Source organism: Dromiciops gliroides, chromosome 4 (genome assembly GCF_019393635.1).
Source record: "Dromiciops gliroides isolate mDroGli1 chromosome 4, mDroGli1.pri, whole genome shotgun sequence".
NCBI classification, from domain to species: domain Eukaryota; kingdom Metazoa; phylum Chordata; class Mammalia; order Microbiotheria; family Microbiotheriidae; genus Dromiciops; species Dromiciops gliroides.
Window position 1 is genome coordinate 42,854,123 of NC_057864.1, and position 144,179 is coordinate 42,998,301.

The 144,179-nt window shown below is 40.5% G+C and overlaps 1 protein-coding gene across 2 annotated transcripts; it reads left to right on the plus strand.

Annotated features, from left to right (window-relative positions):
* Nucleotides 1-38,023: 38,023 nt before the first annotated feature.
* ZNHIT6 (zinc finger HIT-type containing 6) lies at nucleotides 38,024-109,056 on the plus strand. 2 transcript variants are annotated; one of them, XM_044004997.1, is made up of 11 exons: nucleotides 38,024-39,086; nucleotides 39,244-39,344; nucleotides 43,197-43,262; nucleotides 43,351-43,457; nucleotides 43,550-43,635; nucleotides 45,958-46,061; nucleotides 67,023-67,091; nucleotides 68,314-68,394; nucleotides 69,287-69,364; nucleotides 84,563-84,687; nucleotides 108,390-109,056. In XM_044004997.1, the coding sequence occupies exons 1-11, from the start codon at nucleotides 38,307-38,309 to the stop codon at nucleotides 108,515-108,517; spliced, it is 1,725 nt and encodes a 574-aa protein (XP_043860932.1). In that variant the 5' UTR covers nucleotides 38,024-38,306; the 3' UTR covers nucleotides 108,518-109,056. The 2 variants fall into 2 exon arrangements, with proteins under 2 accessions (XP_043860932.1, XP_043860933.1); XM_044004998.1 differs by lacking the exon at nucleotides 108,390-109,056 and adding an exon at nucleotides 91,867-92,851 and having other exon boundaries at nucleotides 38,026-39,086.
* The last annotated feature ends 35,123 nt before the right edge of the window (nucleotides 109,057-144,179 follow it).

Consider the following 144,179-nt stretch of genomic DNA (forward strand, 5'->3'; position numbering starts at 1 on the left):
TTCTTCTAACTCCTCTTAATCTTCACTTTCTCCAACCTGTAAACTGCACTGACCTGCTTCTGTGCTCTCCGCTGCCTCCTGGTCAGTATGTCTTCTGTTCCGTCCTTGTCCGCGCTCCCCTCTAGTCCCTCTATCTAGTCTGTCCTCGAGTCTCCTTCCAGTCTGTCTCCCCTACTCAGCCCTTCTCCTCCTAGTCTGACTCCCAGGTCTACATATACCTTTTCTTCTCTCCACTCAAATCTCGGGGCTTCCTTCGCCCCCACAGACCAAGCTAATCCACCAGCTAGAGCTGCAGCTGGTGGGGCAGGGGGTGGGGGGGGGGATGGGGGGGGTGCTCTCGAGCCTCACGCCTCAGCACAGGCTATCCTTCAGACAGCTCCGCTCAGGTCAGAGTGAGCTGGGGGCTTTTTTTCCCCCAGCTGTCTGACCTGGCGTCTTGTATAGCCCACGGGGCTTTTTCTCCTCAGCTTCAGCTGAGGAGGAGGGGGAGAGACCCTGAGGGTCTAAAGCTTTGTAATCTCAGCCTAAAGGTAGGGTCCCCAAATCAAAATAAATTTCCACAGCAAAGAGAAGGGTCTCTTCATCAGAGATTATGGGGAAAGTCCAGTTGAAACGGGATAATATAAATTTGTAGTGCATCCAGTCAGTCTGTGTATGTTCCTTCCACCAGCTCCTTTCAGCAGCGCAGGAATAGAAATAGAGGAGGCAGATGGTGTGAGTAACATAGGGCTAGGATTTGGCAAAGGATTCACAGCTATGGGAAATGGGAGTTGAATTGGTTGACTTATAGAATGAATATTGGAAAAGGAGGAAAGTGAAGTCACAGCAAGAGTATTGGCCTTGAGAGTTAAAGGGATTAGAGGTCTCAATGAAGGAAGACAGTGACCCATATAGTCCAACTCATAACTGAAAAAAAAGATTGTCTTTATAACATACCTGACAAGTCTTCATCTAACCCTTATTTTAAGACATGTATAGCATGTTTATCAAATAAGGGGGAGCCTGGTACCTATGAAGAAAGCCCATTACACATTTGGATAACTAATTACTAGACGTTTACTTTTGGTTTTGTTTTTTTTTTTTACATCAAGGCCAAAATGATCCTCTTTCAATATTTCCAATATTCAGCTTAAGTTTGTCTTCTTTTTTAACCCCTTTATTTTCTGTCGGTCCTTTCATAATACAAATGCTTTATAAGGTTACATAGTACATAGAATGCCTAGCCTGGAGATGGGAAGCCTAGAAATCAAATCTAGCCCCGTACCTTTTCTAGCTGTGCAATACTGTCACTTAACCTCTGTTTGCCTCAGTTTCCTCATCTGGAAAATGGAATAATGATAGCACCTATTTCTCGGGTTTGTTGTGAGGATCAAATAAGATCATTGTAAAATGCCTGGTACATATTAAGTGCTATATAAATGGTAGCTATTATTATTATTATTATATTAGGAGCCTCTTAATAGCGTCCACCTATATATAGTTCTATGCTCCATTGTAACCACCATATTTGAAGAATGACAAGGTATAGTATGTATAGAAAAGAGTAGAGAATGGGCAATGACTTGTAAGTCATCTCATAGGAGGTATATATACCAGATTCTTTAGCCTGGAAAAGAGAAGATGTATGCAGGACAAGATAGCTGAAAGGCTAATATAAGGGAGATATGAATGGGACCAACTGGTGAATTATCAGTCAACTTAACATAAGGAAGAACAGAGCAGGAGAGTGATAGAAGGGGCATCCTTGTGAGCAAATGAGTAATGGAGATATCGTTGGAAGACTTAAAGTAAAAACTAAAAAGCCATACTGTAGAGTTGGTCAGTCAACCAGCATTTAACCACCTGCTATGTGCCAAGCACTCATGCAGTGTATGAAAGGCTAGAATAGGTCACCCTTTTGTTTCCTTCCCACTAAGAGATTCTATATTGCTTATAAATAATGAGAAATTCATGGGGGAAAATTTGCAGACAAAATTGAGAAGGGAGGCCTAGGATAAGATAACAGTCTGATTAAATAATGAGAAAGAAGGCACTAAAGTATGATTTTCTAAGTTATTATATAACATCTTTCTGCTAAATACTGGATTTGTTTCCATTCAGAAAGTTTTATACCAAATACCTAAGAGCAACCAGGAGCTTGGTCTTTGCTTTCAACAATTCAGTTAACTGCTTAAAAATGTTCATGGAAACAATAAAATAATTAGTTTATTCTCTTTTTTTATATAAAAGAACTGATTTTTGTTCATTTATTACTTCTTTCCTTTCATCTCATTAGAGCTGATATTGATTTACAAAGGTAAAACTGTAATTCCTGGAGAACATTAAGTTAATTCATGAAAATTTCCAATTAACTTTTATGTTGTTGGGTTAAAAAAAAAAAACCAGTAGCATTTCTTAAAGTGTCATTAGGGATTTCTCAATGCATTCTGTGAAGGGTTTTATGTTGAAAGTGATCGTTTAAATAATTAATTGACTAAAGACTCCTAAAGATTTACTGGATTTAAGAAATCTAATATACCCAAGGGATGTGTCTCAGATAGTGATACTACAAATGGACCTTTTTAAACAGAATTTTATTTGCAATGAGTTTGTGAATCAAAGCAAATTGAGATATAGTGCCTCTTTGCAGAAATATTGGAGATAGAATGTTCAGTCAAGTTTTCTGGAAAGTTGTTTTAGGAATTTCTATCGCCTCAGCATTAAAACCCAAGTTACAAGATTATAGTTTTATGTAGCAACAGGAAAAATACAAAGAAAGTTATAATTCATTGGCTACTAGATAAATGTGAATTTTCTTGGAAAGAACATTAAACTTTCACACCTTCTGTAATTTGACATTTGTGGTAACCAAATCTTGATTGAAAACAGGTCTTTTCCGCCACTAATTTGGGGCTCCCTCTCTCCTTTGCTGCCTTGTAGGGGTGGAGAACACATTTTTGTACTTTCCTATTCTAAACTGCTGCCAAAATTATTTTCTTTAAGAGCAGTTCTGCCCCTGTCTTACCCCTATCCTTCTGCCTACCTGGGAACTATATTTAAAATCAGCCTTTCAAAACTCTTCAGCTCGTCCTTACTCAGTCTGCTCACTACTCAGATAAATCTTCCCTATAGCTATCAGGCAGTAATCCCCTTCTTTCTAAAGTATTACAAGTGCGTCAGTCAGATGTTTAACTAGGACAGGGACATCAGAGTTTGTTCCCAGGGTAGAAACTTTAGAGGGGGTCCTCCTAGTGGACTTGTCCCGATAGGTGCTTCTTTCACTGTATGCTTCTTCTGTGGCAGTAGTCTCATCCTGGAGGGCTTCTTTCTCCTTCAGCAGTTGAGAAAACTCATGGTATCGTGGGCTCACTTCCTTCACCCCAGCCACATTAAGGGTGTCCCTACCCCCACAACTCCTGCCACTTAGTCCTGGTGCAAAAAAGAAAAAGAATTACCATTTGCAGATTTATTGTCAGCAGATTGAATTTTGAAAGGTTACCAAATTTCCTGACTCTAGCAAAAAACATACTTTTTTGAAACAAGATGAAGCATTTTGCAATGATCAGTGAAACAAAATCAAGAAAAAACATTCATACTTTTTTGTAACAAGAGGAAGCACTCAGCAATGATCAGTGAAGCAAAATCAAGAAAAATTAAAAGTCGATCTCATCAGAAAACTATCCCAGTGTCAAAGTGTTATTTATTTCATTTTCCTAGGATTCTGCAAATGCTTTATAAAGGTACATTTAAAACAAAAGAATAGAAGCAGGAAAAATAAAATTTGTCAGGAACAATTCCAGCAAGAGATAAATGGTAAGATCTCCATACAGCAATAAAATCACAGATCTAGCCCCTCACTAGACACAAACACACACACATGATCATGCATATTTATATATGCATGTATGCATTTATGCAAATGTGTATTTGTAATCCTGTGTCAGAGGGAGCTGGGGGCTTTTTCCCCCTACTGTCTGACCTGGAGTTTTGTATAGCCCACGGGGCTTTTGGGCTCAGCTGAAGCAGAAGGGGAGGGGAAGAGACCCTGAGGGCCTAAGGCTTTCTAATCTCAGCCTAAAGGTAGGGTCCCCAAATCAAAATAAATTTCCACACTCAGACACTTGACACTTACTAGCTTTGTGACCCTAGGCAAGTCACTTAACCCTCATTGCCCCACCCAAAAAAAAAAAAGAATTCAAGAAATGCTCCCTCTTTCCAAACACTTCCAAGGGCCTGCACTGCTGGTTTAACTCAATAGTATTGCCCCAAATGGGGCCCCATTGGGAAACAAGGTCCAGATTTGCTTTTCTATAGCAGAGCCCTGACCCTAGCTTACTCCTTAACCAACCCCTCTCCTCCTCTAGTCATTCCTCCATCACCACACTGTTCTGGTCATGCTGGTCTATTCCTATAGAGTCTCATTCTTAGTCTTGCTGTTCAGGCTTCTGGTCATGATGGTCAATCTTCCCCATTGATGTTCCATCACTCTTGGTTTGTTCAGTTACTGTCTGTTTCCTGGTGTCCAATTTCTTTCCCATAAGATGGTGCCAGCCCTTCAACAATTGGACTACAGAGCAACTATTACTTTAGTTCTAACTCTGTAGAATTAAATGGTCAGGGTAGGGGCAGCTAGGTGGCGCAGTGGATGGAGCATTGGCCCGAGATTCAGGAGGACCTGAGTTCAAATCCGGCCTCAGACACTTGACACTTACTAGCTGTGTCACCCTGGGCAAGTCACTTAACCCCAATTGCCTCACCAAAAAAAAAGAATTAAATGGTCAGGACCAAAGTATCTCTTGTCTATTTGAGATTGTCCTGTTCCAGGCCCAAGCTCACAAGGGCCATTTCAGATTTTGGTTCCCCCTAGTTACTAGTGTGTCCCCCTCTCAAGGTCAACTTACATAGACCTGTATGTCTCGTATACATCTATTTCTGGCCCTATTGACCTTCTTTCTCATTAGGGTGCCTCCTCTGTATCAGTATCTGACACAGGGTGCATTGATTCCATATGTCCCCTTTCCTCCCAGAATCTGGGCAATATGCCTATCCTTCGATCAGCATTCCCCAGTAAGTCTTTGAGGGGATTAGAGGGCACTCATACTCTCTTTCTCTTTCTCCTTTTTACCTTCCTTGGTGACAAGGAGGCAAAACCAGGGAAATGACTCAGGGTTTTTTTCCTGAATCTCCAGAAAATTTGAAAATAAAGAAGCAGAGCTTCATCCCTCTCACAACACCAAAAATTACAGGATAACTATAGATTTGATGCAAGATGCCACGATTTAGAGCAACTGGTATCACATGTACTTGGTCAACAGGAGGAAACTACTGAGTGTTATGCCTAGTTAGCAGGAATAATTAAAATAGGAAGCTAACAGATGTTGCATTGCCTGACTCTTGTCTCCACCCCTACTTCTCAGGTAATTTTCTCCCTTGTCTAGTTCTGTGCTGTTGCTTCCCTTGCAGAGGCTTCCTGAGGCATGGCTGAGATCCAGGGATCTCAGTCTATCTCCCCAGGACTGTGTTCCAAGGTCCAAGATCGCCCCCCCAGTATCTCTTCCCCTCCCCCAAAAGAATTGGTCTTTAAAAGTTCATTTAAAGATGCCTTTGAGGGCAGCTAGGTGGCGCAGTGGATAGAGCACCAGCCCTGGAGTCAGGAGTACCTGAGTTCAAATCCAGCCTCAGACACTTTAACACTTACTAGCTGTGTGACCCTAGGCAAGTCATTTAACCCCAATCACCTCACCAAAAAAAATAAATAAATAAATAAATAAATAATAAAGATGCCTTTGGTGCTCTTGCCTTGAATTCATTCTGTTGCTCTTGCCCTAAGTACCATGTTTGTTAGTGATAGCTCTTGACATGGTAAAGATATATGTCCCACTCTGCATGGGCATGTGGGTGCGTGTGTGTTTAATTTATTCACTAAAGAGAAGAAATGCCCTCCTCCCAGAAGTCAGCTGTCCAGATTAAAGGATTTTGCAGTAGAATATACCTTATAGGGGGCAGCTAGGTGGTGCAGTGGATAAAGCACTGGCCCTGGAGTCAGGAGGACCTGAGTTCAAATTTGACATCAGACACTTGACACTAGCTGTGTGAACCTGGGCAAGTCATTTAACCCCAATTGCCTCACGCAAAAAAAAAAAAAAAAAAAAAAAAAGAATATACCTTATGGGAAAGGACAAAAAAGAGCCCCTTATTCATTTCAAAGCATTGGTTTGATTTTGCAGTTTTCTTTTGGCTGCCTACAAAGAAAAAATAACAATAGAGACAGAACCTCCTTCTATTATTCCTCCCTAAGCAAAAAGAATTGTATTCATATTCCCCTTTGTGTCTTTCTTTCAGGGTCCCCAAGGACCAATAGGTCATCCTGGGCCACCTGTAAGTTGACCTGCAATTAGTCTTATACCTGAAACTTACACATATGCTTAGTTTGAGAAATCTTTATTAAAAAAATTTTTTTTTAATCTCTTCTGTTTTTCAGGGGCCACCAGGGCCACCGGGACCACGAGTAAGTTCAATATTTTTTAAAAGTACATAAAATAATATCTTTTTTTTAAAAAAAGTTTTGTTCAGAGCCCTGTTTCTGTGCCTTGGCTTTGTGTATACTGCCCATATTGTTGCCTTCCCAATATTGTACTGACCTCAAAAACTATTATTTTTAAAGAGGTTAGCACAATGCTCAGCACATAGTAGGCACTTTATAAGTGCTTCTTCCCTTTCTTTTCCAAGAGAAAACAAGTTGTAGGAGATCATATATCTTCTCAAAAATGTATCATGGAAAGTTACACTTTTAAATGTCAGCATTTGGGGGCATTAAGTGGCTTTCCCACTTGGGAAATTTTGCATGTGTTTTCCTATTCTGTGAGTTGAAGTGAAGAAAACTTTTTGCTTTGGGCTTTGAAATGGATAGGCACAGTTCCTTGTACTGTCTTTCATGTAGTAGCAAAAGACCATCTTAAGAGAGCAGTAATATGCCTGGCGGAATGGGCATAAGAATTAAGAAGTCAGGAACTCTAGATCTCTAGATGCATCTAGATGCATCAGTGGTTCCCAGTGGAAGCTGGGCCATCCTTCTTGTTCTTCAGTCTATAGAGTAAGAACCTGGTCCAATGAGTTCTATTAAAAAAAATTTCTATAAAACATCATTTTGGGGGACAGCTAGGTGGCACAGTGGATAAAGCACCAGCCCTGGATTCAGGAGGACCTGAGTTCAAATCCAGCCTCAGACACTTGACACAAGCTGTGTGACCCTGGGCAAGTTACTTAACCCTCACTGCTCCCCCCCCCCCAAAAAAAAAGCCACATCATTTTCACAAATATGCTTCCTTCATGAAAACCCTAACAGCAAATTGGAAGACAGAAATGTTGCTACTTGTAAACCATTTTTCTATGATCTCTTCCATCCTTTTGTGTTGGCTGCCTTCTAGGTATGCCCTCGTCTCCCCAGGAGACTGACTTATTCGTCAGGAGGTTTAAATCAGTCTGGAGAGGTAAAGAGACCAACCAACCAGAACTCCACCTTAGAACACCATGTTGGGGCCCCGGAAGTGCATTTTAAAAATATCATTCAATCATTTTACAGAGATGCCTGAGTAATCAAAGTATAGTTTAAGTAGTCAAAGTTACTAATAAATTGAGAAAATTGCTGAAAACAATTTCCATGCTGTGAGTTTCCAAGAAGACAAAGCAGTATGACTGTCTTGAAACCAAGTAAAAGGATTGGCTGACTTGGGCGTGTGCTAACTCAGGATGTTCTACCAATTCACAGTTCCTTCCTTAGCATCTTGGTTTCTCAGCCCATTATTAAAAAAAAAAAAAGAATTGCTGAAAGATTTGAGTTGTACTAATGGTTCTGTTGAGTCTTTCTCTAAAAATATCTTTTATTAAATACAGTGGTAGATTGAATTCTTTCTGTATTATTTCTTTTGGGAGTAATGGCACATTTTCCTACTTACCAAAATTGTTTTTAAGACCACAAAAGTATCAGATTAAACAAGTGTGGTAACTACCTCAGGACAGTAGTATTTTATTCTGCTTTCCTTCCAAGAATGCAACTGTTAAAAGTTACTAAAGTTATTTATTCTTCACTTTACAATTCATTAAAATAAGGGTCGTATTTCATTCATCTTCCACTTGGGTAGCTCTCTCCCCCATTTTCATATAGTGTGGACAAATAGTTTTTTCATTGAGGACCTGTGATTTTATTTCTACCTTAATTAAGAGACCTTTGAGATTTGAGTGAGGGCAGTATGTTGTCCTTTCAGAGAGCCAGGCAATGTCTGCAAGAACTGTCGGACCATAAGCTATAAACCACCACCCCTCACACCGCCATCAGATAATATGTCTGGTATCCTGGAACAGCACTGCCTTTAGAATTTACAGCCTCCACTTAAAGTAGTCCGTGTTGATCTTGTTGCTGATCTGAAACGGTTTTGTTTTATGCAGAAACAAATGGATATCAATGCTGCTATTCAAGCCTTGATTGAATCAAATACTGCACTACAGATGGAGGTAATATATTTTGCTTTATTTACATTGGCATGCAGAGTATACAAATTATAGAGAGTTATTTTTTAGGAGGCCAAAATGTGGCTTCATCACAAAGATTGTATTTAAAACATATTGAAAAATATGAGACTGCTTTTTCATGGAAAAAGTTAGCTGTTTCGAACATGATTAAACACAAATGTATACAGAGGATGCTTTTTAAGGGAACATTTTTTAGACCACAATCTTTACATTATTAAATGATTTACTATTGAGGAATTTCAAATAAAGTGGTAGAAAGAGTTAGCTATTTTCCTAAAAAGAGGGTTGGCCATCATTGCTTCTTGGCTTTCTTAATGAAATACTTACCAGACAATTAATGATCAAAAGAACATACCACAGTAGGTATCATACTTTCCCCTTTTTTCCATTATTGTCTTAGATTTCTTGCAAATATAAAAAATAAAACCTTGGAGGAGGGGGAGGAGGAGGGAGAATATCAGCTTAACTTTTTAATGTTGGTAGATGTTAATAAAACATATCCATGTATTTAAAAATTTTTTTCTTCTGTTTTACATTTGCCGGCCTCCCATATGATTCTTTCCATTCTTTGGACATGTTTCCTGCCTGTCTGTGGTCTGTGTTGATCATTGGATTTAATCTTCTGTGATGACTGCTCTATGCTAATGTGATCATCATGGCAACTTGGCAGAGCTACCAGAATACCGAAGTGACTTTACTGGACCACAGCACAGAAATATTCAAAACCCTGCACTATCTTAGTAATTTACTACACACCATCAAAAACCCTCTTGGCACACGCGATAACCCAGCTCGCATCTGTAGAGATTTGCTTAACTGTGAACGCAAAGTGTCAAATGGTAGGTATTCTCAGTTTCATTGGTGGATTTGAAATTTGAAAGAGCCTTTTCCCAAATATGTCTTTCTACCCTCATTTTAACATGATGAAAGGGTATTATCTTTCCCCCTCCCCCATCCCCCAGATGCTCTTCCTGGACAATTAGAGGTGTGACAGTGAGGAGCTTCACAATTCCACCTTCAAAGAAGAGCCTACTCTCATTAATAGGCACCACACCCCAAATCTCACTAGCTCAGGCCAATACCCAGACTCCTTGCCACCCACAAATACAGAGAGCATCTTCCTTATGCCTTTGTTTGCGGAGAGAAAGAGAATGAGAGAGACCAACTCCCACAATGACCTAATTAACAGCAGAAGGATCAAGTGATACAATTTTAAAATAATTTTATATGATTTTACTATAATTAAGTATATTTTCTCATATCTGTGCAATGTACTTTAAACAACAAATAATAACAAGTATATATTATCATTTTACTTTGAAATAAAATTTTTCATCCTACTAGCTCTAGGACATGCAAATGTACTGTAAAATTGACATGGCTTGGTCCTTTGAGGTATTCTTCCATTCCAGTTCTCCTTTAAGAAAGAAATCTCAAACGTTTCTGTGCTAACTTCCATCCTCAATGTGAGGGATAAGAAAAAACCAATCAAATCACTGCCACCAAAAGATAACATTGGTAAATGTAGTTAGTTCCAGCCATCTGGTGAGCAGCCACTGATGAGAACATCATCTTAACTATGCCATATGCAAATCTGCTCTCCATCTGAAACTGGAACACCTGGTAATTAATCATTTTGGCCAGAAACTTCAATGGGCCCCAATCTACCAGTTTGAAACAAATATTTTGACAAAAATGTTCTATAGTGTGGATTCATTTTCACATTTCTATCCATCAAAATAATCCTCCCCACTATGTGTTCCTTACCTTTGTAGAAGTACCACCAAAGGGAGTAAGATGAGGGAGGACACTGAAGATAAATTTCACCTATTTCCTAAATTTGACTGTCAATAGAGATTATCTTATAGGCCATTTCAGAGCCTTCTAGCAGAAAATGCTATTCCCTAAGAAATAATGAAAATAACTCTTTGCAAAAAAAAAAAATCTTCCAGATTTCTTTTATGTAAAATCTTCTAGATCATTAACTGTATGATGTCATCTCAGAAGAAGGTTTTCATTGGAGCAACCTGGAGATCTTTGCTTGGCCTGCTGCTACTTTTTTTAATCAGTAACTTGAATAAAGACACAAATGGCATGATTATCAAATTTTCTGATGACACAAAACTAGGAAGAATGGGTTTTCTTGCCAGAAACACTGGCGTGACTTCCCATTTCCTACTCCAGTGAATTAAAGTAAACAGAGGTTAAGTGACTTGCCCAGGGCCACACAACTCATAAGTGTCAGAAGCTTGATTTATACTCAGGTCTTGTGACTCCAGGCCTGGTGCTCTATACACTGAACTACCTAGCTGTCTATTTTACCACTAGTTGATGTTGTTCGGTCATGTCTGATTTGTCATAACCCTATTTGGGGTTTTCTTGGCAAAGATACTGGAGTTGTTTACCATTTCCTTTTCCAGTTTTTATGCAGGCAGGGGTTAAGTGACTTGCCCAGGGTCACACAGCTAGTAAACATCTGAGGTCAGATTTGAACTCTGGTCTTTCTGATTCCAGGCCCAGTGTTCTATCCACTGCACCATCCCACCTCCTTTCTTTTTTTAATTAAAAAAATTTTTTTTAACCAACAGCAGACCCTCTTATTTCTATAATCCCATGAAGGTTCTTTCATGGACCAGCAATGTAGTGTGGTCAAAGAGTCTCAAAATGGTATCAAGGACCCTCAGATTGAATCTAAGTTCAGACTCTTAATAGCTGTGCAAATTAACTCAATAAATTCCCCTTCCTCTTTATTTCTTCATCTTGAAAATAGAGAGAATGATACTTCTATTGCCTGCTCCAGGGTGTTGTGAAGAATGTGTTTTCTAAACCTTGAGATGGTTATAGAAATATGAGCTGTTTAGGAGTACCTGTTATTGACATGTTATTAGCCGTACTTAGTGTAGAAATATTTACATATTTGTCTTAATGACTGACAAAAATAACTTCGTATTTTTAACCAAAATGTTCTTTCCTTAACTGTACAAGGTATCCCAGAAGTCTTAGTGCTGTTTTAAGCTATTTAAGCTTAAATTATTATTATTATTTTTTTTATTTTTTAGTGAGGCAATTGGGGTTAAGTGACTTGCCCAGGGTCACACAGCTAGTGTTAAGTGTCTGAGGCCGGATTTGAACTCAGGTCCTCCTGACTCCAGGGCCGGTGCTCTATCCACTGCGCCACCTAGCTGCCCCTAAACTTAAATTATTAAAGCTTGAAAGATTAAAGCTTCAGTAGCTTAAACCTGCTCTAGGACTTTGGAGGCATCCAGTGTCATGATCTAGTCTAATGATATATCAGTACATGAAGTCACAGCTGATTCTACTGGGAGGCAGCATGGGATAATGGGAAGGACTTAGACTGGGAATCCAAAGACCTAGGTCCTAGTGCTTGCTCTACTACTATTTTTTGGGGGGGAGGGCCTTCAGTAAGTCACTTAACCTCTCTGTGCCTCAGTTTCCTCATATTAAAATGAGAACATTAGACTAAACGTTCTAAGCTTCCTTTTAACTCTGTGAGATCTCTGATGAGATGAGATTTAAAAGAACACTGTTGTATGATTGCTTAAGATGATTTTTCTACACTCATTTTATCATTAGTATATTCTCTCTTAACTGGATGCAAACGTCTTTGTGAACATTGGAGTTTTGGGAATATGACAGTTTCCCAGAAAAAATAAGATTGCAAAATAGTACATTAAAAACATCTTCCAAACAATCTTTAAGAATGTTTCAGATACATTTTGCTTTAACACTTAAATCACTCAGGGTTTTTTTTCTATAAATTGACAGGAAAATACTGGATTGATCCAAATCTTGGGTGTCCTTCAGATGCCATTGAGGTTTTCTGCAATTTCAGTGCTGGGGGTCAAACGTGCTTACCTCCTGTATCTGTGACAAAGGTAGGTCTCTCACCCTAGAACAAAGGGCCAGACTTGTTCTCAGACCCAACCATCCAACTATTATAGATAGAATGATCCTTAATTATAAATGAAGACAAAGTTCTATTATCCCAAGTACAGAAGAAATAAATTTATCTAGTGTTTTTTTTAATGCCTGTATCAGGTAAGCCAAAGAATCCTTAGTATATACTTATGTTTTTGGTAAGCTCTATTGATGGTTTTTAATAAACAAATATGTGTGTATATACATTTACATGTATATATACATGCATGCACACCTATGTGCATTTACACACAAACATATCTGTATTCATAAATATATATACATTGTTGTTGTTGGGGAAACTTCCCATATGGAAGTTCCTTTATCTTAGAGAGTTTCCTAAAGGACTAAGAGGTTAAATAACTTAATTATGATTACACATCCAACATTTCCAAGGCAAGACCAGAACCCATCTCTTCCTTATTCCAAAAGCAGCTTTCTATCTGCTACACCATGCTTCCTCCCATATCACATATGTAATGTGTTTCACATACACATAGTCCTCTATCATCTATAACAGTTATAGGGCCCATCATCTGCGACTAATGACACTAATTTTCATGATCCTGATGTTATTACAAGAAGAATCTTAACACAAAACCTGCTAACATTGAACATCATCTCTCAAGTAAAAGGCAAAAACTAACCTTCCTTGAATGTCACTAAATTCTATTTCCTTAGTATTTATCTCCTTCAAGCTATAAATTATCTTATAGGCATTGGGGATTCTCTAATCTACCTTTGGTCATATATTTAAAATATTTTCAAAGCAAAAAAAAACTCCATTCCAAACTTAATATGTTTGCATTAAATTGAAGAAACATCCTATGTTTATCTCTCTTATAAATGGATTTTCTAGAACTTCCTACAGCTAGGTATTTGAGTTTCATGCTGACAGAGAAGTCTTTCTTTGAGAAATATATCATCTCTGTATTCTTTTGGCCTGGTCCCTGATATAACATACCACGTTCATCTTTAGGGGCCTCTTTCAATAACAGTCTCTTTGGCTTGTTTTCTCAAGATTTCCCCTTGGAACATTGGAATTTGGTGTGTTTCTCCCCCCAAAGACCCTAAGTTCCCCCGCAAGCACACTCAGACTAGCAAAACAAAATTGCCAGTTTTTATTTAGCCTGAAAGAAGCTGAATGGCTTCTGATCTGAGAACCTTGACAGGCAGGAAAATTCTTCTCCCTTTTTTTGGAAAGCATCAGACAACCCTTCATTCTTATGGAGGTAGATAGGCACACCCTCCCTTTGGACCAGTATAGTCCTTAAGTAAAGGAATAAGTCTGGATTGCTCCATAACACACATGCTTCAACTTGTAGGTGCATATGGTTTCCTGTAAAGACTATGTGAATCCAGGCCTGGAGGCATCCCAGATTTCCTTTTTGGATCTACTTGCATTTCCTCTTGTAACCCAGGTTTCTCTTATTATTCTTCTATTTTGTGGGAACTCTTTTCCCCTGCTCTCTTTCCCTAAGGATCAATTTCTATCTCCATTCTGAGTCCTCTACCTCAAGAGTTGCTCTCTAGAGTTCTGACCTCTTCGACCTTAAAAGAACGTCTCCTCTTGGACACTCTTTCCTGTGGAAAGGCTAAGAGTTCAAGTGCATGAATTCCGTCCTTCCTAAGGTGTCAGATCCTGAAGGAAAGTAACAGGGAGCTAGGCCAGAGCAAATGCAGACATAGACACATGCATGAAGACCTTGAGAGAGTAACCTGCTTGTCCATGTGGTCTTTATAGGGACCTATACACACCAAGAATCTTTATTGTTGGCTACAGTGACAATGCTAGAGATTTGATCAGTGCCAAAGACCTTGCCTCAGACAGTGTGGGGGTTGAGTAGGGATGGGATGGGACAGTGGAGTATCAAGAGAATCCATACCTTGCCCAGTTAATCCTTACATTATAAAGGGAAACCACACCTCATCTATCTAGGAGATGGTAAATGGAGAGAGGTTCTTGGCACAAGCCCAGCCGTACATTTTTGCCCCGTGTGAATTAGGATTATTCATCAAAAAATAAAAATAAAAAAGATCACTAACATGAAAATGTGTGGCCAGTAAGAATTAAAGCTTGTCCTTCCAAACTGAAATATGCAAGCCATGTATCTCTCTAGCAATTACTAGAGTGTAGAACTAACAATGACCTTGCAATACTTTGGGATAATTCTTCGCTGAGAAATCTTGACAAAGTATATCTCCATGATTCACCCCCAAAAACTAGAGTAGAAGGATTCAGGGAATTTATTGCCTTTGGGGATGTTGCTAAGTCAATATAACAAAGGTTTTCTTATTCCTCACCTCTTAAGAGGCCAACTACATCTAACCCTCAAGGTTCTAGGGGTACCCCTGATAGGTTGGGGAAGTTCCCCCAATTTAACCACCGGTGATTAGTGCACCGATTCCATTTAACCATTTAACACCAATTAGCTTTTACAAAGGGGTATTTACTAAAAAGATATAAGAAGAACAGAAGTACAAATATTTTTGCCAATACCTGGGGATATACTTTTACTTTTACCACCTCGGTCTTTGAGGATAGCAAGCTCTACCTTAACACAGTTTCTATATAGCATCTGCTCCCAAGAAAAGATGAAGACTGATCTATCCATCAGTCATACAGCTTTTGCAAGTGAAAAGCTATATGACTGATGAATAGCTCCATCTTCATCTCTACTACTGCGGGGCTAGGTCAAGCAAGTGGCTCGGGACCTAATTCTCCCAAATCTGGCTTCCAGCAAATCCGATCAAGGACTCCAATCCTCAGACTGACTTACTCTTGACATTTTGGAGCACACAAAGTTGTCGATCTCTCTGATTTCCTTTACCTCAAAGGAAAGAATAGACAAAGGCAGAAGCAACAACAGGGCCATGAGCTCTTGGCTTCATGACCCCAGTGGAGAGATAAAAGCCTGAGGCCTCTCTCCTCTGAAGGCCCAATACTAACAAGTCTGAGAAGAGGCAAAGACCAGTGACTGGCCGGGGCTAACGAATACCTTTGGAATGCATTCCAGGTCCAGCTAAACGACCAATTAACTGTTCTTTTCCTCGTCCCATGGTTAGTTAGAACAGAACCATCTACTGAACGTGCTCCAGATCTGATCCGGACTTTTCTATTACACGTCATCATACCTTTCTGGAAGCAGACTTGCAGCCTCTTCCATCTGGGGGATTGCATCATCCTCCCCACCTCCCTCCCTTACAACAAAATCGTGAAATTTGAGAATTGACATTTCAGCAGCCATCTAACCCAACCCATAAACCAAAAGTCAATAAGCATTTGTTAAGTACTTAATTTGTGCCCGACAACACGCTAAGCAATGGGCACAAAAAGAAAGGAAAAAGACAGTCCCTGCCCTCAGGAAGCTCAGTTTCCAATGGGGAAAACAACATGCATATGACTACATGCTTACATGATAGATATGGAATACTTTGGATGGTAATCTCGTAAGGAAGGCATGACGTTTAAAGAGGGCTGGAAAAGGCTTCTTGCCTAGGTTAGATGTTAGCTGCAACTTGAAGGAAACCAGAGAAGTCAGGAAGTAGTAACAAGGAGAAGAGAACTACAGGCATAGAGAACAGCCAGAGAAGCTGAACTGAATATTTTTTTATTTTTATTTTTTTGGTGAGGCAATTGGGGTTAAGTGACTTGCCCAGGGTCACACAGCTAGTAAGTGTCAAGGGTCTGAGGCTGGATTTGAACTCGGATCCTCCTGAATCCAGGGCTGCTGCTCTATCCACTGAGCCACCTAGCTGCCCCTTGAATATTATTATTTTTTCTTAATTTAAGAGCATATTTAAGAAACAGAAAGGAGGTCAGAGTCACTGGATCATAAAGTATGTGGAGGGGAGTGAAGTGGAAAGATACTGGAAATATAGACCAAGTTATGAAGGGCTTTAAAAGCCAAACAAGATTTTATACAAAAGGAATCCCTGCATTACCACATACTTAAAAAATGTTTGTCCAACCTCCACTTAAAGACCTATGAGGAAGGGAGACCACCACTTCCTGAGGCAAGTTATTCCACTACTTAGTAGTTTTAATTGTGAAGAAGTCCTTCCTGCCATCAGCCTAACTTTGCCTCTTTGTAAGTCTCACAGGGCAATGGATGGAGTTTACAGGTGATTTCCCCCATTGGACTGTGATCTCCTTGAGGGCAGGAACTGCCTTTTACCTTTCTTTATATCCTGGTGCTTGGCACACACTGACTGACTCAGTTATCCAGAATAGATGAGATGTTCAGCCTTGTTTCTTGACATTCATTTGGGTGTTTATACATCTACCCTAAGCACTTGGTTAAAACTTTTTTTTTTTGGACAACCTCACTCAAATTCAGTTGTCTCAAAAATGCCACAGCCACACCTGTCTCCCCTTCAGTCTTCCTTGTAGCCAGGCTCAGCCCTGCCCATTTCACCAATTTGCCCCACACACCACTCTATCAATTAATGTGACCATTCTAATTATTACACTTAACATTCCTTACCTTGCCTAGTCTTTCCAACCACTTTATCCTTAAATTGACTCTAAGTCTTTAGGTTCTATTCCCAAATCCTTAGGATTCTCCTTATTTTCCTTAACCCTTTCGTGTTCTTCTTAATTAAGTCTTTGAACCTACTTCTCTAGAACCAGGATGTAAATTCTAGAGCAATATCTGTGCCTGAAGATTGTTCTTCAAAATTTCATCAATTTCTCTCTCCCAAAATCCAAACTCTGACTGAATTCACTAGTCCAAACCCCTCCAACTCACCTAGACAAGTTTTCTTCTCTTCATTATTCCACCCAAGTTCTTCTTCCTTCCCTTACTCTTTCTCCCACAACCTTCTGTGATGCAAGCCAGAAGCAGATTACTGATAACAATGGAAAAATCAGTTTTCCAAGCCAGAATGCAAGTGGTGTCAAAGTCTAATAGAAATGGAGACCCTTTATTTGTATAATAAGGATCCCTACAGTGGCATATTGACTTAGTTTTAAAATGTAATATTATCTATGTTTTCTTGAACTTTTATTTATTTTGTTAACTATTTCTCAATTACATTTTAATCTGTTTCTGGAGGGTAATTGGGAGTATTGTTGGCCCCATGGCTCTGCCTATTTCATAGCTCTGGTCTTGGTTGTTTTCCATATTAGCATGTATTTGTTCTTCACCTCCCCCCCTTAGAATCTCCAATTTCCTTCAAAGTTCAGCTCCAACTTTCTACATACAGTGTTTGTGGACCACTCTTCTCCCCCAGCTATTATTGCCTTCCCCACAAAATTGCCTTATATTTATTTTGTATAAATTTTATATATACTTAAATATAGAGTATCCCAAAAGTCTTAGTGAAGTTTTGAGATATTGAAGCTTAAAACTGCAGTAAGACTTTTGGGATACCTTGTATATAAATTCAGTAATTAGAATGTGAGTTCCTTTTATCTTTGGATTTCAGATCCCAATATAGTACCCAGCACTTAGTAGGTGCTTAGGTACCACTCCTTGATTGATTGAAGTGGGATTTAGATTTGAGGGAGATGAAAAGACCTTAAGAGATCAGTAGCAAGTCAGCACTGCATTTTGAATATAAAAATATAATTTACTTGAATATAAAATTAAAACCATATGCTTCATAAAATTTCTGGAAGAGATAGCTCATATCTGCCATTTTTAAGGATTTATCCCCAACTTGCTACAAGAAACAAATCGTTCAATTGCCACATATAACATCAGTGTTATTTTCTTGAAATTAGTTGGAGTTTGGAATTGGGAAAGTCCAGATGAACTTCCTTCATTTGCTAAGCTCAGAAGCCACCCATATCATCACCATTCATTGTCTGAACACACCAGTATGGACAAGTGCCCCCGGATTGCCTGTTAGTTTCAAGGGATGGAACGGCCAGGTCTTTGAAGAAAACACCCTACTTGAACCAAAGGTGCTTACAGATGAATGCAAGGTAAGGAAAGAAGAGGATGACATTTTAGATTTGTTCAAATTACGCTAAATAGGGTCAGTAATCACTTTTCAAAATTAGGATGAACATGAGGCATGTGGACATTTATTTCTTTTTTAGTTTGGTTTAGGGTAATTTTTTTTCTAAATTGGTAGAACTAGTCTAGACTTAATGTTAGACTTCAAGTAGGCAAAACAGTTGAATTCAATTCAATTCCACAAACATTAAGTTCTTGCTTTATTTAGGGAACTGTGTTGTGGTTCAGGGAGACAATGAAGAAAAACAGAATAATACTTACCTTCAATGAGTTTCTACTCCAGTAAAGACATATTTCAAGCATGTGTTTTTCCCTCGATTTAATTCAGTTGTCTTATAATCATAAACTTTTCAATTTCAATATACGTAAAAACATCCTAATAACTAGAACTTACAAAAATGGAATGCGTCACCTTGGAAATAGTAAATTCCCCATTACTTTAGGTCCCAAACAGAGATTCATCACCACCTGTCAAATAGGGATTCGACAGGGTCCTTCAGACACTATGATCTTGTGGTTTATTGAAATATATATTATAAAATTTGAACTATAAAACCATTGCCTCATGCATTGTGCACTTTGTTATGATAGAAAGTTCACTGGGCTGAGATGAGGGGTCATGAGTTCTATCCTGATTCTGCCATGAACGGTCATTGAAAACTTGGGGATGTTTTATCATTTCCCTGAGCTTTGGTTTTTTCATTCGTCAAATGAGAGTTTTGTATTAAATGATCTCTAATTTCCCTTTCAGCTCTAAAATCCCAAGTGTATCTTGTTCTTTCCTGCCTCAATGACTTTGTTCATATCATTTCACCCCTTCACCTTACATTTCTATTTACTGAACTTCTTCCTATCCTTCAAGGTCCATTTCAAATCTACTTCATACTTAAAGCTTACATTGGTCACTCCAACTAGAAATGATCTTTCTCCCACTTCTGACCTCTTTTAGGACTGTCTATCTATCTCATAGAGGATTTACCCTTTACTGCCTTGTAGTGTAGTTAATTAAGGACACATCTTATCTTCCCAATTATAAGTAATTTCCTAAATGTCTGGGACCATATCTTATACTTATTGGTAACTGTCATTGTGCCTTACACAGTTCATCACATGCAGTTTTGTTTAATAAATGAAGTTAACCTTTGGAAATCAAGGTTTATCCTTTTCATTCTCTTCTGAGTTTAATTTCACTGAATTAAAATCAAATGCCATTTTATTATGCATTTGAGGTTTAGAAGAGTGTTTAATGTAAAAATCAAGAGGAGAGAATGAACAAATGGCAGAACTATGGAAATGAGTTCTTTTTAATATGAAATATGATATGATTAAAAAAGTTTATGATTGTGGTGGCTTTGGGGCTTCCAAGGCATAGGAAAGCTATTGAAGTTACATTCACGTGCATTGAGGGGAGTTTTTCATTTTGAATAAAGAAATATCCCAGGGAAGTAGAGGCTTGTGAACAGGTCATGTTGAGGAATGGATCAGCCTCTTCCTCTCCAGCCAGCTCCATGGTGACTAGAAAGTGAGGGTAGGAGCCTGATCTGAGTGTGTGAAGGTGAGAGGCAAAGAAAACAATGAAGGTTGGAGGAAAAGCAGCAGGAGATCACAGAGTTTCCATTTCATGACTATAGAGAAGTCTCTATCTGCTGAGGTCAAGTATTAATGAAAGAGTTGCCTATGAAACCATGTCTCTGTGTGTATTTACAGATTCAAGATGGCAGCTGGCATAAAACAAAATTCCTTTTTCACACTCAGGACCCTCATCAACTCCCAGTGATTGAAGTACGTAAACTTCCTCATCTCAAAACGGGACAGAAACACTACATTGAAAGCAGTTCTGTGTGCTTTCTCTAAGGACTCTGTATCAGTTCAGAATTCAACCTGATGGGATGGCCAGGGAATTGTTGGAAAAGGAAAACACAAAAAAAAAAGATACAAACAAAGATCATCATTCAAAAATTGTGGGAAATGACGTGTGAAATAAAGCATTGGTTATAGCTTAAGAATCTCAGGAAGAAAAAGACTTCCTCCTAGGAAGGAGAAAAGGCATTTTTTTTAAAAAAAAAGGACTATGATATTGATAAATGATATTTAATTTTTTAAGAAATATATACTGATCGATGCTTTCTTGTAGAATTCCCTGGGACTGAAATTTATGTCTGATAATGGAATTCTTCAGGGTCTCTTGTGTTCTTAACCTATTTGACAGCACTGTAAAAAGATCCCCTACAGACAGCTGGAGACATACAGTACTAAGGAGCAATACTGGCTAATGCTCCCTAATGTGCAATAGCTTCTGTCTGAGAAGAAATTAAGCCACAGTTCATTAAGTCTTATTTTCCCCACCACTAAGCTGTATTCTGGTCCCTAGAGGGCATGTACATCTTAGCCAAGGGTACACTACCTCTTCTGTGTTGCCTATTTGTGTTGCATGGTGCTCATCCTAACCTAAGGTGCTTCTGGCTTTAGTATAGAGTATTTGGTCTCCATCATCATTGTTGTCATTCTTTAAGGCTGTATGTACTGGTTACATCAAGATATGTTTTGGTCGTTTGTACTTATTTTAATTTGTTTGGTCATATACTTTAAGAAAAATCGTTATTTATGTGAAATCCTTGTTCTTTAATTTTTTTGTTGTTATGGATGTGGACTAGAGATCAGTACATTGTATCTTGTGGAGGACAGTTTGGGGGAATTTCTTCATTTTGTTTTTATTTTTAAAACCATTGTAAAAATATTTCAGAACAGCTACATACAGTAGTAGGTTTGAGTTTATAGTTTCTGAATTAGAGTTAACTATTTTAAGCACCCATGATCATCTGAGATGATGCTTTGTATATATGTTTTTGTAACTTTTGAAAATTGTTAATACAGCATATATTTTGAGTTGCTGCTGTTTTAAATTATAACCACCATAAATATTTTTGCATTCTGGAAATTCCATGTTTTGGTTGCATTTTTTTGAGTCTGTTTCACTTTTTTTTTTCTTAATCCATTTGGGTCTAAAAGAATTCAACCTTTCCAGGCTTTAAGGAAATGTCTCCGAAAAGATGGGCTTTTACTATTCTAAACAGGTTTACAAAACTCACAGCCTTTCCTCATTGCCAGAAAAATGTTCATTTGGAGCACAAGAAAAAGATCATCCTTTTCTGTATTTGGGAAAATGTGTTCTGATGTTATTAACATATGCTTAGACACAGCAAGTCACATTTACCCAAATATAACAAAAAAATGTTCTTCAAATGGTTTTTGTTGAAGGGGTATTTTCTTCCTTTGTTAGCATGTCCTTTCAAGAGTATGTGTCCCAGGCCCATTGACCATCTCTGATACCTCCTTGTCTTAGTTCGGAGATGATCTTCATTTCCCAAAAATGATGGCATTGAAACCCAAGTTCTGGCAAATCCTACTAAGGCTGAAAAGCCTTCAAGTAAAAGCTTTGCAATAGGCCTGTCATCAAAGAACAGAGCTTCCCAAGCTTAGAAGTCTCATCATGAAAAGCCCAGTCATCAGGTGACCCACTATTGTGGCTACAAACAACTCATGACATCATCTGCTAAGCAGTGGAAGGGCTGCCATCTTGGTCAGCAGCAGGAATACCCATATTAAGGAAGCCTTATTTATATAGTACCTGGAAAAGACAATTCAACTACAAAAGTCTGTTATGTCTTGGGGTATGATGGGCAGAAATAAAAAGCCTGCTCAGTCTGTGCACAAACAAGGGTATGACCAAAGAGGTCATTAAGGGAGAAATGCTGTAACATTGGGGGGAATTTTCTTAAACAGCTGGATCCACTGACAGGTGGTCAAATAACTTCAGAAACTGAATGATGTAAAGGAAATGGTAAGTTTGTTCTAAACTAGCATTGGGAGCCACACTCTGGAAAGTGGCTCTCTGAGCAAAGGGTTAATTTTCTTTTAAGTTGAACTTGTGCCCCAATGTCTAGCCCTCTTGGCAAAGGTTGTAGTTGTTGTCTGACTTTTTGTGACCCTGAGGACCAATAAATATACTGGATCGGTTTGCTATTTCCTTCTCTAGTAGATTAAGGCAAAAAGAAGGTAAGTGACTTGCCCATGGTCACATACCTAGTAAGTGTCTAAGGCTAGATTTGAATTCAAGTCTTCCTGACTCCAGGCCTCTCATTTTATCCACTAAGCCATCCACCTGCCTCCTTACAAAGGTTACACAGACAATAAGATATGCTTTAAAAAATAATTGTTATTGCTATATACAACAATTTTGGCAGTGAACATATTATTATTTATTAATATTATATACCAGTAAAGGATTGACCATGAGTCTTCCTAATTTCTCATGGTCTCAAGCCACATGGTAGAGAAAGCAGAGAGAGATCTTCAGCAGGAGAAAAGCCCCAAAAGAATGTGGTCTGAAGGACACCCAAGGGAGTTCACAAGATCTACACTGTCCTAAGAAGGAGAGCCAAGAGCAGCATCAGCAGGCAGAGAGAGAGGAAGAGGGAAGAGACAGACAGACAGACAGACAGACAGACAGACAGACAGACAGACAGACAGAGACAGGCAGACAGAAACAGCACTAGGTCTCCTGGCCTCTTCCAAGAGTTTTTTGATAGAGGCAGGTCATTATACATTGATCAAAGTTAATTGGTTAGCATCATTCAATTCCATTGGTTGACATGACTTGAGGGTGGTCCACATTAACATGAACTCTACAGATAGATCAGGAAGAAGAATATAAAAGACCCTGCTGAAGGGCAAAAGCAAAGTCCATTATCTAGGTGTGGTTTGATCCCATCAGTCCTGCACTAAGCTAGACAAAAGCGTCTATCTCCATTTCTTTTGTTCCCTTGGATTTGTCCCTGATCAAGGAGAACAGGACTTTCTGGAGTGGGAGAAGAAAAAACTGAGAAGCTGATCTCTGGGTCCTCCTAAGAAATCCATTATTAATAATTATTTTGGGGGTAGCTAGGTGGCACAGTAGAAAAGCACTGGCCCTGGATTCAGGAGGAACTGAGTTCAAATCCTGCCTCAGACACTTGACACTTACTAGCTGTGTGACTCTGGGCAAGTCACTTAACCCCAATTGCCTCAAAAAAAAAGTTTTTTCTCACAAAGCCAACAAATCAATATGAATTTATGAGGCCCTTCCTATGTTCCAGACACCATGCTAAGTGCCAAAAATACAAAAACAGGAAAAAAAACAAAAGATGGTGCCTGCTCTCAAGGAGCTTACATTCTAATGGGGAAACACAGAATAAGCAGCATTTTGTGGCAACTTCAGTCCAATAGATAATACCTTTCAAAGGAGTGATCAGAGTAGAAGAAGGGGGAACCAAATGGAGAAAGGGGAATGTTCCTGGCCATTTAGCTGGCAGGAAATTTTATCAAGTGGAAAGACGATCTGTGGGAATACAGGAAAGGGGAGGTAACTGATGTGGGATGGAATTTAGGGTCAAATTGAACGTGAGTCAGCCCAAAAGAATTACAAGACTCAGTGACTCAGTTTCCCAAGTTTTATTGCAATACTGTGGGTGACCACAGTGAGAGAACCAGAATAGTGGAAAGGTCTCTCTAGAATAGTGAAAGAAAAGACAGTTATATTTATAGTATGGATAAATTGATTATCAGTCTCATTATAATAATCTCCACCTTAAGGATGTACAGGGGAGGGCCTGTCCTCATTATAATAATCTTCACCTTTGGGAGGTACAGGGGAGGGCCTATCCTAATTTGGAGTTCCTGGGGTCCTAAGCCAACGCCTAAGGTGGGTACCTTTTTCTGTGGAGGTGTGTTTTTGCGGTTTACAAGTCATAAGGTGAATCTGGGTACAAATTTAGCCTTTTCTGCACATGTCTCTTTCTGATTCCCATGCTTAGTTTCAAACATCTTCATTTTTCATTAGAATTTCTATAGTCTGTCATTTTATTTAAGGTCTTCATGGCCTAGCTCCCTCTGTTCCCGTTGTGGGTACTGATTTATGTGGGTATGAGAACCTAGCATCCTGACTTGTAAGTTATCCATTAACTGGGATCTGAATCCCTCTTAGAGCTCATATCTGAATCAGAGCTTGGGTCTTGGGTTTTTCTGTTAACCCCTTTTTTGCCTCCTACATCAGTAACCATACAGGCAGTTTCATAATTATTATCAGAGCAGTTTATTCCAAGACAGCAGAGGGGAGGTTCACTTACAGAAAGTGTAATTATTGTTGCTGGCACCTCAATTGAAGGCCACCAAAAAGGGAGGGGGGATTTGCAATGGGTTTTCCAACAGTGATTAAGGCCACCTGTTCCTTCACTTCACAAGTAGCACAAAAGCGAGTCCTAAATATGAGAAGAAATGTTGATATATATACTGTATATGTATATATATGTGTATATGTATTATGGATAGATACATACTTACTATATGTCAGATACTGTACTAAGTTCTTCAAGCAGAGATGAAGAAGGTAGGTAAGCATTTCAGCTATGTTGAACAAGGAGTGCAGTCATGGAGATGGGAGACCAGTGTCCTAGAGAAGGAACAACCAGCATATATTGTAGATGGTACCCTAGGGCAATTAGCAGGGACAATTAAATAATCATCCTTGTTTGGAAGTGAATTTTGATGGTAACTGAATACTTTCTGATGCCAATTTCACTACAGATGATTTTGTGAGGGATGGCAAGAATCCAATCCCTAGGGAAAATTTTTAAGTTATTTTGACATGGCTTGGATTGGCAGTCTTGCAAGGGGCAGAAGATGGAGACCAATTTTAAGCTTCGTAGCAGCTCCAGCTTTTCCTTTTCCTTTTCCTTTCCCTGGCTTACCGCTTGGCTTATTAAAAGAATCCAGTAGGGAATGATTCATTTGCATCTACTTGGAGGAATTGCTGAAACATTGATACATTTACTGAGGAAGATAAGTCTTCCTAACTCCAGATCCGGCACTCTATCCACTGTGCCACTTAGCTGCCCCATTATTATGTGATGTCTCCTCAAAGACATTCAAAAAGCCTCCCAGTTTCTCAAAATCAACTCCTTCACTCCACTTCAGACACACTATGGATCTCATTATCATACACACATATTCCACTTCCATATTCAAGAATTCTCAAATTCCTCTCTCTGACCAGAGCCTCCCATCATAGTGTGTCTCCATATATCTCATTCCTCCAACACTTTTACTTTGTGCTTACCTTGATCCTCAGTCCCTCTACCCCTCAAAACTCTTTCAGGACACCATAGTTCATTTTCCTGATTCCCCTTAATGCCTTACCTCTGAGATTATCCCCAACTTTTCCTATGCACATCTTGTTTGGTTTTAGCTAATTGGCATATGGTTTCCCCTATTAGACTGTGAGCTCCTTGAACTGTTTTGCTTTTATTTGTATCTCATGCACTTGTAACAGTTCTTGGCATATAGTAGGCATTTAATGAATGCTTGCTGACTACATGGAAATGTCAGGTTGAACTCTTTTAGTACATAGCAATTATCATACCTTAGATGTTGGGAGTAGACAGCCAATAGATGCCCCAGTGGGAAGCAGCTCAGTGACTAGAAATGTCTGAAAGAGGCAACATGGTACCCAGCACAATAACATTACCATAAGACATTAGTAGCTTTGTGTCATAGGAAGAATTAATTACCCTAGTTACCTTTGCCATACACCTATGTATGTGACTTCACTCTGACCAGAAAAGTTCCTAGTATAGCTCCCATTCTGAAGTTTCCTAGCCACGTGTAAGTGCTACATGTCTGTTCTCCATGTATATTCCCTTGTTACATGAATTCTTTGAATGTCTCCCTTCCCTCACAAGCAGTTTGGCAACCTGTGGGAGAATGAGGAGGGGGATCAAGAGGGTGAGAGGTAGAGGAATCTTATCTTGCTACTTTATTTGTTTTGCTGTTTGATTAAACAGCTTTTATTTTGAACTAATTTGTCCACTGCCTGGCTAGTAAAAGTAAACTCATCAGTAGACTTATGAGCTATGGCTTTGAGTGGTTGCTCACAACGTGCCTTGAAGCTGAGATAGTATTTATGCAATTCCATGTGTGAGAGGGGCTCCCTAGAGGCTATACACATTTCTTTGTTTCCATCTTCTTTTTCTCTTTAACTTTTTCTCTTCATTGCTCCTCTTTATGTTGTCAGAATTTCATTCTTGAGACCTTCCTATTCCCCCTGGGACTATGTTGCCTTTAAAAATTTCAGACAAAGAAGACTACTTATTCTTTTTTCTGGATTATTGGAAATCTGCTTTCCTAAAATCCAAGTACATCTCAGACTATGCCCAACTTCCCTTTTCTTCTTGGTTGTAAAGGCTAAAATTCTAGCTAGTCTGTCTAAAATATCTAATGAGTGGTCGCCAATAAATTATAAGCTGTAGCAAGAGTTAGACTTTTAAGCATTTATTAAGGAGAATAAGAATTTGGTAAAGAGAGAGAGAAAGGCCTAGATTCCTATCTATTAAAGGGAGAGAGCATTCCTAGCTCTATTCCCCGCCAGAGTCCACAGGAAAGAGTGAAAGTCAGAGCACCAGGCTTCCCCTTCTTCCTCCCACAAGCAAACATCATTTCCTGGCGCCAAAAAAAAGACGCATGGTCTTGCCCTCAGAGACCTTCTCCTCATGGTGGAGCTTTCCTACAGTAAGTCTTCAGCAGGTGGCATCATTCCAATCATTACATGGTCAAACATTTTACGTGCTCATTTCCTATACTTGTACCCAAAGATCCCATTATTTCTATCCCTGCAACTAGTTCCCCTTACTGGTGATAATCTAATCCAGAATGACATTTCCCCTTGTTCATTCCTCCACTTTGCTTCCCTCTATCTGAGGCCTGGGTTTCTTCACCTGAGTATCTTAAGATTCTCTATCCTTACCCACCCTTTTATACCTACCATGTTGCCTTTGAATAAGGTATAGCCTTCAAAAGTCGTATTCTAGTGATGTCTTTTCTTTTTTTTCTTTTTCTTTTTCTTTTTTGCTTTTGCGGGGCAATGGGGGTTAAGTGACTTGCCCAGGGTCACACAGCTAGCAAGTGTCAAGTGTCTGAGGCCAGATTTGAACTCAGGTACTCCTGAAACCAGGGCCGGTGCTTTATCCACTGCGCCATCTAGCTGTCCCCATGTCTTTTCTTACTAAGTCTCATTTTTATCCATGAGATTAAAATTTCCCCTTTTCAGTAGAATTTTTAATTCACTTTGTGTGTTTGTGTATAGACATCAAGGCTCAAGAGTTTTATTACTAGCCTTTTCTTCAATTTTGTCTGTAATGAGTATGCTCTCTGGACTTACTCCCCTAGGGAGAAGCTAGCTACATCTTCCCCTTATGGTTCTAGGGGTACCTTTGAGGGGATGGGATCTCTCTAATGCCAGTGTGTCAAGTCCCAATTCCAGTGTGGTAACCCATATGCACTAACTACCAGTATCTAATGTGAAAGTTCTATTTAACTAATTAACAACAATTAGTTTTTACAGAGTAATGTTTACTTCAAAAATATAGCAAGAACAGAAGTATAAACAATTGCCCCCTTGCCTCCTAAAGATAGTCTCTGGGAATAATGGGTTCAGATTAAATGCAGTTTCTACATAACATCAATTCCCCCCCCCCCCAACCCCAAGTTCATCTCTAAATGTAGTGTCACTGCTTGATGAGTCCAAATCTCAGCTACCATTATGTTGAATCCCAAAGGTTACTCCTTGTCCCTTGGAGCAACCTTGATGAATTGGTATAAACCTAGTATGGAATTGACTCCCAGAACTTGAGTAGCTTGCTCATTCTAACCTTTCAAAACTCACCAGGTCATAGAAGCTAAATTAATCCCCTTCATCACAAACACTAAGTCAAAGCACAAAAGCCTGTATTGTTGGGTTACATGTCACCTCAGAAAGAAAAGGCCTGATGCCTCTTCCCTTAGAACATTATCTCTCACTGCACCAAGAAAAAAGGACTAAGTCAATAAAGGGCCCCCAAAGTTCTGTCTCTACTGCTTCTGTGGATCAAAGAAGTTGCTGTTTACTCTGTGGTTAGCAGATTAGAACCATTTACAGAATGTGTCTGTGCACAGTCTAAGTCACTGTAAGGCACATACATTATGTTATCATGCCTCTCCTGGAAGAAGGTTCCTCGGCCTCCCCCACAAGGGGAATCCTATCAGTGGCATTCTGTGCTGGCTCATTAAGGCCGGATGCTATTATATGTCTTCTATGAATGCTTGCCTTCTATTTTCTTCTTATATTGTAGCTGCTCCAAATTATATTCATCTTAATGGATAGGTATGGAAAGTTTTCTCCTTTTCAATTTAAAGTTCTTTTGAGGGGGCAGCTAGGTGGCGCAGTGGATAAAGCACCGGCCCTGGATTCAGGAAGACCTGAGTTCAAATCCGGCCTCAGACACTTGACACTTACTAGCTGTGTGACCTTGGGCAAGTCACTTAACCCCCGTTGCCCTGCCCCCCCACCCCAAAAAAAGCTCTTTTGATTATATGTATAAGACTCTGGCTTTAATTTATATCCTTACCAGCCTTACCAGTTCACTCCCTACCCTCATAGATGGTTACCCTTCTTATGCTGCTCCAAAATATGACACCCCATCTTCTTAACCATCTATTCATTACCAAAATTTGGTTCCTATCTTATCTCTTGCAGATGCCTAGCTGTCTCTCCTGCTAAAGGAGCTGAAATTTTTATGAAATTGAATGTGTTTATGAGTAAAGGCAGTAAAGCAGAAGAATAATATTATGTTTTTGTTGAAAGAGAACTGCTTTAGAGCCAAAAGATCTGGATTCGAATTCAGGCTTTGCCACTTCGTACTGGTATGACTTTGGTTAATTTACTTCCCAAATTTTTGATTCAGCTTTCTCATCTGTAAAATGGGGGTGGGAGGAAAAAGGGAGATAAGACAGTGATCTTTAAAGTCCTTTCCATCTCTAAACATATGATACTAAAATAAATACTAATGGGGTTTAACAATTGGGAACAAAGGATTCCTTTATTAGTTAGAGTGAATCACAAAAATGGAGTTTCTCTTGTAGGAAGCAAAATATTTTCTCAATGAGTGTGAGCAGCCAGAGAAGGCAAGAAACCAAAAACCAGGGCAATCGCTGAGGCCATTGAAAAGATACAATAAAGTGGCAGAGCTTGGTGACCATTCCCTAAGCCGGCAGGAAAGTCCAAGTTTAACTCCCCCACCCCAGAACAACCACATTTAGAATTTGCAAATAGGAAGAAAAGCGCATGTTCGATGTGCAGAGTAACACCTTTCTGTAAAAGGACCAAGCATAAATTTTTCCCCTGACCTTATAGGTATTTGGCTGTAAATAGGTGTGATGAAGTCGTTGTCACCTAGAGCTGGGTACACGGTTATGCAATCTGTGGGCTTTGGATTCAAAGCCCTTGTATGACTCAGGACCACTGCAGGAAAATGGTGCCATTATTATTACCTCAAGGGGGCAGAAATTTATGGGGAAGCTGAGCTGGCACCCTGGCAGGGTCCTCGGGTCTACTAAAAATATAAACAATAATTCCTGTAACAATTCATCCAAAGTCATTTTGTTAGGTGTGCATATCTGGACTGGTTCGTGCCCAGCATGTAAGAAAGGTGTCTTTTTTTTTTTTTTTAAATAAGCATCAAGACATGTCTCATGGAGATGATTTTCTTTATCAATGGACATAGCATATATGCATTTCCATCAATACAAGGAAAATTAAAGGTTTCTTGGGCCTCTATCCATTTCACAATCAATGAGAGTATTAACATTTCCCAACAATTCTTGTTAACATGGATTAACTACAGTAAACAGATTAAAATCAGAGCATGAGACTTGTCAAATAACAGCGATAAATCAAATAATCTAAGGCTGCACATCTACCATATGTGTGATGAGAGTATATTTTCATCCCATGGTGAAAGGGATTGTAACTAGCTACAGTTTCATTTTTAGATCGGTATTGATTAACTTTTTTTTTTTTCAAAGTGTAGTCAAAACAAGGGGAAGAAATAAATGCAAACACTGTATAGGAAATTCAGCTTTTATGTCAGCCTGGATGTTTCTCACAGTTTCTGATTTGGCTTTGAAAATAAGCCATGGTGTGCTTGAGTTCTTGGGGAGTGGGGTGGGGAGGGAGGGAGAAAGAGAATTTGGAACGCAAAGTTTTAAAAAATTGATGTTAAAAATTATATTTTGCCTGTAATTTGGGAAAATAAAATTCTAAATATTAAATATTAGAATAAGCCCTGGTAGAGAATATAACAATGGTGGGGCAAGGTTCAAATATAGCCTTCTTCAGATTGAAAGAGAATGTCATATTGCATTGTCCTATGGTTCAATGCTAGAAACAGATATGGTTGTATGGGTTGAAATGATGTTAAAGATGTGTTTGCACATCAGCCTTACCTCCCAATTACACTCTAGCCAAATTGGATTACTTGCTAACTGGATCACCAGTGCCCTTCACAAATGTCACTAGAATACCTGTCTTTACCATCTGCTCTTCAATTTCATACTTTAGATTATTAGGTCTTATCATCTGCCCTCCTGCTGGGTCTTTCCATTCATCCTGTATCTGAATTCTTCTGTATATAGTCTACCTTTCTTACACCTTCCTTGAGAAAGAGGACTGTCTTGCTTATCTATTTTTATCCCTAGGACATATCACAGTACTTTGCCCAAAGCAAGCCATTAACAAATGTCTTTTCTTTCATTCATTTGTGGGATCATAGAATTTAGAACTGGAATGGACCTTAAAAATAATTTTGTAGGTGAGGGAACTGAGGTCCATTGAAATCACCCATTTAGGAATGAACAGAACTGGGATTCTCCCACTTAGTGTGACTCCAAAGCCCATGTCTTTCCACCATACACCACACTCCTTTCCTTTAGTCAAACAGCCAAAATGGTGAAGTCATTGTAGTTACTGTTCAATGCCACTCCATCTCCATTGAGAGGAAAACAAGAGAAGCATGATGAGAGAGCCATTCATTTGAGAAAGGTCTGAGTGTCTGCTAGCTCCCTACGAGCCAAAGGCACATGATAACAGCCAAAAAAGCTAATTCAAAGGAGACTTTTGGCAAGGTGGCTAAATAAGATGTCGTGGCTAAGTCCAGATCCCTTCATCACTTCAAAGCAGGGAGAAACAAGCTATATAAAGTAAAAGAACAACAACAGAAAAAAAGACAGAAAAAATAAATAATTCATGACAAGGAAAACCTCATGGAAAAACCACCAAAGACACTGAAAGAATTGAGTAAACAAGTAGGAAGCTGCAAAACAAAGACTAAATTATACTGTTTTTTTTTAAAGCCAGGAAAGATCCCCAGATGAGAGGGTTACAATAACAAAAGCAACATTTGGGGAGCCCCTTCCCCAAATGATCATTGAACAGTCAGAAGGAGCTCCTCCACAATTATTTAGAAGCCAAAGAAAAGAATTTAAGGAAAAAGGAAGGAAGTCCCAAAGTGACTGGATAGGAGGAAGAAGTACAGAGAGGGTCCCCCACTGCAACAAAACTTCTCCAAATGAATAATAGCTAACATTTATGTAGCACTCATTTATTTGCCAAGTGCTGGGCTAGATGTTTTACAAATATTGTCTCCTCTGATCCTCATAACAACCCTGGGAAGTAGGTACTCTTCTCATCCCCATTCTACAGATGAGAAAACTGAGGCAAACCAAGGCTAAGTGACTTGCCAAAGGTCACCCATCTAAGAAGTACCCGAGACAGAATTTGAACACAGGTCTTCCTGACTCCAGCCCCTGCTCTTTATCCATTGATCCTCATTTTTGCCAAATCTAGAAAATGCGCTAAACTAAATCCTGAGGGGAAAATGCAGTAAAAGTCACAGTGAGTCATTTTTCCAGCCCACATAGCTGCAGGGAGGCAGACAGAGAGGTCTGTGGACAATAAGGATGGGGTTTGTACCAAGAGACTGAAAGAGAACCAGGACTTGGCATGAGAGCAAGATGAGATGCCAAACCCATGCTGGGGCACTGTGACCTCATGTAGGATGTGGGAAGAAGTACCAGCTGGCAGCTTTTTCAGTCACTATTCAGTTCTGGGTCATAGATCCAGGGCTTACTGCAGAGGGGACCTGTGCCTAGGGGTGTCTTCCATGGGTAAGGAGTAGTTGCAAGTCCTAGTTCATGTATTGAGTCTGGAAAAAGTTCAGATGAAAATAGCATCCGTGTGGGTATGATTCCAGGAGTAGAGTGAGGTCTCAGTCCTATCTTGTAGCCCCGTATAAAGCCTGCCGAGGAATGACCAGGGCAGGATTCCCAAAAAAGAGAGAAGCCCAATGCTTCACACATGCAGAGCTTCCCAACTGGCTGATGGTGGTCAAGACCAGCAGAGGTCCACTGAAACTTCAAAGGAGGCAAGTCCACAGGCCAAACATAGGTCAGGATTAAGGAGAATTAAAGGGGATCCCAAAGGCTTGGGAATATAACCTGAAGAGACAGAGTCAAGAAGGACTACGAAGTGGTTGGAAAGACCAGTCAAGGTAAGAAAAGCTAAGGGGAATAATTAGAATGTTCATGGTAACTGTTAGAAAGGTGGGTAGAGCAATTTGGTGAAAAGTGCAGGGCAAGGCAGGGGATGAAAGGCTAAAGGGGGGGCCTGATGTGCCTGTGGCATTCTTGAGACAACCGAATGATACTTGAGTGAGGTTTTGGACATGTTGAATTTAAGGTGACTGCTGGCCATCCAGCCGTTGGAGATGTGAGACTGGAGGTCAGTGGAGAGTTTGGGGCAGGATAAATCAATTTGAGAATCATCCATGGGAGATGAGATCACCAAGTGAAGTTCTACAGAGAGAGAAAAGGAAAGAACTGGACCCTTGTGAGACACCTACAGTTAATCCATGACCTGGATAAGGATCCAGCAAAGGAGACTGAGTGGGCTGATGGGTAGGAGGGAAACCAGCAGAGCAGGGTCCTAAAGTCCCAGAAAAGAGAGTATCCAGAAGAGCGTCATTAACAGTGTCAGAGACTGCAGAGGAGAGGTAGAGGGGAGTGAGGCCTTGCAGCTGGAGAGACATCTCAGAGGTCAACCATCAGGACATATGGCCTGCAAAGACAATAGAAGTGGAAAATGAACTGGGCCTTGATCTGATCAGTAGCTATCTCCATTCCATTTTCCCTTGGGCCTTACTACTTCTAAACCTATTCTGCATCTCCTGCCACTATACTCCTCTGTACTTTCCCAGGCCTTCATCTCTGCCATGACTATATTCTCCACCCCTCTTAACTTCAACTTCTTGGTAAACCACTTCAACTCTACATTAGACTTTATTCTCAAATCTCCTGGCCTTTTGTCCTACTGCCAATCACACCTTGTCAATCCCTTTCCTTAGATTGTTACCATCATCCACTTCCTTCCTATTCCTGCTTCTGAACAGAGTTGAAGAAAGTCATGAAATTATAGTGATTGATATTATTGAATTTCAACTATACCCTCACTGCTGGAAAGCAATCTTTCCTATTGGCTTTTTTCCCTGCTGTGGGGAAATGAGGGTTGGGTGACTTTCCCAGGGTCACACAGCTAGTAAGTGTCAAGTATCTGAGGGCAGATTTGAACTCAAGTCCAGAGCCAGTGCTTTATCCACTATGCCACCTAGCTGCCCTCTTCTCATGGACTTTCTATCTTATTCACCACAGTGGCTGTTCCAAAGGTTCTCCCTTCTCCTCTACTTCCCATATTACCCTGCCCCCACCCTCTGAACTTGAGGACCTCACCTGAGGCTTCTCTGAGGAGACTGAGGCCATCATCCCCACTTGCTTTAATCTTCAATCTGTCTCTGTGCATTAGATCCTTCCCTGCTGCCTACAAATGCTTCCATGTCTTCCCCATCCTCAAAAATTCTTCATTTGACTTTACTATTTTCACACTAGCAATTATTTCTATATTTTCCTTTTCTCTCTATGCTTGGCTAGACCTGTCTTGGTCTAGTTCCTTCATAGTTTATATTTAATATTGGAATGAAATGAGATACTTGTGGGTCATTCAGTTCTTAACAAAAGGAAATTTACTTAGCCATAGCAAGAGAAGGATATTGATCAAGCATATTGATGCAGTGAGAACAACCAAGCGAATTCATCTCCTTTCTAGATAGACCCATAATGCTCCACCAGCCAAGCATTAGAGCATGCCTGAAACTCTTCATGGCTCTTTTCAGAAGAACAGCAGTCATGTATTACTCATTCCTCATGCCAAATGGCTTGGGATACAAAGAAATTCCCAAATAATAGTTTTTTGTGTGTGTTTTTATTTTTAACAGAGGACATAAATCCTAGAACCCAAAGTTGTGACTAATGTAAGAACTCCAGTCACTTGGGCCCCACTCAACAATGGCAAAATGATCAAAAGCACATAATGATTCAATTCAATTTAATTTAATTCAATTCAATAGATATTTATCAAGAGTTTACTATATCTAAGGCATAGTGCTAGGAGCTATTGACATAAAGGAAAGTTCCTACCTTCAAAGAACTTTTAGTCTTCTAGTGATTTGAGGAGAGAAAGAGCAATTATCAAGGTAATGGGAGGAGGGAAATAAGGAAGTGGTACCTAAGATCTTAAGAGGTGAGCATTGACTCAAGCTAAGATTGCTAAGAAGCTGAGGTGAGGAAAGAATGCATTTGAAGCCTAAAGGACAACCACTGTGAAAACACAGAATTGAAATGTAGAGCTTGGGTAACACTTTGGTTGAAATATGGGCATTTGGGTGTGTAGTGGGTAGAATGCTGGGCCTGGAGTCAGGAAGACTCCTCTTCTTGAGTTCAAATCTGGCCTCAGACACTTAGTAGCTGTGTGACCCTGAGCAAGTCACTTCACCCTATTTGCTTCAGTTTCCTCATCTGTAAAATAGGCTGGGGAAGGAAATGGAAAAACCACTTTAGTATCTTTGCCAAGAAAATGCTAAATGGGTTCAGGAAGAGTCAACAGAACTGAAAGGGACTGAACAACAATTGGCTGGAATACAAAGTATACACAGAGGAGAACCAAGAAACATCTGGAAAAGTAGGAGGAACTAGATGGGGAAGGGCTTCCTGGAGGGTGTCCTGATGAAGACTTTGCATTACTATCCTCTAGACAACAGGAAGCCACTGAAAACTGTGGAGTGACCTGTGGCCTGGGAAGGATATTTTGGTAACTGTGTGGCTGATAGATTGGGGTGGGGAGAGATAGGAAACAGGGAGGTAATGAAGGCCTCAACTAGAGTGATGGCTATGTGAGTGATGAGAAGGGGCTGAGTGTGACATATGTTGGGGGTGGGGGGGTGAGGTAGGAGGGTGGAATGGATAAGACTTGGCAACTGATTGGCTATATAGGGAGAGAGAGTAGGAAGGGAGAAATTCTGAGGCTCTGGTGACTAGAAAGATTGGGATGTCTTGAACAGAAATTCTAAACAAGGAAGTTTAGAGGAAAGGATGGGCTTAAAGTGGGGGCAGGGGAAGGAGATAATGAGTTCTTTTGGGGATGTTTTAAGTTTGAGATGACAGTGTAATTTCCAGGTGGAAATGTTTAACAGGCACTTTGCAATTTAGTATTGAAGTGCCACACTATACACAACACACACACACACACACACACACACACATATTTGAGATCCATCTGTGTAAAGATAAACATTGAACCAATGGGACCTGATGAGATCAAAGGAAAAGATCTCAGAGAGAAGAGGAAAGTATCAAAGAATGAGGCCCAGGGAACACTTAGGAGATGGATGCTGAGCCAGCAAAGGGGACTAAAGAGTAGCTGACAAATAGGTGTTATGGTGGGAAAATGGGGTATGGGGTTGGGGTTCTTAGGAATTCCTCTTTAAAGAATTACACCCTCTTGCACACAAAACTTAGTTAGAATAAGGTGATAGTTTATTTAGGAGCAAGGAAAGGGAAGGGTGGGGGGGAGGGAAACCATGAAAGAAATCCTTGGACTTTTCATGGGGAGATTTGGCAAAAAGCACATGGCTCAGAGGTACCAAATCTCCTGGAACAGGAGACTGGAAGGTACTTTTATAGAGGACTGATGGGGGTGGACCATCTGCCCGTGAAAAGTTCCTCTAGTGAGAGAGGACCATCCCCCACTGGTGGTAGCTGGGGGAATTGGGTGAGGAGTGGAGGACCATCCCCCACTGGTAGTGACTAGAGGAATTGGGTGAAGCTACAGCCACACCCAAATTTATCTCCCCAGGGTAAGGGAGACAGTATGAAGGGTAGGAATCCGAAGCTAGCTCAGTCCAATTTGGTTCAGTTTATCTCTCTAGGCATTATCTGTCCTCTGGTTTAGTTTCTCAAGGAGAAGGTTCCTTGATGTGCCCCAGAGAACTTCTGTGGTGCCCTGCACCCCATGACATAAGGAATGGGAGAAGCAGAGAAAAGAATCTCAGAAACCAAAGAAAGAGAGAGTACTATGGAGGAAGGTGGCCAAAGAGAGAATTCCAATAGAACCAGTTAAAACTGGAAACTATTCCGTGGGGAATTTTCTCCTCCTGAACCATCCCCCTCCCTCCCAACAGATACTTCCATAATCTGAGGGTTCTCAATATTTCAATAATTATGTATTGGTCTATGTATGATATAGGTGGTGGTGGAGAAACAGGGAGCAGACCCATAAGGAAGCTCCCTTTCCCTGTCGCAGGTTTGCACCTTCTTTTCGGAAGAGAAACTGGAGAATATGAATGAATGAATGAAGAAAGCATTTACTAGGTGCCAAGGACAGTGCTAAGTTGTGAGAAACCAATACAAAATCGAAGCTCGACCTTGTCTACAGGGATCTTAAATCCTGATGGGGGAGGCAGTATACAGAGTGGCATGGTGGCCAAGGAGCGGCACTTTGGTTCGGAAGTTACTGGGTGTTGAGTGGGGCCTTAGGGGAGTAGAATGACACGTGGGGGAGGGAGGCAGTGAAATTGACTTGCTCATGGTTGCAGCACTGGAGGGGAAGGAAAGCACATGGGCACAAGACATTGTCGAGGGTTCTAGGTTGCCCCAGAAACCCTATAAAAAAGGGGGGAGGGTCTTGAATAGCTCAATAACTATTTATTGATCTATATCTGATGGGGGAGGGGAAGGGTAGATGGGGCCCGGACCCACGATTCTGCTGACATAGGGAACCCACAGATGAGGAATCTCCCGGTCCCAGTGCAGGTGAGCCCCTTGTCCTCCAGGTGGGCTGCATTGATTTGATTTGATGACGGGTTTCGGTGCTGGTTTGAAGGGGGAGTGTGGGCAGGAGGTGATCAAGTGGCTCTGGGCCCAGCGTCCTGGGGGGGGCTGACTTGGGGTTGGGGGGAGGGAGAGGCGTTAAGAAGCATGGGGAGATTGGGAGGAGTATTTGAGTATTTGAGGAGAGCATGGGACAGCTTCCAATTTTAATTAGTTAGTCCAGCTAAGCACTAAACTGAGAGCCCCAGTTTACATTCTGAATAGGCCACAGGCTGCCTACATAGCCTAGAGCAAGCCCGGAAAACCCAGAGGGACGGGGCGGGGCCAGTGGCCCGCAGAGCCAATGAGGAAGAAGCCACGCCCCCCACAGGCTCCCGCCGACCTGTTTGCTTCCCGTTTCCTAGGAAATCGCGTGCGCAGCTCCGTCCTCGTGTTGAGAAAAGGTCGTAAAGCGATGCCGGCGCGGCTCAGGCGTTGAGTGCGGTTTACGGCGGGCGGCAGGAGCGCGTGGAGGCTCGTGGCCGGCGGCGTCACGTGGCCGACAGCGCGCGCCGGGGAGGCTGTCGGTCGCTGGCTCGCTTGCTTGCTCCCTCGCTCCTTCGTTTTCCCGCGGCACGGCTGCGAGAGCGCTGGGGCCAGGGACGCCTGGCTGCTCTCTGCGGGAGGGCAGCTGCCGCCGAGGCCGAGGGGGAAAAGCAGCCTGAGGCCTAGCGGGGAAGGGGCGGGGCCCGAGCCGAGAGGCGGTGACAGAGACCGGGGCGGGGCCGGCCAAACATGGCCGAAGCGCGGGGCGGGGACAGCGAGCCTGGGGACAGGCCGGGGACCAAGGGGATGGGGCTGAAATTGAAACTGGAGCCCGAGGGGGGCGGGTTGGAGGTGAAGTTGGAGCTGGCGGGGGGAGTGGAGGCCAAGGTGGAGTGGGACGGGCTGCAGATCAAGGTGGAGGTGATGGAGGAGCCCGAGGAGCTGGTGGAGGTGAACCCAGCGGGACTAGAGGTGAAGCAGGAATTGATGGAGGAGCCCGAGGTGAAAGAGGAATTGATGGAGGCAGTGGAGGTGAAGCAGGAGCTGGTGGAGGGAGTGGAGGTGGAGGAAGTAATGGAGGGGCCGGAGGTGAAGCAGGAATTGGTAGATGACCCAGAGGTGAAGCAGGAATTGGCAGAGGGAGTAGACATGAAGGAAGAATTGATGGACGGAGTAGACGTGAAGGAGGAGTTTTTAGATGGACTGGAGGCGATGAAGGAGGTGGTGGATCGGCTACAGGTGAAGGAGGAGATGCTGGACTTGTTGGAGGAGGGAATCCCAGGGATGAGCAGAGTGGAGGTGATGGTGGGAGAAATGGGGACGGAGGAGGCGGTGGCGGCGGAGGAGACAGGTGCAGATGGAACGGAAGTGAAGGAGGAGGAGGAGATGATAGATGGGAGGAACATCAAGGAGGAGAGGATGGAGGTGAAGCTGGAGGTGAAGGAGGAAGAGGAGGGCGAGTTGGAGGTGAAAGAGGAAGATGGAGTGGAAGTGAAGACAGAAGTGGATGGAGTGGAGGTGAAGAATGAGGTAGGTGGAATGGAGCAGAGGGGAGGCAGAAAGGTGGGTGGGATGGAGATTAAAGGAGAGAGGGATTGGGAGGGAGAGTGGAGAAGGCCACAAAGTTGGGGAGGCGATTGTGTTTGGGGTGATGAGGCAGGGTCAAACAGAAATGATGTGTGGACAGGGGCTGAAGGAAGAAGTGATGGATAGAGCAGAGGCCACAGAAGAACAGGAGCCACCAAGAGAGCCACGAGTGGGCAGCAAGCGGAAGCTGGCCTTGTCAAGGTAGGCCAAGGGTGAAAGGTGTCTGTGGGGGAAGTGCGATGGATTAGGAATTCTGTGGGGTGGGCAGGTATGGTGGGGCATGCAGAATTGGAATCCAGAACACCCCGGGGTTCTTGGAAGCTCCAACTGGGTCATCAGGCTCAGTAGCAACATCTGACAATGATGGGAAGAACAAGAGTAGGAGAGGGACAAGGATAGGAAGTAAGTCAGTCTTGTCTTGGGAGTTGAAGACCTGGAGTCCAGAAAAATTAATTAGATTTTTATCTTGTGTTCTATTAATTTTCTCTTCCTCTTCCACAGTGGAGAGAGTCAAATGAAGAGTCCCTTTTAGAAAAAAATGTACCTACCTTTCTACATAGGTTTTTTATTTAAACTCATCACCTTTGATTATAATTTAATCTACAATGGGCAGGCAGTTTAGGTGGTACAGTGGATAGAGCCCTGGAGTCAGGAAGACCTGAGTTCAAATATGGCTTCAGACACTTACTAGTTGTGTAACCCTGGGCTGTCTGCCTCAGTTTCTTTTTCTGTAAAATGGAAAAGAAGAAAATTTAGACTTGATATAAGGAAAAGTTTCTTAACAAGTGGGCTGTCTGCCGCTGGAGGTAGCGGATGGTTTCCCTTCACTGAAAGTTTTCAAGCAAAAGTTGGATGTTCTCTTAGCAGGTATGTTGTAGTAGGGATTCCTTTCAGCATAGGCACTAGAAAGGCACTAAAGTCCCAATTCTGAATTTTTATGATTTATACAGATCCCAAGATGGACATGTATGGCTTGTTTAATATGGAGAGAGGGTCATTACCTAGGTTGGCTACAGGGTGATAAATGTTGCAGCCACAGCAACTTCAAAGGTCACAAATACTTGAAATAATGGGGTGTTGTCATGCAGTAAAACAGGAAAGAAAAAGGAAATAATTGGGGGGGGGGAAATGGAGGGGGGATCTTATTGTCCAGAACACAGGTGGCTTTATCTGTCAACACCACAAAGACCTAGAAGTACATTTGAAGGTATTAGATCATGGTGGTTTGAAGGGAGAAGGAAGTACTTATCTTTCCTAAATTAACAGCAATATATTGTTACATTCTTAATTTGGCTTCAAGTCTGGCAACTAGTTAGTTTCTTTGGTCAATGTTTTTCTAGAGAGAAAAAATGAATATATTGGACTTTTTCTTCTTCATGGGAGATATGATCTAGATTTATTTGTAACTCTGGGATTTTAGGTAAGCTAGTCATTCTGTATGGTGCTAGGAAGTACCAAGTATCAGACAGAATAATAATGGGAAGAATTTTCTGATTTTCTTAATAAACTTTGATAGAGGATTGAAAAAGAAGTGGATCATTTTTCCCTAATCCACATAAAAGTGGTAATGCTATTATTCTAATTGTTATTAGAGAATTTCCTAATTGTTATTAGAGATCATAGTCGCTAAATCTGCTTTCCTTTCTCGAGCCTCATTCTTCTTGACCTGCAGCTTTAAACATTGTTGACCACCCTCCTCTTGATACTCTCTTCTCTCTAGGTTTTTGTCACATTCCTGGTTCTGCTCCTTTACCTGTTTGACTCCCTTAGTCTTTTTTTTTTTTAATCATAGAAGTATTTAATTATTTTCCAGTTACATGTAAAGATAGTTTTCAACACTTGTTTTCATTAGATTTTTAGTTCCAAATTTTTCTTCCTCCCCAAGACAGAAAGCAATCTGATATAGGTTATATATGTACAATCACCTTAAACATATTTTTGCATTAGTCATATTGTGAAAGAAAGAACATTTTCCATCATGAGTTCTTTGGAATTGTCTTGGATCATTGCACTGCTGAGAAGAGCCAAGTCTATTACAGTTGATCATTACACAGTGTTGCTCTTACTATGTACAATGTTTTTCTGGTTCTGCTTACTTCGCTCAGCATCAGTCCACTTAAGTCTTTCTACGTTTTTCTGAAATCTGCCTGCTCATCATTTCTTACACCACAATAATGTTCCATTACATTCATATACCACAACTTATTCAGCCATTCCCCAATTGATGAACATTCCTTCGATTTCCAATTCTTTGCCACCACAAAGAGAGCTGCAATAAATATTTTTGTATATGTCTTCCTTAGTCTTCATGTTCATTAACAGGGGTGTCCTCCAAGCCTTTATCCTGAGCCATCATCCCTTCTTCAATGTTATTTCACTGGTAATCTTATCAGCTTCTGTGAAAACAACCATCCTTTATAAACACACAATTCTTAGTTCTATTTGTCCAGCCCTAACTTCTCTCCTGACTTAGTGTATGTATCTTGAACTGCTTATTGAATATGGGGAACTAGGTGTCTTGTAGACCTCTCAAACTTAACTTTTGTTCAAAACCAAACTTCCCTCTAACCCCCTCTACTCCTAACTTCCCTGTTACTGCCAAGGGTACCACCATCCTCCCAGGCACCTAGGCTCAAAAGTGAGGTGCCATCCTTGACTCTCATTCCCCATGTCCAATCAGTTGTCTTCTCTGGTTTTCACTACCTTGGTAACCTCTTGTTTATATGCCCCCTTCCATCCTCTGACACTGCCACTACCTTGGTGCAGGCCTTCATCACTTTATCCCTGGACTATTGCAATACCCTGCTGGTAGATCTTTCGGCTTCAAGTCTTTCCCCACTCCAGTCCATCCTCATCTCAAAGGATCTTCCTAAAGTTTAAATCTGGCCATACCATCCTCTTATTCCATAAACTCCAGTGGCTTCCGGTCAAAGCTTCTCTTTGGCTTGTACATCCCTCCATAATTTGCCTTCAGTCTTCTCAGACCTTATACTCCACCCACACATAACCCATAACTGGCAGTCCAGTGACACTGGCCTCCTTTCTGTGCCTTATCCCCCGACCCAAAGCATTTTCAAGGGCTCACTGGCCCTCTGCCTGGAAAGCTCTTCCTCCTCATCTCCACCTCCTGAAGTCACATCTTCAAGACTTTCCCAGTCCCCCTTAATCTTAGTCTTTCCCCTCTGAGGCTCTGGCCAATTTATCTTGGACCATCTTGTTTGTACAGAGTTGCTTGCATGTTGTCAAACTGTAAGGACTGTCTTTTGTTGTATCCCCAGCACAGTATATCACCTTTCACCCAAGTAGGAGATTGACAAATGTTTCTCACTTGACCAAAGAGGAAATCACCTGGAAATGAGAAGAGCTCCCCGATAATGACTTAAGACTGAAAGCATTTATTAATCACATACTATGTGCTAGATAGAGCTCTGGAGATGTAAATATAAGCCAAAAAAACCACTCCCTGCCTTCAAGGAACTAAGTGGGAAAGGCAACACAAAAAGGAGCTGAAGTGGGAGGAATGTCCATATGGACTTGAAGTCTGTCAAAGTCAGAAGTAAAGCCTGGAGGGGAATGAAGGTGACCAGTCTGGGTCTCTTAAAAATAGAGGTACTGGGGGCAGCTAGGTGGTGCAGTGGATAAAGCACCGGCCCTGGATTCAGGAGTACCTGAGTTCAAATCCGGCCTCAGACACTTGACATTTACTAAACGTGTGACCCATGGCAAGTCACTTAACCCCCATTGCCCTGCAAAAAAAAAAAAAATAGAGGTACTGGGGGCTCTTACCAGAGGGAGAAGGGGTAGGCAGAGTGAGAGCCAGTGGAGGCAGACATGATGGGACATTCTTGGGAAATCTGAAGCAGGTCTGGAATAATAAACTACCATAAAGTGTTTTTACTCTTTTTTTAAACCAAAGGCTTACCGTTGTATATGCTTGAATGGGTAAAAGTGTGTAAGTTCTTTGTGTAAAGTTATCCATCTACAAATAGACTACAACTTTGGCAATTGTAATAATTACAAATATTTGGCCTTTTGTTTGTTTGTTTCTTTTAGCTGTGAAATATGTGGTATAGAAGAAGCAAAGTACCGGTGTCCACGCTGCATGAAATGTTCCTGCAGGTATAAAACAGATTTAATCATCTTCCTGCTGCTTGTGCCCTTTATGTTTCTAAATGAAAATGCAAGTTTTTGTTTGTTGCCTTTTCAGTTTAGCCTGTGTGAAGAAACACAAAACAGAGCTTACATGCAATGGAATTCGAGAGAAGACAGCATTTGTTTCATTAAAGCAGTTTACTGAAATTAATCTTCTAAGTGGTAAGGCCAAATAGCTCATCTTATTTGTAACTAATTGATGCATCTTTTCCTTTGGCCTGTGTCACCTGATTTTTTTACTTTGAAAAATTTAGATTATAGGTTTTTGGAAGATGTAGGAAGATCAGCTGACTACATTGCTAGAGATATTTTCTTGAAAAGACCCTCAACAAATAGAATTGTAAGTGTTTATTTATTTTAATAAGCTTATTAGTTTAAAATAGCTTAAGGGAGGGGTGTCTAGGTGGAGCAGTGGATAGAGTACTGGGACTGGAGTCAGGAAGGCTCCTCTTAGTTCAAATCTGGCCTCAGACACTTTATAGATGTGACCCTGGAAAGTTACATAACCCTGTTTTCCTCAGTTTCCCCATCTGTAAAATAAACTGTAGAAGGAAATGGCAACCATTCCAGTATCTCTGCCAAGAAAACCCTAAATGGGGTCACAAAATCTGACAATGACTGAAAAATGACAGAAAAGAAAAAAAAACTTAAGGGAAGCAGTTGAGTGTTAAATAGATCTCATTTTCATAGAAACGTAGAATTTAGAGAAAAAGAGACCTTACAAATCAGTTTGATTCTCTTGTTTTGCAAATAAGGAAACTGAAGCTTATAAAAGTTGATTTTTCCAAGGTCAAGTAGATGATAAGTACCTGATCCAGGACTTGAACCTGGGTCTTCTGATTGCAAATCTAGTGCTCTTTCTAGTGCTTGCTATATGCTTCAGAATTGTAAGTTTTCACCTAAAATAATGACAAAATTGAAGCTCATTTTTAAATGATATAGTATAACTTTCTGTGAAAATAAAATGTGTTCAGAAATGATCAGATCACAAATATTTATTATTTTTCTGTTGATTAGTTAGCAAAGAAGCAAATCATGTTTTAAAACATAATTTGTTTTCCCACTAGTTTTATTGTTACTATTTTTCTTAGACTATCTGGTTCATTAGAGAGCTGTCAGTGTGCATAGTACCTGAAAGAAAGATTACTATGGAGTATTAAATCTTAATTTTTCTTTGGAACTATGTAACATTAAGTTTAAAAATCAGTAGATTACTCTTAGAGATAGTGCCTGGACTTGTGATTTCCACAGTGTGGGGGAATTCTCTAATGAAGAAACTCTCCCAATTCAAGTTGCCACCTTTCATTCTTAGAGAATTGGCTAGAGGGGAGTTGTCATACCCACAGCCTAAACGACATTCAGATGTGATTGGGGGATGTTTAACAAAATAAATAAAAATACAATAGATTATAGATAATGTTCGTATGTTATATACAGCCCTTTGGGATCTTTATACACAGTTCAGTGATCTTCTATTTGAGTTTGGCACCACTTGGCTGGAGCATTGAGATGATAAGATTCATTAAGGCCCAAAGTTACACATAACTTACTAAATTAAAAATTAAACTTGAGGTAGTGAAAAAATTTTATTTGGAGCATTTGAATTTCTTGTCCTTTTCCCTAAAATTTCTACAAAGTAGAATGACAGCAACTAACACTACTATAGCATATTTAAGGTTTACAAAGCACATTCCTACCTGTCTATACAATGGGTTTTTCATTTTTAAATATACCTTAGTATTCACAGTCATTATTACCTTTTAATAGTGTTTCTGAATCTAAATGGGTCTTTAAAGAAAAGAATGGTACCAGTAGGTATGCCAGTTTTATTAGACACTGATGACTCTTGTTTACTCTATTAAACTACTAAAGAGATGAACATGATAAAATCTTATTCTGTAGTCACCTCAGGCTGTGAATAATTCAGAATCATAACTCATTTTATTGGTGAAAGGCATTTATTATTACTAAATGCTTTTGTTACTTACATAATTAAACAAAACACACCACTTCTAGGTACTCCCACAGTACCTGTTTCATACTGAAATTTTGCTGCCCAATAAATAGTATTAAATGTGAAATTTCACATTTAACAATGTTATAATAAACTCCACTGGTTTTGGAGGTAGACTTAGGTTGGAGTTTTGGTTGGGCAATAGTTCTGCAATTTTGAACAGGTCACTTAATTTCTCTGAGACTCAATTACCTCATCAAGTTGAGATAATACTTATATTTTCTCACTTTTTAAAGGAAAAAATGCTTTGCAAAACTCTTAAAATGTGAATTGTTACTACTAGAAATAACAAAAGTTTTATTGTCCCTTGAGGACATAGAGAACATGAGTTATTGAATCCAAAACTAATTTTAATGAAATAACTTCAGTGTCCTTATCAGAATTATTCTTAGTTAACAGTAACAAAGTTGACCAGTTTCAGTTCGTTTTATTCCTTGACCTTCACATGCTAGTGGAAGTGCTAATAAGAAATGGCCAAAAGTAAAGTCGCAAACCAAAAAGAGACCAGAATAATCTATGGACACTATACCGATTCTTAGATAACTGGGAGTTCATTTTAGCACCCTCAGAAATTTTCTTAAAAGTTTTTGCTCAATTTTGAAGTTGCTTAAGGTCTTTGATTTTAATTTTTGTTTTTTGTTCTATTAGTTAAATTACATGAAAAACCGAGCACGGAGACACAATATTGACTTAAGAATTTTACCAATTGGTTTCACCAAAAGAAGAGAGAATTCAACAGTGTTTGATAGGAAGTAAGTATCTAGTTGTTAAAGAAATGTCTTAAATGAGTATATTTAACAAATTACTTTTGAGGTGGAGTCTATTCTTTATCATACTAATGAAGTAGATTATTAGAATGAATAGTTCTTACCCAGGAGTAACAGTGTTGTTAAGTGTTCTAGAAGTCATTCAATCATAGATTCACAGTCAGAAGGGACATGAGAGGTAACAAGGAGTCAAACCCTCCTCATTTTATAGATGAGAGACCTTGGAGAGAGCGGAGACTCTATTGAGGATTTTTTAAGGATCAGGGAAACTTGGACATATTTCTTAGGCAGCAGAGAAGGAATAAGATAGGGAGAGAATCAAGTTTAGAGAGTGAGAGGAGATGATGGGGAGGAAATCTGCTAAAGAAGACAAGGCCAAGGGAGCAAAGATACATGTAGAGTAATTGTTCTTAGCAAGGAGAAGAAGGGCCACCTCTTCATCAGAGGCTGGAGTAAAGAGAGAGTACATTGTGAGATGAAGATGACTCTCCAGAGGGCCTTGGTTTTTCTTTTTTCAGTTACAGTGTGAAGTCCTCATCTGAGGTGTGGGGGAAGCTTGAGAGAGGAGAAGGTTGAGAATAGTTGTGTTGAGTGGGCTAGAGAATCATTTAGGAAGGGTGTAGGAAGATTGTGTTGCTGCATTGAGGGCCCAGTGGGGATTAGAAAGCTCAGTTTGTAGTGGGACCAGTCACTGTCAGTTTCATGACTTCCTCCAGCCCTTTTCATCCGGGTGTGAGTAGGAACAGAGGAATTGGGTGGTGGGAATATTTTTCAGTATTGGGCTTCATTAAGGCTCGAGAGGTAATACAACAAAGATGCAAGGAATTTATGGGTAAAGCATGGTGTAAAATTGAATTGGTTCACCAAGATAATGATGTTAGGAAGGGTTGGAAAGTGTAGCTATAGAAGGATGTTGACCTGGGAAATTACTTATCAGGTAGAAGGACTGGAGATCCCAGTGAGAATGAAGACTTAAATAGGTTTAGGAGTCGGAAGGCATAGGAAGAGATGGCATAATAAAAGAACATGACCACATAATAGAAATTCAGAGTTCTTGATGGATGTTGAACATGGGTTATGACATAGTTAAAGGAAAGACCGTCCCCATATTATGTGTTGTGTAAAGCCGAGGTGCTTTTGAGGAGCATGTTGTGGTAATTGAGTACTTTTTAAACTGGGATTTTAGGATATCTAAGGGAGCATCAGCATGCAGTGTTGAAATTTCTTACTATGAGTGTAGGTGTTGGGGATGAGATTCAGTTACTCTTTGGATCTTGTCATTCAAGCAGTTCCAAACCCACCTACCTATATCATGCAGCCAGAAGGCTAGCATGAGACTGTCAGAAGTTCTCCTAAAATCTATATATGGTACGTTGTACACCATTCTCTGAACCTACCTGTCAAATTATAATATCAAAAACAAATGAAGTTGGTCTAGCATGGCCTGTTCTTGATACATCCATGTTGACTTTCTTTGATTATAGCTTCTTTTTCTGAGTTCTCAGAAACTATCCCTCTAATGCTATGTTTTAGAGTTTCACCTGGCCTATGAGGGAAGGTTATCAATCTGCAATTTGTAGGCTGCACACAGTTCACTTTTTAAAAAATGGGGACAGTCTTTCCCCTTAGTGCTGCAGGATGTCTTCTGTTTTCCAGTCTCCCCCCCCCCCCAAAAAAAAAAGACCAATTTTCAGTACCCCATGCTCTAGATCATCAATGCCTGGTGACATGAACTCATTGAGAGGAGTGACGTGATTATCTTGTTAGCTCTTCACTCACCTTTTCTTTTTTATTTTTTTGGTGAGGCAATTGGGATTAAGTGACTTGCCCAGGGTCACACAGCTAGTAAGTGTTAAGTGTCTGAGGCCGGGTTTGAACTCAGGTACTTCTGAATCCAGGGCCAGTGCTGTATCCACTGCACCACCTAGCTGCCCTTTCACCTTTTGTTTCAAATAACATAGTCACAAACTGGAATAATTTGAATAGAATTCAGCTGCCCTCTAGTCCAACCCAGCAAGGAAAAGGCTTCCTTGTTATGATATATTCGATAAGTAGTGATCCGGCCTTCTTCTTGTTAACTAATTGTTCTAGCCTTCCCAGTCCAACAGTCACTCTCCACGGGAGAGAAAACCAAAGCCACATGAGAGTGGTTAGTTCTGCCTTGTTCATTTTCATCCCCGTATAGCAGCCTTCTTGATTTCTTAACCCAGCGTATCTAAAAAGCCCTTTTGTCCTTAGCCATTCTGGGCTTTATGCATCTGATGGTACCAGGCAACTCTTTATATCAATTGTCTGTTTCCTGTTAAGTAACAGTATCACTTTAGAAAGTTGTTTCCCCTTTTCTCTTCATCAAAATAATTTCTGTTGGGTTCTTCAGATTTCTTTTTCTAGTCTTTTCTGTTTCTCCCCAAGGCCATTTTTCCTTGAAGAATAGCAGAGCAAAGGAGGCTAACTATTCATTCTCTGAATTGCTTCTTTTTCCAATGGGATAGAGAAAATTATTTCTGTTAATATTTTGAAAACAGAATTTGATTGCTCCAGATGGGGAATGTTGCATCCACTTTTAGATGAGGTCAGTCTATCATTAGTTTTACTTAACTGTTTTATATTATTACAGAAGACCTTTCCTGAAGTGGAGTAATCTGTAAATGTTTGTAATATAAAAAACAAAGCACATCAATAAAACTTTAAATAAATGGTCACTCCCTGAATTTTCCTGGAGGACTTTATTAGAACCTTTCCTACATTCTAACTTATATCATATTTTTGTGTATTCTTGCCTCATCCCCCTTTACATTGTAAACTTGACTATAGGACATGTCTTTCTCCTTTGTATAGCCGGTACCTTAGTACAGTGCCTTGTAGGTAATAGTTTATGTAATCATATTTGTTAAAGCTTCTCTTTTGCTGCCAATTTTCTTTAATGAATGCCTCTACTTCTATAGTATTTGCTTGTTCTTCAGCCCTCCATAATAATTTTTTTCATCCCTATTGTTCTCTGATTGTCTCCTCTAACTACCTTTTCGTTGTTTTAAGAGTTGGAAGGGACTCCCTAGGCCATCTAGTGTAATCCATACTTGAAAATGATATCCCTTCTATTTCGAACAAATGGTTCTTCACACTGCTTAAAGACCTCAAGTAAGAGGGGAATCTGCTGCTCCCCTTCACTATAGGTCTTATGGTAAAAACTTAGTTGGGTATTGTGTCCAGCTGGGAAATTAAGCTGAATCTAATAGCATTATAGTTAATAGAGATAAATATAAGCATGTTTAGGTTCAAAAAAATCAGTTTCACAAGCATGACTTTAGGCTTACCTCTTAAATTAGATTCAAACCATGTTATAGCCTGTTAAAATCATTTTGAAGATACCCAGCAAGTCACTAGCTTTCACCTAAAGACCTAATTAGGGCAAATGAAACCTTTACCTCCTGAGGTATCTCAACTGTAATTGTTAGGAAGCTTTTCCTTATATCAAATATAAATCTTTCTTCAAGTTTCCCTCATTGTTCTTAATTCTGTCTTCTTGGGTCAAACATAGCAAGTCTCATCACTTCTCATAAGTTCAGTCATTCAGATATGTATTAATTATTTAATTCCTATTATGCCAAGCCTTGTGCTGTTTACTGGGAATAAACAAAAATGAAGGTGCTTCTAATGGGGGAGACAATGTGTATGTATTTTTATACACACACACACACACACACACACACACACACACACACACACACACGGCCATTTGGAGAGAAGGACACTAGTAGGCAGGAGATCAGAAAAGGCTACATATAGCTGAGTTTTGAGGAAAACTAGAAGTTCTAAAAATCAGAAATGAGGAGGGAGTACATATGAAGTATGGTGGGACAACCAGTGCAAGAGCAAAGATGGAGGTTGGAGTATCATATATGAGCAGAACAGAGAGTGGCCTGTAGAGTATGTAAAAGCATATAGTAGATGATGACACTGGAAAGGTAAGGTAGGTTGGAGCCAAGTTGTAAAAGGCTTTAAGCACCAAACAAGTTTTTCTTTGAACCTAGAAGTAATGGGGAGCCACTGGAGTGTTATTGAGGGGAGTGACTGACTCAGACCTGTGCTTTGGCAGCTTTGTGAAAAATGGATTGGAGAGAAGAAGGAATTGAAACAGAACAGAATAAGAAGCTATTGCAGTAGTTTACCCTTACCCCAAAGTGATGATTGTGTGAGTTGAGAAGAGGGGAAAGGGAATGAGTTCTGCTCTGAATGTGAGTCTGAGATGACTGTGAAAGATTCAGTTTGAAAGGTCCAGTAGGCGTGCTGCACTGGAGCCTAGGAGAGACTTGGGCTTGGACATACAGACCTGGGAGTCATCTCCATAAAGATGGTTGTGAAACCCATGGAAGCTGATGAGGTCTCAAGGGAGAAAGAAGAGAAGAGAGCCTAGGGTGCTGTACCCATTGTCAGTCAGTGTGAATAATGGGTCATGATCCAGTAAGGGATCCACATGATAGGCCCTAAATCACCTCTTGACAACTATTAGGGTGGCCTGCTTACTTTTCTTCTGGCTCAGCATCATCATTTCCCTTAGCCAGTTCTCATAGGGCATGTCCTAGCAGCCATCCTGATTATACCACTTTGATTGCCTTTCATCTTGTTTTGTATACTCCCTAAAATGTAGCACCTAGAATTGAACCCACTACCTTAGATCTAGTCTTATTAGAGCAGATTAAAGCATAACTTATCACCTCCCTTATTTTAAATACTCAGTCTCCCCCTACAACCCAAGAGCATGTTAATTTTTTTTGTTTTTTAAATTTTATTCTTTTCAATCAGCAAAAATCCTCTTACTCTTTCTCCTCATTGAGAACAAAGGAAAAACAAACCCTTGTTATAAATAGTAAAGTCAAACAAAACAAATTTCCTCGTTGGCCGTGTCCAAAAACTATGTTTGTCTCATTCTTTGTTCTTGAGTCTGTTCATCTTGCTTTCAGGAGGTGGGTAGCATGTTTAATCACTCATCTTTTGGAATTGTGGTTGGTCATTTTACTGATCAGAGTTCCTCATTCTTTCAGAGTTGTTTGCATTTACTATATTGTTGTCTTTGTGTAAATTGTTTTCCTGGTTCTGGTCACTATACTTTCCATTAGTTTACATAAGACATGTGAAACCTTCCCAGGTTTCTCTGAAACCAGCCCTTCATCAATTTTTACAACACAGTAGTATTCTACCACCTTTTTTTTTTTTTTACTATAACTTGTTCAGTTATCACCTCAGAAAACTATATTTATTTATTTGTTTGTTTGTTTATTTTTTGATGAGGCGGCAATTGGGGTTAAGTGACTTGCCCAGGGTCACACAGCTAGTAAGTGGTGTCAAGTGTCTGAGACCAGATTTGAACTCAGGTCCTCCTGACTCCAGGGCCAGTGCTCTATGCACTGCACCACCTAGCTGCCCTGAAAGCTATATATATTTTTTCATACATGCTTAGTTTGTTTTGCTTAGGACTCATCCTTCTAATTCCTCCTTTTCCCTTTTCTTACTATTATTTCCCTGTTAAGTAATATATGTTTGGGGAGGGGGGTGAGGCAGTTGGGGTTAAGTGACTTGCCCAGGGTCACACAGCTAGTAAGCATCAAGTGTCTGAGGCAGGATTTGAACTCAGGTCCTCCTGAATCCAGGGCCAGTGCTTTATCCACTGTACTACCTAGCTACCCCAGTGTGAAATATATTTTTGTACCCAACTATGTATGTGTATGCTTAATCTCCCAGGACCAGTTCAGATGAGAATGATGTTCAAGGGTCAGCTCATTTCCCCACATTCCCCACATTCCCCACATTCTTTGCTCCTTGTTTGTATACCTGTGTGCCCTGATTATGTGAAATCATTTCCCCATACCTTCTTTTCCTTGTGTCTCCCCCCAGAGTTCCTCTTTGCTTCCCTGTCCATTCTATAAGATTATCAAGCTGTAGCAACCCCTCCCGAGCCTTCTAGCTAATTAGCCTTGATGGCAGTGTTCATAAAAAACATGTATCATCTTCTTGTTTATTCCTTTATCCTTGTTTGCTCATGTTTATCTTTTTATGATTCTCTTAACTCCTACATTTGAACTTCAGAGTTTCTATGTAGCTCTGATCTTTTCATCAGGAATGCTTGGAAGTTCTCTTAGTTCATTGAAGATCCATTTTATTTTCTGTGAAGTTATACTCAGTTTTGCTGGGTAAATACTCTTGGCTGCATGCTGATATCTTTTACTTGCTTTGTTTCACTTGGAAGCTCTGAATTTTGGTTATAATGTTCTTGAATTTTTCACTTTGTGGTTTCTTTCTGGAGGCGACTGGTGAGCTCTATTTGCACTTTGCCCTCTGGTTCTAAGAGATTTGGGCAGTTTTCTTTTAAAATTTGAAATATGATTTCTGACCCTTTATTTTGGTTGTGTTATTCAGAGAGTCCATTGATTCTTTTTTTTTTTTTAAGTGAGGCAATTGGGGTTAAGTGACTTGCCCAGGGTCACACAGCTAGTAAGTGTTAAGTGTCTGAGGCCGGATTTGAACTCAGGTACTCCTGACTCCAAGGCCAGTGCTCTATCCACTGCGCCACCTAGCTGCCTGAGTCCACTGATTCTTAAATTTTCTCTCCTTGATCTATTTCCCAGGTCAGTTATTTTTGCAGTGAGATACCTGACATTTTTTCAGTCTTTTTCCTTTATTTTACTATTTTTCATTGTTTCATTGAGTCATTGGCTTATATTTGAACCATTCTAGTTTTCATGGAGTTTGTTGCTTGGGAAAAGTTTCTACCTCTTGTGGCAAGATATTAATTCCCTTTCCAATTCACCTGTCACCATTGTGTTATCCTGGCATGGGTCTAGGGGTACTCCAGTATGGTTCTGGGACCCCTTCTTGCCTGGATGCACAGCTTTTCCTAGCACCGGAATGCTTTTCATTGTGCATTCCTGACCAGACCACATTCTCACTGTCCATAGACCTCTCCATCTCCTTATGCTTACCTGGGCTGGATTAATGCCTCACTGTGCCTTTTCTTTGGAATCCCCATCAGGTGTATTTTCTGGATCTATTTGGAGTAGTTTGGGGAAGAGATCTTCTTGGAACATTGCTTCCTGCTACTTTTCCTTCTTAGGTCTGCCCCTCCAAATGGTTTGGCTGTATTGTCACACATTTGACTCATTGTGCTTACAGTCCACTCATACCTCCAGATCTTTTTCATTCTGCCGCCTTAGCTTGCTTCTAACATCTCATACTTGTGAAGTTGATTTTTTTTTAACCCAAATGCTGTACTGTTCATTTTCCTCTGTTAAATTTCTTCTAATAAATTAAATTGTCCTGATGTTCTAGCCTGTCCACAACTTTTTGGAACCTGATGATCATCCAACCTGTCTTTCTGACATGTTGATTTGTTGATTATGCCATCTGTTTCATCTGATCACTTAGAAAATGTTGAACAATATGTGGCCAAGATCAGATGCCTGAGGCATTCCCATGAGTCCTTCCTTCCTTCAAGTTTACACTTACCTGTTTTTTTTGTTTGTTTGTTTTTGTTTTTTTGTTTGTTTGTTTTAGTGAGGCAATTGGGGTTAAGTGACTTGCCCAGGGTCACACAGCTAGTAAGTGTTAAGTGTCTGAGGCCAGTGCTCTATCCACTGCGCCATCTAGCTGCCCCTACACTTACCTGTTAATGATGGATTCTTTGTGATCTGGTCATTTAGCCATTTGCAAATGTACCAAAGTACATCTCGAGCTCACATTCCCATCTTCCACAAAGATAGCAGTAGAGACTTTGCTCAAGTCTTGTTTGTTATCCTTGCCCCCTCCACAACATTGAGCATTGCTGATGTACCATCCCCTGTCCTTCCTCCTCCTACCTTGCAGGGTTCTTGTGAGGAAACAGCTTTGTTCTGACCTTGAAGGTGGTTTGGTTGTGCTGGATCATGTTTCCCCAGGTTTCTGGGGCACTGCTTTCTGTTTCTTCTCCTTCTATCCACTCCCACTACTTAGTCACCTTGGCTGATTCCGTTAGCTTCTTCACTGTCTGTAGCATTGGTCTTTCCCAAGATTCTTTGATCTCCTCATTTTCTTTCTATACTTGCTCTCCTGGCATCTGCCTTCATTCTTATGACTTGAGTCTGTCACCCTTATGCACATAATTCCCCATTTCCATTTCCACAAACATTTAGTGCCTGCTATGTGCTGATATCTGCAGTAGGTACTTGGCTTGCACCAAAATTAAACAAGACTCAATCCTTTCCCTCCACAGTTTACATTTCATATCCAGCTTTTCTTTCCGATGTCCCTCTTTTTTGTCAGTGCTACTACCTTTCATCTGGTCATTCACATTCAAGACTTTGGCTTACTCTGACTTTTGCCTGTTATCCAGTCTGTTGCCAAGAACTATGTGCCTATTCAATAAATATCTCATTTTTCTCTTCCTTCTGATTCACTCTGCCATTACCTTTGTATAGTCCCTTGTTATGAATCTCCTGGCACATTCATTTTCTGCCCTTCTAATCCATATCTCCTAGTACTGCTAAATTATAGTTCTGTACTGGTCTTATATCACCCTTCTGCCCCAAATCCTTCAATGATTTCTTGTTGCCTAACTGTTAATAATAATAATAATAATAATAATAAGTAACAATAGCTCATATTTAAATAATATTTTAGGGTTGACAGTACTTGAGTGACAACACTCCCATTAGGTATCATAAAGTATTATATGTATTATAAACTACTGTAAAATACGGAATGTAAAGTATTTTTATCACCATTTTGTAGAATGTAGAAAATATACCAGGTAGTGTAGTGGTTTGTTCAGAGTCACACGGAGATCTAGTATTTAACACAACTCTCCTGATTCCAGATTCTTTGTTTTTTGTACAATAATGGAAAGTGCTTTAAATAGATTTTTTTTCCTCCTAAAAATAGTAAAGTTGAGGGATCCAAAAGAAATGTTTTTTATGTTAGTAAACCTATAAAAGAAAATAAGCATTTATACCAGGCATTAAGAAGGAGTTAGTCTCGTGACATAAGTTAGAATGGAAAATATGCACGCATACACACACTATCATCTTAGAAAATGAACGTTTGTAGCTCTTATTATATGTTATCAATGTAGAAATATGTTTATTTTAACTGAGCTATTTATTAGGAATGTTTAGAGGCTAGCCACTAGGTGTCCCTCTTGTAAAGAAATAGCAAGTGTGATTTTTTTTTTTTAATGGAACCATGGATTTGCATGCTTCATTCTCAAAAATTATAGTGTTCCTAATTGTGGTATTTCTCTAAGTCCAGCCACCCAGGCCTGTGTTAATGTTAGTAGTTTTTTCTAGTTGGGCATTTTCTGGCCTTCATAGAAACATTTTAAAAATGCTCCAGGTATAGTATTTTCTCCAGTGTCTTGGATGGATTTGATGCAGTAATTAAGAATGGGGATGGGGGGGGTGTTCAGTAAATTTCCTAAACTGGTCACATGTATTCATATCTGCACTATTCAAAATTATAATTATTTAAAATATACCAATTAGTTCCAGCCCAATTGAAATGTGTATTATGAATTTGAATAATTCAGCCACTTCAAGGTTTTCATTATTTAATTGACCTAGCCGTGTGTGTGTGTGTGTGTGTGTGTGTGTGTGTGTGTGTGTGTGTGTGTAGAGAGAGAAGAAGAGAGACCATGAGATGTTATAGTCCTGAAATACTGAGTTCCTATAAAATAATAGCTTTTAGGTGGATTTTGAAGTAAGCTAAGGCTGATCACTTAATAAGTATTTAATATATACTTACTAATTGGTTATTATTTAATATTAAATTTATCTAGCATCTATAGCTTTTATGTTTTTGTGAAAAATTTCAAGGTTATAACCAAGACTTAAATCAATAACTTTTTTTTTCTTTTTGGTGGGGCAATGGGGGTTAAGTGACTTGCCCAGGGTTACACAGCTAGTAAGTGTCAAGTGTCTGAGGCCGGATTTGAACTCAGGTACTCCTGAATCCAGGGCCACTGCTTTAACCACTGCACCATCTAGCTGCCCCGAATCAGTAACTTTTTAAAGTTGAACTCGATTAATTTCCAGACTCCTTTGGGCAGAACTGTCTAGTAGAACACTATTCTGTTGGTAGTTCTTGGATTTTGGATGTCTGCACTGCTTCTACCAACAAACAAAACCGTCTCTTCACACTGTAGTAAATGGTGTCAAGGATTGCTGTGGTCCCCCCAAAACTCTTCATTCTTTGGCCAACCTGGTCTTGCCTCAAGTCTCTCCACACTTCAGTCCAGGCTACCAGAATGTTTTACCTCCTTAGTCAACCTCCATGACTTCCTGTACCTGTACGAGAACAACATGCCCCTGTTGAGCTTAAGTCTTTACCACCTTGCACCAGACTCTCTTCTCAGGCTGATTGTACACAGCTACCCTTCAGCCCCCCACATGCACACTCTGCAGTAGAACCAGACGCCTTCTTCCTCACCTATGATGCTCCTTGTCCTGTCTCCCTGCCTTTAAAAGGTCCTGGCCATGTTCCATGAGAATCAGTCAGCAAGAATTTATTATGTACTTGCTATATGCCAGGCTGTGGGCTAGATCCTGGGAATACAAGTGAAAGAAGGAAACAGTCTACTCACAAGGAGTGAGCTTCTGTCTTGGATCCTTTCCCTCACCTCCACTTCAAGGGAGAGCTTAACATAACCTTCTACGTGAAATCTTTTTGGTCCACACAGCCACTAGTGGCTTCTCAAACTACCTTCTGTTTAACTAGTTTGTGTAAGTACAAACTTCTGTTTATAAATGCATTTATATGTGTACTTGGCACGCCCCCCTATTGGAATGGAAGTTTCTTGAGAGTAGAGATCATTGCCTTGTATTTGTATGCACAGTGCCCAGTATGTAACATATGCCTAATCAATCAGTCAACGTTTATTAAGTGCCTGAAAAATGAAGCAAAAGACTCCCTCAAGGAGCTCACCATCTAAGGGCAGAAAAAAAGCAAACATATATGTACAGAGAAGCTACAGACAGGATAAATAGGAAGTAATTCACAGAGGGAAGGCCCTGGAATTAAGAAGTGTTGGGGAAGACTTACTGTAGAAAGTGGAATTTTTGTTGGGACTTAACAGAAGAGAGGTCAGTAGTCAGAGCAGAGGAAGGAGAGCATTTTCAGACATGGGAGCGTTGAGAGATAAGGAGTTTCCTGTTTGTAGAACAGCCAGGAAGCCAGTGTCATTGGAAGGAAGAGTAGGTGGTGGGGAGTAAGGTATAAGAAGACTGGAAAGGTAGGAAACCAGGTTCTAAAGGGCTTTGAATTGAGAACTGCTGGTTTTGTATTTGATCCTGGACGCAGTGGGGGTCAGGGGAGCTTACTGAGTTAGGGAAGTGGCATTTACAGACTGCATGTTAGCAAAGTCACTGGAGACTAATCAGAACACTTGATTTATTGATTTGAGCACCCCCTAGTCCATCACGGATCCCATGCTCCAAAACCTTTCCACACGCTTAGGACTTGCCAGAGTTTGAATTCCATTGGCACACTTTTTGAGAATCCAGCATCACTCCCATATTGTGATAAGCCATAGAAAGTAGGATTTTAGCTAAATGCTCATTTTAGCAGAATTGAGTATCATCAAATTGCTTGTGTGTTATAGTTGTTGATGGTTGTTTGTGAAGGAATGAGGAATCTGCTCTGGAACTTCTAAAGAGGGATGATAAATTGGGATGGATTGAATAGTCACTCTGTCCTGGTGATTTTTCTTTGGAGGCGTCTCCTGTGTCCTTTCATTTCCATTACCTTGGCCAACATCCTAGTGCAGGCCCCAATCATCTATTCTTTAATCCATCCCACATATGCCTGCCAGGTTAATCTTCCTAAAATAGTCTTCTCATTATGTCATTACCCTATTCAGAAAGCTTCTATAGCTTTTTTTCTGGTAGAAATTATCTACAGGGAGTTTTTTTTTTAGAGGTTTTGAATGGGACTCTAGGTCCTTGAGAAAAATCTCAAGATGGTTGAAAATTGTCCTAGGGGTTCTCTTTCCCTGTCCTGCCACATTTTCCCCCAGTGAGCTATCCTCCTAATAGAATTTTTTTTAAAGAAAGAGAACAAATTTAGTAAAACTGATTAACACATTAAAAAAAAATCTGATGTTATCTGTATTGTATATACCTGTGGACTCCCACCCATGAAAAGCAGTCATGTGAAAGAAGGGGATTTTCAGAAGAGATGGGGAGAGAGTAGATCTTATCTCTTCAGGGATATTTTAAATCCCTTAATGAGGAGCACTCGGCTTTGCACCAATTACATGTTTACATTTTTATCAGTTGATTGGGGAGGAAAAACCAAACGAATTTCCACTATCTCTTTTTTTTCTGAAATAATTGTTTATCACTTGGGCAATATCTCCCACCAAAAATCTATCTTGTTAGGATCTCATGACATTAGAGATAATTTTTAATATGAAAAGTAATCAAGAGAATTTCTTCATAATAAGAAAGGAAAACAGAATTTTTATTTTTTTGAAGTTCCAAGTCTACCAACTAGCTAAGTTTATTCCCTTTATTCTCTTCTCCCTCATAGTAATTGACCCAATGAAGTAGAATTAAATGTCAGAGTACTAAAATAGCAGATTTGGGGGAAAGGGTGTCAAGGGCAGGGGGAGGGGCACTGTTTTTAAATTTCTCTATTACATTATTTTGCCTCTGAGAAGGTTTCAAGCTCTGGTAGTAGTTCTTTCTGTATTATGTGACTTTTGTTCCAGTGTTAGCTGTTTTGAAAATATTGCTAGTGTTTGGTCATGAATTTCTGATGCAAACTATTTTCAATTAAAAGAAATCTCTCCAGTTTGCCAAGTGTAAAACTAGACCTTCCTCAAGAGTATTTTCATTTTCCAGCTTTTGCATATCTCAAGGCAGTTTTGGTCTACAGGGTGTAGACCTAGATTGGGCTTTCTTGCTGTAAGGAGTAATTGAAGAAGAGAATACTTTCAGTTTTAATAACCAGTTTTCTCAGAAGGGACATCGTGATAGACAATCCCAGGGAAAACTCATCAGCCTCATGTGCTGTGCATCTCTCTGAGGATGGTTGGAAATTAGATGATTTTTTAAAGAAGCTTAAATTTTCAAGGTACATTATTAGATTGGGAGACATTAACCTTAAGTTATCCTTACAGGTTTCTAGACAATTTAGCCAACCATCTGCACCTCAAGGAGGGAACACATGGGGCAAGAAAGACAACTTAGAGGCTAACATTCATAATTATATCCATAATTTGTTCAAATATGAACCTAAGATTGCATCGTTATACATTCCTGATTCTAGATTTAGACTGACGTGAGGTATTTTTGCATTTGACTGGCATGAATTGCATTTAAATATGTTCATTTAATTGTGGAATGCTTTGAAGGGCTGGAATTATTCCTGTCTTTTCCTTGAAGATAAATTCCAGAACCTTTATTTATACTTTGATCTAGTTTCCTTTTCATTTCAATGTGTTCACAAAATGAACTGGGCAGGGGGGATGGTTTCTCTTCTTAGTCCCATTGAGCCAAGAAGTGGGGGCCAAGTTGCTTGCTTATGTCTTTTGTTAGTGTGTGAGAGAGAGCATTGATATTATTACCCAAATTTTACAGATGAGGAAACTAAGGGAGATGGAAGTTAAATGACTTGCCCAGGGTCTCACAGCCTGTGTCAGGTGGGATTTGAATGCAGGTCTTCCTGACTTCAGACTCAGTGTTCTATCCACCTGCCTTCAAAGAGAGTACTTTCTAAAGGATCAGACAATGTTCAGATAACTAGGCCCATACAGAATATCTCTAAGTGCTGCAAGCACTGGCATATGTAGTTGCTAAGTCATTGTCAGTGACTTCTCAGAGCATGAAGAATGAGATGGAGTAGATAGAGCACAGGCCAGTGGACTTGACCGGATTCTCTACAAAATTCTGTTTAAAACCCTGGTCAGGGAACATATAGAAAGGAAGAAAGTTATCACAAAGCCACTGTAGGTTCTTGGACAATGCTGCTGCACTGATACACAAGGGAATGCCATCAATAAATTTTAGCTAGGCTTTAGCAAAACTCTTGACAGTCTTATGTATTTATAGGAAAAGATGGAGAATATGAGCTTTAGATAAACAGTGCCACAGAGATGTGTGCTTAGACCTGGGCTGTTAATCAGTGATTTGCTTACAGGCATAGACAGCATGCACATCATATTTGCAGATGATACAAAACTGAGGACGATAACTAACATTTTGGATAACAGAAAGTCCCTGACAGGTTAGATCATTGGGTTGTATCTTAATATGAAATGGTGGAATAAGTATAAGCTTATTTTAAAAATCACCTTCAAAGGTATAGGCATAGCTAGTAAGCACGTCATTTGATAGATAATGGGGTTTTATTAGACTATAAGCTCAGTGAGGAAGCCGTGTGCTATGGCAGCCCAAAAAACTAATGCAGTCTTTAGCTACATTGAGAAAAAACATGGATTCCAGGTAATGCTATTGCAGTAGTCTGGCCTACTCAGAACCCAGCTGAAGTATTGAATGCAGATCTGAGTGACATGTGTTAGGAAAGATAGTGATAAGCTGCAAAGTGACCAGTAGGTTCACCAATATGCCAGAAAACTGGAGATTTGGCATGAAGAAATTCAAAAGAGATGTGTTAGTTGGGGATATGTGAATGTTCTGGAGGACAAAACTAGATGCAGTGAATGATAGGTACTTAAAAGCTTCCTCATTAATCAGTTGACTACTTGGGAGTGCAAAAAGAGAAACTTAATGTGAAGGGAAACCAATTAGAGCTATCTTAAAGCTGAATGGCAGTTTGGAATTATGCCCAAAGGGCTATAAAGCTGTGCATACCCTTTGACCCAGCAATACCACTTTTGGGTCTTTTTCCCAAAGAGATCGTAAGAAGGGGAAAGGACCCACATGTACAAAAATATTTATAGCTGCTCTTTTTGTGGTGGCAAGGAATTGGAAATTATGGGGATGCCCATCAATTGGGGAATGGCTGGACAAGTTGTGGTATATGAATGTAATGGAATTCTATTGTGCTGTAAGAAACGATGAGCAGGAGGAATTCAGAGAAACCTGGAAGGATTTACATGGACTGATGCTGACTGAGATGAGCAGAACCAGAAGAACATTATACACAGTATCATCAAGATTGTGTATTGATCAACTGTAATAGACTAGATTCTTCTCATCAGTCCAATGGTACAAAAAAGTTCCAAAGGACTCGTGATGGAAAAGGCTCTCCAAGTCAAGAAGAAAAAAAAGGAACTGTGGAATATGGATGCTGATTGGACCGTACTATTTCTTTTGGTTTTGGTGCTGTTTGTTTTCTGTTTTGAGGTTTTTCCTTTTTGCTCTGATTGTTCTCTTATAACATGACTAATGCAGAAATATGTTTAATGTTATTATGTATATATAACCTATATCAGATTACCTGCTATCTAGGGGAGGGGAGGAGGGAAGGGAAGGAATGAGAAAAATTGGAAATCGGAAATCTTACATAAACAAATGTTGAAAACTTAAAAAAAAAAAAAAAGCTGAATGGGCTGTTTCAGGCTTAGTGGAAACGTGGACTCTGCCTCTGCATCCCCTGTTCTTTGATAGATAAATTTTTGCTTTCTATTGCTGGGGGAAAACGACAAGGAAAGATAGAAGAGAAACAGCTGGAGAGGTAGGAGGGTGAACCAAGCTCAGTACAATGGCTGCTGGCCCAGGGAGGAGAAAATATCAAGGAGGATCGGTCAGCAAGTGAGCAGTGATGTAGATGATCCCAAAGTTCCTATTTTGTCTTTAGAATATCATTTTGTTGATGGTTTACATTATCTAAAAATTCACAAAACTTGAAAATAATTCAGCCACACTCTGATGACCCACTGCAGGCAAAATGTAAAAGCTCCCCAGCTTCAGCAGACCACTCCCATCTCAACTTCTTAATGACCCAACAGCACCCCTGATTGAAGGAAGCCATCCTCCCCTCCTACAGCTTTGTTTCCATCTGATTGGTCTGGCAGCATTGGAGAATAAAAGTCAACAGGCTAGATGAGAGGAAATCAGCAAAAAGTTGAGAAGAAGGTTTGCCTAGATAAGGCACAGTGTATTTTTTTTAAGTGACTTCAATTTCTGATAAGTGGATAATTATATTTGGAAAGTCACTTTAGATAGAGTATTATAAAGTGCTTGAAGTTTTTCCTTTCTCAGTTTTTCAGTTTATCTTTCTAACAGATTTTAGATATGTTGCCTTTGTTCAGTGTTAGAGCTTACAATGTTTTTGGTATCTATATGTGCCTGTAGCTTGACCGGGGTACAGAAATAATGTGGGAGGTTGCTGTTATCTCTGGTATTTTCATTGCTGAAGTAATCTCAGGGCACGATTCATTGACGATCCCAGGCTTCCAGATGTGTCATCTTAGTATTATTGTGCTGGAGTCTTCCCTTTCCCTCATTGCATATCAGTGGCCAGATCTTGCTGTTCCTACCTGCCGCTCTTGCTGCCCAAACAGCCACCAACTTAGGTCATCCCCTCATCATTTCTTGACTAGACTATGCAACAGCCTCCTGATGGGCCTCCCTGCCTCAAGTCTTTCCTCTGCTAGTCCATCCTATTTACTGCTGCAAAGTCATGTTCTTTAAGTTTGCGTCTGACTGTGACTTCCATTCTCAGTCAAATCCAGTGGCTTCATACGGTTTCAAAGAAACAATAAAACCTGTTGAGCTTCCCCTTCCAGCCTCTTTAGACAGCACTCTCCCTCCCACGCTTGGCATATACACATGGTCCCTCCCACACGCCTCTAATGTACTTCCTTCCTTATCTCTGCTTCATCAATTCCTTCTCATCCTTTAAGACACAGCTCAAACCCCATCTTCCAGAAACCTTTGCTGGTCCCCCCAGCTGCAGGTGCCCTCCCTTTCAAAACCCCTCATTTCACTGGTGTACCTTTTTATGTATCCCCTGTGTAGTTATTTATGTACTTCTTGTTTCCTCCATTAGAACATGAGCATCTGTCTGGCAGGAATTGTTTCATTCTTTGTACTTGGGTCCTCAGTGCCTGCCATATAGAAGGTGCTTAGTAAATACTTGTCAATTGCTTGATTATTCAGAAAAGATCACAGAATTCTTTGTCCTTTTCAAAGCCCTACTATAAATGGTGTCTGCTGTGAAGAATAGATACTGGGAAAGTTTTTGTGTTAGCCTGATAGTAGTAGTCTGATGTAGGGAATTATATACATCTGTAACAAAAAGGTGATAATCGCATGTTTTTCTTAAACATTTCATAATATTTCAGTTTGGAGCTAAGATCAAGGATCAAAAGTTTTAGCTCGTGAATATTGTAATTACATAATATATTAGAAATAAAATTCAAATGGATTCCTATATTATAACCTTAACTATAGTTAACCAAAGTAAACACTATGATAATTCTTAAGAATTCTCCCACCTATGTGTCTGGAATGTTAAGTGCCTTCTATGAAGGTATTTGGGGGTCTATTAAATGTTGAGAACTTTGGGCAAGTGGTTCTTGAAATTATCTAAGCAGTGACTGAGTATGTCTTAAAATTCCAAAGATGACAGGTAGAACATTTCTTTTCACTCTAACTTAGTATAGAAGCAAAGAGTAGTTAGGAATAAATTATTATGGATTCAAATGAAGAAAATGGATCTTACCCCTCTTGAATTAGTATTACTATGTTGTACCTCAAACATTCTGATTCTTTGAACCACTTGATGGTACTGCTGCTTCTGTGTCTTTCACAATGATGAACATTGCTAAATGTCTCCTGGAAATATTTTGGTTTTTTTGTTTAAAACTAGTAGCTGTTGAATTTGGCATTTGAAGATTTTTTACAGCAGAAAGTAACATCTCATTTGAGGTCATTTGTCCTTTGTTATATTTGGTAAGACATATTTCAAGGCTTGGTATCCATAATTAAAGAGATATATCATGCAGTTAAAATGATCCATTTCTAGCAGGGTCAGTAGCTTTACCCATGCAGGCATTAAAAAGTACCCCCTTTCCCCATCCAATGGCAGTTTTTAATAGGATCAGGATTTAGGACTGGGTGAGATTTTGTGAACATCTGATCCACCCACCTCATTGCAGATGAGAAAACAGGCCTCTAGAGCTTGTTGCTTTCTCAGGATCACACAGTAAATGTCTAAGTTTCAATTGGAACTGAAACTCTATTTGTTTCCATTATCTTTCTCTCGATAGATAGATAGATATGTAATGTAAAATGGTAAAAAGAGCTTAAATTGCTGAAAGTTAGGTATGTCATAAATAATTGCTCTTGATTCCAGCTAATAGAATTTTCAACTCAGGAGTAAGGGGACAGTACTTCAAAGAGTTAATTTTACTTAGCAACCAATTTGTTGTCTACTGTTTTTGCTACTGAATGCATGTTCACATGCCTCCAAAATGTAACTACAGCCAGCTGGACTCAACTGGCTGGATATTTCATAGACCTAACCATTCTAAAACATCAATTCATTGTCCTTTGTCACAATATGAGGATATTTTAAAACTAAAAGGACATTCTCTTGGTTGTTACAACAGTTGATATTTCTTTCATAGTAGCAAATTGGGTTCTCAAAAGTTCCTAAATTCTGGAAACTGTAAAATTTCAAGGTTATCAGGGACCTCAGAAACTATCTAGCCCAGTCTACATCTGAAAAATGATCAGTCTCCTTTATACAGTCTGGCCATCCTTCTCGTCCTGATTTAGGATAGCACTGATAAAGATTTTCTTAATACCAGCCCCAGCATTGTTTTGACTTCTGCCCTTTGGAACTAAGTAGACCAAGTCTGAGCCCTCTTCCAAGTGACAACTCTTCAGATAATTGAAAAAAGCTATCTTGTTCCTGCCTCCATAGGCTTCTGTTCTCCAAGCTAAGTTTCCTTACACCCTGCAACCCATCTTCATCACATAACCTCAGCAGTTTGCATCATCTTGTTTGCTCTTCTGGATCTTCTTAGCTTATTGGCTTTTCTTCATCAAATGTGCCACTGGAGCTGAAGATGGTACTCCATAGTATAGCCAGGACAGAATAGAACCGTCACCTCCCCAGTCTTGGACACCTGTGCCTTATAATACAACCTAAGGTTATGTTACTTATTTTAGCTGCCATTTCACATTGTGAATTCATCAAGCTTGTAGTCCACTAAAATCTCCATAACTTTTTAGACAGACTTTGCTGTCCAGAGAATGTTAACTCTCCCTCCCAGCTTTGTGTCCCCTTCATAGTTTATAAGCCTGCTTTTTGTGTCTTTATCCACCATTGATTAAAAAAAGATGGAGGCAGTGGAAAGATCACTGGAATTGGAATTAGAAGAGCTATATGTATAACATTGGACAAGTCACAGTCTTGGGGCTAAGGTTTCTTTGCCTCTAAAGTGAAGGAGATAGAGGAGAAAACTAAAATCCATTCTGGCCCCAAATCCTTTGATCTCATTAACTAGCACAAGCCCAAGGACAGATCCCCAAAGCACCCCATTGGAGACCTCTTTCCTATTAGATATCACTACTCATTACTGTTTTTTAGTCCAGCCATTCTACAAGTTCCAAATTTTCCTAACATCACTGTCTGTATCTTGTAGCTCTCCAGCTTGACCATAAAGATAGCAAAAACAAGGAAAATTATATCTAGACCCAGCTATGTTCCTATTTCCTTTTCAGAAGCCAGGCCTTCTGGTTTGTAAGAATTAGGTTCAGAGTAGCCATTTTTAAGCCAAACATGTATTAGTGTTTCTACTTTTGGTAGAAGGACTAGGGCTCCCACAGGTGTTCCAGTCACTGAAATTCTCAAGTTCACCATCACTATTCTATCCTGCCAGGCATGGGACTTGTTTCCTGAACTCCTGCTTCTTCCTTTTTTCAGGTAGTCTGTAGAGTATGCCAATGGTAATATTTTTGTTTCTGCCTCTATTTATTTTACCCCAAATCCCCTATATCGTGTTATATTTTCTTAATATACACCATGCACCATGGCCACCCCCCTCCCTCAAGTAGCCTTTTTCTACACATCAGGAGTGCAAGTTAAAGGCTAATAGTTGAATTACAAACTGCGGTTAATTTTCTCTTTTCATTTTGTGTGTATAGCCATCATTTTACACATATGGGTATGTGTGTGTATTTATTTGTGAGCAGGTACAGTGTTTGTGGAAAGAGTACTTGACTTGGAGTCAAGAGACCTGTCTTAAATCCTGGCTGTCATGCTTGCTTGTGTGATCTTGGACAAAGCTCGTTAACAAACTGAGTTTTGGTGCCCTCCTCTGGGAAATGGAGGCTGTGGTCTTTGTATCGCCTCCCTGTTGAATTGCTTGACTTTTATTTATTTTTAGTTGTTCGCCTGATTTTCTGCTCTCTTCACCTCCTTGTATTTTGCTCTTGTGACTTTCTTGGCGTTGCCAATTCTTGCTTAATCTCTTTGAGTGTCTTTTATACATTCAAGTATTTGTCTGGTGATATTTTCTTTGTTTTCTTATCCTCTGCTTTTTATACTTTAGCTGATTCACTTGCTCTGGAGTACTTTAATTTAATAGGTACTGTGGTTGGACTTTGATTTTCTTACATGGTTTAGCCTTTTGGCTTCTCTTTAGTGTTCTTTTTCTAAATCAGGGATACTTGGGGAGACTGGCTTTCTTAAGCCCAATCCCTTTTAAGCCTCTAGGATTATTTTCAGAAGAGGGTTTTTAAAACTTTAAAGCATTATATAAACTCAAACTATTACCATTATTTTCCCCTATAACAGTATATACAGGAATTGTCAAGAGTGAAACTTAAAATTCTATGAAGGAAAAAATATTTCTTTATGGGAGAAACATTGAATTCCAAGAATACTACTTTTAAAAAAACATTATTTTGTTCAAAAGTTCAAGAAGTATTTTTTGATTACTTAATTTAACCAATATTAACCTATCTGCATAGTAACAACTTTTCTTTTATTACATTCTTTTAGAGAGCAGCGGTTCTATTGGCATCTGAAACTCCTGTTTCCTCAGAGCCATGCCGAATATGTGGAAAAAGGGTATGGTATTGCATGTGCCTGTATAAAGAAATAATTTCAGTGGACAGAAACCTGTTTATTGAATATTTCCCTGAAGAACAGTATTTTAAAGCTGAAAGGGATCTTAAAGGAAAGATTGTTTAGCCTCATCCCATTTTACATATGATGAAACCAAAATAGTTAAAAAATTAGCAACATATGCAAATGTTTAAATTGTTTATATTTGTCAATTAATAGTAAAATAAAGTTCTGTGTGAGGATAATACAGTTAGGGATATGATAGGATTTTAGAGCTAGAAATGGCATTAAAAATTAACTGTTTCATTATAAAAGTTAATAAAGACTGGCAGAATTCTACCTTCATCTGTTTCCAAGTGTCTCTATATAGGCACTGGCAATAAATGATAAGATAGATATGTATCCATACAATGTATATTATACATACATACATACACGCACATAAAGTGCCTGCTGTGTGTTTTTTTTACATTTTTGACACCTAAAGGTGATTGTGTCCTTCTTATGGAGAGTAGAACAGAGCTTATTCCTTTAGGTTGCCTTGAGAAAAGTGTGTGCAATGTGCGCTGTTATCACATGGTTGTGGTTCACTTCAGATGGTCGATCTGGGCTTCCGTGAAGCTCTTGGAATTTCTTTTCTCTAAGGTGACCCTTATATCCAAAATAGGAGAAGGGCTAAAATAGTTTTTTCTGCATGTGCCTGCAGTTGCATAATAGACATAGGAATGATCAAGAAATATTTGTTTTATTGAGCAGCTTTGTGGTTTGAAATTATATATGTGAACAGGTTTGGAAACTTGGTAATACTTTATGGGTAAAAATTCTTTTATCTGGCCTCAGCAGTTGGAGCGCTAAACTTTTTACCTTTTTTGTAGGCTTCAGCAAACTTTTTTTTTTTCATTCAGTGAATTCCATTTTTTGTGTGCAAGTATATATTAAAAAAACTTTATATTTTCATAATCTGATTATAGTAAAATTCTCAAGATGTTTTTGTAAGAGGTTATTAAGTGTATCTAAGAAATCTGGAAAGTTTTTTAAAAAATAATTTTTGTTTGAGTGGAGAAAGCATATATATTGGGAAGTGACTTAGCTGTAAAAAAAAGACATCAGATTTTTTTTTTTTAAGAATAAATCAAAATGCAAAGGCTCCACTTGGTCTTAGACTTAACATCTTCAGTAAAGAATCATAAATTTCATTCTTTGTTTTTTCTATCTTTGGTAAAAGAGTGCCTGATGATAAGAAACTTCATGAAATCTTAAGAACCTACATTGATCCTGAAAAATCTGATCCTGTAATTCGTCAAAGGTATGCTTCTAAAATTTTATAACTTTCTGAAGTTAGATTATGGACATTAATGGTTTCTAAACCACTTTCCAGTTACTGTTTTATCAACTTCACATATCAAATTTCATATCATAATTTCACTTTTAATATTCAGTCATCTGCTTCATAGTAATTCAGACTTAAAATCAATGTTTTCTCATTATTAGTACTTAATGGAAATTGTGCTATTTGCAAACAGTGCTTGAAAATTAGTTCCTGTATCACTAATGCATGTTGAAAATTCTTTGTTAGGCTTATCTTAATTTGTATGTTGACAGTGCTCAAATATGTCTGTAGGGACAGTTCTATCTCATAGAGAAACTTTCCTTTTCTTTTCACCCAGCTCACTTGGAATGTAAATAAATGTATGATGATGTGGCTCCAGGGAAACTTGAGGTAGAGGTTTAAACTGGCTATCCTCTGAAGTGTCTGGTGTAGTCCTCATTTGTATTCATCTTTCTTCTCTCCCAAAGTTGAGCCACAGGAATACCAACCTCTCTATCAGTACATTTGGGAGGGCATTCTTGCCTTCTTGCAATATAATTACTGAGTTTCCACATACTTGGCTATAAGAAATGTGTTATATTTTTGATAAATTACTTGCATCTACTAGCTAGCCCCTGTAAATTAAATGAAAATGACAATCAGAGCAGCTTAACTAGGTGAAATAAATATTTCCAAATGAAGGTACTTAATGGCATAATAAGGGGGGGAAGTGGAGGTGGAGGGGTTGCTTTTTCCTTTCACAAAGGTGCTGGTTGCAAAATGTCTTTAGCCCTTTTATTGGATCTTTCTTGAAGGACAATAAGAGATCAGGTTTATATTTCTTTTGTTGTCACAGAATTTTACTAATTAAGGACTAAATGTATTTCAGGTTAAAAGCTTATGTCTTTTCTGAGAGCGGCATACAAATTTTAATGAAGATTGAAAATATGCAGCATAACTTAATCAGGTAAAACTGTTCTTTTCACTTCCAGCTGGGCTTTCAAACACTATAATCTATCTAAGTAGTTGATGTTGTTAAAACCTTATGTCTTGCTATTTGACTTTAATTTATCTTACGAACTTCACAAAGAGTTCAAATTTTTATATGAACATAAAGCAAACAAAACACAACCTAAGAAAGAGTAAGAGGCAAAAATAAAGTTCCATATCAAAAAATTTGCTTTAAAACTTAAATGCTAGCTGTCGAATTTTAGAAGGTAATCATAAATTGTTTTTTGAAATGTCATAAAACTTTTCCTTTGGCAGATTAACAACAGGTAGGGAATTACCTTCAGTTTCGAAGCATGAATGATATCCACATAGAGAAAATAACATTCCCATTAGCAGCTAGCTACTCTTAGAATTTTTGTTCCACTACAATTTTAATTCTAAAATTAATTGATTCTCTATATCTTAAAACAAATACCATTGAAATTTGGTTGCAACCAAGGAAACCTGAACACATTAGATTTCCAAGTTCCATACCATTTAATTTAGTTCAAGAAATATTAAATATTGAAAAATCTAGATATTCATATTCTTTACAGTCAATTTCCATTTGAATAAATATATGATAACTACAGTAATTATATGATATCTGTAAAATTGAATGTGTGTCTGTGTAAGTAGCTTTGAGGGTTGTATAGAACTTTGCATGTTTTCTCATTTGATCTTTAGAATTATGATTTGAGGGAAGTAAGAACTACACATTTCTGTGGGATTTTTCGGGAATCTAAAATTCCAACAAATTGAGAGCAGTGTGATCATAATGGAAAGACAGCTTGTTTTCTTTTTTAGTGAGGCAATTGGGGTTAAGTGACTTGCCCAGGGTCACACAGCTAGTAAGTGTTAAGTGTCTGAGGCCGGATTTGAACTCAGGGCCTCCTAAATCCACAGCCAGTGCTCTATCCACTGTGCCACCTAGCTGCCCCCAAAAAGCATTTATTAAACACCTGCTGTGTATTGATACAAAAAAAGGTAAAAGATAGTCCCTGCAGTCAAGGAACTCAGTCTGTTAGACAATATCCAGACAACTGTGTACGAGCACGAATGTGTGCAGGATGCACTGGGAGCAATCACCATAGAAGAGGCTTAATAGGAGGTGGGATTTTATCTGGACTTGAAGGAGACCAGGAGACAGAGAAGAAGAGGAAGGGCGTTTTAACAGTGGAGGACAGTCAGTGAGAGTGTTCAGAGATGGAGGGTCTTAAATGAGAAACAGAGTCAGTGTCACTGGATTGTAGAACAGATTGGAAAAGGGAAGGGATTGACAAAGACATAAGAAGATTCTTCAGGTAGGAGGGGCCCAGGTGTAAAGGGCCTTGAATGCCAAACAGAAGATTTCCTATTTGATTCTGGAGGTGATAGGGAACCACTGCAGGTTATTAACTGTGGGGTGGAGGGATGACATAGTCAGACCTTTGCTTTAGGAAGATTACTTTGAGACCTGAGCAGAAGTTGGCCTGAGTCAGGGAGAAATGAGGCAGGGATGCCAGCCAGCAGGCTGTTGCACTTGATTGGCAGACTGCTAACAGGCCACTTGGGGCTTGTACCGTTTACAGTTTTAGTATGATACCTTGAGTGATTCCCCTGACCTTTTAGAACCTCTGTTTTCATCTCTGTAAAATAAGGGATTGGGGTTAGGTCATTTTGTGTTCTGCAGAATCCTTTTTTGATGAAAATTTGAATTATTTGTTGAATGCTCGCATTAGAATCACAAATTTTCAGAGTTGGGAGGGACCTCAGCACCCTTATAGTCCACCTTTTACTTAATATTATTCCACTTTTCTCTTCTACTCTGCTCTCATGAGGAGATGCAAGGAGAACGGTCCTTCTCCTTGCCAAGACCAAGCCTCTAGGTGTACCTTTGGTCTCACATCCAGTTTTCTTTGGCAAGGTGGCACAACGTCCATCCTGCCTTCTCTGTCCCAGTCTCCTCCCTGCCTAATTTACTGGCACCTTCCCTTGTTCCTCTAGAGCTCTTCCTCCCCCCCCCTCCCCCCAATTTGATTGCACTGTCCTTTCAAGCTGTCACACCACAGCTCTGCTCTTTTTCCCAGACAAACTGTAGGCAAAGCTCATCACTCTCGCTCTCTTTGCCTCTTAGCTGTTTGCAGCCTGGCCTCCAACTTCACTCAAATGAAAGTGCACTGCTTTCTCCAGAGTCACCAGTGATCTCTTTTATCACCAAATCAGCTTTCCTTTTGGTTTTTCCCCCACCTTTGTCTTTCTTGATCTCTACAGAATTTGACATTATTTACCACCCTCTCCTGTAAGATATTTTTTCCTCCCTGGATTCTCTTTATGTTCTCCTTCTATCTACCTGATTGTTTCTTCTCGGGTTCCTTTGCTGGATCTTCCTATCTAACTGGATGGACCCCCCCCCAACCCCAAGAATTTGTCCTGGGCCCTCTTCTCTCTACACTTGTCATATGCACAACACCCAGATTGATATGACCAGCCCTGTTCTTAACAGCTCCCTAATGGACATTTTGAGCCAAGTGTTCCATAGGGAAACAGCATGAGAAAAGGCCTAAATGTGGAGTCAGAAGCTCTGGGTCCAGCTTACTACCTGTGTGACCTACAGTAAGTCATCTGACCTCTGAGACTTGGGTTTACTCATCTATCAAAGGACTGGGTTGATTAATTGTCATCTGAGGTCTCTTAGAGCTCCAGATCCATGATCCTATATCTGAAATAGAAGTTATCATCTTTCTTTGCCACCATCATCAGGAGCTCACAACCTCAAGAATTATCTTCACCTACATGATATCCGGTCTGTTTTCAAGTCTTGTGATTTCCACCAACTTGGCATCTCTCTCCCCCCTTCTCTTCACATAATCCACCTCACCACCCTAGTTTCAATCCCTATCACCTCTTGCTGGGACTGGTTCAGTAACCTCTTAATTGGTCTCCTTCCCTCAGGTGCCTCGTCAGCAATCCATCTGTCACACAACTGCATAAAGCATGGCACTGTAACCGTTTCCCTCCCCAGCTTAGTAAACTTGAGTAGTTTCCTAAGTTTCCTCTTACCTATAAGATAAAATTCACACTTCTCTCTTTGCCATTTAAAACCTTTTCAAGCTTATTAAGTATTACTCTCCTTCATGCGCTCTTGTGGTCCAGCCAAATTGGCCTTTCATTTCATCTCTCCTGACTCCATTCCTTCACCCAAGAAAGCTGTGCCTTGAATGTCCCCCTCCCCAGCACCTTCTCTCTAGAATTCAGTCAATTCAGATGCCACCAAGCTTTTCATGCTGACAGCTCAGTTTGCACTCCTAACCTGCCCTCAGTGAGCTTGTCTTTATTTTATTTCATAACCCTTAGGGGCTAGAACTGTTTGGGGGTTTTGTGTGAGTGTATTTCCATCCTTTTTGCTCCTAGTTCTGCCTTTTGAGGCAGAAAAGAACACTAATCTCCCGGCATATGACAACCCTTCAAATAATTAATAAATCCTATGTCCTCTGAGTCTTTTCTGTTGTCTAAGTATCTCCAGATCCTTCAAACTATCCTCCTATGGCATGAATTCAAGCTGCTCACAATCAGAGTTCCTCTTCTCTGGAAGTTCTCCAGACTATCAGTGTCTTTCCTGAAGTGTGGCATCTAGAACTGAATATAACATCTCAGTTGTACTTTGTTTAGGACAGAGTGCCCCAGGACTATCACCTCATTCCTGGAATTGGGCCTCTAAAATGTTAATGCACCAGAAAGTCATATTAGCTTCCTTGCCTGCCATGTCACACTGTTGGCCCAGAAAGTTTTTTCTGACTAATTTCTGTCTAGCTAGTGCCCCCCTCAGTACGAACCATCTGGCTTAGGTGCCTTGTACATGACACCACCAGTTAATTGTTAGTTCTTTTGTTTAACTTCCTTAGCTTCAATTTCTGAGAGAGAGTGACTAGATCAGGAGGTCTTAATCTTTTTTGTGGAGCCTCTTGGCAGACTAGTGAAACCAATGGACCTCTTCTCTAAATATAGTAATTAATTTAGATTTTTTAAGTTTTAAAGCATACTTCTGTGAAGAAAAATAAAGTTTATGCAAAAAACAAAGGGTTCTTTTCTTAAGTTGCTCTAATAGTGATTAGGAAAAAGACTAATCAAAATGGTAAAAAAAAGAAATAATACTTTGAGGAATAAAATTGCCAATTTGCACCTTAGAATGAAAATTATACTTTTTAGATGTACTGATTACAAATTGTACTTATTAATTTGGAATTTGTTTTTTGTCTTCATCTTAACCTAAAAAGAACTGTAGAGATTTTGAAAACCAAGATTATTTAAGTGATAATGATACAATTTTAAATCTATCGCAGAACATTAAAAGAATTCCAAGATTTCTAAGCACAGTATTAACTATTTTCAGATGCCTTCTACTTATATAAACAGAGAGAGTATGCTGCTGGCCTCTATGCAGACTTCTTGAACATAACTTTGTGGTGAGAGAACAGTTTAGTAATCAAAAGCAAGCCACTATTTTTTTAGATCTCATTTACATTATTTTTCCTTATTTCCCTTTTGGAATTTCTGTGGTACCATTGAGATTTCCTGTAATCAGTCAGCAAGCATTTATTAAGTGCTTACTAGACCAAGAAGAAACTATACTTAGGTATAAACAACCATGTTCAACTCCATCAGAAATCAATGAAACTAAAAGTTTTTCTTGGGCACTCGCTACAGCATGACAGTGGGACATAAAATATGAATACCTCAAGGAGCTTATCATATCATGGCAGTCATTGTAGAAAGGCAAAGCTAACCAGCAGCAATTAGAGCGTAATTAAGTGCTCAGCTGTATTTAGTGGGCTAGTTTGGCCATATTGCAAAGTGTTTGAAGGGTAATAATAGGAAATAAATCTGGAACACTAGGGTATAGCCAGGTTGTGGAGAGCTTTAAATGCTGGCTGGCCATGAGATTCCTGCTGCAGGACATTTCTCAGCATGGGAATGTGAGGCCAGACCCATGCTGTGGGGATATTACTTTGACAGCTTTGTGGAGAAAGAAGAGGATGGGGGTAGAGCTACCTTTCAGTAGCTGGTTTAGTCATCTAGGACAGGCTTTAAAGGTGTGAGCTTGGGCAGAGGGGTAGTAGTGGACCAAGCACTGGGTCTGTGGTTAGAGAACATGGGGGTCTGACCCAGAGATGAGCTATATTAGACAACTAGCTCAAAGCTCCTAGAAATGCTGGGCTTGGATAAAGACATGTCTTAGGTTTTCTCTTAAAGTTTTTATATTTCAACTTCTCTTCCAGGATTTAAATTATTATTCACAATTTATAAGGCAGACTATCAATTGTCTAAAGGTTTTTTAAGGCTAATTTTTTTTCACATTAGCTTTTCCCAAACCCAGAGCAGAAAAAACTGCCGTGTATGACAGCTGCACATCTAGTTCTAGTTTCAGATACATTGAGGCCACATTTAATGAGTCAGAAGTATTTAGTTTTCCCATGCCAAAAATTGAGATACAGCAAAATAAAAAGCTAATTCTTTGCTGTCCTCTACTGAAATGGTTGATCCTTGCTAGTTTGTATTAGCGATCTGCTCTAACAGTTTAAGTCTTGAGCCACATAATGGGGGGATATAATAAAGTGGCCATACTTATTCCACTATCACAGACTTAAACTTACCTGGCATTGGTTGGTTCAGTTTCTGTTTGTGAGATTCTGAGATTGACATAGTCTACAAGGAAATGTCTGACAATTAAGAGCGAGCAAGTTCCCTAATAGGTAACTTCAGCTTTCTGTAGTTGATATGGGTGAAGAGTTTTTACAAAAGAAGTAAGTACCTATTTTGAAATCAACAAGGTTTGAACCAACCAGCACCCATCACATAAGTACGCAGAACAGTAGCTTAAACATTTTTTTTTAAATCATCCCTGAGAGGGCACTCCTCCGGGGTGGAATGGGCTTAACATGTAAAAACATTCTTCTTGAAAATGGTTCTATGGTAAACCCTGTCAGCTTAATTCTAGGCAGGATCAGTAGCTCAGCTGGTTGGCATAGGTGTGAACAGACAGAACTATTGAAATAGCAGTTGTAAACCTGAAAGAATTTTATATTGGAAAAGTGGGATAGGGCAAGGTAGAGCTGAAAGTACCATAAGTGTGGGAAATTTAAACCTAAAGATTTAAGAAATTAAGAGCTTATTTGTTTGCATAGAAATTAATTTATAAACATGTCTTCATTATCAATTATGTGCACCATACGATCAGAGTTGAGAACAAACTTCACTCTCCAAACAATAGAGCTAATGAGTGTAAGAATTGGTTAGCACTTGAGGTGTTTCCATTTCTGCTTCTTCACCTCTGCTTCTCCCAGGCCGGTCCCCTGGAAATGGCCTGTTTCTCCTCCCTTCTCAAGGGTACAATTGTGTCACCCCCTCTGAGGCTTCTTCCCAACGATTCAGTTCAACCATCATTTATTAATTTTTACTATATGCACATGCTGGACATCATCAAGTTCCTACATTTGTGGAGCTTACTTGTCCCACTCAGAACTTTCTTGAATCACTTATAATCTTCACCATGTATTTTATTCTAATCAAACAGTCTGAGGTGGGAATAAGAAGGGTAGGAGGGAGACAGCAAGGAAACTGCCCAGGTACATTGACGAACATTTAGCTAGCCTGGTTATGGAGAAGGTCAAGTTGGGGAGTGTGGGCTTTCTCAGAAGGCAAAGGGAGATCATTATGGATTCACAGAATTTGTGGGTGAGAAGGTACCTCAGCGGCCATCTGACCCACCACACAGGAAAGGATTCCCCGTCGTGAAAATAGCCAACAGGACATCATCTGTCTTCTACTTGAAGACCTCCAAGCACGTCTCACACACACACACACACACACACACACACACACACACACACACACACACCCTCTCGCCTGTTAGGCTACTGCACTTTTGGCCAACTCTGTAATTGTTAGGCATTTTTTTGTTTTTTTTTTTTTGTTTTCCTGACATCCAACTTAGTTTACCTCTTTTAAAACTCCATTCTGTTTCTGGTTTTTACCCTCTGGCCTAGGCAGAATAAATGTTAGCCCTCTTCTGTGTACTTGAAGAATGACAGGTTCTTGAACAGAGAGGTGGTATGATGAAACCTGCGTTCAGAAGAGAGTAACTGGGCAGCAGTGTGCAGAATAGACGGAAGGAGCCAGGGGTTAGAGAAAAGAGACCAATCGGAAGATGATTTAGATCATACAGACTGGGCTAGGGGGGTGCCGTGGCAGAGGGAGTGGAGTTTACACATTCCCAGTTGTCTGATTCGTTTTGTCTTTTCTCTTTGAAATACAGCCCACTCTGCCTGGGCCAAACAATGTCCGGCCTATGATTTTCAGTTCTGGGTGCCACATTTTATAAAAGACATTGATAAGTTGGAAGTTATCCAGAGGAGTACTCAGTTGAAAGATTTGAGGATGTTTAGCCTAGAGAAGAGAAACAGGAGTGTTCAGCATCCTGAATTGAATACTGTAATCTAGATCTGTTCTGACCAGTGCAGATTATTCTGGACCTCCTTCTTTTGTACCACATGTCTTTTATTGGAGTCTCTGACGCCATTGGTATTATGGGCAGCTCCATCACACTGAGTACGTTGAGCTTGTAGACAACTAAAACTACTGTCTTTTTCATATGAACTGTGCTTACAAACCAGGCCTTTCCCATTCTGTGTTTGAGTTTTTCAGGGATTTTTTTTTAAACTTTACATTTACCTATTTCAGAATATCTTTCTAACCTGATGATGTCTTCTTGTATCTTGATTCTGTCATCCATTGTATTGAATTTTTGCCAGTCTTGGCAAGCCAAAGTACAGAGCTCTGTGCTAAAGACTGACTTTAAGTTAGCATTATTCTGTTAACTAAGTCTCTTCAATCAGTACATCATTGGACTCCTTGATAGTTACTCAGTCATGCTTTGTTGAATGTTTTGTCTCTTTTGTCTGTCATCCAGATAATATTTTTACATTTTGTCCACAGAGATATAAATTCACATTTTAATGCCTTAACAAATATTTATTAAGTGTCTACTATTTGTTAGTCACTGTATACATTATAAGTACATGAGAAAGCTGAATTTCAATAAAGCTTGATTAGATCTGCAAGACTCCTGGCAGATACCTTACTTTGGTTACATACATTTAGTCAACAAGCCAAACACTGTGCTTGGAAATTCAGAGAAAGACTAAAACATGATCCCTGTCTTCAGGGAGCTAACAGTCCAGTGAGGGAGACAATATATAAGTAACTATGTATGTACAAGATACATACAGAGTGGTTAAAAGGTAATCTCCCAAGGCACAAGCACCTGCGGGCACTGGAAAAGACCCCTTACCAAAGGTGGGTTTGAGCTGAGTCCTGAAGGAGTAGAGTGTCCTTGGGGGTCCTCTTCAGCTTAAGTGATGGTGATCAAATTGCAGAAAATAGGACAGAGGGTGTTAGGCAATTTTTAAAATGTATAAATTGTTAACTTGTTAATCAATACCTTAGATATGAGATCCCTGCTAGTGACCTGGTTGCCAGTTGACATACTACTGGATGAATTGAATCATCAATTTGAATACTCACACTCTTAGGTTAAACCAGAAGATAAGATGAAATTAGTATTATCTAGAGGAATATCTCTCAGGTTCTCCTGGGAAAGACAAATAAAAGGAATTAGCAGAGTTGCTTTTCTTTTTTTAGAGGCAAAAATAAACATCATTTCAGACACTTCATCTTCTCATATTTCAGCATTTGCAAAAAGTCCACTATGAAGTTAATGGCAGTTTGTGTACCAACATCTGTTGCCAAGGGTAAGGAGGTAGAGAAATTGTATAAAGAGTTTAGTAAGCCCCAGATTCAATAGGACTTTCAAGGTGGACATAGAAGTGTACAGTAGAGGTTTAGAGCCAATTTTAATTCAGTGTGTTAGAAAATTTTAGAAAGTGTATCCCAGAATTGAGAAAGAGGCTTAAAGACACTGTGTTAACCTAACCTCACTTGTATGTCAAACATTTTCATTAAGAAAATAAGAGAATAACTTCAAAATGTGTGTGTGACTTGAGTCTAGAAATTAGGTCATTTAAAAAATTAAGACAACAAGAAAGGTACTTTGGCTCGGACTAAGGAAAAGATTTTTAATAAAAGAATAGAGGAAATTGTTAAAAGCAAAACAGTTTTGATTACATAAAATTTTAAAAGGTTTACATGACACTGAAGACAGAAAAAGGATAACGAAAAATAGGAAAAAAATATTCTCCTCAGCTATCACCAGCATGTGGCTCATCTCTGAGATACATAGGTGCTGATACAAACATAGAAGAACTAGATACCATTCTCCAATAATAAATCTGGTATCGGCCAAAACATATGTATGAAGAGGGTTAAAAGAATTACATACTCTAAACGAATGGGAATCGTCTTCCAAATAACTAATCGTAAGAGAAGTACAGAGTAAAACAGCTTGTACCTTTCATTTCCCATCCTGCAAATTGGGGGGGCTCTCTGGAAAGACAAGCACATGAACGCACAGTTGGAGGAGCTCTGGATTGTTCTGATCATTTTGGGTATTTGGAATTAAGCAAGAAAAATCACTAAACTATATTTTGTTTTGGGTTACAATTTGTAATTCCATTATTGGCCTGTGCTCCCAAGGATGCCACAGACAACTCTCTCTGGCAGCAAAGAACTAGGAACAAAGTATATGGGAATGGTTGAAAAACTATAGTTTATGCATGTAATAGAATGTTATTATTCAATAAGAAGCAAGGAAAATGAGCCATTCACAGAAATGGAGAAATTGAGAGAATTAGAGCAAAGCAAAATAAGCAGAATCAAAAGAACATTTTACATGTTAACATTTTAAATGAAAAGATCATTAAATGATGCTGACCTTAGAATAACTGAAAAATCATTCACTATCCTGGAGAAAAAGAATGAAACCCCTCCCTCTTCACAGCCGAGAGCGTGGGGAATACTGTACACATTGTCAGATTTGGTCAGTGTGTCAGATATTTTGCTTAATTGTTCTCTTTGATATGAGGGAGGGTCCACTGGGGGAATGGGTGTAGAAGTGACTGAGATAGAATTAACTACTGCATATCTAAAACATCAAAAATAAGATGAATAATTACGGAAAAATTTTAAAGAGATTAGAGGCATCCACCATGGTGAGCACCAAATAACAGTGCAAAAGTGGGGGGTGGGGGGTGGGGCGGGATGTTACTAATACCAGATAGAAAATAACTAGCTACCAATTTGTTATCTCTAAACCATCTTTGTAGTTGTACTATCAGATAACTCATTCAAATAAGTTCAAAGTCAATAACAAATTGGAACATTTGAAAATGAGAAGATAAGACATGAAATTATAACAATTCTTATATTACCTCTTAAAACATGTTCTGGAGCTGCCTAAAAATGGGACTGTCCAGCCCTAGTCTTTCATACAGCAGCCTGGATGTGGTATGTGTTGCCTCCCTCCCCCCAAGTTGTCTTTATTAAGGACCTATGTTTCTACTCAGTCTTGATGAATGAACAAAATATAGATGGAATCATCTTAAGCAATAAGACTGATGACAAGTAGCATCAGGAAAACCTCCCCTTGAGTCTTTGAAAGAGTTAGAGATTCCAAGAATCCAAGGCTCTGGCTTAGGGATCTAGCTTTGCCCAAGGCAGAATCAGGAGTTCAGATGCATTGTTTAGAGAAAAACAAGGTGGGGCAGCTAGATGGCGCAGTGGATAGAGCACCTGCCCTGGATTCAGGAGTACCTGAGTTCAAATTCAGCTTCAGACACTTAACACTTACTAGCTGTGTGACCCTGGGCAAGTCACTTAACCCCAGTTGCCTCACCAAAAAAAAAAAAGAAGAAAAACAAGGAGGCCAGTTAGGTTAGAATAAAAAGTATTCATTCGAAGGGGGATTATGGGTAATAAGCCTGGAGCTAACCTGGGAATGTAAATTGACGTTGTGCAGTTTGCATCCTTCCCTAAAACATTGCACAGCCTCCTAAATAAGTTCTACAATCACTCTCAAAAGATTTTGGCTGAACTAGCAACACAGGAAAAACACAGGTGTCTTAAGAATGCTGATTGTCCAGACAAGGTTATGCAGTTGGATGGATGATCTGTCAGTGCTTATGTCTTGGACAGTTGCTTCTAGTCGATCATGGGTTATTCTGAGAAGTGAAGAGAAGGAATCCAGCTAAGTGGATCTGATTAATTTGGGAAACTCTTCAGTTTTTTTTTTAATGATACCCACCTTCTTCCTGAAATAAGGGTCTTTCAAACACCAGTATTCCTCCAGAGATTTTTTGTGACTGAAAATGATGCAATACCACAGTATCCAAAAATTCAGAATTCTTGTGAGTCACCTAAAGAGCAATGGAAAGGAACATGATAGGCCTAAATAGCCTTCAGTATGTTGCAAGGTGACCGTTATGCACAAGCAGCAGTGTAAATGGGAGGAGGGTTATGAATAAAAAGTCAGGTGGACTAATCAGGTAGCAAATGATATGCTGGATTATCTGATAGTTATGAAATGCTGAATCCGTAGGGAGGTCCCCAGTAAGTAGACCTGGGGTGGGTTTGGGGTTTGGGGGGGGCGGGGTTTGTGAGGCAATGGGGGTTAAGTGACTTGCCCAGGGTCACACAGCTAGTAAGTGTTAAGTGTCTGAGGCCGGATTTGAACTCAGGTACTCCTGACTCCAGGGCCGGTACTCTAATCCACTGCGCCACCTAGCTGCCCCCTGGGGTGGTTTTAAAGGAGCATATGGACAAAAGTGCACTCTGGAAGGAGGAGTACTAACCCTTTTTTAAATCATAAAAGTATTTTATTATTTTCTAGTTACATGTAGAGTTTTCAACATTTGTTTTTATAAGATTTCTAGTTCCAAATTTTTCTTCCTCCCTCCCCAAGACAGCCATGAAATCACATTCTTACAAGAACCATTTCACTATTATATGTTGGCTGGCCTTTCCAAATTGCAGAATGAGGGTGGGTTGTTTTGGGGGGGGGGGGCAGGGCAGTGGATTACACACATTTTGTAAAACTGTTGAACTCTTATATAAAGCAAGGTTCAGACACCTCCACACTTGGAAAATTCATATGAAGAGCTACAATATAGTATAAAACTCATTTTCCGTCAAAGAATGCCTTGTTTCACCAAAAAGTTATGAAAATAAGCCTTGCTCTAGGTGTTTCATTTTTTTTCAGCATGGGTAATGGTAGTTACATGGACTAAAAAAAAATCTAAAAGTAAAAATGATACAAATCAAATTTTTTTTAAAATTTAATGGAATAGAAGAGATGGGTTAAGGGAGCGTTTAACTCAGCTCAGACAAGGGTCTGTTTCTAATAGCACTGGAACATGGTGAGTTCCAAAAGTTGTCACATAGAAATATTTGGACAAAATTCTTAAAGCACCAGTTACATTAATGGGGGGAAGATGAATTGGACCTATTTTATCTGCATTTAGTTGCATTTTACATTGTTTGGATTAATAGTAAACATGAAGGACTTTATTCTACTTTTAAGCTAAATTTTCTTTTCAAAGTGCCTTCTCATTGCTGTAAACAACTTGGCTTTAAAGTTGAATTTTTCCACTTTGCTTATTTTCTTTCCAGTCTTTTTTGTTGTTTACATAACTTAGTGCTTTGATACAAGTTCACCTTGTTTTGAAGAATGGCAAAATTGTTGTGAATTTTAAACATTTTGTTTGCATTCGCTTCAGGAGCATTATTCAGTCAGTTGTGTAGGAAGCATATTTTTCAAGAATTTCTGGTGTTTGGTACCTTTTTATTGATCTCCTTAAAAGTAATCGGAGGAAAGATTAGAAACTCAATTTTGTCCTTCTAAATGCTAGTAATTTTGCTCAGAATTCTAGATTGAGAAACATAACTATATAGAATGAAATTTTCAGTGCTCTATTTCTAGATGACTATCTTACTGCCCTAACATTTTTCACATAAATTTAGTGGAACGGGAGACTATCTTCAGAGACCATATAGTCCAACCACCACATCTTGTATATGAGAAAGTTAAGGTGCAGAGTTAAGTTGTTATATGGACTAAAAACATAGAATGTTTGGATTTAATCTAGCACATTGAAGTGTGTGGGTAGCATATAGATTGAGGATAACACAAGAATGAGATGAAGGTAAACTGATTCATGAGCTTTTACAGTCATTCTAAGAATTTGGAAGGTGGGGGAGATGAGCAGGGAACAATTTGATTTTGCAGATTGGAAGCAGTGATGCAGTTAAATAACCTGACTAAATTCCCTTTAACATGCATTCATTAAGTACTTACTACGTGCCAGGGCCTGTCTTCAAGGAACTTAATCATCATCAGGGGAATCACGTATGTTAAAAGAAATATAAAACACATACAAAGCTCATAGAAAGAAATTTCCAGTGCACTAACAAAGTAGGGACGAAGGGATTTGGATAGATTTTCTCCAGGTAATGGCTTTTGAGCTATTTTTTGAAGGAAGCTCAGGATTCCACAAGAAGCTAGGATGTCAGCTCTGGAGTTCTTAAACCACTTTCATTTACATGATACTGGTCACCTCTTTGAAGGGCTGTGCTGTTAACCCCAGAGAACAGAACAAGAGGTGGAGGTTTCAGAGAGAGAAACGTATATAAAGGGAAGGATTTCCTAATCATGAGAGTTGTGCAAAAGTAGGAGGAGAGGTTGTGGGCTTCCGGTCACTGAAAGTCTCCCAGTAGAGACTAAATGACCGCTTGCCATGTCAGGGAATGGGTCTGAAGAGATAGATGACTAAAATTCTTTTGTTTTATTAATTGACTGGGCTGAACATACTACCTTCAGTCAAGCCTGCTAATAAGTCTAGGGAATTGAAATGTAGATTAGACTGGAAAGAGGAGGAAATATAACTCCAAGGGACATAGGGAGTTATATGTCAGCTTCTGGATTCTAAAATGAGAGTGATTTTTCTTATACTTGTTGAGCCATTCAGATAGAAGAGTTGCAGTTAACAGATTTCAGGACTAGGGCCATCTCCTATGATTTGGTCACATAATTTTGGCTAACATGCGAATACTTAGGCTCTTAGGTGCCTTGCTTGTTGTAAAAGTGTCCCATCTAAATCATGAGTCAGTAAAAATCCTGACATGGCATTTGGATTGCTTTTTTAGCTTTATGGTAGCATGTTAAATGTTTTATTAATATCTCTAAGACATGTGTTGTAATGACCAAGTTAGAACATTATTTAAGTATGCTATACTTAAGTATAGTGAATGTACTGAAGCTCAGGTATGGTTTTTGTATTTTACTAAAATATTTTTCTAAGAGTAGGTGATAATTATTTTTGGTTGAGGGAAACATGAAACCAGATCTCTTCATGATGCTTTAATCTAAAAAAGGAAGATAAATTGCAGTCGCTTTCATTTTAGTTATGCTCAAGTCTCATTCCATGCAGCTCCTGTGTGTCCTTGATAGGTTTCCTTTGTTGAACAAGTTCCATAATTTATTCTTTTAATGGTGAAATAACTGCAATTTTCTTCATCCTTCATGTATGAATTGTCATTAGTAAATGGAAAATTCCAACTAATTTTTAATACAATAAAATTCCATGAAGCCAACTCCATTTTACTTTTTGTTTTGAAAACTCCATTTTCTCTAAGGAGCTTCAGCCTTTGTATATGTGTGACTGACTATATATTCTGTAGATATTCACATGTATTTATCTCCCCCTTTGAATATAGGCTTATGGTAAGGATTGTTTCATTCTTTGTATTATATTTCTAGTATCTAACATTCAGTGCCTGATGCATAGTAAGCAATGAATAAAATACTTGTTGATTGATCAGATGGGATAGTCATTCAGAGTGCAAGGTTACCTCCTTTTTTCCTCACTGGCAAGTGGTCAGGATTGGCAGCAGTCCAGCCTTCTTTGAATTCAGAGTCTATACACAGAAGATAACCTAAAGTGCAGAATAAAGAGGGCATAAGTAAAAATAATGCTAGAGGAGGTGAAAGCCTGAGTTTACATCTTTCTTACCATATGATATTTGTTGTATTTAGTCCCCTTTTTTTGAGAAGAAATCAGACAAAATCTACAAAACCCATTAAACTTAGAAATTTTCCTGTGTCTTCGTCCCGGAATGCTGCTGTTTGTTTTTTTTTTTTCATTCCTGAAGTGCTTGTTTTCTAATCTAAATTTTAATAATTTTAAAGGTATTATGAACTGGATCCTTGTAAAAGTCTCATAGACAATTTGAAAGACAAAGTGGTGATTGAGTACCCTACGTTACATGTGGTATTGAAAGGATCTAAGAATGACATGATAATCCTCGGCCAGGGTAAGTGGAAATTAATGTTTAAGTGTTATGCTATACTTATGGAATCCCACTAAATAAACAATAATTAGGAATACACCCCTATTAAATGATAGGAAAAAGAATATTTTGTTAGTTTACCCCTTAATTGTCAGGGGAAAAAATCTGCTTTAGTTGAGTGAGTATCATATTAAGTATATAGTTTTAAATCCTTTCAGCCTTTTGTTTCCTTTCCCTGTGTTGTACAGAGCAATGTAGGAGTAAAAGTAAGCTCTTATCTCTTCAGTGTAAATATTTTCCCACTTTTATTTACTTACTTTAATCTATTGATAAATGTATTATTAAGTTCTGATAGAGGGGGATCACAGTCACTAACAGGTTTTTTTTTACTTATATGAAACCACAAGACCAAACCTTAGAGTAGAGGGTTGGGTGATTTCTACACTATTGAGAACTAGTGGCCTACTTTAGTACAAAGAATGTCTGTGCATGGTTCTCTTTTTAGCTTGTCCTTTACCTTAGGGGAGAGTGGCCGTAGATTACAGCTGCAGACAATCCTGCTGCTTTTACCAAGTGACGAGCTGTACTGTGATTTTGCTGACACAGCAGCGTAGATAGATCGAGGCTGTAACCGTCTTGACGTGGTTTTTATTTTGAAATACAGAGGTAGCCTTCTCAAGTAAAAGTACTTGATGAATTAAGACCTGGATAAGTTATAGAAGAAGGGGATTTAGAGTTGGAGATGACCTTACTTAGAGGTCACAGTATTCTTACACTAACATAACTAAGGCTCTTCATTGTTAGACTGAGGTGGGCCAGCATTCGGGTGCATAAACATAGCTTAGCTGCTATTTTAGGAGCTGAAAAGCACTGTTTAAAGTACAAAACAAATTATAAAAACAAGGTTCTTACTCTAAAGAAACATTCTTTGCTTTATAATGATTTAGAAGGCTTTAGAGCCTTTTGAAGGTTTTTAAGAAGTTAGCAAACATAGTTTTACATCAGCTAAGATTGTCTTGTTGTAACTTGGTTAGCATCACCTAATCTTAAATAGTTATCAAGGAATGAACAACATTTTGCCTCTCCTTCCATGCCTTTACCTAAGGGCCTGCATGGAGTTGATTTACCACCTTACCACCTCTTTAATTTTACCTCCTAGAATCTTCAGACAGCACAGCTCAGGTTCCCCTTCCTGTATGGACCACTCTTACCCCCATTCCCCACCCTGGACCACATCGTGTCCCTCTTAGCTTTCCCTTCGGTTACTTTTCATCTCTCTGTGTTCCATATACACTCTTAATTGCTCTTATTTTCATCTTTGTATGCGTGTTGTAGACATTGATTTTTAATGAGTTCATTTAAATTATTTGACTTGATGACTACCTTTAGAATTAGGCAATAAGTCCTACCTTGGTCCTTTGTTCCCGGCCACTCCTGTTCTCTCCTAACTAAACCTATTTACCTTTTATTTCTTGTTCTGCTTCCTCAGTTACCTTTGCAGCCTCACTTTTGCTCATTTGAATGTGCTTTTACAACTTGCATTTTGAAAGTACATTCTAATTTTCCTTTCATTTTCTTTTTGATACCTTGGTGGATCTGTGTATCTAACTCCCAAGGTTGTTGTAAGGCTCAAATGAGGTAATATTTGTAAAGCCCTTAGCACATTTCATGGCACAGGTTATTACTGTCAGCAATTTCCTGATCTTGCATGACTTTGTCCATGGCTTCCTGTTAGGGAAGGGGTCTATCCCTCAGGGACCTTCCTCCAGACCACTTAATCTATAGATTAAGGCAGGAGGTATGATCATTGGTCATCCCTCCTTTTTATGGTCGTTTAAAAGTGTAAATAGATGTTTGACTTGTATAACACACTGTCTGAATTCCCAGTCTGTACATTAAAATAAGCTGGGGATCCTTTTAAAAGGAAGGTTCAATCGCCTGTACCGGTTCAGTAAGGACTTTTTTGCTTGACATTTGTTTCCATTTACTTCATTGTTTTTTGGTTTGGGGGTTTTGGGGTTTTTTTGCAGGACAATGGGGGTTAAGTGACTTGTTCAGGGTCACACAGCTAGTAAGTGTCAAGTGTCAGTCCAAATTTGAACTCAGGTCCTCCTGAATCCAGGGCTGGTACTTTATCCACTGTGCCACCTAGCTGCCCTCCATTTACTTTATCCAGGCTCACAAGATACCATTAAGTATGTATACAAATTACAGTTATAAGCCAAACTATTTTATCAAACTATAGAAGAAGACAATTATTTTGCCCCTGGAGCCCAACTGATTCTTTCATAAACAAAACATGTAAGCAACCTAGGGCTTCAAGATCTTAATTTAATAACATTTTCCTGTAACAGAATTTGAATTAGTTATATATTTCTCTCCTGTTTCTGTCACATCTTTTCTTTCTTGAGTTGTTAGTGAAAGATGTGTCCTTAAAATGACCAAAATTTGGCAGTCATAACTTGGAACAACTCTTGAGATTTCTTAGGTATAAATTGAAGATCCCTAACTTATATAGTTGTGCTTATTTTATACAGTCATACTTTTGTGTCTGTATTATTTTATATGCTCAAAATAAATCAACTTTAGCTTTGAATGACAAGTTTTATTTTTAATGTTATGTAATAATTTCATTTCTTTTATTAATATGCTTCACACCATTCTGTCTAAATGTTGGTTTCACTGAAAACTGTATAGCACTAGCCAGTGCAAACATGTCTGTGTAAATAAACACATTGCACACAGCTTCTTTTTTCACCTTGTTTAGGAATGCAGATGAAAGTAGGGCTTCCTGTAAAAATGCAGAAATAAAGGGCTGCTTTAGGAATATGCTTGAAATCTTTCAAGGCCTAGGTTGCTATTTTCTGATGGGTGTGTAAGGCTTGATTGAACTATGGGTGCTATGCTTTCAATACAATACAAATACAGAGGGAGCCAAAAATTTAGAAGAAGTTTTGATTCTCATTTTGTCAGCTGTATATAAAGGCCCCAGAAATAATTGTGTTGTTCCCCGTGTGTGTGTGTGTGTGTGTGTGTGTGTGTGTGTGTGTGTGTGTGTGTGTCTATATACCTCTATAGATATATAGCATTGTATGAGCATTTAGAAGCTGCTTCTTTGCTCTCAGAATATGGGATTTTTGCCAGGGTGGTCTAGTTAATAGCCTAGATTTAGGAATTTGGGAGAACCAAAGACAGCATTTTCTTTGGAAAGGCTTTGGAATTCCTCCCCCTCTCCTAAGACAAAATGTTAAATTGTTGGTCTTGAATTTAAAGTACAAGGTGTCTCTCTTCACTTTGGCTCTAGCTACATTGGGGGGGGGGGGGGAATGTGGTTCTGGGCTGGGATTCAGCAGTTTCACACTTTGCTTCTGTTAAAATGTTTTTTATGGGCATAGATTGCCAAAGCTTACTTTTGAAAAGTCTGCTTTCATTGATGGGGCAGTAGGTAAATTGGGTTTGTTATTGTTCCTTTTAAATCTAGAAGAAAATAGCTTGATGTTTATTAGCACATTGACGAAGTTGTGCTGATTACCTTTGTTTAAGTTAAAATGAAAAATCTTCAGTGTGGTGTTTCTCTTGCTGGCCTATACTTGGCAGAAGTAAGACTGTTTAGCATACTAGTCCAAAGAAAGACCACACTTTTTACCCAAATCTAGCTTAACCAAAAGTTTGAGTTGTGGCTTCGATGTCACTCTTTTAAATAAGAATGTTAACAAAGATCAAGACAGCCATGAAGATAAAAATTAATTAAACATCTGTACTTGAATTTTTAAAATCTTTAAAACTTTCACCATTAAGCTCCTGTTTTTATGATGTGATTTGGGGTAGTTATATTTTGGTGTGTGCTCATTTTTTTTACTTCAGAGAAATCTCATGTTGAGGGAGCAACCTGTATTCAAACCAATACATGAAGCTGATCAAATCTATGCCACTTATAGACCATGAGCAAGAAAGAGAATCATAGTGTCCTTGAGTTGGATGGAAGGAATTTCAAAAGCTTTCTGGCCCAAATTGGACCCTGTTTAAAACTTAAAACATCACCACTTCAATGTTATCTGCTCTCTGCTGGAGTGCCTTCAGTAGCAGGGACCTATCACATACCACTTGTTCCCTTCTGATTATTAAAACGTTTTTCTTCCTCTAAGCCGGTCTTCCCCTTCATCCTCAAATTTTGCACTCAATGGTCCTAGTTCTGCCCTGCAGGGCCAAACAGGACAAGTTTAATTTTACTTTTACACGATAATTCTTTTAAGTATTTGAAGATTCTCACATCCCTCTCTTCCTCCAAATCTTCTCCCCCATTTCTTTTTCACTCAACCTCTTGTGGTAGGGGTCAAGTCATTTGCCGTCCTGTTGAGCCTCTTGGATCCATTCCAACTTGGTAGTATTCCTTTTAAAATGGATCAGCCGTAGCTGGACCCAAAACTCCAGGTGTGGTGTGACCAAGGCAGTGTCCAGAGAGAGACACAGTCAGTCTAGAGAAGAGAGAAGAACAGTAGATTTGGAGGCCAGACACCAGACTGGGTTCCCACCCCTCTTACTATCATGCTCTCTTACTTGGAGGTACTGCAGAGTACTGGGCCTGGACTCAGGGAGACCTGAGTTCATATCCCACCAGACACTTGCTAGCTATGTGACCCTGCCAAGTCATTTAACCTCTGTTTGCTTAAATGTAAAATAAGGATAATAGCACCAATCTCCCAGGGTGGTTGTGAGGATTAGATAACATGCCTCACAGTGCCTGGCACATAGTAGGTGCTATAAAAATGCTCATTCCCTTCCCTTCCCTTACTACTTTTGTGACTGTGGTCAAGTCACTCTGGGGCTCATTGTTTTCATGTGTAAAATGACATGCAGCTCTGAGTTCTCTCTATGGGCCCCTCCTTCTGGATATATTGTATTTAAAGGAATTCAGACAAGCTGCCACCCCTACGAGGCCCACACCACACTTGGTATGTGCACCATAACTGTTTCTTATAACCATGTGCTTTTCTTCAGGCTTCTGTCTCCTTAGACCCCTATTTTTGGTGTTCCTTCCACAAATTGTCTTATATTTATTTTATTACCTATATGAGGGAGAGAGGGAGGGAGGGGGAGAGAGAGAGAGAGAGAGAAAGAGAGAGAGAGAAAGGGAGGGAAGGAGAGGGAAGGAGAGAGAGAGTGTGTACTTACTTTGTACTGAGCACTGTGCTAAGTTCTGGGAAAAAGAAAAATGGTCCCTGCCCTCAAGGAGCTTACATTCTTGTGGAGGACAGCTCGTACCTGGGCCCTGCAATGAGGAAGGGGAGGTACCCAAGCAGAGAGGAGGTGGAGAAGTAGTTCTGGGGAGTTGCAACTTTGTCTGGGTTTGAAGAGATTTTGTATTGCTTTTTATCCCCAGACAAATAACCTTACCTAATAAATGTTTACTGAATTGTTTGAATTGAATTGAAATTAATTGGCTCCAGTGGTTGAAATTCACCAAAACTTAAATGATTTTTTTGTTTTGTTTTCTTTCTTATGAATTGCTTTCTAAAAAGCCCTCATTTTCCTGTACTTTTTAGTTGATGTGTTAATGTTGTTTTCCCCCCAAATACAGGCAGGACCCTATTAAATTTTGTACTTGTTAATGTCAGTTCACCATTATAGCCTGTCCATCTCAGTTCTCCCATCTGTTGTCATTGTATTTATTAAGCTATACCTCCCAGCTTTATGTCTGAGTAAAGACAGAGAAGCTAGGAAACCTAAATGGTCATAGAAAAAAAACACTAAATGAATTGAAACACTAAAAGAAAACACTATGTATTCGTTAATAAGCATGTGTGCCAGGTACCATGTTGTGTTTGGGGAAGACAAATGTAAAAGAAACAGTCACAACCCTTCAGGAATCTGCATTCAGATAGGGGAAGACATCTTATGTCAGGGAATGAAGGCCAGGAGAGGGTGTTTGGGTCCAGACAGTCCCAAGGATATGTAATAAAACCAGAGGACAGGCAGCTAGGTGATGCAGTGGATAAAGCAGTGGCCCTGGATTCAGGAGGACCTGAGTTCAAATCTGGCCTCAGACACTTGATACTAGCTGTGTGACCCTAGGCAAGTCACTTAACCCTCATTGCCCTGCCCAAAAAAAAAAAAAAAAAGAAGAAAGAAAGAAAAGAAGAAAGAAAAAAGAAAAAGAAAGTGATGGAGAAAATGTCACTAATGGAAAAATAAAACCATAGGACAGTAGTCGGCATAAGCTCTCCACAAGCAATGGTATAGTGTTGTTAGACCAAACTCAGATAGAAGCAAATATCCCTTTGGGCTGCATGTTGACTTAGAAAACTACAGATGAACATTATGTTGTATTGCATTTTGTTTTATTTTGTTAAACATTTTCCAACTACGTTTTAATCTGGGTTAGCCTTAAGGGCTGCCCTGGGCAGTGAGTTTGATCCCTCTGGCATGTAGAGTACCATTACCTTGAGGGGGAAAAATCCCTCAACTTCCCTGCCTTTCTACAACTAAAACAGAAGATGAGAAAGTGCTTTTCTGAAGACTGTCCCACAGAACAGCCGTCCTCTGCTCACGTCATGTACCACCCTCCTCTTGGGCTCCAGTTTTCATATGGAATTAAGGAGATCTGGGGGTGAAGCAGAGAAGGGTGGCTCCTCCCCCTCCCCCCCCATAGTGGGAGTTGGTTGCTGGAATAGAGCTCCGAGTAACAACATTTGGTTCTTCTCATCTCACCTTTCCCTCTTGCCCAGGGGCTTTGGATTTCCAAGACTGTTTATTCCAGCATTATTAAGCTTGAGATCTAGCTAGTCTATCAGCCCACATTTTTATGAATGTACCCTGAGCCCTAAGTTTTTTGCGGAAGACAAGAAAGTTAAATCTTGGAAAATTTTATTCCAACCACCCTTGCGTATTCTGTATAATAATAGTGATCTGTTCAATGCCACTAGCATGGAATCATAACCACACTGTGAAGTGACCGTTCCTAAGGCCTCCCTCTAGTCAGGAAGGATGTTACCTCACAAAGTAATTGCCACTTTCAGTCCCTGGTACTCTGTTGATCATGGCCAGAATGTACATCACAGCTCCTGGCAGGGGCACATGACTTGTAGGGCCCAGTGAGTAGTAGTGCTCCTGCAACTGCTCACAAGGGAGAAGAAAAGTAGGTCTGAGAAGAGTCCAGTCAAAAACAGTGTAAATATATGACTATATATTTACTTACTTTTCCAGAGAGAACTGAATCCACTGAGAGTTTTGGCAGTGAAAATCCAGTACTTTCTTCTGAGGAAGAAGGTGAAATCCAAGAGAGTTCCTGAGGAGTATGCATTGGTTGTCTGCTTTGGGAAAGGAGCAGCAGCACCTTTGGTTTTGTTTGGGGTTTTTTACTTTTAAATTTTAAAAGTTACATTAAGAATTTTTTTTTTCTGGCTCAGTTTTCATGTTGAGGTGCCCAGTCAGTTTACAAGTTTTTTTCTTTTCCTTTGATCATCGTAGAACAAATTTATTCCCGTTTTCATATGCTTTGTATAGCAGGCTTATAAGCTTTGGTATTTAATCTCTAACCTTTACTTAGATATTTTAAAGCACGGCAACTCAGATGCTTGCTAACCAGTCAAAGATTGGTGTGTAAAGCACATGGCCAAAAGAATCTGGCTCCATGCGGGTTCGATTATTAATATATATTGATCCTGGAGCAATAATCCATGTTTCCTTTTTTTAACTGCATGTGTATCTTTCCATCTTGAGGGAAGGAAAAAGCAATATCCTATAATTGAGTAGTTTCATCTGCAAGGCACCTAATATAATCAAATTGGGACTTTGGTAAAATGTCACAGAAAGAAACAGCAGTTCCTGCTGTTTGAGCCATCAGCGTGCTTGCTCTCCTTACTAGAAATCGTAACTGTTTAATGCCATCTTCATTTCCATCACCACCGTATGCTTCTTTCCTTTTAACTTCATTAAAATGTGTAGAGAGTGGTGGTTGTGGGTTTTTTTTCCCAATTTATTTTTTATTCCTAGCAATACCTGAAAAACTTGGAATCTGTGCTGTAGAAATGTACATATGTGTATTTATTATACAGACACTAAATTTTTATCATATGGTATCTTCGTAAGCCTTATGATTTCACTTGTTGGAATTGCAAAATTTTCCTAATTTTACTGGAATTTCTTAAGTTGTGAAATGACTATAGATTAAAAGATTATTACATCTGTATTGCATCTGTGTATTGAGTGATTTTGAAAGGGGAGATAAAAAGGACATTGTTGAATTCATGGTTGTTTCAAAATTGGAAGGAGATCTAGAGAATAGTGTGGGGCCCTAGGACGATTACAAATATGTAAGGATTATAGAAGGATGAATTGAAAGGAAAGTATTATAATGGCTACTATAGTAACTGGGAAAGAGGTAATCTAGAAAATGGTTGTGTTGAATGAGTCTCTGGGTGAAAAATAAATAATAATTTAAGTGTGATTCATATGGAGTGGGTTAGCATGATATGAGAGCTTTCTACACATACCCTAAGACTTTCTGTCTTACAGAGACTATATTCCTGTCTCTTTCCTCTTCCCCCATTATAAAAACTTATCATTTGAGGCTTACTTTGTTCGTAAGATAGCAGAGATTCAACTAAAGATTGATGTCTCAAATAATTCCTTTATGGGGAAGGAATATATGGGATTTAAACTAATGTGAAATTTGGCCCTACTCAGCATTGGGAATGGGACAAAACTGAGTTAAGCAAGTAGTATAAATACTTTGAAAAGAGTTAGTAAGCATAGCAAAGAGACATGATTAACAGAAATGGGATAAAGTACACAAAAGGAACATGTGATCTGAATATCAGGGTGGAGAGGAATTTCCTGACAGTGAAATCTGTTATGTTGTAGATTTATTTCCAAGAAAAGTGTTAAAAGTTCCATCCTTTGTGGAATTTAAATGTAGACTGGATAAAACCCAAAGTATTTATCCTGTACTTTCCCCTACCCAGGGGAAAGACTCCATGACCTAATGCATCTTTGCCATCCCTGATTTCTAGAATTCCATTTCTTAAACATTCCCACCATCAATTAGTCCTATGGAAAGAATCCACTAACCTTCTCCTCTGTCCCCATCAGAATACACGTTTATGCACTATATGGAATGTAGATGTGTTAGTGTAGCTCTGTGCCACAGGTTTCAAAAAGGGGTGGGGGGAACGGATTTAATTTCCTGAGAGTCCAGAAGATTTTTTAGCTAGAAACTAAAATCTTATTTTGATGGTCATTCTCTCTCCTTTTCCGTTTCTGGATTCTTGACAGGTTGTTATAAGCAAACTGACTTATGTCAAGTTCAGCATGCTGCATTTCATGAATCACACTCAGTGCACAAGAGGTGAACAGGGTTTGCATTTTATGTTTTTGTAAACACTGAGTTCAAAAGAAAACTGGGACTTCATAATTACTAATTATTACATAAAGGTTTATTTAATAGCCGCAAATTACTGTAAATATGACCTACAGCTGTTCTTAATATAAATATGAATTAAAGATCACAAGGAATTATTTCAATAGGTATTATAATTACCAAAGCTTAGTTAGTAGCCAATTTGTTTCACCTGTAGCAAATAATGGGCTCCAAGGTTCTTGGTGGCTATTAAAATGCTAAAAATGTATATACCTTTTTGTATAATTTTGTTTAGGGATCGCATTTTTAAAATTTGTGGCTTTTTTCTTTCTCTAAAGTTTTATTGTGCAGAAATGTATTTTACCCACCATTTATAGACTTTTAAAATAACTGATGTCCCTAAAATGATTTACATTTTGTCTTTAGACAAGTGGGTTACTTATTCAGAATTTAGCAGCAAAGAACATTTTTATGATTTAAAGTTATTTTTCCGAAGGTAATTAAGAGTACAATCCTAGGTGCTTGAACTATATTCATCTCAATTATTAGGACTGTTTTCAGTTTCCATTTGGGACCTCCTTATTTGGGTTTGTCATAATATCGCTGATTTGAATAAGTGCTTGTAGCTTCAACTTGTTTTCCCTGTTGTAAATTTGGAAACAGTTTCCAGTTTCACCAACATTAAAGAAACATGTTTATTTTGAAATTCAAGAGATGTTTGGTACAGTATACTTCAAAAATAAAAGATCACTTAAGTATAAAAGCATGTGTTTGTATGTATGTGTGGGTGTATATAGACATACATATACATATATTTTTGTGGGGGGGGGGGTGTGTATCTCTACCTGTAGGGAATCTTACGCAGTAAAAGTCATCTAAAGTATGAATGTATATGTTGTTTAAAATGGACTGTAATTGAAGCATTTCCCAAAGGGGATGGACTACCTTGCTTACAGCCCCTTCTGAGCGGTGCAACCTGGTAGCTGACACGGCTAAAATATTCATATTGTAGCCTAGCAAGGTTGGTTGGTTTTTGTTTGTTTTTTGCCTTTGTACTATACCAGTGGGGGTTAAGGAAGAGCTCCAGCTTCAAGGAAAAGACTTGATTAGTCTAAACAGATACAGTATTTATTAAGTGCTCGCTATGTGCTGGGCAGCAGGGATCCAGATACAAGCAGTAAAACAGTCCCTCCCCTCCAGTAACTTACATTCCATTGGGAGAAGCTGCAGCAAAAAGGAGGCTTCTCCTGTGTCCCAGGTGCTAAGTGTTAGGGATATCCCCCCCAAAAAAAAAAAAAAAATTGTAAAACCAGCTCTTGCTCTCAAGAAGTTCAAAGCCTAAATGGGTGAGACACATGGAAACAGATGTATAAACAAGCCTTTATTAAAGGTTACATTGGAGATAGTGGGGAAGGCCCTGGAATTAAGGGGAGTGCAGAAAGGCTTGCTACAGATGGCACAATTGTAGATGGGATTGGAGAGCAGCAGAGATGAGGAAGGAGAGTACTGCAGACCAGGGGAAGCAGCTAATGGGGTAGCATGGTCTGCAGGAAGGCGCTCCCTTCTCAGAGCCTGCGGCAAGCCTGTCTGGGGGTGGCCGGGCAACGTTCAACAGCTTCATTACAGGTTTCCTTCAGGCCCCAACTAAAGTCCCATCGACTGTGAGACGTCCTTCCACCTTCTCTCTAATAGCATCTCCAACTTACCCTTTCTATCTCTTTTTTTGTACAGTTTATCCTGCTAGCCTCTGAATTCTTTGAGAAGTTTTGGGGACTTTTTGCCTTTTTTCTTTTTTTTTTTTATCCCCAGTGTTTAGTAGGTTGCTTAATAAATGCTGCTTCTTTAAGGAAAGTGTAACTGTTGCATGACAGGAACCATTAAAAATCAGCTGTCTGCTGTTCATTGGGCATTCATTCCAAAGGCAGACTCTTTTCTGTCCCAGTTTGCAAGTGAATAGAACAATTTGTTTCTCCAGCTTGAAACTGGAAATGTCTGTTTTAATAATCATTTCAACTTTAACCCTCTTATTATTTGAAGGAGAAAAAAAGACAGTTATTCAGTGATTTGTAAAACTGTTTTCTTGGAAGATTTTGGTTCCAAGCCTTGCTTTATCATCCCTAGTATTTTCAGCTCCTGCTTTGAATCTTACCCATATTCATTGCTTGTTGAACTTTAAAACTACTGCTTGCTTTAGTTTGAATCCAACTGTCACATTGTGGCATGTTTCCCAATGAGGTCCAAGATATTAGGATCACTGGTCTATATGCTCATCCATGATGTACACTGTATTAGAGCAAGTTAAGGTCTCCCAAGATTTCTAACCCAAAACTGAAATAAGATGGACTAGATGTACCTTTAAGGTCCCTTTGTAACTCTAAATCTGCCCTGTTATCCTCTGTAAGATGTGTCTAAATGTGGAGACGACGTAAGGAAGACAAGTTGTCTCCATAAACAAACTTTGAAAATGTCCTTAACATTCAAAATGGCTGTTATTTGAGAGGAAGGGGTCTCTCTTTGTCTCTGCACACCCAGACCCAGTGGCTAATAAAAGTTTATTGAATTTGAATTTTCTCATGTTCATTTGTTCATTTTGTTAATGAGCTAAAAAGGAGTGTATTTGGTGGGATGGTAAATAAAAGCGAAAGTGGGGGGGGTGTTGCATTTATCCAGGGCAGGCTTGGAAGGAAGTAACCCTGTCCAACTCACTTAGAAGCCAGGAAAAGCACTGTGGAGGAAATAGGATTTCAGGGACTGTTTGTTTGAAGAGAGTTTGGAAGAAAAGCCCTCTCAGAGTCAGGGAATATTGGGGGGTGGGGGGGAGCTTCAGAGGTGCAAATGGGATAGTTGAATACAGAACCCTGAAACTGCAAAGACTGGTCTTGATCCTTAGTACAGTGGGGGAGAAACAAGTGTGCGTGCTCTGAGAAACTCAGCCAAGAAGTGGGGGAAGGTTTTAGATTGGGGGGAGCGATATTCTTAGAGGTTTACTGTTTGGGAGGAAAAGAGGAGTCACAATTTTACATAGGCTCGGTAGTAGTTTCACTTTTCATATCGGAAAACATGTATGCTCCCAGGTTACAGCTGAGCAGATTGGGTTATTTTTACTGTGAAAAATGATTGTTAGACACCACCTCAAAACCACCGTGATTTTTTCCCCCCTGCTCTTTGAATAGTTAGTTCTAGTCAATCCATATGGTATGAATTTGTTGTGGTAAGAGAGTCCCCAAAGTCCAATAACCAGCTATTTTTCAGGGAACCCTGTGGTCCTCTCCTTGACTGTGCTGCTCTGTATGTCTGTCTGAAGAAAAACAGCCTCGCTCGAAACTGAATTTGAAAAAGGATCTGATCGTCGGTTAACCACCTCTGATGACGCTGTGCTTTTAGGGCCCTCTCCAACACAGAATAGACAGCGACTTGTTCCATATTCCAGGCAGATTGAAAAATGTCTTAAAGTTCTCTGCTCTAAACTTCTTCCTGAATAAATTGATCATTTGCTCAGCCAACATCCTGGCTTGGTCTCTGGAGCTGTGCAGTTTAGAAACCTGTGGAAATGCCTTCTGCCATCTTTGACCCTGTACAATCAAAACTTCTAAACACTTCAATTTTTTTTTTTTAATTTTAATTTGTAGTAGTGAGCAGAACTGAATGAGTGAGTGTTTAATCTCCTAGGTAAATTCACAGAAGAATATATGGTGCTGTTTTTGGTTAACCTATACTTGGACACTTTTGAGGGAGAATGTAATTTAAATGTTCCTTTCTAACCTCCCTTGGTGGTAAAGAGGGTGATGGTGTGGGGTATTGAGTTTCTTTTTTTTTTAAGCCACTAAATTCTACCCAGCTTACATGCCACTGGCAATGTATGTGTATGGAGGGACAGGGGAAGGAGAAAGAGAAGTAGAGGGAGGAGGAAGTTTTCTAGGTTCTTTGTGCCCACCAAAAAAAAAATGCACCAAATTTGGGATCCTATGCCCCTATTAAGTGAAACTACAGAGTAATAAAGGCTTTAGAATTTTAGCTTTCAGTTAAATAAGATGAAAGTCCCCCATTCTGCAAATACCCTACTCGTTGGTGTCTCTTCTCTCATGCTCCCTGGCTCACTGGGCCAGGGGGAGGTAGCAGACCGCTTGCTTCCCGCTGCCACGTCTACACCTTCTCTGAGCCCCTTCTTTAAAATTCACACCATCCATTTAGATCCCCCTCTTCAGGTCTTAACTCTCTCATCATCATCTACCCAGCTCCAGGAGGTTCTCCCACCTTTCTTAATGTCTTGAGCATTTAGCTTACAGTATTCCCCTCTACCCCTACACGGGTCACCATTTTGGTGACCATGACCTTTCTAAAACCTTAGCCTTTTAGTTAAGTTCCCGTGACCTCCGACTCCATTCTGCCTTGGCCATTCACAGGGTGGTCACCCCTCAGACTTCACCATCACCCAAACTCCCACATCTCCAAAATTCAGAATCCTAATTTTGCCCTCTGATCACAATTTCCTGTCTGATTGACCCATTCTGCCTCTCCCAAAGTTGTTCTTTAGCCTCATCGTGTCCCTAGATCCCTCCTTGTTTTTCCATATCATAGGATTTGGAACTGAAAGGAGAAGTGAAGGAAGGGGATAAGAAGAAGGTAATAAGCATTTACTAAATACCTTCTATGTGCCAGATACTATGCTAAGCGCTTTCGGATGTTATTTAATCCTCACAACAACTGTCTGAGGTAGGCAGGGTTATGATCCTTATTTTTACAGTTGATGAAACTGAGGCAGAGGTGAAATGACTTGCCCAGGGTTACATAGCTAGTAAGTGACAGGCTGGATTTGAACCAAGGTCTTCCTGATTCCAGGATCAGGACTTTGTTTACTATGCCATCTAGCTGCCAAAGTCCGAAGACACTCTGGACACTATAGATGAGGAAACAGGAGTCAGGAAGACTCATCTTCCCGAGTTCAACTCTTGCCTTAGACACTCCCTAGCTGTGTGACCCTGGCAAGTCACTTAACCCTGTTTGCCTCAGTTTCTTCATCTGTAAAATGAGCTGGACAAGGAAATGGCAAAACCACTTCAGTATCTTTGCCAAGAAACCCTCCAAATGGCATCATGAGGAGTCACATACAGCTGAACAGTTACAAACAACTCTGACCTCAATTACTGCTGTTCTGGCTGCACCATCCCCACCTTAATCTGGACCTCAAGCATTTCAGCAAAGGACCATCTTCCTTCCTCTCTTGCTTCCTTTGCCAGTCTCCTACAGTCTCTTTTAGCCCGAGAACTGAGTGATCACCATTTGCCTTCTCACCTCCCACTCCCAACCAAGTGCTTCAGGAGAAAGTCCTTAAACTACTGATTAGATCTCATCCCATTAACTGAGCCCTCACCACTGTTAACAGTTTTTCCTCTCATCCCCATTCTTTACAAATGACCCTTTGCCTTCTGATTTAAAAGAGCCAGGCCATCTACAAACTTCCAAACCCTCTGTGTGTTTTCACCCATCCTCCTCCTAGTGGCTTATCTCCTAGTCAGTGCCAGCCCTTAGGCTCCGAATCTCATCCTCTTCCATTTGACCTTTCTCTGTCTCTGCCCACCTCTACTGCCTTTTTTTTTTTTTAATTTGGCAGTGCAGTGAGGGTTAAGTGACTTAACCAGGGCCACACAGCTAGTAAGTGTCAAGTGTCTGAGGCTGGATTTGAACTCAGGCTGGTGCTTCATCCACTGCGCCATCTAGCTGCCCCCCCTACTGACTCCTTTTACTGTGCTCATCTCCCTCCTACCACCTTAAGCCGTCATCCGATAGATAGATAGATAGATAGATAGATAGATAGATAGATAGATAGATAGATAGATAGATAGATAGATAGATAGATAGATAGATAGATATCTCTTGCCTTCACTGCTAGGCTTTTGAGAAAGAGTGGTCTTCATCTGTTCAGCCCCCGCTTTTTCATTGTTCACACACATTTCAACCCCGCCCTGCAGTGTGGTTTTCATCATTTTATTGAAATTGTTCACTCCAATGTCAGTCAAATTCTTTCTGTGTGGTAAGGGACTGCTAAATACACAGGAAAAAAAGCAAAAACAATTGCCATTCAGAGCTCCCAGTCTTAACTCGGGAGACAAGAAGTACAAAAACGTGGATTTACAAGATATAGAGTGGACATAACGGATCCTTACAGGGACAGGGACTTGCAGCTGGGGATGGGAGTGGTAAGGTCAGCCCGGAAGGTTGACCTGAGTCTTAAGTGATGTTTTAAGTGACATGAGGAGCAAGCGCATTCCAGGAAGAGAGAACAGCCAGTGCAATAGTGGACATAGGAGATGATGGAGTGTGAGGAAGAATACAAGCCAAGGGTGCATGGGAGGGAGTAATGTGTAAAAAGACTGGGAAGCGAAGAAGAGGCTGATGGGAAGGACTGTCTCCTTTTTGTTTATCAGTTACAGAGGCTGGGCCACTTAATAAACACGCACTGACTGATCGATTCCCCAGATCCCAGAAAGCCAGATTTAGGAAAAAGGGAGACCTTTTGAAGCCTGAAAATTGTTTTCAGGATAAGAAGGGATTTTCTACCTATACCGTGGTATAGGCTGAAAATAGAAGGTTTTAAGCCTTGCCCTTGTAGACAAGGAGATTATCATTCTGAAGATGGGAGGACCTGAGTTCAAATCTCACCCCAGACACTCACTAGCTGTGTGACCCTAGGCAAGTCACTTAACTCCAATTGCCTAAAACATCTGGGGCCATCTCCAGTCGTCTTGATATCTTTCTTTCCATTGGACCCAGATGGCTCTGGAGGCAAGAGTGAGGTTGGTGACCTTGCACAGCCCTCCCTCACTTAAATCCAATTCACTGCAAGTCATGACATCACCTCCAGATGTCATGGCTTCCTCTTTCAGAATGAAGGACAAACAGCAGCAGTCTTGTTTGTACCTATCTGTTTGCACGTTGACTCCCCCATAAGATTGTGAGCTACTTGAGGGCAAGGGACTGGTTTTGCCTTTTTTTGTAACCCAAGTCCTTAGCACAGTGCTTCCTGAATTGACTTAAACTTAGTAAAGATTTGTGTTGGGTGCTGTGATAGGGGCTAGGAATGCAAAGGGGAAAAAAAAGCACTCCCCTTATCTTCAAGAAGCTTATATTCCACTGAAAGGGAAACCTGTACACAGCTAACTCTTATCAGAGGCCTGAAAACCAGGTGGAAGGAGACAGGACAAGCCTGTGTGTCACCTCCGATGATCCTGAAGATGGCCCTTCCATTAGGTGTTACCGTAATCTTTTTGAGATCACCATCACCATTTAAAGAAGGTACCCTGGCCTTCATCTGTAGAAGTGTGAAGGGTTTAAGGAACAGGACCGTTGGAGGGTGGGGAAGCAGGAAGAAGGGGGAGAGAGAGTGGGTGGCTATTCCTCTTCCAACATTTCTTTTTCATCAGCTGCACCTTACCATCCCGTCTTGTTTGAGAATTTGAAGAGGTTGTTCTGAACCTTTGTCTGGGCAGGCACAGGTCTCCTCTAGGCTAGGGCTTTCAAGTGCCAGGCTTGCCAGAGTTGGCCTCTGTTGATCTGAGGATTATTTTCCAGCAGGTGGAGGGGTTTTCATATGAAATCCCAGTTTACTTTAGAAATCAGGAAAACACCTGGCTTCCTTGGGAAGCTTTAACCCATGGAAATAAGTGCCTTTGATTCGGTTCTCTTTTTATGAAGAGTCCATAACATTATATTAATACATATCACACATTAGATTACGTTTCATTCTGTTAATACGTCTAGAAATAGGAGTATGTAGAAACATGCTTCTTTCTATTGTTTATAACATTATGGCTTGTTTCATTATCTTAATATCTCAATATGAGTGAGTAGAAATGGTATACACTTCTATTGTTCATAACATAGATTTAGATCTGGAAAGGAGCTGAGATTTTCAGTGTCCTCCATTTTGTAGATGAGCAGACCAGAAACAGAGAAGATATAAGTTCACACAGGTAGTAAGTGAGAATTAAAATTTGAACTCAGATCCTCTGGCTGCAGACCCTATGGGTTTTTTGGTTTTTGGGTTTTTTTCCATTGTAACACATGGACCAGAATTGTGATTATCTTATATTTCAGGGGCAGCTAGGTGGCACAGTGGCTAGAGCACCGGCCCTGGAGTCAGGAATACCTGAGTTCAAATCCGGCATCAGACACTTAACCCCAATTGCCTCACTAAAAAAAAAAAATAAAAATATCTTATATTTCCTTATTCCATAATTCCTTGGATCACAAGCTAACTTCCCAATGTCTGTATAAACAATTTCTTTCCCCCTCATTGAAGCTGCTTTTTCTTGTGTCTTCAGCATTTCTTCTTCAGATTTCCCATCCTTCGTGGGCTTATTTCCTAATAAAATTTTAATCAATCAGATCCTCCCTTCTCTGAACCCTTGGAAATATGCTCTAAATATGCGATACATTGCAGTCTATATCTGACTTTCCTCTATCATAAATTCTAAAGTGAGTAGTTACTCCCCCCACCCCCCTCCCCGGGTATTTATTTCTGTTTCATCTATGGCTTCCTCTTTATTGATGAAAATCTGGTCTAGTTCCCTTTTTGAAGGATAAAGTTTTTTTAACTTTTTTTTTTTTTTTTTTTTGCGGAGCAATGGGGGTTAAGTGACTTGCCCAGGGCCACACAGCTAGTAAGAGTCAAGTGTCTGAGGTCGGATTTGAACTCAGCTCCTCCTGAATCCAGGGCCGGTGCTTTATCCACTGCGCCACCTAGCTGCTCCCCCAGAGTTCTTTTTCTTGACAATGTGATTACTGTAGAAATTGAGCTTTTGGTTCTATTCACTTCACAAATCCAGGTAAGTCTTCCAGGTTTCTAGGAAACTGTCCCATTCATCATTTCTTATGATCCAGAATTATTCCATTACACTCTCATTTATTCAGCTATATCTCAGAGTCTAGTTCTTTGCCACCACAAAAGGTGATCCTGTCACTGTTTGGTACACGTGGGTCTTTTCCCTCTTTCTTTGGTCTCTCTGGCGTATAGGCCTGATTGTGGTATTTGCTGGGTCAGAGGATACAGACAGTTTAATGACTTCGGGGGGGGGGGCATGATTTCAAATTACTTCACAGAATGGCTAGACAAATTCACAGCTCCACCAATAGTCCATTAATGCTCCTGAAAGGATGAAATTAATATTGAGTCAAGACAGGAAATTATAAAAATAGTTTTTCTTTAGTGGAGAGAGATCAGAGCAAGAAGACAGAAGAATGAAAAGAGGAGACAGACAGACAGACAGACACCTCTTTCTCCCCAGATATCTGGATAATTTATAATCCCCATCAGGATCATTTTCTGCTCCTGTGCCAGGGTTCGGATCTTTTAATCCGTTTCTCCTGTCTGTTGCATACTTGGATAACAATGTCTCTTCTGTGCTTCTGTTGATCTTTACCCAATGCTTTTCACCCTGTTTATCTGGCTCCAGGAGTTGCTCACATGACTGTATCTTCTTGATGCATGAAGCCATTCGACTCTCCTTTTGCCCATCTTAGAGCTTTTGAAAAATGTATAACCTTCCAGCACCATATTGCAGTCATGGATCCCACCCTCCTCCCAAACCACAGTGATACTCATGAGGTCAGATTTTCTTCCACACAAGGAGCACTGGTTCAGCCAATTTGTTATATGTATTTTGTACATTCGTATTTAGGCATCAGAGTCCATGGGTTTTACTGCTGACCCCTCTGGGTTTTTTTCTCGAGATTTTCTGGGTGACTACCTTTTTTTTCCCTTCCTTTCTACACTGAAGCTATCAATTCTTAAGCAGTTTTTTTCCTCCCCTCCTTCATTTTAAAGCCCTTTGGATTAAATTTGAAAGACTCCAGGAATATACTTTTACTAACCTGGCCTGGTTGTGATTCCATATCTGATGCAACAAACTACTCAGAGACTGAAGGTTAAGATAGGTAATATATTTAATAAAAGCTTATTCAGCAACCTCCAGGTTAAAAAAAAAAATGAAAAACACCCAGAGAGCAATAGAAGCAGATAAAAGCAGCCCACAAGGAAGATCCCTAGGGACCATGAGTTCCCCATCAGAGAGGCATAGAACTAGCTTTATACAGCTAGGTCCCAGATCACAAAGTTAAGTCAAATTACCCCAGGTTTGCCCCAAAGAATCTTAGCTCACAGCAGCCCCAGGAGGTGGTGTGGGAGTGTGCCCATGAACATGATCCGCCCCAGTTCCACTTGCCTGCTGGCCCACAACAGATGTCTAGTACAGATTGAGTCAACAGTCATTAATTGAGTACCTGCCTCATTCTAGGCACTGTGCTGAGCACTGGGTTTATAAAAGCAAAAAACAAGCCCTGCCCTCAAGGGGTTCACAGTCTAACAGAGTAGACAACGTGTAATTAGCTAGACACACACAGGGCAAATGATGGAAGGTAGTCTAAAGGAAATGAGGAAAGTTATGAAAGGTAGATGAGGGGGACAGAACATTTCAAGCATGAGGACACATAGAGAAAACTGTTCTATTCAAGGAAAGGCCAGTGTTATTGTTTTAGAGAATGTGCAGGGCGGAGGTGAAGTGTAAGAAGCTGGAAAGTAGAAAAGGGCCAAGTTGTAAAGGTCTTTGAATGCCAAAATGAGGAGTTTAGATTTGATTCTGAAGTAATACAGGGTTACTGGAGTTTTGCTTTGAGTGTGAGAAGTGACATGGTTGGACCTGCCCTTTTAAAAAATCACTTTGGGGCAGCTAGGTGGCGCAGTGGATAGAGCACCGGCCCTGGAGTCAGGAGGACCTGAGTTCAAATCCGGCCTCAGACACTTAGCTGTGTGACCCTGGGCAAGTCACTTAACCCTAATTGCCTTACCAAAAAAATAATAATAATAATAACTTTGACATTTGAGCGCAGAATGGATTAGAATGAAGAGAGACTTGGGGGCAGCTAGGTGGTGCAGTGGATAGAGCACCAGCCCTGGAATCAGGAGGACCTGAGTTCAAATCTGGCCTCAGACACTTAGCTGCGTGACCCTGGGCAAGTCACTTAACCCCAATTGCCTCACAAAAAAAGAAAAAAATAATAACTTTGACATTTGAGTGCAGAATGGATTAGAATGAAGAGAGACTTGGGAGCAGCTAGGTGGTGCAATGGATAGAGCACCGGCCCTGGAATCAGGAGGACCTGAGTTCAAATCCGGCCTCAGACACTTAGCTGTGTGACCCTGGGCAAGTCACTTAACCCCAATTGCCTAACTAAAAAAAAAAAAAAGAATAAAGAGAGACTTGAGGCAGGGAGACCAATTGGAAAGCTGTTAATAAATAGTCCGGATGAGAGGTGATGAGGGCCCAATGTGGGGTGGCTGTGTGAGTAGAAAGGACACCTAAACAAGAGATGTGGTACGGGCAGAAATCAGATTTGGCAACAGGTTGGATTGGGGGGTGAGTGTGAGTGAGGAGTCAAGCCGGAGTGCCTGAGTGGGTGGTGGTACCTCTAACGTTAAGAGGAAGGTTCTGAAGGTGGAGGGTGGGGGAGGTGGAAGGAAAACAAAGTGAGTTCTGTTTTGGAGATGTTGAGCTGGAGAAGGAAGTGGCAAACCACTCCAGTGTCTTGGCCAAGAAAATCCCAAATGGGGTCACAAAGAGTCAGACCCGACTGAACAACAAGAACAATGATTGCTTTGCCGAGGGACGACAATCATGTGATTAGACCAATTTGAAGTCATCCCTTTCTTGAACTCCAACCTTGTATCAGGTACCGATTTCTGCATCCTGTGAGCAAGGAGCAGGAGGTATGGGAACCCAGTCAGGAGCAACATTTGCCAGGCACGCTCCATCCCTGGCCAGGAACCTGTCATTCCTATATTTTAAGCCATGACCCAGAAATCCAAATCCCCTTCTTAGACGTCGTCTTAAGCAGAGATTAAAAAATACTCAATTCCTAAAGTCTATAGTTTTCTTCCTAATACATCACCATCCTAGACCTATTTTCCGGATTCTCACTGACCATATCATTTGCACCCACATGATTACTAACCAGCGGGTTCCTGAGGGTTTCCAAGAGAGTTCTTCTAAAGTTTTTTCTAACTCTCGGAAGGTCCTCTATCACATCCTGGATAAATGTACGAGGAAGATTGTAGAGTTCGGCCACCACTACCATCATCATTATCATTGAGAATTCAGATTGCTACCTTGCCTACCCTCACCCCCAAAAGCAAGTCAGGAGCCTCCGCTTCTTGATAATGGATTCGTAGGGTGGGCAGAGGAAGAGACAAGTAGCTCCTCCCTCCTCACAGGTGCCCAGCATGCTCTTTCAGGAAAAGCCTCCTATCAATTTCTCAGATTTTCTTATAGGGCAAGATGGTGGAAGTGGTCCACCCCAGGTGCAAGAAGGAAGGTGCGTTGTCCGCAGACAATTTAAACACTATAATAAAACCAAGTAAAAATCAAATCTGCTTTTTATTATCACCATGCACTGGCAATTCCAAACAACGTCAGTGATAAAGTACTCCAATCCAAAAAAAAATAAAATAAAATCTTTTGTTGGTCTAAGTTCTAACCAACTCTGCCGTGTGGGGGCCAAAATTAGATATACTGAGCGTTATTTGGGTGACGCCTTAATAGTGGGGTCCCGGAAATATGAGGAACCTTTTTAGGTTTAATCTCCCCCTCTGAACTATTCTTTTTAGATATTTCTCCCAGGCCAATAAGAAAGGAGCCTCTAAGCTTTAGTTCACAAAAGGATCAGATTTTATTACTTGGGAATTGATTAAACAACAAAGGTGAAACTAATATAAATCAAAGATAAGGAAATGGGAAAATAGAAATACAGATAGATGCTCTTAACTCTAAACTTAACCTAAGTTGGTTCACAGGAATTTAGGGTTTTCAGTAGGTAACTCACCAACCTGAACAGCCCACCAGTCTAAGTTGCTCACACTCCATCATGACCTCAGTCAACCACCAGAAAGAGCATTCAGCATTCCCCAAGTGCCCTGAGAACTTAGCCTACTGGAAGTGCCTCGCCTCCCTTCAGGTCATGTTCAGTCTTTCCTCCCACAAAAGGGGAGGTCCTTCAAAAGCTGCTCATGGAGAGTTGTTCTGACCTCAGTAGCCTAGGTAATCTCAGGGTGGGCCAGGTGTGACCCTCCCAAATGATTCAGCTAAAACTTGCGATATTAATCTTTACCACAAATAATTTTTACCACAGCCACATGACTGCAGTTGGCCCCCAACACACTCAGCCTCAGCTCCTCAATAAGTTTGTAATGGCTTGGGCTCATTCCAACTCCTCTTCAACCCCTGGGGTTCTACATATTCTTGTAGATTAAAAATGAACAGTGAGGGCACTTACTCTCTTGTCCTCAGTTCCTCAGTGGCCTCTAAGACCCCTTTGAGCTCCAAACTTCTGAGTCTATCATTCTTCAGTGTGAAACATCACTTTATTCAGTAAGGAATAATAACATGCTCTTTTTTAGGGATCTAAGAAAGTAGGGATCTCATATCTCATTGGTGTTTAAAAGCAGCTTTCTTCCATTTCATTTTTGTTTAAAATTTTACTTACTAGTCTAGAACCTCCAAGGGGAGGTGGAAGTCCATTATATTTTTTTCCTCAGCATTTGTTTTGTGTTGTGATCGTGTGGTCTTTTCTAAAGTTTTCTTTTTTCCCTCATTTTTTCTATGCCTAGTACTTTTTAAGAGAAAAGTGGGGCCTGGGGAAGATACCTCATTAAGTTAATTTCCTCACAAAATTTCATTGCAAAGGCATCTCTCTCTCAGTTCAGACCCCATAACCATTCTCAACTCCTCCATGACTCAGCACCCTCCCTCAGTACCCTTAGAACTTTGCAGGCCACTGAGCTCAGTCTCCTGAGAAGCAGGAAGGCCTCCAGCCTGGTTGGTTGGTAGCTGCCACCCCTGCTGCCGCCCCTGTTCGTGTCAGGGCATTGTTCAGGGATCAAAACCCTTCTTTGGGGAAGGGGCTCTTTGTTCATGGGTCTGCCTCCTCTAGGCCTGGTCTCCTGTTTGCCCTCTTCTCCCAGCCTCCCCCTTGGGCTGAAATGTCTTCTGCTTCAGGAGCCTGGCTACCCGCCTGTACCACGGATGGCATTTCCTTTTCAAAGGTCTGTGGCCACAGCTGCCCAGCCCTGTAGAAAGAGCACAGACCTTTGAATAGCTGTGGCTTCACTGGATGCAGAATTGGAAGTCATGAGCCCCCCGTCTTTTTTTTTTTTTTTTTTTGCTTCAGACCTTTGGTTTCTTCATTTGGTTACAGTTTTCCTCAGTCACATTTGATTCTGAGTAATGAGATCAGTGGCTTTTAAATGTTTGTTTTCGAATATTTGGGTGACCAGCCAACATGCCAAGCTGACCGTCCTGAAAGCAGTCTCTTTTTGCAGGATCCAGTGCCCGGAGGAGGAAAGGAGAAGCCACTCAAGAGAGACTACTCGAGTTGCCTCCAGAAGAACCGGGTCTGCAGCCAAGACCCCCACCTGGGGGCTCCAAGCAGAACACTTCCCAGGCTTGAGTGGAGATAGCAGTAGTCGGTCAGTTACCGTCCTGGGCCAGCTCTTGAAATTGAAGCAGTTCCTGTGATTTACTGGGAGGGCAGGAAGAGGCAGTCCTGTGGCCAAACTGGGGCGTTGTGTATTCATAAGCTTTTATTTTGTTTTTAAGTTTTTCGTAAATTGCTAAAAACTCTCCATGTGGTTTTCAAAGCCATCTCTGTCAAACTGGAATTTGTCCCCACCTTAGAAGCCTTCCTACATCTCCTAAGGCATTGAGGGAGCGTGAAGAACCCCGGCCCCTGCTTTAACCCTGAATTATTTGTCTCCACGTGACTGTTTTCTGAATGTAAGGGAAGAAGCTCATTTAACATGGGGCAGGAGCCCTAAGGGGCTTTGGAGGTGACTGACATGCCAGCACACCCTTCCTTGTATCATAGTTCTCTTGGTATGGAGCCCATCCCTGCAGCACAACCTGAGCTTCTGGAGAGCAGGCAGTAGGTCACATGTCATAGGTGTTTAATAAACAGTTCTTGGATTGATTATTATAAACATCACAAAATGTCAATAAATCACTTAGCAGCATTTCTTAAGCCCTTAACCATGTGTCATGCACTGGAGATGCAAAGACAAAAAGGAAATAATTGCTGTTCTCAAGGAGCTTACAGGGAGGTAGATGTGTGTGGGCACACACACATGTATACCCACACACACACATACCCCATGTTATTTTCCTTGTCTGACACATACATATTCTTACATAGATAGATAAATACAGAGATACATAGATGATGGATAGAAAATCATTGATAGGTGATAGATATATAATGGTGGAAAGAAATGATAGATAGATAGATGGATGGATGGATAGATAGATAGATAGATAGATAGATAGATAGATAGATAGATAGATAGATAGATAGATAGATAGATAGATAATAGGTAGGTAATAGATATATAATGATGGAAAGAAACATAATAGACATGCTTAGGTTTTTTGGTGAGGGAAGACTCTGGTAGCTGGGAGGATCAGGAAAGGTTTCTTGTAGAAGGTAATGCTTGAGCAGAGCTTTCAAAGTATTCTAAGGGCTGAGGAGAGATTTCATTCCATGCATGGCGGCCAATCATTGCACATATCTCCTTCAGACTTCCAGCGTCCCATCTGTGTGGAGATCAGTCCATGGGCCCTCGCCCAAACTCAACACACATGATTACTTTTCTTACAAATGTCAAACAAATCCCAAGGGGACAGATGTCAAAACATAGATGTGATGAGCACACTGCCAAAGGTAATGACTAATGCAGACTAGAAGCATCTCTCTCTATGGGACCCACCTCCCCAAGTCTCTGCTTGTAGCTTTGGGACTCCATTCTGGGTTGAGACCCATCCAACTGGAGATGGACTACTCATGGAAATGATTTCACTGGCTCTGCCCAATCCCTCTCCTTTTACTAGAGAAGGGAGCCACGTTCCCATCGATTCAGGAGACTTCCAGGAGGCTCAAGATATTTCCATCGAACTCAAGTCCCCTACAGAGAGTAATTCAAGCCTCCCAGTGGTGCAGATGGCCGTGAGGTTTCATTTCAGAACATGTCTTTGATATTTAGCTTCATTTGGAAATAAATATGACCAGTGAGAGAAACCTCCTTAGAACCCAGTTCAATTGGGAGCAGGATCCCAGGCAGTGCAGACATTACACTTCTGTTTCTGTCTGTCATTTTCTCTCTCTGACATGAATCACCTTGAGACACTACCCGACAGTTAAGGGCACTGGCATTGGATAACCTGGGTTTGAATCCTGGGACTTCAGGTGAATCCCTTCCCTTTCTTGTTTCCTCTTCTGTAAACGAGGAAGTTGAATTAGATGGTCCCAAAGGTCGCTTTCATCCCAGCCTCCACGAGAAGCTTTCCTTGCAGAAATCATGCCTAATTCTTCTGGAACCTCCTAAAACTCCTGTCAAGTGGCTTCAGGCAGAGCCTTAGTCATCCTAGACAGGATTCGGTTTGCCTGGTGGTATATGTCAGAGACCTCTTATGTTTTTGTTTCAATATGATGCCCTTTGTTCTTGTATTCCTCGGGGGCTCACTTTTGCTTATGTAATATGAGCACAGGCTCATGCCTGGGTCTCTATTTCCTTCATTTCTATTCACGAATCCGAGTTGGAGGAGAAAAGGGGGGTGAGGAGTTAGCTTGTATGGCTGGCATGGATTTCACACCCTTCTCATTCTTTATTTCTGTACTCAGATGCCTCTGATTTCATTAGACAGTTCTCTGTGAGCTGATAGACCAGCCATCTGAGAGGCAAAGTGGACAGAGCGCTGAATTGAGAGTCAAAGGGCTTGAGTTCATATCCAACCTATGTCAAGGTGAATCTTTTCATCTCTCTTGGCCTCAGGCTCCCCATCTGTAAGTTGAAAATTGACCTAAATGAATTCTGAGGTCTCACTAGGGGTAGGACAAAATTACCTCCAGGATCTTCTAGGTCTTAATCTATGATCCCATGGTCCTGTGAAGGCCTATGGCCACACCCTGTAGTGCAGCAAAAAAACCCAGCCCTCACCCCGCCCCCACCCCCACCAACAGCTTCAAAGAACATGGAGGTCCCATGACCTGGAAGATTCCCCAGTAACTTCAGGAGAATACATGTCTAGGCTGAGCCAGCTTTCAGGATCAGGAGGTTATGGTGGCAATGGTGATGGTGAGAATGATTGACAAATTCCTGGACATTGAGCTTTGTAAAGAACTTTCCATGCCTTTGAGCCCCATGAAAACTTCACAATAATCCTGTGAGGAGGATGCTACAGGTGTCACAGCATTCTCTTTTTACAGACAAGGCTTGCCTGAGACCACCCTGCTAATACTGACACTGAGAGTCTTTTCCAAGTCGTGATGCATTTTCCAAAAACTGCCACATACTATTATCCACTAGGACTCTAGAGCCTGCTCTGAAAAGAAATGGGGCTCCCTTCTACCAGGGCAATGACTGCAAACTGGACTGGTCAAAATATGTACCCAGGGAAGTCCCAAAAAAACTGCAGAGCCTCCAGAGGGTGTGAATATTACTAGTTTACTATAGTTGCCCTTTGGCCATGGGATGCCCCTCCAACCTAGATCCCTCCCTTCCCCCTGTTAGGCCCAGATCTGACGTCCGCAGGAATTATGTTAAGATCTGTGTTCTGATGCCAATGGTTTCCTGCCATGATATCACCCTTGAAGTTCACATCTGACAACAGACATCAAATTTAATATTGTAGGAGAAAAAGGAAATCTAATAAAGGAAAAGTTTGGTTTGTGTCTGAGAAAAGGGATGACTTATTATTATTATTATTGTTACCTTGAATAAAGGAGCTTCAGGAATAGGCCCATCTAGACTGGGTCACGTACTTCAAAATCAAATGTACTCATTTGGACCAAGCTCCTGGAGAGTCTAAATCACAGTCTTAGGCTTAAAAGAAATCCCATTTTTATTCTTTTGAAATACATGCATCTAACTCAGCATTGTGAACCAGCTCAGCTTTAATGAATCTGTGACTCATGCAATATAAACAAATTACCTCCCCGGGTAATGAGAAAACTGGTGGATGCCATTGCTGATCCAGTTGGTAATCTCAGAAAGACTAAGGAAAAGGAAAGAGGATAAAAGAAATATGAATACCCTGATTCTCAGCAAGGGGAAGATAGGGAAATCTAAAATTCAGTAGGCCAGCGGGCTCAACTTCACTTCTTGGCAAAACTGTCCAATGAATTATTAGTGGTATGATTAGTGAACAGCTAGAAAGGAAATTAATAATGGTCATAAAGAGCCCATGTGGTTTCATCAGGAATGGGCCGTCCCTCAGAAGTGTTTTTTAATTGAGTCCCTAGTATAGTAGGCCAAGGGAATCTTGTATTTTACCTGGATGTTGATGAAGCATTTCATAATCTTTCATACCATTATCATGGACACAGTGAAAAGATATGAACTGGACATGTGGATCCACAACTAGCTTAATGGCTGGATCCAAAGAGTAGCCATTAATGATTGGATAATGACAAGGCAAGAATTCTCCGGTGAAGTGTCCCAGGCATCTGAGCTTGGCTCAGTACCACTGAACATTTTTATCAGTCACTCGGCCAACAGCAAAGGGGGTGTGCTTGTCAGTTTCACAGATAACAAAACTGGGAAGGAGAGCTGCCATATTGGATCAATCAGTGGATCTGCAAGCTTCATCATCCCATAGTGTACCAGGCATGAGACTAGGCAATGAGAATAGAGAGATAATAATGAAACACCCCCTCACTCAGTGTCTGACATACACATATGAGCCGGTATCGTAGTGACTAAAATACTAGACTTGGAGTAAGGAAGACCTGAGTTCAAACTCTGCCTTAACACATTTACTAGCTATTTCACTCTTAAACTCGCCCAGACAGTTTCCTCGACTTTATAATGGGGATAATAATAGGACCTGTGTATGTCAGAGTTGTTCTGAGGATCAGATAAGATGCGTGTAAAGCACTTTGTGAGCCTTACTTAAAGCGTCGTATAACTTGTTATATGGTACAAATCATAAACAGACAGTTCTTGTTTCATGTAAGAAGACCTGTGTAAAGTGAGTTGGTGCCGAGGTGGAGAAGGGAGAGAGGGAAGGAGGAGAGCAGAAAGAGGACTGTGTTTTCATAGAGAAAAGGGAGCCAGCACATGGCTCAAGGACGTGTGGGGACCGAGGACAGAGAAGCAAGAGCAGGAGGAGGAAAGTGCTAGGGCCGGGACCAGACACTTGGGGGCCCAGCCAGACCAAGAAGAAGAACAGGCAGGGGGTGGGGGGAGGGAAGGACAGGCGACACAAGGGGATTGGGGACAGACGTGATACCCAAGCATGAACAGATGGCCAGAAGACGGACACTTGGGCTGGTGGGCAGAGGGGTACAAAGGTGCAGGAGGTCCTTGTCCTGCTCTCACTTGGGTTTTTTGAGGGTTTGGTGGGTTTTTCATTTTTGGGAAGGAGGCCACAGAATGTCAAGGCCAGGGGCAAGAGAAGAGAAAGAGCCCAGCGCTGTGCGGTCGAGTTAACAGAGGTGCTTTTGGGGGAATTTGGATTTCTTTCAGAATTATGTGCCTAAAGTTGAATATGGGGAATGTAAAATGCAGTGCGAGAGCTGTCTGAACAAAGTATAGGCAGAACCCTTTTGTTGGGAGTCTCTGGCCACTGGGGGCATCGAGGAGAAGATGTCTAAGAGACAGCTTTGATAGAAGCTGGGGAGTTTGATAAGCAGAGTCGAGTCAAGACAACAAGGCAATAAGTAGGGCTGGCTTCATTTGCTCGGGGTCAGGCATGTGCTAAGCACTGACCATGCAGAGAAGGGCAAAAGCAAAAAATGACATCCCTGCCCTCAGGGATGTCCAGTCTAATCAGTGAGGTGTTGATCCAATCGGGATAAAACAGACTCAAAGGAAAAGCATTAGGATCCTCCGAACTGAGAGAAACCAGGAAAGCCAGGAGCCTCGAGCTGAGGAAGGAGAGTATTCATTCCAGACTTGGAGACAGGCAGGAAAAATGCCCCGAACCAGGAGATATGGAGCGTCTTATTGGAGGAAGAAGGAGGACAAAGTCCTTGAACTGAGAGGTATATACTGGAGAATAAGGTAAGAGAGGAGGTTGGAAAGGAAGCGCTGTAAGCCAAACAGAAGTTTACACCGGATCCTGGAGGTGATAGGGAACCACAGGAGTTTACTGCATAGGGAGGATGACAAGATCAGATGTGAAGGAACAATTGGACAGCCAAGTGGACGATGACCCGGAGTGGGGAGAGCCCTAGTGCAGGCAGACCCTCCAGCAGGCCCCTGCGGTAGTCCAAGTGTGAGATGCTGAGGGCTTGTACAAGAATGATGGTGGCGTCAGAAGGAAGAAGAGGACATATATGAGAGATATTATAAAGGTGGAATTGGTTGGACTTGGCAATAGATTGGATCTGGGCAGTGAACAAGAGTAAGGGGTCAAGAGTCACATTGATTTCAAGCCTGGGTGACTACAAGGATGGTGGTGCCCTCAACAGTAATGGGGAAGTTAAGAAGGGAAAAGGGGCTCTAGGGAAAGATAATGAGTTCAGTGTTGAGGTTAAGGTGTCCGAGGGAGATCCAGTGAGAGAAGTCCAATAGATAGTTAAGAGATATATAGAATGTCTATCAAGAGAGAGCTTAGGACCGGATAAGAAGATCTAAGAACCATCTGCACTAAGACGGTCATTGCATTCATGGCTGCTGCTGAGACCACGAGGTGAAACAGGAAGCAGAGGAGAGGTCCCAGGACTGAGTTCTAGAGGCCACCCACAGGGAGCAGGCATACCTGGATGAAGATCTGGCCAAAGTGATTGAACAGGGATGGTTGGACGGATAGGAGGAGAACTAGGACGGAGCAGTGTCATCAGCCTTAGAGAAGAGAGTATCCAGAAAAAACGCTGCAGAGAGATCAAGAAGGATGAGGACTAGGGGCAGCTAGGTGACGCAGTGAATAGAGCACCGGCCTTGGAGTCAGGAGGACCTGAGTTCAAATCTGGTCTCAGACACTTGACACTTACTAGCTGTGTGACCCTGGGCAAGTCACTTAACCCCAGTTGCCTAAAAAGAAAAAAACAAACAAACAAACAAAAAAACCAAGGATGAGGACTGAGAAGAGGCCATTAGGTCTGGCCATTAAGAGATTAGTAACTCGGGGAAAAAGCCAAACTACAGAAAGTTAATTTTGAGAATGAGAGAAAAGGAAATGGAGGCATGTACTTTAGATGGCCTTCTCAAGGAGTTCAGTCACAAAGGGAAGGGAAAATGTGGTATAATCATTAGTGGGGATGAATTTTTTGAGGATAAAGAAGACAGGCATGGTTGTAGGCATTAGGATAACAGATGATAAGGACAGCTAGGTGGCGCAGTGGCTAAAGCACTGGCCCTGGATTCAGGAGTACCTGAGTTCAAATCCAGCCTCAGACACTTGACACTTACTAGCTGTGTGACCCTGGGCAATTCACTTAACCCTCATTGCCCTACTTAAAAAAAAAAAAAAGGATAACAAACGATAGACAGGGAGAGAGTAAAGATAATTAAGAGGGAAGATTATAGAAGGGATGGAATGGGATCACTCTTTGCCTTGGCTAAGAGAAGGACCACCTCTTCCCATGAGATGTGTATCTGAGAAACGAGAGGAGTGGGAGCTCTCAGGAAATGGCTAAAATTTTTTTTCGATAAAATATGAAACAAGGTTCTTAGCTGAGAGGAAGCAGAGAGGGGCACCCATGGATGCTTAGGGAGGGCTGAAAAGGTTTGGAAAAGCCCTTTTGGGGAGTCGTGTGGGGAATCATTGAGGGCGGTATATAAGGATTGCCTGGCAGTGGTGCCTGTCAAATTGAGGTTGTGTAACATAAATTTATACTGGGCTGAGTCAGCAGAGTTTCATGATTTTTAAAAATTCTGTTCACAAAGAAGAATAAAGGCGAGAGTGAGACAAGAGTAGGGATAAGATAAGAGGACATGGAACTCAGAAGTAAAGGATAGTATAGAATTGACCTGATTCACCAAGAGGTCAAGATAGAGAAGGGAAGAGAGCATGCATAGCCAGTTCAGGGGTGATGGGCTGGGAACTATTTGAGCAGTGGAGGGATCGGGAGTCACGATGAGGCTGAAGAATAGGGTCAGGAATAATAAGGTCCTGCTAGGTGGCGTTGTGGATAGAATTGTAGACTTGGAATCAAGAAGACCTGAATTCAAATCCTTTTTCAGATAGTCTGTGACCCTAAACAAGTCACTTAACATTTCTTAACTTCTGTTTCCTCAGAAACAGAGATGATATTAGCACCCACCTCACAGAGTTGTGAGAACCAAATGAGATAAAATGTCTAAAGTGCTTTGCAAGCCTTAAAGTGCTATAGAAACATTAGCTATTACTATTATTATCAAGGGAAAAGGAGACCCAATCTTGCTTGTAGAGAACAGGGAAGGAGCCTTAAACTTAACCTGGTTGATTTTATTGCTCAGGGTGCTACTTGGAAAGGATGATTGGGGGAGGTTGGGGGGGGCAGGATTCATTTTGTCTCAAACATGTTTGAGCAGTGGAACCTGACCATTCAGACCAGCCTGCACCTTGAGTTTCATGGAAACGTGATGTTTACATCTAACCCTCCATTACGGGGGGCCCCTTAGTGACTCTATGTGGAGAAATGATTCAGATTCAAGTCTTACCCTCCAGTGTAGAGGCAGACCTTTCAGACGAACAAGAAAAGGGACAGTTACCCGGGTGCCACACCTCAAACATCAGGTATGAAGATGATTTAGATATGACAATGACCAGAGTGGGCAACAGCAACAAAAACCCCGGGCAGCAGCCTTTGGTACAGGGAAAAAACAACAACAAATGCAAATGTTCAAAGCAAATTGCAAGGGGAAAAAAAGTCCAAGAGAGCCGGAGAACATGAGCTCATTCCAATTGCAACCTGGCCAAAGCAGCATCTGCTCCTGCATCTTCTTCCAGCTTTCCCTCGCATCCTGTCCCCTGGTGCTTCCTTGCATTTGCAGAATTCTGCCCAGGCCTATGCACAGACGGGCTCTCTCTCCAAGAAAAGCCAGGCCCTTTAGCCGAGATCTGCATGCTAGGAAGCGGATTTCTCAGAATGTCCCTCCGGGAATGTTTTACTAGGTCTACTGGGGCCTGTGAGGCAGGCAGAGCCAATTGGGTGTCTTTATCTGCCATGTGGATTGGAATTGGGTGACCCGGGCAGGCTGTGCTCATCTTCCTGCCCTGACGGGTTATTTCCACTTTATTCTGTGAACAAGAAACAATTGATTGGACAAAGAACATTTCACAAAAAAACCCTAGAGTTGAAGTGTTCTGGGAGAGTCAGGCTGTTCCTATTCCTCACTGTGCCCCCCCCTCTTTTACTCTCCCCAACCCCCTTAATTTCCCTGCTTTTTTTCTGCATGAATTAGGAGAAACCCTGGTCCTTGAGGTGGGGAGGGACACTCTATTGACTTTGTTTCCATTCATTCCATCCTTCCAGGAATCCTTTCTGGAGGTTGCCTTGGCTGGGGTGTTCTATTTGCACCGGGCTGTCATGGTGGGTGCCCATTTTGAATTTCTATTTTTCTTGTTTTCCATCCATTCCCCATTGTCCTCTGAAGGCACTGTCAAGTCGAGAGCCTTTGCTTTGTTGGCTTTAAAACACAGTGATAAAATGCTCCATGAGTTTTATGGACTTGAGACAAGGAGATCCATACTCTTCAGGGCTGGAACTTCTCCAAGTTTTCTGCAACTCCTCTTCAAAGGTGGCCATTGGCATGATGAAAATAAGGAACTTCCCTTGTTTCAAATGCCAGCCACTCATTAGTTAGGTTCAGTCGCAGCACATTCATTTGGCAATTTGCACCATGTCCAGTGGCCTGAAAAATTGTGACTCCTCAGTAAGAGAACCAACCAGGCAGCTCATTTTGAAGGAGCTGAGTCAGTAAAACAAGGAGTGTTACTACCCACAGATATGTGCCTACAATGAGCTGTAGGGGGGTTGTTTTCACAAATCCTTCCTAGCATTGAGGTACAGGACATCTATACCATTAAGGAATCTTAATGTTTGGGGGTGTTTTTGTTTTTGTTTTTGTTTTGGGGGGGGGGGACAATGGGGGTTATGTGACTTGCCCAGGGTCACACAGCTAGTAAGTGTCAAGTGTCTGAGGCTGTATTTGAACTCAGGTTCTCCTGAATCCAGGGCTGGTGCTTTATTCACTGCGCCACCTAGCTGCCCCCTAAGGAATCTGAATGAATTCCAGTCAGTTCATTCTTTGAGCATGCTGCTCAATGACACAGCCCTGCCCCTATCATCCTTCCTCCGCCCTCCACACTCCAGCATCAGTCTTCATTATAAACCCCAAAGCCCTAGATTCTTGAACCTGGGTCTTGGGCCTGCACCTCTAAATGCCAATCATGTCATACAGCAGAGACCTCGGAGGAAGCAGATCAGAGCCCAGAGAGCTGGCAAGGATCAAGGAAGGAGGGACTGGAACAAACAGGAAGCCCTCTTTCCCCATGCTAATGGAGAAAGGGGGGAAAAATGCACCAAAAGAAGATAAAAGGGGAGACCAGAACCGACAGTAGAGTGGTATTGCCTCCCAGAGCTGACATCAAAAGGGGCTGTGTTCTTGACAGGCTAAACCTAAAATCAGAGCAGCCTCTCCGGGACCTCTTCATGGCTCCATTTCTTCACAAAACACATCTCAGGTTCCATGAGGCCAAGGATCATGGCCCTGGGGTCTCAGAATGCGTCAAGTGGAAAGTGACGAGGTCTATTAAGGCTTCTTGCAGTCCTGCTGGGGCCCTCATCTTTGTGTTAGGCCACAGTTATTGTTCCCACTCCATTTATATGGGAGCCAATGGTGTTACTTAATTCCAACTCTACCAGGTCACTAGTGTTGCAATGGAGTTTCAGAAGTTCTAAACTATGACCCCCTCTTCCCCGCCAAAGAAAGAAAGAAGGGAGAAAAAAAGAGGACAAGTTTGTATTTGTATTGTTGCTATGGAATTCAGTTCAACTGTATTCAGATGCAGTTTCTTTTAATAAAAAAAAAAAAATTAAGCTGTGTACTGCAGCAGACCAAGCTGACATGATGTTTATATTACAACGTTGCCATGGCAGTGCATATGGTTTTATTTGGTGGAAATTTGTGGTAAAAATCGAAGGAAGGCATATGTATGCAAGACAAACAAAAAAGGAGGCTCAGAAAAATAAATACTGAAACTGAAAGGGTCATTGAAGATAACTGAACAGTAAATCAAGGACACCATCCCATGGGGATCACTCAGTTGGGCAAAGTTTTCCCCTTTTGAAGTCATCACACAAAGCTATACTGCAACATCCATGGAGAAGGAAATTATTTTGAACAATCACCTACTGTGTGCCAAGCACTTGACGAGACATTGAGTATACAAAAGCAAAAATGAAATGAAATGAAGTGATCTCTCCTCTTGAGGGGAGAGCTTATGCTCTCTATAAGTGAAGGGGAGAGAACTTGTGCATGCATAAATATGTGAGCTAGATACATAGTAGGTGGGAAAATAAAGACAGCTGGCTTCCATGGGGCATTGACAGACAGCTAACTCTGGGATCTGCCCCACTCGTCTGCAGGGAAAATTGCAATTTCTGCCTTTGAGGGGAACAAGAGGATGACCACATGCGGATGCTTTCTTCTTCCATTACCCATCTCCAAGAAGAATATTGGGCTAGAATTTTATCTATCCACCACACCTCAAATATTGATAGTGTAAAGGTACAAGATTATGTACAAGGGTTCATTTGTTGGGAATGGGGGAACAAGATCAACTCTACTTTTCCCAATTTTTTTTTTTGGTTGGGCAATGAGGGTTAAGTGACTTGCCCAAGGTCACACAGCTAGTGTCAAGTGTCTTGAGGCCGGATTTGAACTCAGGTCCTCCTGACTCCAGGGCTGGTGCTCTATCCACTGCACCACCTAGCTGTCACCCTAATTATTCTTGAGAGGACAATAGCTTATTATCTCCAGCGTATTTGGTTACACAAAAGACTATCACAAATAATAAGGAAGCCCATTTATCCAAGCACAGGAATAGATTCAAGCTAGAAAAGTTATGCAGAATAAAATAGACCAAAGAAAACACAATAGTTAAGAATAGGAGTAAGGCAAAACACATCAGCCTAACCAAAGAGAGACGGAATGATCTCACCAAGGAGAGGCAGTCCTTTCTCAGCAATCTCTGGATTGGATTATAAGCACTGGAAGTTAAAGGGACATGTTGGAGACCAGATCTCCACATGTCTGCATCTCCAACAGCTGCCAAGAGCCATTCAAAAGTTTAGACTTGCGTCTTTCAAAGCCCTTCACTAAAGTGTCTCAGAATAATCACCTTTCACACATGCACATGCCATCATGCTCATCATTCCTCAAACAACAAGGAATCATGTTTCCTTTGCATGCAACAACACGGCTGTCCCTCAGGGAGGAGAAATCCCGGGCATGGGAAGAAAATGGACTTACAAGGATATGTTGAATAAATATAATGTAATTTTAAGGAGGGAGAGAACCAGCAGTGGAATCAGTAAAGGCTTCATGTAGATGGTAGTGCCTGAACTGAGTCTCAACACAAACCAGGGCCTCAATAAAGCAGAAGAGAAGGATCTTCATCCTACAAGTGGGCAGTAGGCAGATCAAAGGCTCCAAGATGGTAGATACATTACCGTGTGTGAGGAACAACAAGAAGTCCAGTTTTGCTTCACTTTATGGGAAGGGAAATAATGAGACTGTAAACAAAGGTTTGAGTTAATTGTAAAGGTCTTCAAAACTAAACAGAGAGGTTTATTTTTATACCAGAGATACTAGGCAGTTAGGTGGTGTAGTAGATAGAGTGGCAGGCATGAAATCAAGAAGACTCATCTTCCTGAGTTCAAATCTGACCCCCAGACACTTAGGTGTGTGACCCTGGGCAAGTCACTTAATCTTGCTTGCCTCGGTTTCTTCATTCATAAAGTGAGCTGGAGAAGTGGCAAGCCACTCCAGCATCTTTGTCAAGAAAACCCCAAATGAGGTCACCAAGAGTGGGACATGACTGAACAACAAATAGGAAGCCAGTGGAGTATGTTGACTAGTAGTAGGCTTCCACTAGTTGCGGACAACCATGGATCAATGCCCTGAAGAGCCACAGGCCACAGTGTGGCTGTGCAGTCCAATACAGGAGCCGCAGCTCCTGCCACAATGAGGACATTGGAAAACTGCGCTCTCTGTTGCCCGTTGGTTCCTGTGTCTCATTTGTTTTTCTTCCTTCCGAGCTTGAAGGCCCATCTCAGCTGCACGCAAGCTGCTCCTGAGTGCTGAACTCCATTGGGCGTGGTCCTTGGCCATCTCCTCCCAGCTGCCCATGTCTATTCCCAGAGCCCTCAAGTCTCGCTTGCATACATCTCTGTAGGGAAGCTTGGGGGCGTCCAGCAGGTCTTTGGCCTGAGTATATTGACTAGGAGAGTGATATCATAAGGCATTTGCTTAAGGGAAAATTGCTTTGAGAGCTGTGTGCTAAAATGGAGATGGATTAGAAGAAGAGCTACCAATTAGGAAGCCATCACAATAGTCCAGACAAGAAGGGATGAAGGCCTAAAAAACAGTGGTAGCTATGTGATGAGAACAAATGCAAGAGGTGTGGTGGAGATAAAAACATTAAAGAGACAGCTACTGATGAGATAATTGGGATGAAGGAGAGCAGGGAGTCAAGTATAATGTCAAAGTTGTGAATCTGGGCAACTGGAAGGGTAGTAAGACTTGTTTTTTGCAGGGCAATGAGGGTTAAGTGACTTGCCCAGGGTCACACATCTAGTAAATGTCAAGTGTCTGAGGCTGGATTTGAACTCAGGTCCTCCTGAATCCAGGGTGGGTGCTTTATTTACTGCACCACCTACCTGCCCCCCGGTAGTAGTACTCTTTTTTTTTTTTTGTGAGGCAATTGGGGTTAAGTGACTTGCCCAAGGTCACACAGCTAGTAAGTGTCAAGTGTCTGAGGCCGGATTTGAACTCAGGTCCTCCTGACTCCAGGGCTGGTGCTCTATCCACTGTTCCACCTAGCTGCCCAGGTAGTAATACTCTTGATAGAAATGGGAATGTTTAAGACGAAGATCAGGTTTGGTTTGTGGGGAAAAGATAATTAATTTACAAGTTTTAATTATGTAGTCACCATGTACTTATTCTGCTAAGCACTGGTTATGCAAAGAAAGGCAAAACCATGGTCCCTGCCCTCAAGAAGCTCCCATTCTAACAGGAGAAACAATATGTAAATAAATAACTGTACATCTAAGAGGCAGTGTAAATGGGGTAAGTGCGGAAGATAATGACGGGTTGAATTCAAGATGCTTATGGGACATTCAATTTGGAAAGGCAGTTTGGGATGCAAGACTGGATTTATCTACATAGAAATGATAACTAAAACCATGAAAGCTGCTGAAGTCATCAAGTGAGAGTAGAGAAAGAAAGCTTTTAAAAAGAGTTTAAGAATAAAAATAAATAAATAGTAAAATGATAAAATAATTTTAAAAACTATAACCTTGGGGTTCAGTTATGGGATGTAATATAGATGATGACTGAGCAAAACATACTGAAATGGAGTAAGCATTCATGTAGGAGGACACCTGGGAAAGAGTAATGTCATGAAAACTCAGAGAGAAGAGGTATACAGGATAGATGTCTCAAAGCCCAGCACTTGTTCTCCCACCTCCAGCACCTCCTTTGAAGGGTTGTTATGAGGTGCCAATGAGATGATATTTGTAAAGTGAACACAGTGCCTATATAGCAGGTGCTTAATAAATTGGTTGTTTTCTTGTCCTCCGGCTAACAGACAAGATACTACCACCATCCCAAACTTCTCATGGAATAACCTGCACTAAAAAAGCAGAAGAGTCTACAGTCTAATTGACCTTAAGAATGTGGCCCATCAGCTCTCAGATCCTTAAAGCATCCTTGCAAATGAGCACCCCAACATTACCAGCTCATCAGAGTTTCTAATGGTCATACCATCTGCCTTTTCCCAAGGAGAGGTCCCGCAGAGGAAGCAAAGTTAATGAGATGTAACTCCACAACAAACCCAAAAGCTTGCCCAACACAGAAGAGGGTTACTTGTCCTGAGGGAGTACATGTAAGTCTGGTTTCAACTTCAAGTCAACTTTGTCAACATTTCCTTTCACAATGTTTGGATTAAAATGCTAAAGGCTAGAAACCAATGAAAGAAAGTGAAGATAAATTCTAAGCAATTTTTATGTTTTTAATGCTTCTGTATTTTGATGGATCCGTGATCTATCTGATGAAGGTATCACCCAGAGGTGTGCTGAAGCTGGCAGCCACTTGTTAAATGTTCAGTGTGAGCACTGACACCCAGGAAATCAGCCAACCTTACTAATCAAGGTTTGATTTATTGTTTTGCTGGTTTTCTTTACTTTAGAAAGTGATGGAGAAAATATTAATTCTGCAGATAAACTTTAAAGCATGTTGTGCATTTATTTTCCCCCTAGCGAGCCAATTAAACATTTACTAGCATACCCCTGAGTAGACCCCTCAATGCTGCAGAGCCTAATACATCCTTGCCTGCCATTCTTGAATTACTCTCATCTATCTCCACCACCAACACACTGGAGACCAGCCTCTAGATCACTTACCATTGCTTGTATCCCAGTGGGGCTTGTCTGTTGATTTTTTTTATGATGTAACTATCTCCTTATTGTTCTTACAGTAATGTTTCTCTGATGACATGTTTTTAAACTACAAGATCAATTTCCTCAGTCGCAGATTTTTGCTTTTATTCAATATTAGAAGTCACTGAAATTACCCCTTCGGTGTGATCCTGCACATGTCACTTTCTTCACTAGGGCTGAGTTTTTCCATCTGTAAAAGGAAGGGTTTGGAATGAATGACTTCTGAGGTCCTTTCCAGCTGGAATCCCACCTTCTAAAGGAGGCCTTTGCTGATCCCATTCCTACTCCCCACCTCCATCTTTTCACCCTGGTACCTCTGAGATTACTTGCCCCTTCACAGAATGGTAGGATTGTGTAGATATGTGATATTATTATACATCTACTTTGTATACTTTGATTTCCCTCACGAAAATGTAAACTCCCTGAGGTCAGGGCATGCTTCATTTTTCTGAATTCGCACAAAGTAGGCACTTTATGAATGCTTGTTGATTGGATTGGTTTGGACTGGACAGTTAATGTATTCAAAGAATTATTTGTGTTACATGCTCCAAAGGTCAGCATTTGGGCATTTAATGGTATTGTCTGGGTGGCTGAGGGTGGCTAAGATTGCTTGTAGAACAAGATAAAAAGGAACTTAAGGGATCATTTAACTTAAATATCTCATTTTACATATGGGGAAAGTAAGGCCAAGAGAAGAAAGTGACTTGTATATAGTCACACGGCTATTAAGAGTCCGTGGGGTGTGCTGAATTCCAGCCCAGTGCATAATTTTGACTTTTAGTAATCCCTTGAAAGAAGCAGTGTCAAGTGCAGCAACAACAATGTCAAAGTGAAAATGGTAGCCAGATTGAAGTCAGGAAATAATGTTTTAGTCCCCGTTCTGCCAGTGGCTAGATGTGTGACCTTGGCTAAGTCCCTTCCCTTCTGTGACCTTGGTTTTCCTCATCTATAAAATAAGGGGATTGGGCTCAATGATCTACCACTTAGGAGATTCAAAGGTTCTTTGTCATCTGGCCTCCATGCAGCCCAGAAGAGGAGATTTGCTGCCAGCTACTGTTGACTTTGGGAACTTCCTTCCCTTCAATTTGGTTCTGAATGCCTTCTCTTCCTTCAAATTCTCTTCATTCAAAAGGCAATCATGAAGCCCAAATTCAGACGAATCTCTTCCTCATTCCAGATAATATTATAGCTGCACCTTGGAGTAGGTAATATTTTCTAAAGGATATTTCCTTGGTCTTCTTGAGATTGCTTATTTTTTTATCCACCTCTTTAAGTAAAAAGGAGTCCCCTTCAGACTATAACTGACTGAGTTTGTGGACTCATCTGAGATCATTGTCTATGTTCCTTTCTGGTTCTATCCCTGCTCTTCTCAGCAGCGGCAGTGCCCTTACAGTACTGAGGCCGACAAGTCTTGGAGCAGAGAAGCAGACCAGTCTTTGAGGGTGACCCGAGGATAGATAAATGGGTTAATGGGACAGTCAGTGAAAGGCCCTGAAATCATGCTTTATAGAAATCATGTAAAGGAACTAGGGGATACTGCACCTGGAAAAGGGAAGGCAAGGTAGAATGAAATCTTTGAAGGGCTGTCATATGGAATAGGAATTATACTTGTTAATAATGATTCCCCTTTTTATGGCACCTTCAGAGGGAGTGGGGCTGAAGACTTCTTTCACCTATAACCAACCTGGTCATGAGGCTCTCTCCAAATTTAGCCAGGCTGCCTCTTCCATCACAGCTGGACAGGCCTTCCATGGGCTGATACTTCTTAGCTTCTATGGGGCAGGTGGCACTTGGGCACCATATATACAACCTTTGAAATTTTGAGATTTCAGGATAACCTCCACATAGATGTTTCACCTATTATCACTTAAAGATCAAAAGAGAATATATGTTGGGGCGGCTATGTAGCGCAGTAGATAAAGCACTGGCTGTGGATTCAGGAAGACCTGAGTTCAAATTCAGCCTCAGATGCTTGACACTTACTAGCTGTGTGACCTTGGGCAAGCCACTTAACCCTCACTGCCCTGCAAAAAAAAAGGGGAGGGGGGGGGAGAGAACATATGCTAAGCACTTTGCAAACCTTAAAGTGCTAGCTACAATTATTGTTGTGGTTGCTATTGTTAATTTTTTTCTGAACTCGAAAAAGGATTTTTTTCTACCTTATTTCTTAGCTCTTTGCTGTCTCCTTCCTGGCTTAATACATTCTCTTGTCTTCTCCGTCTTTTGGCACAATTTTCACCTATAATTAAAGCTCAAATGATAATTTGCAGTCGCAGTTTATTCACTATTATTAATTACCTTCTTAGGATCGTGGGATTTCAAATGGGAAAGAACTTTAGATGTCATCTGTCCCAGGGGATCTTAATCATTTTTTTTGTGTCACTGACTCCTCTGGCAGTTCACTGAAACCAATGGACTCCTCACAATAATGTTTTTAAATGCACAAAATAAACTATACAGGATTATCAAGCAAGCCAATTATATTGAAATATAGTTATCAAAATATTTCTTTTAGAAGTCCAGTCGGACATCCAATTAAGAAGCCCTGATGTGGTCCAAACCCCTTGTTTATTTATTTTAAAGAAAGAAAAAAAGTTAAACCATTCATTAAGAACTTAAGGTTCACCAAAAAAAAAAAAAAAAAAGAACTTAAGGTTGAGCACTGATGCGGCTAAATTTGCTTAGTAACAATTATATTTAGGGGCAGCTAGGTGGCGCAGGGGATAGAGCACCGGCCCTGGATTCAGGAGGACCCGAGTTCAAATCTGGACTCAGACACTTGACACTTACTAGCGGTGTGACCCTGGGCAAGTCACTTAACCCTCAGTGCCCCACAAAAACAAAACAAAACAAACAAAAAAAACCAATTATATTTAAGCTCAGTCAGACCCCTTCTGATCATATTATTTTTAAATGCGTAAATACAACAGATTATAAAGCAACCACTTATATTGAAATATAATTAATAAATATAAAATACATTGAAATACAGTTATCAAAATGTTAAAAAAAAAAATACCTGGTTGAACATCTGGTTAAGAATTCCTAATCGGGAACAAACTCTTCATTTAAAAAAAATTGCAAATCATTAAAATCATATTAATAGACATTCACCCAACTAATTAACCTTGCTTAATAACAATTTAAATTTAAACATTGTTTAGTGACAACTTAATTCATTTCAGAACGTCAGATACCACAACAGCATTTTAATGCCTTACTCTGTTTCCAACAGGATTTTTTGCTTGTCCATTCATTCACATCCATTTTTTCTCTACTATGATTGGAGTTACTGTATTTGATTCTTCCATTTCTGACTGAGTTCTGATCTAGGCCTTGGATTATTTCATCAAGATTATTCCAGATTGCTTCATATTCATCCTGCTCATCAGGCAAGGGTTAAGCTACGATATGTCCAACTATGGCTGATGGGACCAATATGACCACAAATTTGGGGCACAAATGGTGCATATGAACGTTTGAGGTGGAGATATCTCACATTTCCTTTGAGTTACTGCAATTCTGCTTTGCTTATAGAGCACAGCACCTTCTTTGATGCAGGCATGCCGTTCTGGGCGGTCCAATGCCCCCACTTTCCATGTCTCGCAATAAATTCCCAAGTTCTTCATGGGCTTACTATGTGTCAAACCCCACATTAGATGTTAGTTATTATACAGACAAAAATAAAAACAGTCTCTGCCTTCAAGAAGCTTACATTGTATTGGGTGGAAATAACATATGCTCATTTCAGTGAAAGATAGAGTTCAAGTCATTTCTGAAGGAAGGACATAGATCTAATGTGAAGCTCACTCTGGTAATAATACAATTGGGGTCCCAAAATGCCTAAGAGAAGAGTAGAGAGGGGGCAGCTACGTGACACAGTGGATAAAGCACCAGCCCTGGATTCAGGAGGTCCTAAGTTCAAATCCAACCTCAGACACTTGACACTAGCTGTGTGACCCTGGGCAAGGCACTTAACCCTCACTGCCCTGCAAAAAAAAAAAAAAAAAAAAAAAAGGCAGTGTAGAGAAGAGTGGCATAAGGACACCAGAAGAATGTGGCTGACACAGACAGGTATGAGGGAGCACAGGTAAGCACACAGATAAGTAAATACAAACTATATAAGGCAGAGGGGGTACAACATGTACAAAGTATGGGGTGGAGTGGCTACAACTGGGGGGAATCAGAAAAGGGCTCTTATTAAAAGATGAACCTTGAGGGGCAGCTAGTGACACAGTGGATAAAGCACCAGCCCTGGATTCAGGAAGATCTGAGTTCAAATCCAGCCTCAGACACTTGACACTTACAAGCTGTGTGACCCTGGGCAAGTCACTTAACCCTCATTGCCCCACCAAAAAAAAAAAAAAAAAACCCTTGAAGAGAGCTGGGGTTTCTAAGAGCTAGAGGAGGAATAGGACTGCAAGGATGGGGGATAGTAGAACCTTCAGTAAGGCCTATTTGGAGGGGAGGAGGGGAGGAGGGGAGCAACATTCCTTCCTGGGCTCCGCTCCTGACTCTCCCAACTTCTTTCTCTCAATGATCCAGCCGTCTTCTCACCTGGAAGATCCTTCCACCCTTCAGCCCCCCTTCCATCACTGGTCATTTCCTCCTGAATGTTGACTCCTTCATTACTACCCACTTCTTTCTCCATTCTGCCTTCAGGCAGATTCCTTCCCCATTCTACTCCCATTTCTGTTTCCTATTATTGTTTTCTTCTCCTATTCAGATGGAAGCTCCTTGCTCCTTTTTGTAGATCCCAGTGTTCAGCACTGTGTCTGCCATGCCACGTGGTAAGGGCTCTATATTTGTTGACTTGACTTGAACATGTCGGCACAACTGGACTGGTGAATAGAAAATGAGCCTATGTGAAGGAGGAAAAGAAGGGAGAAAATGATAGAGCCTTCCTTGGGGGTGAAGGGATGGGTTAGAAGGGAGATGACATAGTACTTACTTGCAAAACAGATGTCATAATACCCAGGGGGTTGTGCCCGTTGCCTCCCCCTCAGTTCCCTGGAATCTGTTTCCTAGCTGAAGAAGTATTTGGTCTTTAGGAAAAGGACTGCCTGGAAGAGAGAACCACAAGAATGCAATTATGTTTGTTGCCCAATGAGCCAATCAGGCTCATGAGCCTGCATGGCATTATTTCTGTAAAATAGCACTTCTTTGAATAGCTCATATCTGGAAACTAAAACACATCTGCCTGTCAGACTGGGAGCAGCCGGATGAGCATGCATTTGGCAACTGGAGTTTTTAAATAGCATGTGAACAACCCAAGAGGAATAGTCTATAATCTATATTGGATTTGGTATGTCAATTTTGTCATTTCCAGGCCTGACATTCACTCTTGTCTTCCAAGAGGGCGATCTTTCTCCCTGGAGCTCAGTACCGTGAAAAACGTACAGACACATGGATCGCATTAACCAGTTTGGACTCATTAGCCCCTTTGGTGATGCTTGTTAAAGTCTTCATTGCTCTTTAGTTAGAAGTAGTGCTCATTCCATTTCTTGATGTAACATTTGAAAAGGGAATAGATACAAACCACTGCTTTGTCATTGTTTTCTGTTTGGGGATAATTATAATAATGTGAGGCAGCATGGCAGCCTCAGAGCCAGAAGGAATTAGGTTCAAATCCTACCTCTGAGATAGACACACACACATGCACACGCACACCAGCTATGTGACTCAGGTCAAGTCACTTAACCTCTCTCTACTCGAAGCGATTCCCTAGGACTATAAGTTGCAGAGAAGATACTGACTTATGTTGGTAGAGGGAGACTTCTCATCTGGGAGTTCTCCATACCAAGAAAATTACAGGCCTAATCCATCATCATCAAAACAGCATACACAGGGCAGCTAGGTGGTGCAGTGGATAGAGCACTGGCTCTGGAGTCAGGAGTACCTGAGTTCAAATCCAGCCTCAGACACTTAACACTTACTAGCTGTGTGACCCTGGGCAAGTCATTTAACCCCAATTGCCTCACTAAAAAACAAAAACCATACACCTATCATTCTACATACATTATGACTTTGGCCAAATCACAATCTCTGTGGGCCTCAGTTTCCTTATTCGGCAAATGAGAAAGTTGAACTGGATGACCGCCGGGGTCTCTTCCAGCTCCGGAGCCATGATTATATGATTTCATTTGACCCTCACAATAATCCTGTGAAGGTAATACTACATTGAGGATTATTTTACAGATAAGGAAACAGGCACAGAGAGGTCTTGACTTGCTCTGGATCTCACAGCTATTAATTAAGTGCCGGGGGTGGGTTTCTAGCTCAGATCTTTTTCCTCTGCTCTTTAGATAGTCTCTGCCCCAGGAACCCAGGTCCTGGAGAGCTGTCTCCTTTCTTGCCTCACCTCTCATCTCCTTTCCCATTTAGAGTGAAAATGTGTCTCTGGATTCCTTCCTATTATTTACATCTGTGAAGCATATGGGACTGAGGTTTCCATTGGAATTGCTGAAGGAGGCAATGGTTGTAGGAACTTACATTTTCTGTGATTGCAATTTATAGTCTTAGAGCATTAATATATTTAACTGTTTTCAGTATGACTCCAGTGAACTCAGAAAAATCAAAGACTTCTCTGTCATCAAAGCAGCCTTCTTCTAGGGTCTGTGATCATCTTTGTGGTAGGAGGAATATATACCCGGCATAGAGTAGGCTAGTTTTGCAACATCTACTAAGTAAAATCTCTACCACCCATGCTTAAAAAGGTTTTCTCTCTTGTTTGTTTGTTTGTTTTTGTGGTGCAATGAGGGTTAAGTGACTTGCCCAGGGTCACACGGCTAGTATGTGTCGAGTGTCTGAGGCGGGATTTGAACTCAGGTCCTCCTGAATCCAGGGTTGGTGCTTTATCCACTGTGCCACCTAGCTGCCCCCACTTAAATAGTTTTTCTCTAAAAAGGCAATGAAAATATCCTCAAGACTTTAATTGGTAACTGAATCATTGAAGTAGTTCCCCAGTTGCCTAAGACATAACAAGTCCAATGCCTGAGGAGTCATTATGGGTAGCTGTGTGGCTCAGTGGATAGAGTGCTGGGCCTGGAATCAGGAAGACTCATCTTCATAAGTTTAAATCTGGTCTCAGACACTTACTATCTGTGTGACCCTGGGCAAGTCACTTAGCTCTGTTTGCCTCAGTTTCCTCATCCATAAAATGAGCTGGAGAAGGAAATGGCAAACCACTCCAGTATTTTGCCAAGAACCCCCCCCCCGAAAAAAAATGGGTCACAAAGAGTCAGACGTGACTGAAATGATTCAATAACATTCAAACCTAAGTCTTCTCACTCTAAATCTTGATAACTCCCATCTGTATAGCACAGTAAGATTTACAAAGTGGGGGCAGCTAGGTGGCACAGTGGATAAGGCACTGGCCCTAGAGTCAGGAGGGCCTGAGTTCAAATCCAACCTCAAACACTTGACACTTACTAGCTGTGTGACCTTGGGCAAGTCACTTAACTAACCCTCATTGCCCCCCCACACACACACACACACAAAGATTTATAAAGTGTTTCCCTGTTATTACCACTTTACAAATGAAGAAACTGAGGAATAGAAAGACTTAATGACTTACCCAAGGGAGAAGGAGAAAGGGATGAGGATTTATTGAGGGACTATGTGCTGAGTGCTTTAATAAACATTGCCTCATTTGATATGGGCCACACATCTACTACTGAATGTCAGAGATGGGTCTCAAATTCAGGTCTTCTGACTCCAGGACCAATATCTATTTTTTCTACTATCTCACTCCAGAATAGGGGAAAGGTCTTCTGATCAAACTCCTCAAGAGTAGGAACTGTTTCACTTTTGTCTTTTTATTCCAGCATGGTACCTGGAACATGTTGGTGGTGGTGGTGGTGGGCTCTTCGTGACCTCATTCGTGGGGATTTCTTGGCAGAGATAGTGGAGTGGTTTGCCATGTCCTTCTCCAGCTCATTTGACAGATGAGGAAACTGAGGCAAACAAGGTCAAGTGACTTGCCTAAGATCACACAGCTAGTAAGTCTCTGATTTCAGATTTGACTTTAACCTTGGTACTTTATCCACTGTGCCACCTACCTGGCACATAGTAAGTGGTTAATAAATACTAAATTGATATATTGGAATGTAAGAAGATAGGATCATAGGATAGAGATTCAAAGATGGAAAACACCTTAGGGATTATTTTATCCAACTCCCTCATTTAATAATTTTTTCAATTATTAATTTTTAATTTGTTATTCATTTTGAACTTAAATAGAAAATGAGAATTAAAAAATATATTTCTGTGTACACAGCGGAACATTAGAGAGGATTTGATATAAAACAACACAATCCTGTTTCACAAAAATCTACATAAGAAATCCCACACATTGTTTTCAAAGCAACCCAGCTTTTCTGTGCTTCCTTCTAGGTTTTCTATTGTTTTCTGCTGTGTACTTTTCCATTCTATTTTTTCTCTCTCCCTCCCCCTTCTCCTACCCCAAGCCTACAATTAAATTCAAATGTATGTACTTTTAAGGGGATCCCCTGATTGCCTGTTGATAATACATATACATATATAACTATAAAAATACATACATATATGTGTGTATATACATGCATATGTAAGGTCACACTAGGCATATTTCTATTTGTCATTTCTTTCTCTGGTGGTACATAGAATCTTCCTTCATAGGTCCAAGTCTTTCCATGTTTTTCTAAATCAGCCAGCTCATCATTTCTTATCTCACAGCAAGATTCCATCATAATCATATCCTCTCTGAGACATTGTCTGTGAAAGTTTTTCCCCCAATTTTCTGCTCTCCTCCTAATCTTGGCGCCTTTGCTCTTATTTATACCCCCAAAAATAATTTAACATAATCAAAATTATCCTTTTTATACTTCAATAATGCTTTCACCTTATAGTTTAAGGTCTGGTACTGCTGAATCTAATTTTTTAAAATTATCAAACATTTATATTTTTCTCCTTTCTGCCTTCCTTCCTATACTGGAAAAAGAAAAAGAAAAAACTCCTTCCAGCAAATGAAAATAGTCAGTTCTGATACTGGCCATTTCATGTTCTGCAAATTAGTCCATTACCTCTCTGTCAGGAAGCATAGCATCCTTTATTATCAGTCTTCTGGAATCATGATTGACCAGAGTTCTTACATCTTTCTAAATTGTTCATTTCTATAATGTTGATATTCTAGTATAAAGTTTAGTACTGGCTGTATTTACTTCACTGTGTCAGCCAAACCCCCTCATTTTTCAGATGAGGAAACTTAGAAACTTACTATTGCTCCCTGAAATGAATGAAAAACATTTAGAAGATTGGAGGGTAGAACCTCCTCACTAAGAGTACCAATTTTCCGAAAGAAAGGATAAGAGAGGTTTAGTGATTTAGTCAAGATCAACTCAGGATAAATTTGTTGAAACTCAGATTTTACTTCATATCCAGAAAACTGCCAAAGGTGACAAAAGGTGAGAATATTCTAGGAAATATGGAAAGACAGGCATACTGATGCATTATTGGTGGAGTTGTGATTTAGTATAACCACTTTGGAAAGCAATTTGAAATTATACAAATAAGGTGGCTAAAATATTGTGTCAATTGACTCAGAGATTCCCTTGGTAGCATATACACCAAGGTGGTAGTTGACAAAAAGAAAGGTCCCTGGATATAACAAAATATTTATAGCAGCATTTTTTTGTAGTTGCAAAGCACTAGAAACAAAGTCCATGTCCATTGATTAGGGAATGGCTGAACAAATACATGAATGTAATTACTGTGCTGTAAAAAAATGGTGAACATCATTAATACAGAAAAGCTTGGAAAGACATAAGGTGATGCAAAGTGAAGTAAGCAGAAGCAGAAAAACAATATACATAATAACTATTGTTGTTGTTAAGTCATGTCTGACTCCTCATGGCCCCATATGGGGTTTTCTTGGCAAAGATGCTGGAGTGGTTGACCACTTCCTTCTCTGATGGATTAAGGCAAACAGAGGTTAAGTGACTTATGCAGGGTCACACAGCTAGTCAGTGTCTCAGGTTGGATTTGAACTCAGAAATTCTTGACTCTAGGGCCAGTGCTCTATCCACTGAGCCACCTAGATGCCTCATACAACTACAATATAAATGGGGGGGGGGAGGGAGAACATACATAAAATGATTTTTTAAATGGATGTTTTGAAAGTATTTTAATTAAAAAGCCTCAATAAAGCAATATAAGATGACACTTCCCCTCACTCCTTGGAATACTACACCTAACATAAGATTTTTTTTTTTCTGAGTTCTCTTCTTTCACTTTTTCTTTTTTTAATTATTTGTTATAGGGGATGGTTCTCTGGGAAAGAGAAGAGAGAAGGATTAATCAGGAGTCTCTAGGCAATATCAAGACAGAATATATCAATAAAAATATACTAACAAAAGAGGGATGCTTATTGATTAATTGATTGGTCTCTGGAAAAGTTATTAGGGTAGGCCTATGGACAGGCTACATCGCTCAGAAGAATAAAGGTTCCCCTGTTCTCTCCCTCTAGTTTGATCCTGACATATGTGGGGAAATTCAGAGAGGAGTATCTGGAGGAGAGCAGGGCTATTGGCCACTTAGCTTAAGAAGGGGAGCAGCAGGAGAAGGTGAGGAATGAATGCAAGGAGCCATTGGTGACTCAATCCCCACTCATGAAGCCAGCGTTTACAGAGACCATCCCCCTCCCATGTCTGCTGCTCCCAGAAGCCTTTCCCACTCTGAGAAGTCTGGGCCCCTCTGGTAGAATTGCTGAAGATGTTAGGGGAAGGGGGGTGAGGTTGGTCAGTGTGGTTGGGCCCAGTGCAAGCCTTGCTGGGTCAGTGGAATTTTTGAAACCTAAATTTTTTTTTCCAATCTGTCCTCAGGCCTGGATAAAATGGTCTCTTTTAGACATTTCCTACAGCGCTTCCCCCCATCACACGTTCTAGGAGCCCACCAGCACAATGTTCCCTTCATCACTGGCCAGTGTCGTCCCTCAGGTCTGCGGGCGGCAGCCCTAAGGCTTGGAAGGAAGCCTCTACCATGACCTGACACCCTTGCCAGAGCCGGCCACCCTGTTCATCAGACCACCCTCCATGAGCTTTCTGACCCTCCCAGCTGGTTAATCATCTCCCCCTCTGCAGAAGAGCTATTTAATAATTTACCAGCATAGATAAAGAGAAAACCCTGTGCTCCAGGGTGCCCCTGATTGGCAGGGAGATTGAGATGGCATGGGCACAGTCAAGGTTGGACCTTCAAAGGGGTTCATGTAAGGAAATGCCCTCTACCAATGAAGATTAACAACTCTCAACTGGAATAGGGACGATATGAAGGAGAATAATATGAAATAAGAGTGGAAAGATAAAAGGGAGCTATATTAGGAAGGTCCAGAAAGATTTTTTTTTATTTTGTGAGGAGGGGATGAAATGATCAACTATGTTCTTAGTTCGGTTGTTTTCTGAAAAATCACTGGCAGCAGATTGGAAGAAGGGAGAGACTAGAGATGGGCAGAATAATCAGGAAACTTTTGAGGTGGCCCAAGAAAATGTTGGTGGGGACCTGAACAGGAGTAAAGATTGTGTGAGTGGAGAAATATACCTGCAGTGATTGCTACGAAATTGAATTCTATCAGGCTAACAGAGGAAATCTGTCCTAAAAAGGATGAAAAAAAAAACCCCTGTAGCTATGACCTCTCAGAATCCAGATTCTTATGGGAACGTTGAGTAACACATCAGATATAGCTTATTTACACTCATCATGCTTGCTATCATTGACCTTGGAGATACTTGTTCTGAGACTGGTATTCTATCATTCAGAATCATGTATCATCACCAAGAGAATATCTTTGTCCAGGAGATGGGCTTTTATGGAAGTGAATCGTTTGGGATCATTGAAGCACTGAGCAATTTTCCAGTCTGCTTTCCAACCCAATCTCCTCTCTTGGGTGCTGAAGGAGAAGTGGTAGGAACCACTGAGACTGAATGTTGTGAGATTCTAACCGCCAAGCTTGGCCTCAAAGAAGAGATACGAGAAGACGCCTTCCCATTTCTTTACAGAGTCACATAGGACATCAGATTTTTTTTTTTTTACTGTAGTCACTGTGTTTGCTATTTTTTTCTTTTTTAAAGGGATGACTCTTTAGGAGGGAGAAGGGTGAGGCATACAGGAGTAATGTAGGCAATGTAAAAACAAATGATATCAGAGAAAATCTACTTTTTAAAAAAGGATATGATGAACCTTGGCACAAGTGACTTCTCCAACATAGAATCATAATAGAGGGAAGAAAAGCTAAGTGTAGTCGGATGTGCACCTTGGATTTTAGGAGCGCTTATTTCAAAGGGTTCAGAGAAAAGATATGTAGGACCCAGCGACTTCCTTTTTGGTAAGAGGGGACTCGGCCCATGAAGGTTTGTGAATGAAATTCTGTTGACACAAGCAGTGGTGTTTCTGATAAGGAGAGGAAGGTGTTGGAGGAACCCATTGTGAAAGTTCAGGGAATGAATCACCAGCCTGTCCCATTTTTGGACAGCTCAGATTGTTAGGAAGCTTTTTTGTTGTTGTTTTGGTTAGGTTAGTTTTTTCTTTTTTTAGTGAGGCAATTGGGGTAAAGTGACTTGCCCAGGGTCACACAGCTAGTAAATGTTAAGTGTCTGAGGCCAGATTTGAACTCAGGTACTCCTGACTCCAGGGCCAGTGCTCTATCCACTGTGCCACCTAGCTGCCCCGGTTAGGTTAGTTTTTGAGGCAATGGGGTTAACTTACTTGCCCAGGGTCACACAGCTAGTAAAGTATCTGAGGTGGGATTTGAACTCAAGTCCTCCTGATTCCAGGGCTAGGAAGTTGTTGGGTTTTGTTTTGTTTTGTTTTGTTTTCTTTTTTTTATTCATTCTGACTGGAAGCCTAAATGCGAGACCTTGCAAATCCTACCCATTGTTCCTAGTTTTGCCCTCTGGAGCTAAACCAAATCTGATCCCTCCTCCACCTGAACGTCCTTCAAATACTTGAAAACAGATATTATTCTCTCCCTAGTCCCTCCCCCACTGTCCCTCCCCTTCTGGTGTCCCTGGATAAACATCCCCAATTTTTTCAACAGACTTCTTGTGTTTTCATCTTCTCTTATCAGTGAGGTAGGTAAATTCTACAAGGGCAGAAACTGGGTCTTATACTTTTTGTTTGTCATTTTAATTTTTTTAAAATAGACCATGTAGATCAAAAAAAGAGAACATTTCTGTGTATTTTATGCTTTTTGTTGGCGATGCAGGAAGATACTATGGGAATCGGATATAGGAATGGAGCAGGTGCGATCTGTTGTGCTAAGGGAGTGTTAAACCAAGCTAAAGGGGCACATGACCCAGTATATTTAAACCAAGAAGCAATGCTAGCACCAATAATGCTTGAGATTGGCCCCTCATAATTTTAAAGACATAGGGAGATGTGTGTATGTGTACATATACTCTTACATACACACATTTACACATGCATACACATATACAAATATACATGCATGCATACCACAAGTCCATGAAACATATTGCAACTGGATTTATTATAAGAAAAATGAACAGGTTACAACTTCATTGCATGAAACATGGTGCCTACCTTGTTGGTGTCTGGCCCTGGACTATTTTCCCTGCTGTGTGTCCATTTCTCTTGTAACCAGGGAGAGCATTTGTCCTGTGTGTTTCATTGAGGGTGTCGAGTGTGACTGTGAAAGCATTACTGGACTGCCCTGAATATCCTATGCATAGTTAGCACCATAAGAGAGTGAGTCTGTGATGAGGCTGGACCTCAGGTCATGGGGACCAGGAAAATCCTTTGGAACACCATTTGCTCCCTTCAAGATGTGCTTTTAAGGGGTTAGAAACACCGGATATGTTTGTATGGTTCTGTCCTGCCCCCCTACCCACAAACGCCGTCACAGAACTAGGGACGCAGTGGCGCCATATAAAAGTTACCTATTGTTTTTCTTGTTATATTTGAGAGCAGTTGTGGATCCGCATTGATGGGGAGCTCCTTACACCAAAAAAAAAAAAGATAGATAATAATAATAGCTAACATTTACTTAGGGCTTACCGTGTGCCAGACATCATGCTAAGGACTCTACCATCATTATATCATTTGATGCTGATAACAACCCGGCAAAGTTATTGTACCCCTTTTATATATGAGAAAACTGAGGCAAACAGAGGTTAAGCAACCCTCCCAGGGTCTCACAGCCACATAAGTGCCTGAAGCTAAATTTGCCTGACTCCAGGCCCCACCCTTCCCCCTTTTACACACTGTACCACTTAGTCGTCCTTTAAGTCTTAGTTGTCTGGGGTCCCAAAAGGTTAAGAGGCTTACATGTATTTGTCCCAAGATCTGGGACTTGAACCCAGATCTTTCTGCTTCTGGGAAAAGAGGGGTGTCTCTGTCATCTAATCCATATGGCTTCTTTAATGTTTGTTAAATGGAATTGGTTAGAAGTCTAACTATAATATCTAAAGTCCAACATAGGTGGTGGCTGATGGAGCAGGGGATAACCCTGAGGGTCATGTTATATTTTTGGTTCTTTCTTGGGTTGTTGCTATTTTTAAAAAAAGACGCAATCATATCCCAGTGCCAGCCTTCTCTCCAAATTGCCTCTGGGACCACTCAGTCTGTTAATGGTCCCCTACTCAAATCCTCCCCATCTGGGTAAGATTGCTCTCTACTGCTACAGCCTTCAAACACTCAGAGTCAAGTGCTAGGTTTGTCGTGTCCAACTTTTCATGGCCCCGTATTGGGTTTTCTTGGCAAAGGTACTGACATGGTTTGCCATTTCCTTCTCCAACCCATTTTACAGACGGGGAAACCAAAGCAAACAGGGTGAAGTGACTTGCCCTGGATCACACAGCTAGGAAGTGTCTGAGTCTGGCTTTGAACTCATAAAGATGAGTCTTCTCGATTCCAAGAGCAGTGCTCTATTCATTGTACCACCTAGCTGCTCAAGTACTAGGTTACCCACACCACAAAAAGTTAGAGTAAGAGTTTAGCAGAGGAGTATATGGTGTATATGTAGAATCTATCGGTAGATAACATTGAGTGCATACATTGTTGAGTAAATGAAAATTCAATACCTTGTTGTCTCTTCAATTCAATAAGCATTTATTAATCACCTACTATGTGCCAGGCACCATACTATGAGTACATAATTAAGAGCACATGGAAGCTAAGTGGCAAAGTGGCTAAAGCACTGGCCCTGGATTCAGGAGGACCTGAGTTCAAATCTGGCCTCAGACGCTTGTCACTTACTAGCTGTGTGACCCTGGGCAAATCACTTAACCCTCATTACTTCACACACACACACACAAAAAGGCATATGTAGACACAGTAAGGATCATAGATTTGGAGCCCAGAGGTCATTTGGTCCACCCTCCTCATTTCGAAGATACTTTTTAAAGCTCCATTTTCTGAACTCTTTTAAGGACCAGGGAGAGTGAAGTGATTTGCCCAAGGTCACCCAGCTGGCCAAGGAAGGATTCAAGTTTAGACCTCAGACCTCAGACCTCAGATCCCATGTTGGTTCCATGCTATTTGAGTTATGTGTCTTGCTGTAATAAGATAATAACTACTTTCTTATTTCAACATTATATCCCCCTCGAGAATTTTCTCCTCTCCAGCCCTTTTAGGTAAAGTGATCATCTGCTTTGTTAACTTATTTCTACAACCTGTTAAGGTTTACAACTCCTTCCCCCCACAATGACTCTATGAAGTTGGTGGCATAAATATCATTGTTTCTATTTTACATCAAACAGAACTGAAAGATTAAGTGACCCACCCAGGGTCGGTGTCAGAACTCAAAATCAGGTTTTTGGGACACTGAGGTTCAATATGGTGTCTGAGCTTAAATTCAAAAGGGGAAGACGTAGCCTAGGGCACCAGAAAAAGCCGACTGAAGGTGACTTTTGAGCATCTACTTAAAGGAAGATGATTCCATTATTCTCCATTTACCTTCAAAATAGGAGTTTAAAATTCTCTTCTTTTTTTAAAGTCTTCTTGGTAGGTGGTGAGCAGATATTAAGAATAGTAGCCTCGGGGCAGCTAGGTGGTGCAATGGATAAAGCACCGGCCCTGGATTCAGGAGGACCTGAGTTCAAGTCCGGTCTCAGACACTTGACACTTCCTAGCTGTGTGACCCTAGGCAAGTCACTTAACCCCAATTGCCCCACGAAGAAGAAGAAGAAGAAGAAGAAGAAGAAGAAGAAGAAGAAGAAGAAGAAGAAGAAGGAAGAAGAAGAAGAAGAAGAAGAAGAGCCTCCTAGGTGTGGAATTCTAATTCATGGACAATAAGCAGAGGTGTCAGGTAGGAGCATCTATACATCCTGATAGCCTCTGTCCCTCTGGGCAAGCTGCTTTTGCTGCTGGCTCAGCCATAGCAGCTGCTGTTTATGGGAAAGCTCTGATGACTGGGTCAGGAGCTCTGATCAGTTTCCCTTTCCCCCCAGTCTTGAGACCTGCCAGCAGCTTTGAGGATATCCTGTAGGGAAGTCAAATTTGATTTTTATTAACTGTTCAAGGTCTAGTTGACGATGTGGTAGCACCAGTCTTTTCCCATTTCAAGCAGAGAGTTTGCTGTGCCAAGAATAATTCCCCCCCCCCACCCTGGGGTCTGGTTTTCCCACTGATGTACAGGGGGATTTCCGAAGGTAATTCCCATGAAAGATAATGGGGAGGTGCATGCCTGGCCCTAGACAGGAGAGCGCACCTTGTGTTGGCCCAGTGGAGAATAGCTTGTCATCCTGCCATCCATAGAGGTCAATGTGGAAACAGTCTTTCCTCTTACAGTACAGAGCACATTTTCTGGATTTTGAAGCCAGAAAACCTTGAAACCCTCCTCCAGCTTGGAGCATGTAGATGCTTCCAGTGACAATTCTGGATATCACACTACAGTAAAGCCAGGATCTGGCGAAAGGCTAGATGCAAGATGTCTACGAGAGGAATTCAATTAGACATACATTTCCCAAATGCCTCCTGTATGCAAGGTCCTGGAGGAATTGGAAATGGGGAGGAAGCCCATCGCTCAGGCCCCCTTCTACGAGAGGCCCTTTCTGACCCGTCCTGGTTGTTAGCCATCTTTTTCCTCATGAGATTAGTCTATTCTTCCTTTATAGCTAGGCTTTCCTGATTCCTCCTCAGTTAATAGTTTGCCATCCCTCTTAAACTTACTTTAAAATTACTTTTGGTTACTTTAGTATAGGGAACTCCAGGTATGGAAAACAACTTTCACTAGTGCAGATCCTCAACACGTTGTTCTTAGAGAATTGCCTGGGGCACTCAAAGATTAAATGGATTGCCAGCGGCTCTTGTCAGTGTTAGACCGGGAGGACTTGGACCTGGGTCTTCCTGGCCCGTACCCCTTCCTACTAGTCAATGCTCTCTCCTTAGAACAGTGGGGTCATAGATCTGCAGCTTTGAAGGAACCTCAGAGGCCACCCCCGCTTCAACAGATGAGGAAACTGAGACCCAGAGTCATCCCATGCTGGACAAAGGTAGGATTTGAACCAGGTCTTCTTATTCCATAGTCAGTAGCCTTTCCACTGTACCATGCTTCACTCCCTATAGTGTGGATTTATTTATCTGAACACATGCTATGTCTATCCCTCTCCTGTCTTATAAGCTTCCTGAGGGAAGAAATTATGTGGTCTTTTTGGCTTTGTATCACTTATGCCTTTGTGCAAAAGCCTTACTCGTATGATGCTACAAGCCTAATAAGTGAGGACTTGGTCCTCCAGTGGGATGACTAAATGGTGCAAATGTTGAGCGAGGTATGGATGGTAACCAGAAGCATTTTTCTTCTCGTGGGAGCTGTTATGAGTATGTTGAAACATTTTGACATTAATATTAATCAATGAGATCTCTCTATCTATAGCAAGTGCCTGAGCCTCCTTTGCATTTCAGGGAGATCCCATGAAAGGTAAGGGACCCCTTTCAACAGAGACCCTTTGATTTCGAAATCATCAAGGAGCTCAAGGGAGATTTCTGATATTTTTCATTTGGGTAACAGGAGTCTAAAATCACACACCTATTGAGGGCCTGTAATTTATTGTTTAACTTCCTCTGAACAGATTTTGAACTGTTAACCCGGATTTTTTTTTCTGATTCAAGGAAAAGGGACAGAAATAAGTATTTATTAAGTGCCTACTATGTGCCTGGCTTTGTGACCCTGGGCAAGTCACTTAACCCTGTTTGCCTCAGTTCCTCATTTGTAAAATGAGCTAGAGAAGGAAATAGCAAACCACTACAGTAAATCTGCCAAGCAAATCCCTGAAAAGGGTTCACAAAGAATTGGACACAACTGAAAAACTACTGAAAAACACGTGCTAGGCACTGTGCTAAGTGTGTTATGTTTTTTACTATAATCTAATATGATCTTCATAAGAATCCTGGGAGGTAAAGAGTATTATTAACCCTCTTTTACAGTTAAGGAAACGGAGGTTGAGTGACTTGCCCAGGGTCTCTGCTAGTAAGTGTTTGAGGCCACCTTTGAATTCAGAAATATGAGTCCTGGCACAGTATCCACTGGGCCTCCTAGTAATAATTGGTAACATTTATGTGGAATGGCTAACTGGTACAGTAGATAGAGTGCAAGGCCTGGAATCAGGAAGACCTGAGTTCAAATCTGACCCCAGACACTTAGTAGCTGTGACCTTGGGCAAGTCACTTAAACCTTTCTGCCTCAGTTTCCTTATCTGCCAGATGAACTGCAGAAGGAAATGGCAAACTATTCTAGTATCCCCACCAAGAAAAATTCCAAATGGGATCATGAAGAGTTGGACATGACTAAACACCAACAATACATTTATATAGCGCTTTAAAGTTTACAAACTTTTTCTTTAAAAGTTTGACTGTTGGGGACGCAGCTAGGTGGCACAGTGGTTAAAGCTCCAGCCCCAGATTCAGGAGGACCTGAGTTCAAATCTGGTATCAGACACTTGACACTTACTAGCTGTGTGACCCTGAGCAAGTCACTTAACCCTCATTGCCCTGCAAAAATTTTAAAAATAATAATAAAATAAAATAAAAGTTTGATGGTCCGAACAAACATATGAGGGAAGTGCTATTATTACTTACAGTTTACTGATGAATTCAAGCATCTTGCCCAAGAGTTACAGAGCTTGTCTGAGGAAGGATTAGAACTCAGGGCTTCCTAAATCCAGATCCAGTAATCTATCCACTACACCCCTGACCAAAGCCAAATGAAGATCTGGAAAGGCAGGATGGAAAAGTGTTGGGATTGGAGACTGAGGACCTGGCTTCGAATCCTGACTTTTCTTTTGCTACATCTGGTACTTTGGGCAAATGATTTAATCTCCCCTTATAGGTCAAAGTTTCTTCAACTATAAAATGAGGGGGGCTGGATAATCTCTGATCTGCCTTTCAGTTCTCAGTGTGTGACACTATGAAATCAAAGGGGCTGTCCAGAGGCAGGCTGCTCTCTGTAGCAGCCATGGGAGAGAGTCATCCTACCCCAAGCCCAGGAAATTTTTCTTTCTACTGTGAGAAATGATGGTTCTATTCAGAGGGGGGCTGGATGAATTGAACATCTTTGATGAACTGTGATTAAATTATCTGCCTACCAGTTTGAAGGCCTCTAGAAAATGTGATTCTGAGTTAGAAATGGAATTGGGAAATCCAATCTGTGTCATCCCAAGAAAACTAGGAATAGGAGAGGAGGGAAGGAGTGTTTATAAAAGCAAATTGATTGAAAAGTAATTTCTCTCTTTTTCTCAGTTAAAATTCTACCAATGACAGTGGGTTTCTATGGCCTGGCTTACTAAATTGTTCCATAGTAAGAGAGGTGTCCAGGGATGCCACTATTTTTAGAAAGAACCAGGATTTTTGAAGTGAGCGTCTCTTCCTGGATTTTTTTTTTCTTCACACATCTGTTCTCCATCAAGATCTCTGCTTTGCTTTGACTGAATCTTCAAGCCATTCCACAGATATGGCTTCATACATTTCTAGAATTCTACTTAATGGCACGATATAACTGAGGGGTGATGGTGGTGGTGGTGGTGGTGGTGGTGGAGTTATCCTGAGTCTGAAGAACATTATCAAAAAAGGCTTATTTTTGAGAGTGAAAGCTGGAGATTGTATCTCTTTAACATTTTTAAAGTGTAAAATCCAAAGTTATCTTGAAAAGAAAACATTTCATAACCAAGTGGTGGTTGCAATGGGGTCAGCTAATTCAGAGTTAGAGGAGCTAGGTTCTAATCTCTAAAACTTGCTACCTATGTCACCTTGGGCAAATCTCTTACCCTCAGTTTCCTCATCTGTAAAGTGAAGAGGCTAGAATTGATGACCACTAAGGTGCCTTCCAGCCCTTAAATTTATGATCCTGTAATGGATAACCTTGGTTAAATTACACAGAAGCCCAGATTGCCAACTACCCAGATAATCTTATTGATTCACTAATAATTGTTTTCTAATTATGAGAGAGATGATAGAGAGATAGATAGAGATACGTTGATTGATAGAT

What these genes read in the sequence shown, in the direction of transcription:
- ZNHIT6 (XM_044004997.1), top strand. Translation starts at nt 38,307, where the DNA reads ATGGCCGAAGCGCGGGGCGGGGACAGCGAGCCTGGGGACAGGCCGGGG. An exon ending in TGCATGAAATGTTCCTGCAG is followed by an intron (nt 43,263 to 43,350) that starts GTATAAAACAGA and finishes TTGCCTTTTCAG; the next exon opens with TTTAGCCTGTGTGAAGAAAC. An exon ending in TCAACAGTGTTTGATAGGAA is followed by an intron (nt 46,062 to 67,022) that starts GTAAGTATCTAG and finishes ACATTCTTTTAG; the next exon opens with AGAGCAGCGGTTCTATTGGC.